The 144179-nt window shown below is 40.7% G+C and overlaps 1 long non-coding RNA gene across 2 annotated transcripts; it reads right to left on the minus strand.

Moving 5' to 3' along the window:
• Nucleotides 1-26923: 26923 nt before the first annotated feature.
• On the minus strand, nt 26924-109617 carry LOC123831220. 2 transcript variants are annotated; one of them, XR_006787876.1, is made up of 4 exons: nt 109490-109617; nt 39264-39363; nt 31197-31313; nt 26924-28578 (listed from the first exon to the last, which is right to left on the minus strand). It is a non-coding gene; the product is annotated as an uncharacterized LOC123831220 (long non-coding RNA). The 2 variants fall into 2 exon arrangements; XR_006787877.1 differs by lacking the exon at nt 26924-28578 and adding an exon at nt 28795-28859.
• Between the last annotated feature and the right edge of the window lie 34562 nt (nt 109618-144179).

Consider the following 144179-nt stretch of genomic DNA (forward strand, 5'->3'; position numbering starts at 1 on the left):
TGTCTGAAACACAAACAGATGACAGCACCGTAACAGGCAGCTCTCTTTTGAGAAAGAGCCAGAGAACAACTGGACAGTTTGAGAGTGGGTTCATTATCCACGGGGCCAGCAAAGCCCCACAGAGTGGGGACCAAAACAAGCCCTCCTCCAGTAAGACTCCTCCAGTTTCATACACTGCTGGTGAGGGACACCAGCTTTCTCTCACTGAACTATTTTCCCATTACCCCTAGAACCCGTGCATCTAGTCCAAATGTGGCAAATGTGTTCCTTCCCACTGCTGTTGGTGCCCACACACTGGGGGCCCATCTCCAAACATCCCTTCAGGCAGCCAAAATGTGGCTGCCTGGCGTCAGGAGCACGTACTTTGTCTGAGTTCATGGTTCAATAAGCAGAAGTGACTCGCTGACATAAGGAAGTGGCACAAATCCGACAGGGGTGCAATCAGTGCGGATATTTCTGGTCCCCTTCACGCTTCGACAAATACTCCGGATGCCCATTATCATCCTCTTTGTCCCCCTCATAGTCCCGACAACCTCACAATAGAAACTGCGTGCACTTCAGATCCAATCGCAACTTCATAAGCCCACCCTCCTCCGCTGGACCCTATGAAAGTGCACACAAGGGGACAGAAAGGCCTGTCTGTTAAGCTCAGTGATAGGAGAAGAGGGCAGGGGAACAAAGTCCTAGGCCATTTTTCATATTATCTCCTTTTGCTCCTGTTTCTCTAGGCACCCTCGGGGCAATCTCGGCTGAAATCTGGCTTTAGAACTACTTAAACCAGGCTCCATTTCCTGCCGGTGACACATTCCTCAGAGCCCTGCTCCATGGCAGTCAAACCCTGGAGGAGCTGTTGCATCTCACATCTAAGCCAGATGACTTCTGAGGGCAAAGATTTACTCTGAATCAGGTCTTCGTGGTTGTGTTCTCTTTCTCTCCTGCTTTCCTTCACATTTCACCTCTTCCAGGCACTGAGAGGGAGAGAGAGAAAATAAATATTGTGAAATATAATTTAGCTTCATACTATTTTTTTTCTCTGCCCCACTTTCTTTTCCACTATTTCTATCTCCCCTTCTAAGGTTTTATACCTACATGGTTCTGCACCTCCTCCCTCCTGAAACCCCCACCCCCTGCCACTCCAGTACAGCAAATGTTCTATGCTCCTGCAGTGTGCATTCTTGATGACGTAACCCTGACTCCCCAGCTCCCTAATTTTATTCTCTCTCCTCACCTGCAGAGCTCTTTGAACTTCTGTTTGGCACATATCACATCCTTCCTCACAATTCTGTGATTCTGGACACTTGCCCACCTCCTCTTCCAAACTGTAAGCTCCCCTAGAGTAGGAATAGGATTTTATTCATCTTTGAATCTTCCAAGTACTTAGCAAAATGTCTTGCTCAAAAAACGGGTTTGTTGATTGACTAAATGAGTATCTACAATGAAACCTTCTTTTTCTCCTTCATTTATTCTTTCAATTGCCCTCTAGCATCCTCCACATAGAGGAACAGGTAAACACAGGAGGTAACACCTGTGCTAGTTTAGTGTAATTGCATTGGCACCTCTGGTTAAATATTACTGGACCTGGATAATGTACCTGGTGGGTTCATCAATGTAATGGTACATCTGACCTCTATGACAGTAGCATTTGGAGGCCTTATGGGGCTACAGAATGATCATAGGACCAACAGAGCTGGCTCAGACCTCGGCTCCCTGACTTGCTACCTACATGGCCTAGGGTAAGATGCCTCCCTAAGCTCAGTTTGTCAGTTGTATAATGGTGTTCACCTGTGAAGAGGAGACTGCTATACATAAAGCACGTAGCATGGTTCTTGGCACAAAGTAAGCCCTTAATAATTGGAATATATTTGTAGTTTACTGTCGCAATTATAGTGCTACCGATATGCCAGAGTAAAGATACAAAACAGAGGTAGAGTTGTACAACACTTCATGCCTGCTTCCATTTTACCACTAGTGTCCGGGTTCTGTTAATAATTTAAAAAAATGGACTTTTCCAGCAATAGGCTAAAAGTTGCATGTTATAATTGCCAGCTAGAGTCACATGTTGAAGGGTTTTTAGCCATCAAAAATCATTCAAAAATAGTATTTTGAGGAACATCAAAGAAGAAAGAATATATATTGCCCCTAGTTTTGAGGAGTTTATAACATGTTGACAAAATACCTCCTCATGTTCCCAGAGATAATGAGCCGGTTCATGCACTTGCTCTCCAGGGCTCCTTTTCCCTCCAGGTGGTTCTGAGATCTCAGATCAGCCCCACTGCCAGGGCTCTGTTTCCCTTGCGTACACTTCCCACAGCTATTTGGGCTTTTGGGTTTAGTCATTCAAGGCAGGGTAAGAATCAATAATCCCTCCCCTCTCCCAGCAGACAGCAGGATCTGACTGACCCATGGCACAGGAGAATAAAAGAAAAAAGAGAAAAGAGTGGGAAAGAGGTATCGAGGGGAAATGAAGGCAATTTCCTTGTTCAAACATTTATTAAGCACCTACTCTGTTGTATGCACTTCCCTGGGGGACACCCAGAGAGCTTTTTTAAAAATGAAGACAGCTTGGCACCCAAGAAAGCCAGGGGAAGAATGCACTGTTGGTTGTGTTGAAGGCCAATGAGGAGACGGCCAGGTGAAAACTGCAGTGGCCATTGGATGTGATGGTAAGAGTGTCATTACCATCCGTGGGGAGAAGAGATTCAGTGGAATGGTAACAGCAGAAACAAAACTGTGATAGAACAAGGAGCAAATGAAAGATGGGGAAATGGAGACATTTGGCTCAGATAACTCTTTAAACATCTTGACTGAGAAGATCAGCCAAAAAGCAGTAGCTAAAGGGAAACAGGGAGTCAAAGAATGAGTCAGTTTGCTTTTGAGGTGGGAGATATCTGAACATATATAAATGCCAGTGAGAAAGCCATTTGAAAGGAAGATGCTGAAAATAGAGGGAGGAAAAAAATGAATTATTTGAGGCTCCCAAGGAGTGGGGAGGGGATGAAGTCTTGAGCAAGAAGAACAGGGTTGGCCATAGTCAAAAGGAAGGACATCTGTATCTTGGGACTAGAGAGGGAACAGGATGGGCAGAGGTTGGAGACAGGCACAGGTGAGAGAGGCAGAGTGACTTAGAGTTTGGGGAAGTTCCTGTGCAATGGCTTTTGTCTTCACATGATAAGAAGACAAGTTAATGAGCCAAGAATCTTGGGAGAGTGGTGATGGGGACTCAAGGGGAGAGGTAAGTTTTTGTAAGTGGAGAATCGCAGGGAGCTGCCTGGAGAAACACAGAAGGGTTGCAAGACCCAAGTGATATCGGAGACCATGAAAATCCATATGTGACTTTCTCCAGCAGCACCTAAGAGCTGAGATGCAGGATTTACCCCACAGTGGAAATCTGGGGTTTGGGAAGGTGAAAGGATTGACTCAGGGTTGGCATTTTATTGAGTGAACATAACCCAAGTACAAGAGCAATGATATTGATGTTTGGGGAAAGAAGAGCAAACATAAGCAGAGAGGGCAAGAGAAAAACCAAGGGAAGAAGAAGACTTCCCACAATGGCCTACAGTATCTTTCCGCGGTAAGCTGACCCAAGAGGTAAAAAATTTTCTGGAAAAGCTAATCTGAAGAGATGCTTAGAGCTCCTACCTATCTTTTCCTACCTTCCCAGATAGCGTCCCACCAAGACACGGCATTGGAGGGTAGGACACTGTGCTAATTCACAGTCTAGATTCACAGACAACACAAGGTAAATTTTATGGAGTCTTTGGGTCTGTGCAATGCTAGGTTCGTACCATAAGGGAAACAATTCCACTTGATGCTTAAATCTACTGAGGCACCAAAAAAATGTAGACTGATCTGTTGTTAAAACGTTTTTCCATTAAAAGAACATTTTCCACTTAAATTACTCAACCCCATGGAGGTCTTTATTTTTTTTTCTTTCCAGGTGTTGAAAACATATTCTTAACCTAGAAGAGACCTGCACTGCAACCTTCTAGACATCCTTGGTTTAGAAATAGCAGAGGGAATTAGGGCAAGTGAAGGAAAAGCAAGAACAAGGGAGAGAAAGGGCAGCAGGAGGCGGGAAGGGCTCCTTGTGGTCAAGCAGGTGAGACATAAAGATTGTCGTGGACTTTGATAATTTAGTGCTTCTCTGATGTGTGAATGAGGCCCTGCAGGCCGGGGACTGCACTCCCGCTTCGGTTTTTGATCTCTGTCAGTAATGAGATGCCAGCAGCCCCTACTTCAAAGCCTTAACTGATACAGATAATCTCCTAAAAGGCCTCCAGAATCTCCAGCGATCTCTCAGACTGAAGTATGGAGGATTACGTAGACAACAGCCTAGATGATGGAAGAGGTATTGCTCGTTTGATATTTGCTCTTTGATTTCCTTTAATTGTCCTCGTTTTCAATTTCCAAAGGGGCAGTCTGTAGCTTCCACACCATTAGCACCAAATATTAACATTGTCAGATTACGGCGACGAGCCCAGGACATTCAGAAATTTCATCTCTCCACTTTTTATCCCCACTGTCTGTAAGAACACTATCAACTGGGCTTCAATGACGAGTGTGCTGCAGGGCACCGGTGTTCAGCCTGCTATGGACACAGGGTTTTCCTGAGAAACCCATAGCCGCTCAGAGATTCCACTGGAATCCTTTGGAGGGTTAATCTGTTTTCTGAAACAGTTGTGCACTCAAGAAGGGGAGGGGTGGACGAAAAGCCACAGGCTATGAGAAACATGTTATAAAACAGCATGAACATTAGTTTCTCGTATCCAATTATGTGTTCAGTTGAAAGCATATAATTTTCAAGGCATGTTGTACCAGGAAACGTATCTGGAGTATTTTATATTGGATGACCTTACACTATGGAAGCAAAACTGCAGAGCAAGGTCATTCCTCATGACCCTGCTTTTTGTTATCTACAGGCATGAAAAAAGAGTAACAAGTCAGTCCTCCAAGAAAACAAAATCTAAAGGTTGGATGCAATCACAAATTAATCTGTTTAAAGAAAGGGGAAAATAGTCAACACCCTCTCAATATATATAACATTTACTCTAAAGGATTTCTCAAAATTAGAACACTAAAAAAGTCACGCAGTACACAATAGTCTGTTCTGAGGATGCAATGCATGTCAGTCTCTGTGAGCACAGGGGCCACCACTGTATTCCCAGACTAGCACGGGGACTGGCAACCTCCTTGTTGACCCTGTGACTGTTGTGACTGTGACAGCTGATGACTGATGTGCTTCCAGGTAACAAACAAGCAGGCGGGTGCCCAAGACACAAGTCCTTGCTCTACCCAGAGGAGGGAAATTGTAGTCTCAGCCACACTTGTCCAGGACTCACTGTGCTTCCGTGACTTCACTGGTATGACATTGCGAGTGACACAGGGACTGCTGACTGTCATACACATCTTTCTGGGACCACAGCTGGAATACATTTTCCTCTCTCCTTGCTTCTAGGCAGGCTTGTTCTCTCCAATGGAGAGTTAGCAGAAGTGATGTGAGTCACTTCTGATCTGAGGCGGCTTAGCAGCAAGTGCGTTTTCTCCATCATCTTTCTCTTTCCCATTGCAGCTGACAGCCGAGGAGAATGAGGCCCTAGAATAGAGGGAGCCATGTAAGAAGCATGCACTGTAAATGAGGACTAAGCATTTACTAAATTAAACCTTTGATATGTGGGGACTACTCATACCGCAGTTAGCTTAGCCTGGCTAACACAGATAGTAAGAGGTAGAGTTGTCATTTGAACCCAGGTCTGTTTAACTCTTAATCTGGGTTTTTCTGAATTGGCTATAAGAAGTGGTACACTAAAAATATAAATACACAATCCCTCTGCCTCCGAACCCCCCACCCCCGCCACTAGCTGTCAACTGTTCTCCATCCACAAGCCTATTTCTGTTTTGCTTGTCATTTCAGTTTGTTCATTAGATTTCACTTATGAGTGAAATCATATGGTGTTTGTCTTTCTCTGACTGGCTTATTTCACTTAGCATAATGTTCTCCAGGTCCATCCATGCTGTTGCAACGGGTAAAATTGTCTTCTTTTTTACAGCCAAGTAGATATGACTCGTGGACATGTACAACAGTGTGGTGATTGCAGGGGGGTGGGGGTAGGAGGGGGTTAAATGGTAATGGAAAAAATACAATAAAGATTAAATTTTAAAAATTAAAAAATTTTTAAATTTAAAAAAAATACAGAAACTCAGTTCACTGTAACCTCCGAGTCGCCTTCTTAAGGTGCCTTTGCTACACCCTCTGTCTGAATTAGGGACCTCTTTCCCTTGCTTCTATTCTCCCTATATATGTATTTTCTCTAGCATTTATCACATAATAATTGTTGAATGGATTTTTGTTCATCTCTCAGTCCATAGAGGCAACATAAATCTAGCAAACAGCAGTCACTTGTTTAATGTTTATTATCTAAACTGAAGAGAATCTTCTTGCTCCTTGGATTTTCTGCCTAACAAGGTGACAAAAACAAAACAAAGCCAACCAAAACAATACAAAGCAAGAAACAAGACAAAAGAAAAAGAAAAAGGAAAGAGAAAGGAACCAAACATTTTGTGTGCAATTCCATGGTATGGAAAGTGTCACTAAAGTGTGCTGGTTTACACATGCAGTTCAGTGGAATAAAATGCACGGTTTCTTGGGGCTCAGGATATTAACGGCATCTGGCTCCATTCCAGCTGCAGACCCTGGGGTCAGCTGGCAGTGATGTAGAATGTTCAGGTAAGTGCCTGGGCCCACCTGTGTTACAACTCTCAAGATTGAATGATTTCAATTTTCAACCAGGCTACTGTCATAAATGTGGAAAGAGGAGAATATGTGTTCCATTTGCCTCGACTCAGTGGCAGAACTTGAGGATCTTATCACAGCCAAGACAAGAAGGTGTAGGGTGTCCTATCCCTACCAGCTGCCCTTGGAGAAAGGCCCAAAACACAGTCTCAGGCCTCTGGGAGTCCCATCTCCTTCTCCGGCATCAAGAACTAAGCACTTTCCATCATGTGCTTGCCTCCCATCCTGTGAGCTGACCAGCCCACTGGTGGCCTCCTCTCTAGCCCACTGGAGCCACAGACAAGTTGGCATGGAGGCAGGCACACCCCTGACAGCAGTGTGATTTGTGTGATAGGCACACTGAGGTGTGAATGGCACTTCAGAACCATCTCAGACATCGCTGGGCAGGGTGCTGGTAGAAGGTTGGTTGTGTTGGACACAATATAAAGCAGCACAGGTCTCTATTGATGCTCTGGTGCAGAGAATTTAGGGCTTTGGTTTTAAATTGGGAAAAGAATAAGACCTTTAAAACACCCAGGACTGGTTGCTCAATTGCCTCATGCTGTTCCAACAGTAATTTCAGGAAAAATAGGTTTTGTCTGTATTCTTTGTCTCTTCTCTTGTCCCTTCTCTACCTCACACCTCTCCAATTAACACAGCCAGTTGACATGCACTGTGTTCCAAAGACTGACCACAGACCTGCCACTGTGTGCAGCGCAGGACCTCACCTGGTCTCAGATGCAACGATCCGAGGGGCAGCCAAGTGCTGGTGGTCCCCTGGGACCACTCTCTCCTCCTATTTGTCAGGTAGACATGTTGCGCCTGGGCTCTCTGAGGGCCTTTCCATTCCTCAGGCTCTGTGATTTCGTGAGAGGTGAGACATGTTCCAAGCAGACTCTGTTTACCTGGTAGATATTCTACCTTCCCTGGGTCTTAGACCTGAAGATAAGGAACACACAAACACGTGTGTGCTCACACACACACACACACACACACACACACACACACACAGAGGCAGCATCCAGAGGAGGAGCACGTTTTATCTACTGACACCAGTGTGTGATACTCATGGGTGAGAAGAGCATTGGTTAATTAAAATTTCTATATAATTTATTCCTAATATGAATTTTTATCTCACTTCTACTTTCTGCCACTCATGGGATTGTTCTAAGGATGAAATGAATTAATTTATGTGAAGAAGTTTGAGCAGTGCCTGGGACATGGTAAGTAATATATAAGCTTTTGCTATGAATGCTGTTACTGGTTGCATTGTGAATGCAGTAAGAATTCTGGGTAATTAGTGTGTAACAATTGTTAGTTATATTGAATACTGAAAGACTTACTCATGGTTAGACTTGTGAAGAGTCACTTCCTGGACTAACTTCAGAAAGCAGTGAAGATTCTCCAGTACCTTCTCAGTTCTCCCCGCTCCTGCCTCTTTTCTGGCTTTTTTCTCCCTCCACCCCCATCTGCAGCATGCTTCTCTTTCCTTTTAAGTCTCCTAGACAGCTCTCCACTACAGTGGCACCCACCTTGGGCCCAGGATCCAAAATACCTTCTCATTCCAAGTGAACAGCAACAAAACCTCCTTATGCCCCTAACTTCATCTTGTTTCTATAAATCATCGTGAATAAACTTATACTCAAGATTTGCATGACTTAGAAATTTAAAATGTGGACTCTTTCAGAGTGAGGCTGGAATTACAGTTTTTAGAAACTTGTGTGCTGGGACCAATATTCAATTTGGCATCAAATCTCACCACTTTTTTATTTAAGAAACATCCATTGTCCGCCTAGTATGTGTTGTGCTTTTAGACCCTGGGGTATAGTGATAAGACAAGTCAACCTCCCTAGAACTTACATTCTATATATGAGATAGGCAATAATCAAATGAATAAATATGACTTTAGCTGGTCCTTTAGGGTTTTACATGTTGCTCTTGATCTAGTCCTGTTCTCTTTCTGAAAGGTTCGCAGGTGAGAGGAGTTGGTCCTGGGTTGCTGTGAATAACTCACCTGAGAACAGGTTGTGTGTTCAAAGCAGTGTAAGGCAGAGGGAGAAAGAGAGGTGCTTTCTGATATATGACCAACAGGTGGTCCTATTCTGATTTCCTTTGACCTTGACCTTGCCTGCCACTGGTCCTGTGCAGAGCTCCCATTATACCAGATCCTACACTTGCCAGTCGTGCTGCAGCCTATAAAATATTTACATTGACATTTCAAATATATACATTATTTACTTTAGATTCCATAAAATATTTACATGTCATGCTGAATATGCACAATATTTATATTGCACTATTTTTTTCTCTGCAAGTCAGGGAGACTGTTTGGAACTTGCCCAAAATCATGAGGTGGGATCAGAGTCTTGGGTGGACACATCAGAAGACAAAAGCGGTATCTTTCTACAGTCTGGGGAAGGTGCTCCTTACAGAGAAGCAGGACACTGAGGACATGTCTAAGGGGAACTAATTGCCCACCTCATGTCGCCCAGTTTTCCCTACTGTTATGGACTGAATTGTGCCCTCCTAAAATCCATATGGTAAAGCCCTAACACCCTACACCTCAGAATCTGACTGTATTTGGAGACAAGGCCTGTAAAGAGGTGCCTATGTTAAGATGAGGTCTTTTGCTTGATCCTTAATCCAATATGAATTACATCCTTACAAGGAGAAGAGATTAGGACACAAAGAGAGGCACCAGAGGCACACGCACACAGAGGAAGACCAAGTGAGGACATCTGCAAGCCAAGGTGAATGGCCTTGTAAGAAATTGAACCTGCCCACACCTTTATCTTGGACTTGTAGGCTCCAGAACTATGGGAAAAATGCATGGCTGTTGTTTAAACCACACAGCTTTTTGTATTTTGTTATAGCAATCCTAGCAAATGCACAAGTCCTTTTAGTTCTTGATTCAAAATAAGCACCCGGACTGAGGCCTCTCTGAATTCAAACTGACAAAAACCCTTGCTCATCTCTGAAGCTGGAGATACCAGTCACCTGGGTTCATTCCTCCTGCTCCTGAGCTCATAGCCTAGTGCACTCATGGCCCGCAGAATGCAGGTCATGCTGCATTGATAATCTCAGCAGCTCTGCCCACGTGCCCAGCTGTCACTCTGCTGCTCCTCTCAGGAGGGGCTGCCACAGCAGGTGGAAGTGAAGTCTAGCCATGGTGGCAGTGGAGCTGATTCCTCTGAAATCTTACTTTCTTTTTCAGTTACATTATAATTCTGGGCTGCAAACCCTGCACAAGCATACCTCTCAACCTGATCCTACCGCTCCTTTTTGGTTTCCTACCAACCCTAGGGCCTGACGGACCACACCCTCTCCAAGCCTTTGTTCATTTCACTTGTACACTTAAAACTTTGACATGTTGATGCCAAATGGCATGTTGATGGTTACCTTCCAGTTTACTATCAACTGTACTTCCCTCTGGGCTTAAGTCCTCTCTTCGAGCTCAACTTCTGCTCCTACTCCAAGCCTAGTGACTTCTCAGGTTCCAGGAACATGATCTTGGCTTAACTATTTATGACAAATATAATGATAACAGCCAACGTTGGACACTTCTCAGTCGGGGCACAAATGTACTGCTATTTCAGAATCAGTGGCATGCCACCCTTCAGCACCTCTCCTGTGAATGTCCAGGTAAGTACAAGGCAGATAAAAGGCCTTTAATTTGTGGGCATTATTGTTTGAATTGCCACCTTCTGCATTGGAGTATTATGTTCCAAGGGTAAATGCTCCTGGAAGCCCATATTAATGAACACAAGTCAGGATCTCTGTGGTTTTACTAACTTGGTAATGGCCATAGCCAGCTTTTCCTGTGGAGACAGTGCCGACAGTCTAGGCATAGATAAAGGAAGCAGCCCTGACCTCTGGGTTTACTTCACACATCAAGCCCATTCATATGTTTAATTTATATTACTTGGCTGCCCACTATGCACCTGGCATTGTGCTTGCTGGGATATGGCAGGAGCCCCAATGATGCCTTGAGAACAGGGCCCTGGTACGGTTGGTACTAGACAAGGCCTACTGCAAAGTCAGGGATAGGTGCTACTCCTCCCCTTTCCTCCCGTGTCTTGCTAACCCTGGGCCTGGTAACCTGCCCAACCAGCATTTGGTAGACCTACATGTGGAAGGAGCACTGTGTGACCACTCAGTAATATTCTTACAGCCTAGACATCTAGCCCCCTGGCCAGCAGCCCTCACTCACAGACGCTTCAAGGAGTCTCTTGCCCTGGGCCGTGCTCTTCGTTCCCAGGGTCCCAGAACTCAACTGAAGATGGGGCCTCCACATGAAATGAGAATCCCCCCAAAGAGTATTTCTTTATCACTCTCATAGAAATGCAAGTCTGCCTAATGTCCTGGGAAGATTTCCTATTTAAAACAGCAAACCCGTATGAAGTGTCCAGTATATACAAGGTATTCTGCTATACGTTGTGCTTTGTGCAGTTATAGGATATAGAACAGCAGGAAAATCACAACTCCTTCTCTCAAAAGGCCTTAGTCTGGGAGGGAAAACATACTCCACAAAAATATTTTTTAATAAAGTTTAAGTGCAACAACAGAATTCTACTAGCTGGGGATCTTGGGGAAGTGTTCAAGGTGAAGTTGGCTACTGAGTTGGTTTGTAAATAAGCTGGGGAGGATTTTTGGCAAATCATAAAGTGGAATCTTAGTGATGGGAACAGAGTGATTACAGGTGTGTCTCCCAGGGAGTATAAAATGGCTGAAGACAGTGGGTGCATTTGGTTGTAATGCCAGACACGAGACATGTGCTGAAAATTAGGATGGAGTAAGGCCTAAAAGCCAGGTCTAGAGGGAGAAAGAGGCCTTGCATAGTGTTAAATGGTAAACTGAGGCATATTAAAATTTTTTTAGTTTATTTGAGCAAAAATTGGCTCAAATTGGGCAGTGGCAAATCAGAAATTGTTAGGAGTGCTCCACTGACAAGAGCCACAACAGAGACTTTTACAGAAAAGAGGCAAAAGCGAAACCAGGACATTATCTAATGGGCTATAGCTTAAGTGGTTGCATTATTTGGGAAACACTTAGGTGGTCATTTGTAACTGGCTGTCCTTTGATTTCAATTTCTTAACTTTGAGGGATTTACAGGCTTAGATTTTAGTTTGCTTATGTAGGCTGCTAAGGTGTTAGAACCAGTTCAGTCTAATGGCCCCCTTGCTTACTTAATTTATTATTACTCAAGGCAGGACTTTAGTGGGAAGGTGCTTACTTTAGAGAGTGAGAAAAGGGCATGGTCAGAGTTACTGAGAAAAATAGATAAACAAATAGAGAGAGAGAGAGAGATGATAGATAATTGTATATAGAAAATTAGAAAGTTAATTGAAGAAGTTGGATAGACAGACAGAGCAAATCTATCAGTCTTCCCTGGAAGTTTTCTCTCATCTCAGCCCTTGTGGATAGAAGCAGTGGTTTCCTCCTCTAAATTCCTAGGGCATCTCTACCTTGATCGTGACTCAACTGAGTTTGAACCTTGAGTCAAAATGTGTTTTTCTTTTTTGTTGTTGTTGTTCCTCCCTCCCTTCTTTCTTTTCTCCCTCCCTCCCTTCCTCCTTTCATACCATACTTCCTTCCTTTTTTCCTTTTTTTTTTCTTGGTATACCTGTCTTTTGCAATACCACTCTATAAATTCCTCCATAGAATATGAGTATCATTTATTATTTGTCTTAGTATCTTGCAGAAAAACTATCTTAGAAATTGCAGAATTCACCTAAGTAACAATGACCAAAACTTCGTATTTTCTCCACATTTAAAAAATAGACACAGAAGCCCGTGAAGTTAGCAGCATCTTGTTCCCCACAGACAGACCTCAGGCCATCCCCACACAGACAATCCATTTGTGGTGTCACTTCTAAGTTGTGCTTGTCTAAGCCAGGCTGGCCACCATAACCCCTCACCTCGCTCCCTTCCCGGGCTCCACCTGCCCTCCAGGTAACACAGTCCCTCCCGTCCCTGTGATTTAGCCAGGTACTGACTCACCCTGCACGCTGTTAGGTTGAGGCACTAGTACATCTCTCTGGGGATTAAGTTTTGGATAGAAAACACCAAAGACTAAAACATCGCTCAAGAGACAAATGGTTAAATATCAGAGGTGGTGGCAAACAATGGGAGGACATATCTGGGGCAGCCAGTCCTGCCGGGTACCCTGTAACCCTATTAGGCAGGGGTGCCCGAGTTTTGTAAAGACCTTGGTCAACATGTAGATTGGAAAGCAGAACTGATCCCTGGCCTCTGGGCCCCTGCCAAGGCCTTCATTTGTTGAAGAATGGCACCATTAACAAGTTACAGAAACTGCCTTCCTGGGTGGGGGCAGGAGGGGATGGTGTCTGAGGCTTTTAGATTGGGGTTGGGATTGGAGAGGGGGAGGAATAAAAAAAGCAGATGCTGTCAAAATGGTTTATTGGCTTGATTCATTAGGTTCAGCAGCTGCCACAAAGAAAACAGATTCCTAGAGAACTACTAGCCAGACAGCAGGCTCTTTCAAGGGAGCCCGATGGGGAGCAGAGATAAGGCTTGGCTTTTAAGGTATCGTGCTTACCTTAACTGGGATTTCTTTTACAAACAGGCCCCTGTGTGTGTGTGTGTCTGTGTGCGTGCATGTGTGCATGTGTGTGGAAGTGGGAAGGACACAGGGATTTAGTACTTCCAGGAGCTCTGCTCTGTAATGCCACGGTCAGTGTGCATTGCTCTTTCCCCAGGGTAACAGCACCAGGAACTCCACTAGGGATTGTGATTAAACAGAGCTTTTCTGTGTCAGCCTCATCCATGCTGAGCAATTTGATTCAGAGATAAGGGCCCTGAGCACAGAGCACAAAGCTTCTGGAAACTGCCCAGACCTCGCCCAACCCCCTATCCAGGCCGGGTTATGGGCTGCAGCGTCCTGATTGCAGGGTGGAAAGGGGATGCCAACTAAAGTGACTGTTCTTAGAACATTAACCAATATTTTAAACTCTTGTTTAAAATACACATTCTGGTGGAATGATGCTTGAAGTCATTTTTGTTGGTATAGGAATGAACATTTTTAATTTGAGTTGTACGTTCATATTAATGTATATGAAAGGGAAATAGCACCTCTAAGCCATGATTTTACAGATAACAAGCTAAAGAACATTTTTTCATGCAGGATAACTTGAAGAAAAACATGAAACAATCCAGTGCACGGGGTATATAAACATGTAAAAATTGTGCAGGTGTGACACTGACTGCTTCAGGGAAGTCCTATTTCTGGGCACCTGAGCGGGGGACCCTGTCAGAGCTGGGCACGACTGCACAGTCATCCAAACCAGCACTCCCAAACTTTCCTGATAAGATAGTCTGTTAGAATCTACACAGATTCCAGGCTCCTCCCTTGGCCCACTGGACCCAAATCTCCAGGAGCAGGGACAGGGATCTGAATGGTTTGCAAGAATCTCAGGCAACATGGGGCTGGAGTTTAGGTCTTTTCCCATTCCCTCAGCCTAAGTGCAGATCCAGATGCTATTCATTGGAAAGGAGTAGAGGGATGGGCTGGGGGACAGGAACAAGTCTCTGGGCCTGGTATCAGACCCAGGGTCTCCTGATCTCCAATCCAGGGTCTTTGTGTCACATGAAGGAAGCCCCTGCCCCCAGCTCTTACCCTCTAGAAGGCTCAGGCAGGAAAAGGAGGAGAGGAGGCTGACTGAATACAGAAGCCACAGTGTGTGGAGACAGTCAGGGAGGGTATTAGCACCTGAGGCTGAGAGAAGCACAGGCTGAAAGATGGGTGAGCCGGGAGCAGTGTGAAGGCCCGAGAGTGTGGATCTGGGGGAAAGAATGGGAAAGCCTCAGTCTCCTCCATCTTTGACCATGACAATGGGGAGATTTGTGGGTGTTTCTGGGGCTAAGGCTTCTGCTTCCTCTCTTGCTATCTAGCTAGGACAACGTCTAAAGCTGGAGGGTAAGGCCTCAGAGAGACAGGCTTCGGCTCTTACAACAGGACCAGGTAACAGATGCAATTAATCTATCAGCAAATTTTAATTAAACCCCTGCTGTGCTTCGTGCGGACTGCTAGGGCTGAAAGGGTAAAAAGCAGAGGGTATGGTTCCTTCTCAAAGGGCTCACTGTCTGGGCACAAAGTAAAAAATGTGACCATAGTCAGCTTCTGACCTGGGTGCCTCTTTTCCATCCTGTGATTTTAAAGCAAGGTAAGCGTAGGCCAGAGTGTCTGGGAAAGATTTCAAGGGGGGCTGAGTAAGATTTCAATAAGGTGGGTGGGGTGGTTATGCCATCTTTATGGTTGGCTGAGAGCAGCTCCGCTACATCAAGGCTGGGATTCTGTCCTGGTCCTCCTTCCCACCTCCTAACACACACACAGACACACACAGACACTCAACTGAGTCAAAGTAAATATCAAGAGACGCCCTGTCAGGTGGAAGAAGTGATAAAAAAAAGTGGCCTGATGCTGTTATACTACAGTTATTCAAGGACTGGGCAAAGGGGCGTGTGTGTGCATGCACAACAGAGAAAGAGAGAGAGAGGGAGAGAGAGAGCCAGAGAGAGGGAGAGAGAGGGAGAGAAATCTGTCTTTTTTAAAAGATGTCAGCCATTTGTAGGTTTCTCTATTGAGAAAGTTGCCACCACTTCGGAGCACATTGTCTCTGTCATGGATGTAAGGAGAGTGGTCTCCATTACCCTAGGACATTATAGCCCCTAAATCTATGGCCAAGGAAAGACTGCCCTTTCTACAAAGCTGGGAAGAGGGTGGTAATTTCAGTAAAAGTAATTTCAATGGAATAATTAAGACAAAAAACAGAGTCAAGAATTTTCATTAAGAATTTTTTTTAAAAGATAAAGGAGATGTAGACTTGAGGAAAGTTTCTTTTTCTTTACTTTGGGTAAGATTGGACCATGCTATATGCTCAGAATCGTGCAAACAGCATATAGCTAAACAAGGAGATATTTGTTGGAGCAAAGCCTTAATAAGTGAGAGGAGGTAGGATACAGACATAGATTGCATTAGGTATATGGAGAAAGGGGGTAGAGGATATTGATGAGAAACTGACCACCACCACCATTCTGACCAGTAACAACACACTTTATTTCACACTTATTAAATGTTCATCATTCCACTGAGTTCTTTGCATTCATTATTATTTCATTTTACCCTCAACAATCTATGAAGCACATAATTTTGTTGTCTTCACCTTCAGATGAAGAAGTAGCAACTCAGAGAAGTCAAATATCTTAAGTCACAAAGCTGCCAGTCATGTTATGTAGATTCAGATTGATGGTGTCTGACTATAGAGCCCCCGCCGAGTGATATACTATAGATGCACTAGATAAAATAAATGAATAAAATGAATTTCTGTTGCAATAAAGGTGCAAGAGGTTGGATACTTTGATGGCATGAAAGAAGAGAGAGTGTGACGGTCCGGAAGTGAGCAGACCAGAAGTGCAAGAGTGGTGATAAGAAGAGTGGAGGAAGACAAGCTTAAGGTTTCAGTGACAGAAAAGTTCTAGGTGATTAGAACATCCGGGGTGGCCATGGGTGGTGTCAGATGAATTGGAGGGAAGGTGGCCATTGTTGGAGTAGGAGAGGTCAAGGGTGAGTGAGCTGAGGTGCTGGATGTCCCATGTGGCCTCTGCAGATCTGCTTTGTCGTTCTCCTCTGAGGTGTTGGACCTGCTGGGTAAGTGAATATAGAAGTCCTGAAATTACTGAGTGCGGCATTTGGGGTACAGGAGAAGACAATGCATGTGAGGTGATAAAGCATGTGAGATGACTAAAAGCAAATGACTAACAAGTCCAAAGATTACAGCCAGGAGAGGTTAAGAACGATGCTGTTTGTGGATGACAAGAGTTTCAAAGGCATGGTGCTTTTTCCATGGATGTGGACAAGTGATGGTTTTGGAGGCACTTCTGCAGGAAGGTGGGAAATAAAAAGGCCTACTGGCCCCTGGCTCTCAGGAAAGTAAGTATCTTTCCCCCTAGTGGTTTGTTGGGTAACTGGGTCCTTGGAGAAAAAAACAAGTTCTCTAAAATGCAGGAAGAGGAATGGAACACTTAAATATTTGTTTAGTATAAGAAAAAAGACAATGCTCCATCCTCCTGTGATTTCTGAGACCACCATGCCAGGGAGTGATACAATGATCAATGAAGTCCATCTAGTTCCTGTTCTCACAGATTTACAGTCAAGGGAAAGCACGGATGAAGTCTCTAAAATAACCAAAGTAGCTATTTAGAGTTGTGGCAAGTGGAATAAGAAAAACTCTAGTGTGCAGTATGACTATATACAAAACATGAGAACCTATCTAACTTGGCCTGACAGTCATGGGAAGCTTTCCTGTGGCAATACTAATTACGCTGAGAGTAGCAGAATGAGCTACTCTAGGGAGAAAAAGAGCATTCCAGACACAGCCCATATCTGGGAGAACACTAAGGATAATAATTTGTTTACCATGGAGCTTAGATTTGCAAAAAAGAGAGGTACAGGGCTGGGAATGGAGGGAGGCTGGGGCATGGCAGAGGAAGGGTAGAATTGCATGAATATAAAACTGTAGCAGAAATGAGATGACTGAAGGAGTTTGTGTTTTACTTGCGCAAACATGGAAGAAATGTGGGCTCAAAGGACATAGTTGGACTCAAGTTTCCAGAAAAGAACCTGGGGTTTCATGGCTTCAGTAGCTCTATGAGCCGAGCTCCTTGGTGATTCTGAGGCCAGTAGAGGTTAAAGCCCTGAGTGGAATCAGTATTCTGGTCAAACTTCCTTATCATTCTAAGAACTGCCTTTTCCCACTGCTGGAGACTGTCTCCTGACTCCCATGGCTGATGTGGAATTCAAAAAATCTGTGCCCAAACCCAGAACAGTTCATCAATTTACTGACATACATTCATCTGCTTAATACCATTTAATATAACACAATCATTGTGTTTATGTGCTAGGCAGCCTCTAAGATGGCCCCAAATCCATTCCTGATATTCACATCCTTGATAATCCCCTTTCCTTGGGTAATTTGCTTCCAACCAATAGTATAGAGCACTATGGAGGGACTATCACTGTTGTGATGAGGTTACAAAAGACCGTGACTCCCCTCTTGCTAGCAGACTATCTTGCTGGATTTGATGAAGCCAGTTGACATGTTGGAGAGGCCCATGTGGCAAACAACTGAGCATAGCCTTCAGTCAACATCAGAAAGGACTGGGAGCCTTAGTTCTTTCAGTCCCCAAGAAATGGAATCATACCAACAAATAAGTCAGTGAACTTGAAAGCTGATCTTTCCTCATTCTGGACCCATACTATGATTGCAGCCTTGTGAGAGACCCAGAGGCTGAAAACCCCACTAAGCCATGCCTGGACTGCTGACCCACAGAAACTATGATCATAGATGCATGTTGCTTTTAGTTACAAAGTTTGGGGGTACTTTTGTCATATTGCAATAGGTTACTAATATTGTTAAGTATTTAAAATGCATTCATTATCTGTAGGGCATTACTAGGAATTAATGTATGTAGGCTTATAGTTCTGCTTTAACCATATAAGAGACTTGCAACCTCAAGGTCTTGGTCCTGTAGTGTGCTGAACATAAAGCATTATATTGGGTGGCCAGCATCCACTCATTTTCCTAACAACATTCCTCTAGGGGGTGGAATATTGATGGTAAAGTACTTCTTTTGTTATCAAAATCTCAGAGAGCCAGGGACTTCCTCTCATGCCTCTCCCACACAACCATGTTTCAGTGTTTACCAAAGGAGTCTACTGTGGCTTTAAACTTTGAGAGTGACAGAGAAAGAAAAGAATGTGAGAGGCCATTTATTGTTGTTGTGACCTCCTGACCAGATTGTTTGGATCATGAGATTGTTCTGCTTCCTGCTTCTTGTCCCTCTGGAGCTCCTTTCATTTCTGCACACTCCCAGTCCTGGTTCCTCAGCCCCTGGTACATCATCGGAGCAGGACCTTCCTAATACATTTCCTTTTAAGTTGAGCAGCATTGCTTTCTATTGCTGATGCAGAACCCTAAGAAATACATTCCATCTTTGGAACCTGGTAGACAAACATGTTACTCACAAATGGCATGTTATAACCTTTTATTAGGTGGCAAGGTTAGAGAAAACCTGGAAAATTTATCAAACAGTCTGTTAATGGGTTCCAACAGGGCTCAACTGAAGGACCATCTTTCTTTCATCAGAAAATGTCATGAGGGGGATAAATAGTGATGGAAGCAGATGTGTCTTGGGGTGTTGAACACACAATACAGTGTACAAGATGGTGTTTTATAGAATTGTGGACCCAACACCTATAAACCTTTATTAACCAATGTCACCCCAATAAGTTTAAGGAAAAAGAAGAAGAAAAAGAAAATGGGTGTTAGAATTTTCAGAAAAATCACCGCTGGCAATTACTGAAAACTGAAAAAATGCAGTCAACCAAAGGGTTCATTGGGCCCAAATCATCATCATCATCATCACACAACCACTTTGAATAGTCCTTTCACTGAATTGATTGATTGGTTGTGTCCCTGTAGACCCAACTCACACCCCAGGTGCTACTGCTGCAGGAGGTGTCCTCAGCACCAGGGACAGGCAGGTCCAGAACGGAGGGGGAGGGTATGGCTCAGGCTGGGGCAGGCCATGTGGCTGGCCTCCTGGAGGGGTCACATCACATTCACGAAGGCAGGCTTTCAGTTTTCCATGGAATCTCTGCTGCTCTTCTTTCTGATATTTGAGTGAAAATACATTTGCTACTCCTGCTTGAAGTCAACCTTTTTTTTTTCTTTTCTGCTGCTTGGGATTCTCTTTTTACTAGTACAAAAAATGTTTACTGGTGTCAAGTTATGAGTGACAGTTTGGATTGCTAGATGTGGAGTGAGAAAACTGATCTACAGAAAGTCAGACCTGCATTATTGATTACCTTTCAAGATTATTTTCAACATAATTTCATCAGTCCATTGAGATTGGCATAACAAAGTTTCTGCCAACAAAAATGGCCCTGGAAAATAGGCTTGCTGTGGAGGAGCCAGCCAGAATCTCATATCCATACCCCAAAACAAACTCAGAGGGAAGAGAAACCTATTCTGAGATGGACATGTTACATAAACAGACATAGCCAATTTGAATTAAATTTTCCTTGTGGAAAATTTAAATATCCATGGACAGAGTTTATTAGCACTGAATAGGGTTTTTGAAGCCATAGAAAGATGATTCTAGAATTGCATGGAAGAACTTGAAAGCCAAGTTCTTGTCTAGAATATGATTTCATAAACGAGCCACAGGAATCACACTTCAATTCCCAGAAAGAGTCTGACAGAGGAGTCTCATACTTACTAACCTGAAATTTGGAAGAATTTTAAAGACCCAAAGAATCAGAAGGTACAATAAAAAGAAGTCTGCATCTCCTTAGGTGAATATATTTGAAAGGAGTTCAGTTACTTCCCAATTTTTTAAATAAAAAGCTGAAAAAAGAAGCCTATGGATTAACCTGATCTTTCTTCAGTTTCCCCAGTATACCAGCAGCTGTCATAACAAATCTTCTGACTTGAGATTTTTACAAAGATCTCCTTCATTTGAACTTTACAAAACCTGTGCAAGATAGAGTTAAATATTTCACATTCTTTGAGGCAGACACTAACAAGAGGAGCATGGCATGATTAATATATAAAATAGTATGTTAGATGGAGTTAAGTATTAAGTAAAAAAGTAAAGCATAAAGGGGGACTAGGAAGTGCTGGAACAGCAGAGGTTGTGATTTTGGGTCCATGGCCACAACAAGCCCCATTAAGAAGGTGACATTCCAGTAACAGAGGGTGAAGGAGAGAAGCCTGTGCTACCTGGGTAGGAGCACTAGGAGCAGAGAGCAAGAGTAAAGGCTCTGAAGTGGGAAGATGCCTGGAATGTTCACAGGAGCAGCCAAAAAGATAAGAGGAAACCCAAGGGTCTCTTGTTCTGGAAGCCAAGTGAAAAACAAAACACTTTTAGAGCCAGTGCCATGGTAGACTGAGAGAACTGAGAACAGACAATGGCCACTGAGCTTGGCAAGGTGGGGCCACAGAGGATCTCCGAGGGTAGTTTCCCTGGAGTGATAGATAGGACAACAATGTGGTCACAGTGGTTTGACAGGAGAACCAGAGGACAGAAATCAGACATTAAGATAGATGAGCCCACGGATTTTTGATGCAAAGAAAAAGAGAGAAATGAGACAGTAGCTAGAAGGGAAAGAGAGGTCAAGAAGTTGAGATATATCATCATATTTGTGTGTTGACAGGGACAACTCAATAGGGAGGGAGGATTTGTGAGGAGAAGAGAAATCACACAAGCACTGCAGGAATGTCCAGGAGTCCAGGGGACCAATGGGGGAACTGTGCCTGGTGGAGGGGCTGACCTTTACCTGAGCAGATCAGTGCATCCACAGGAACCAGAGAGGAGGCAAATGGGTACACGGGCATATAGGTGGGTACATATGGTGATGAGAGTTCATGGAATTTCTTTTCTGTTTGTGTCTCTTTCTCAGTAGAATAGGACTTCAGTAAAGAGTGGGAATGGTGGAGGGGGTGTTGGAAGTTCGAAGAGAGAAAAGAAATGCTTTAGTTATCTAAAGCACAGGTAGTTAGCAAATTACCAGCCACCACTATTCATGTCTGCATGGTTTGTGGCTGTTTCCACAATGTGGCTGCAAAGCTGAGTAGTTGTCAGATAGATGTAATGGCCTACAAAGTCGAAAACATTTACTATCTGTTCCATTACAGAAGAAGCTCACCAATCCCTGATTTAGGAAGATGGGAGCAAGAATGGACACAGATGGGAAATGTGGTGTGATTACCTAGCAACACTAAGAGTCCACATGAGGTTAGTGATCACGAATTTCAAGTGAGAGAAGTCAATATGCTGCTATTTTTGCCAGCAGTATTTAGCTGCACAGAGACAGGCACAAAGTAGGAGAAGAGCTGCATCCATTAAAGTTGTGTTTTTAGGCAGGGGAGTGGGACAAAGCAATGAATGAGCAAAGCATCTGAGAGTCTCTAAAGGGGAGTGTGTGTACTGATTGACCATGGGGCTTAAACTGGATAAAGAGATATGTGAGGACAAGAGGGTGAGAAGAGACATGCAGAGGTGATGGGACCAATGGATTATAGTTCCTATTGTAGTTGGAAAATTGAAGTTAGAAAACTAGAGGGAATGAGTTGGAAAAATAGGAGACAGTGGTTTGAAAATGGGGTGCTTGCAACTGGGAATATGGAGAGGCCACAGTGATTATGATATGGTCTGGGAGACAAGAACGATTAGGAAGTAAAACAGGGGTAAAATGGGAACGAGGTCATCAGAGGAGATGAAGACAGAGGACTGAGAGGAGCCAGTGTTGGAAGGAACCATCCATGTTGAATGTCCAGACACATTACCAAGAATTTGGACATAAGATGAATGGAGGTGATGTGTCTCTTCAATTTCATACTGGAGCACATTTTATAAGCCTTCCTGTAGATCATGTAACTGTCTAGGAAAATGTACCTGTGTTTGACTTTGCTATTTATTATTTGATTAGAACACAGACACTGTAAAGTTGCATGTTAACTTGTAGACTTCTGTGCAGGAATGAGATAATCCCAAAGATTACAGTTTTACCTGCCTGTAGGACATTAACCAGTTTTATATCTAACCTAGCAATCTTATCCTAACTTTTTTTCAAAATACACATAAATGGCCTGACCCTTAAAGTACTCTTGGAATTCACCTTATCATCTTACTGATTTCTTTATTAATGAATTAATACAATTTTAAATGTACTCATTCTGTATTTTTATGAATTGTGTTTTTAACTTTTCAAAAAATTATAGTTGAAGGGCTAGTAAAATCATCAAAAAATTCTCCCATCAAGAAATGGACGCAGTGATGGAGAGAGTATTTGCATTTGGACATAGGGTCTTCAAAGAGGTAATCAGGTTAAAATGAGGTCATGAGGTGGGCCCTAATTCAATGTGATTGGTGTCCCTATAGGAAGAGGAAATTTAATCACAGATATACACATAAAGAAAACTTCGAAGACACAGGGAGAAGACAGCCATCTGCAAGCCAAGGACAGAGGCCTCAGAAGAAACCAACCTACCAACACCTTGATCTCAGACTTCCAACCTCCAGCAGTGTGAGACAACAAACTTCTACTGTTGAAGGCCCCATCCTGGGGCACATTGCCATGGCAGCCCTAACTAATTCGGCCACTTTCTTTTTCTTTTATTGATCAGTATGATCGCTGTGAAGATTAGGTGAGGGGATTTCTTTTCAGGGTGTAAGTACTTTATAGAATGAGCAGAACTTACTAGGTGCAAAAAGAAAATAAAATTTTCCCCAAGTGTCTCCATTAAAGTCTTTTTGAAGATTAGTTCTTTAATGACCCTAGATGAAATCTTAAGCATATCTCATAACTTTTCCAAGCACTTGAGTCCCATGAACAATCTCATTTCAGCAGCTAAAATGTTCAGACTTGTGTAGTTATCAAAACCCCAAACTTTACTGAAAGTTAAAGTGTTTCCCCTCGTAAAGCCTACAGGGAAGGAGGTGGGGATGGCTGGTTTCTTTGAGTCTCTGCTGTTGTTCTTTCATTCATCCTCTCATCCTCTCTCTCAGCAGGTGCTGTTTCTGACCCTCTCCCTGGCTGGGCCAAGAGTGAGAGGATTAGGCTTAGGGCAGTCTCCCCTGCAGGTCTCCTCTGGCCCTGGGGTTCCCAGTGAGCAGATCCATACAGCATGACCTTTCTCTGGCTGGGAGTCCCCACCTCGGATTCCTTGCTGCAGGCAGGCCCTGGATTTCTGGATTTCCACTGCTCTCCTGTGTCCCTTTACCTCTCCATTAGAATTCCCCTTCTAAGGCAGATTCCTTTCAAGATGACCCAATAGACCCATGGGAAAAACACAGGCATTTTGCCATGTTGATGATGGAAGTAAACTCACATCCCAGTGAAACCAACTCTTGGTGCCATTGGGCATGAAAGCTATGGTCCCTCACACTTGACTGATGACAAGAATCAAATACCCATCCCCCAAACTCCAGAGGACACACATCCATCTTCACAGAGTCCTCTTGAGGCCTGGCTCTATCACTTCCCTTGATTTGAGGGGAAGTCCTCCTTCTTTTCCCCCAGTTGGGGGTTTGCATGAAAACACCAGTACTTTTCTCTGTAAAGATCTTCCTCTCCCAGCTCTTGTAGTTACTCATCTTTCATAGGCTAGAGTTCATTTTCCCCTCATGCAGTTTTACAGTCTCCTGGGATGTGGGGATGCTTGGCATTAATTCCGTTGTCAAGAGCCTTTGTGGCCTCTACAGCAGAGTCCCACTTTAATGTTCTTTCACTGTAAGTTATACTATGGACCTAAGTGAGTATGTCTAACCCATTGGTCCAGGTTGGATCATGACTTCTCACAGCTGACTGGCTTGGTCATTAGCTTAGGATATTTCTGTAACCAGCACTTCCCTGGGACTCAAGGGTCTGGGGACTCAGGTGGGAAAACATCAACGATAACCCTAGTCCCATTGACTCATGCCTATACCTGCTCAGGTAGGACCTCCTTCCACTGAAGAGTTTCCTCCAACACTTGAGAGTCTCTAGGAAGTTCGTGTTTGTGAAAACAAGGGTGCCTGGTCTCGTGGGCAACAAAGCTGCTTTGCCACCCCACGGTGGGCATTTACCCAACACACATGCCATGTCTGAGGTACCTCAAGGTAATAACGAACACAGGGTGGCAAGAAAGGACAAGTGTTTATCTTCCCTTTGGGACATCATGCTCTCATATGTGTATCTAAGCAGTAGTGTCTGCCCCCTGTTTAGGGAAGTTTTTATGCTTACATGCCACCATACACACTTGTCATAGAACGAGACACCAGTTGAAAATCTTCCTCAGTTTGAGGACTGTAAAATTTGGTGGAGTCCTCACTCATCCTTGCCACTATTGGCTCAGGCTCCTGGAAACCCTTGATCAACCCAGCTGAAGTCTCTTCTGTGAACATCTTTGGGGAGAGGGGTCTGGAGCAGAGAGCATAGAGGGGACACACAAGACCACAGCAGCTGCAGAGGTATCAGGGGACATTCGTGGGCACTCACAGCGCTTTGTCCTGCTGGCACACACCTCACTCACTCTCACCTTCACTCCACTCTGGGACAGTCACTTGAATGTGTCGCAGGAATCATCCTGCAATGATGAGCTCAAAGGGATGGGAGATGCCAGCTGGAGCAGCGGGTGGGGTGAGGCGGGCTGCCAGGCCAGGGCTGGAGCCCTGCAGCAGATTCTGAATACAGTTCTGTGCTGGGCAGTCAGCTCTGGTCTCTTCAAACATCAGATCTCAGTGTTCTGCAGTCGGAGACATCCTGAACCTGTCACAGCATGCAGGCGCAAAGGAAACCACATGAAAGGAGACGCCCTTTACCCAGGCTGGGCTGGGCTGACTTGTTTGTTTGTTTTATGTGTTGTTTTCTTTTAATGCTTTTCATGATCAAAGCCCTTTGCTGGATTTTTTGGTGCAGTGGTGAGAAATTGAGTCTCCAAGCAAAGGTCACTGGACCAGACTTTTGGATTTAGTGACGGGAGAGGCTATAATTTTTCTTGCTGGCAGCATTGGGCCACTGGAGAAAATTATAAAAGAGACATTGTGCCTCTCTGGTGCCTAGGCTGACACCAAGGAGATAGAATGAATGGAAAGTGACGCCTACCCTACTTAGAGTTAGAGCTATTTGCCCAAGTGAGGGCAAAACAACTTTCAGGGCCAAGGAGAATCATCAGGGCAATGAATCAATGATGCTGGAATTTTTAACCATATTCATAGAATCTTTTCTTGTATCTTAATATTAAAAACATCCTATGTTAATGTTTTACACAGAAATGTGCTTCAACGAGTTGAGCAGAGTTGATTTTCAATCTCAAGTGGTGACCTGGACCCGCCATGGTGACCCTGGCATGCTCACCATCTACAGTCCCAGGCTGCTGGGCTGGGCTGAGCTGGGCTGGACACAGCTGGACGGGGCTGGGCTGGGCCAGGCAGGCCATGGCTCTGGGGTACTGAACACAAGGGACTCGAGTATCTGCTCTTTGATACGTTGAGACTGAAGAAGTGTGTATTGAAGCAATATTGCCTGGGCAGCATCAACGGGTGGGATACAGATGTGGGTGGCAGAACAGAATCTAGCCTGGTGGTGTGGGCACTGGTGTGTGCCCAGGTGTAGATGCAAAACAAGGACTGTCATCCTGCATCTTCAAGGTGGAAGGCCGCAGGCTGACACCACACACCATTCCCTTGAGATTCCATGGCAGCAGCGCCCACCATGAGAAGGCAGTGCCCGTAGGGTTTGCTCCTACCTGGTTTGTAAAGTGGAAACAGATTTGGTGCCATCAGGACTGTTGAAACTACTTTCATAATGGCTCCCCAGCTCCCCAGGATCAAATGACTTCCACATAGGCCTGGCAATTCTCATGCCAGCATCTGGGAAGGATTTTCAAAGGCTGCCAGCCATCGCTGGAGGCCTCTGCTAGGTGCCAACAAGTAGAAAATTGCCCTCTTTCCTGACAGAACACTGCTTTTCCTCCCATTACTAATTCAGTGTTTGTCCTAGCTTCCTGATGATGAAATTGAGGCCACAGGGACTTCACACTCTCACTACAGTGTCTGCACTGATGCTATACAAGGTCTGTCCAGGAAATATCAAGCCACATAATATGAAAAATAGAGACATTTATTGAAGAAGGTACAGTATACAAGAAACATTGTGCATAGGACAATGACACCTCAGTTCCCTCCAAAGCTATAACCTTCTTGAGGAAATCTGGTTCATTGGTAGTGGTCTGAATCAAGCCATTAGCAACTGCAGCACAATGTTCCTCTTGCTCTGGTAGCAGAAGCCACAGAGCAAATTTTGCCATGACACACTTCATGCCCAGATCCTGTGTCAAAATATTGGACACAGTAGTTTTTGAAATCCCCAGATCAGCTTCTAGTTCTCGCACTGTCCGTCACCAATCCTTGTTGATTGCAGCCCGTACACGTTCAACATTCTCAGCAGTTCTGTTTGTTGTGGGCCTTCCAGAATGTGGATCATTTCCAACAGATTCTCCACCATCTTTGAAGCATTAGTGCCACACTTTTATTTGTGCTACACTCATTGCATTGTCCCCAAAAGCCTTATGAATCATCTGAACAGTTTCTGCAGAAAAATGTTCAAGCTTAACACAAAATTTGATGCAGATTCATTGTTACTTGCTCAGTCATTTTGAATGTGACAGCCACACAGTACACATGCTCACTACAGCATCTATTGCCCCCACTGGCCAGTACAATGAATTCGTCATTGTTTACACATGTGCATTGCAGTCCACTCTCCTTGGCTGCCAGGTTACATCAATGTCATGTAAACCATTCTTGGTATATTAACAACAGCTGGACTTTTTTTCTGGACAGACCTCATTGTATATTGAGCTAGAAAGACCAGAAGCCTGGAAGCCAGGAGTCCCAGGCCTTGATCTTGGCCACAAAACCAGCACTCTGCTCCTCAGAACCATGGGTGTGTCCCTTTATCTTGCTGAGCCAGGAAAGTGACCCTGAGCCCTGGCCTGAGGAGCTGGAAAGGCGGGGCTGCTTGCTCCAAGTCGCTTGCAATTCCCTATCCAGTCATGGGTGTGAAGGAAGGGACTCAGGCTGAGAGCCAGGAGGTGTCCAGGCTCACATTCCTTAACCCTGAGAATGTCAGGCTCACTTGGGACATAAGAATAGTGAAGGTGGATTTTTTGCTTTGGCCAGAGGGCCCTGATTGTGGAGCTCAGGTAAGAGGCCCTGTATGAAAACACTCCAATGCTGAAGGGGAGTCTTTCCAACAGAGTTGTTATTGGTAACAGTAGCATTCACAGGCCATCCTGGGTGTGCCTAAGAGTTCTCCATCCATACAACCTGCTGGTCGCCAAGGGCTGTTGGAGCGATCCACACAGGAAGGGAGATTCCCTTCCTTCCTGTGTGGTACATTTTGAGTCTTGAAGGACAGTGCACTACTCTGCTCGCTTTTGTTCTCAGTGACACCAGGCATCTGGATGGAGGGATTTGTGTGGTCCTATCACCCGCATTTGACAGAGAAGAAAACAAACACCCCTAAGGCCAGGGCCAAGCTCCTGGGAAGCCTGAGCCTGAGGCTGACTGCCTATCTTCTGGTTCACAACTCCTTCGCTTTCCCCACCTCTCTTACCTCACACCATCAGTTACCAGAGGTTTTGCCTAAAGAAAATCGAATGAGTAGACTTTCCAAGGAGATTTTTTCACTTTTTTTTCTTTATATTTTACATGCTGGGAAGCCCTAGCTAGAGAATACGTATCATGACACTGTTTCTCTTCTCAGGTGTAATAGGTATGTGTGTGTGTGGGTGGGGGGGGGATGATATTTAGGTTCAGAATTTAAGAATCTCCCAGACTATATAAATAAAGGTCTTAGATTCTGATTTCCTGACCTTATTAGAGACATTAAAGTCAAGGATTAAAATAGGAGTCACTGCATGGTTGAGAATGAATGTACTTCAGGGGAAACATAGGAAACAACATGTATTTGGAAAGTTGTCACCAGAGGTAGTGGTATGAGGTGATCTCCACAGCCAGAGGGTGGTGATGCAGTGACGGTCCATGAACTTCACACAGCGATGGCTCCAGGCTCAGGCACATCACTGCCCTGGGGGCCGCAGCTCTTCCTCAGATGCCCCCCAGACTTCAGGAGCAGAAGTGTTCCTGGGCTTCTCTCAGCACCATTTTTGGGGGTAAGGGAGGCATCCAATGGACCATTCACACATAGGTGGTCATTCCTCTAGCTCTTTATTTCCAGAGCACTAAGGAGAGGGAAAAAAAATGAATTTTATGCAGAAATTGCTCTTTCTATATTCAAAGTCTTGCCTAAGAGTTGCAATTGGATGTGTCTCATTTTCCTGTGAATCTACAGGTAAAATTCCTCAGCATCTCCTGAGCAGGACCGACAAAAGAGTTGTGGAGGTGTATCTTACCATATATGAAAACATGAGCTCCAGACCTTTTAGGGCCTCTATTCAGCTTGTCACAACTCAATCCCATTTTTCTGAATGGCTTGTTTAACTTTCGGAGAGTATCAGATGTACTGTGGTGTAAATAATATTTGAACAAGAGGGAGATTATTAAGTTGCCAACTAAAAAGGCATTTTAAAGACACCCCATTCCCCTGTTTAAATACCCGTAGCATTAGTGCGCTTGGAAACCTCTTTGTATTAAGTGATCATTTTAAAACAACCCACATTGTTCAGCAGGAGGCACCCAATTCCAGCTTGACATTTAGCACTTAAAGGAGCTGAGAGGCTCCAGGCAGCCTTATCAACTCAGAGACAAGGCACTAAATGTCAGGGGGCTACTTCTGCCCGAAACCACAGGTTAGAGCGTGGAAGGCATGGAAACTCCAGTTAAGTGCTTAAAGTATTAAGAGAATCTGAAAACAAAGTGCACACCATTAGTTAAATTGATGCAGGCTTGTGGTGAGCTACAGTGTGGACCTACAGCTCGGTCTTTGTCAAAGTTTTTTAAAAGTGAGGGGTGGGGAGCAGAAATGACATGCCTACTCTTCTATGGGATACGATGGAATAAGAAGGGCTCATTAATGAGTCCGGGCCAATGAGCTTTCTAAACATCTGATTTCCCCCCTTAAACACAATTAGCTCTAAGAGGCCACCAGAAGGGAAAAAATGCAACAGCTCTAATGCAAAGAAATTGCTGACATGTATTCATTAGACAATCAGAAAGTGTAAGTAAAAGGGCACTACATGAGAAAGCGGCTTTTTTAAATTTAAAACTGCAGAAGTCAACCTTTGATCTCCTGCGAGAATAATGGATGAAAACTGGATTATTTGTGCCTCAGTTAACTTGGAAAATTTTGTACATGGAAGAAAAAACAATCTTCCATTGGAAAAAATGCAATGCTCTTCAAAGCACTTTGCTCCCGCTGTTTCCACTTGAGCCTCATCACAGCACCAGAAACGGGGTGTCCATCCACTTTATGGATTGGAAAATAAAGGGTTTCCAGTTCAGCACCCTAACCTCCTGCACACTCTGAATGTTCGATTTCAAATTTGCTTCTCAGGATCACATTAGTTAACAGTAGAACTAGAATTAAAACACAGGCTACCTGGCTCCTAGTACAACTGCAAAAATTCAAAACCAAACCAGACACTCCAGGCACTCTGTGAAGGCGCTCTTGTCCGTGGCTACCAAACAGGAGGGATCCCCTGCTCGCTCTGCCTAACACCCAGGAGAGAGATCACTCTCTATGCCTTTGTCCTGCTCTCTCATCAAAGTTGCGAGGTCAGAGAGTCTGCACTTCAGCGTCCCCCAGGCCTTGGGCCAATAGCACTGACACTCAGTCTCTCCCTCTAGAAATGGGGACAGCACCTATGTATCTTCATGAAGATTCTGAATTATGGTAAGGGTGGAAGATGCCTGATGTGTGCTATGGGCTCTGTGAATAATTGTTTTCCCTCAGGCCCACGTTGAAATTGCCTCAGGTCAAGCAGATTATGCTTGCTTGCCCTTGCTTCACCTATATACTAGGAGAGAGAGATCCTGAAAGATAACACATGGTTTCCTTGTGTTCTAAACCCTTACCGTTAACAGAAACTCCATCTCTCACTTAGATGAGGCAATTATGCAAAGTGGCCGTGCCTCATGATGGCACTCTGGCAGGGTGGCCCGCACATGCTAGGTCCTATTTGGCTCGAGTTCAGCGCCAAAGGGAGCAGACATGTTGCCATGAATTTTCTGTAACTCTGTACATCCACCCCAAAGAGAAAATATAATGAATTTACCCCCAAGTATATGCCTTTATCCTAAATTGTCAGATTTAAATAAATGTGTTATAATTAAGTTTTATCCCCTATTAGTGAGCCAATTGAATCTTTACTTTAGAAATTAATTCATCTCACATCTTCCCATTTTCAGCTTTCCTTTCAAGACACGCTATTATAAAGTTACGCTTTCACGTCCTTCCCCACAGTCAGCCTCATTTTGACCATGAGTTCAACAACTATTTGTGTTGCCTACTATGCATGTAGCAGGCATCTGCTAGGTTTTAGGGATAAAACTATGGACAAGACTGTCTGCAGTTCTTATTTTCACAGGTCTTGTTTGCATTATAGAGCAAGAAATCATTTTAAAGACAAAGAAAATAGGCTCTTATCTGCTATAGAGAAAAAATATTGAATCGAGAGAGGACTAGTTATAATTCGGTGAGCAGTAAATACATCTCTGAGGGAGGACATTCAAGCTGAAACCTAAAGGAAAATCAGCAAAACTCACTTTGCAAACCAAGCCTGAGCCTACTGTTTATCACCAGTAGCTGGCTTCTGATATGGTACCCTTAATCCAGCAAGGACTTTGCTATTATTTCAACTTTTTAAATACACACATACGCAAAAAAACCTTTTAAACACACACTATTCTCTGTTAAGTCGGGAGCTGCTGTGTCTCTGAGGTGATGCCTTATAATGCAAGACGAGCGTCAGCTGGGGCTGAAGACTGCTGAACATCAAATCTTTCCGAACAGCCATTTCTGGAAAACATAAATCATCCCTTTAATGATGGATGTTAACATGGCAAGAATTCATTCTTTACCTCATGCTCAGTAATTCTCAGCTGCCATTTCACCGCCTTTACCCTTTCTGAAACTCCGGGCGGGTTTTGGAGACTCGGGAAAGCCTCCTAAGTCATTGGGAAGCTCCTTCACTGTTTGGTAATGGTTTGTCAAGGATTTCCCTCCAAATGGATGGGCCATGGCGGTAGGAATCTCCTGGCTCCCATGGCTCTGAGAAGGCAGCCAGAAAGAAATCTCTTTTCCTAAAACAAGCCCTTTTCCTAAATTGGCTGGATCTGACCAGGCTGGCTGTGGCGGGGAGGGGTGTCTAGGATTACAAACAAGACCACAGAGCTAAATCTGCTCTGAGATTAGACAGACATTTTTCTATCAAGGAAGTGAGTGCAAGAAAGAGCCAATAAAAATTCTATTACTAGGGCGTCTTCTTGTCTTCTTTCATTCCTATTAGTCTATTTATTCCATGGAAATTGTTACCTTTAGGGTGATTATGTACACACCCTGGTATAATGATGGCCACACCTGCATATGAAATACTATCACTTTGTATGCATGCTTTGAAAAGACCAGCCAAATTTATGGAAAGCCTTGGTGCAGAAAGAAACTGATATCTTTGGGAATTGTTAAATTATTTGACTTTTCCACAGGAAAAAGAGAAGCTTGTCTTCTGTGCTTTGATGTTGTACAAAAGGAAAAGATACAGCTAATTTTGTTGCAATATTAGATTATCCAGGATTGTTTATTTTCCCTGGCTTCTCTGACCAGTCAAAAAGGATCTGCAATCCTAGTTTGCACTGAGTATGTTCATTTTCAATTCCTAGGCTCTCCACAGACTGGGAACGGTGTCTTTGCAGAAGTTTGCATGGAAAGTGGTTGGTGCATTCTGCCTTAAACAGACTTGGGACATTACAGACAAGGACTGAGATCTTTCCCAGGGCTGTTTCCCATATTCAGAGCATGTGTCGTAATCAGTGACCTGGGGATTTGATTTAATCTTCCACTCTCTCAGGCCCCAAAATACCAAGTCCACTTCTTGCAACACACAGAGTCAAATTTTAATAGGCTTGTCCTGGTGCCATATCTAGGACTGGAATCAAGTTTGACATTCAAAACAAGGTTCAAGTCACCATAGCTCCTATAGAATGACTAAGGCCATTAAAAGTTGAATGAGGATTTGTGTCGCCAAAAAGGGCAGACAGGTTTTTTTAGGTCTCTCCTTTTTTCAGACAACACTCTGTGAGTACAGTAACTGGGACATGGTTTACTTGACTAGAGGTGAAAGCACTGAGTCATCCCTTGTAGCATGAACACCCTAAGGATTGGGGAGGCTGGGGACAGGCACCCTGAAATGCAGTGGCCTTTTAACTTTGGGTTCACATCTGCTTAAACCTCACAGGTGAAACCTTACAGGTGTATGAATAGAGCCCCACATCTCCAGTAATTTCAAATTGCTACAGGTTATATGGCAGTGGGGACTTACTCAGAGCCAGGGTAGCCCCTTGAAGAGTTAGGGACAGCCTCAGGCTTGAAGGCTTAGGCATTTGTTTCTCCTACTTCTCTGGTTTTCAGCAGCCTCATCTGTAAATTTTAGATGATATAATATCTGCTGCCCAGGGAGGTTCTGATTGTTATCTCAGATATTATAACTTTCCTTTTCTTCCCTTCATTCATTTGGAAAGTAGTATTTTGGAAGAAGATTGGGAAAAAATCTTCTAAGGCTAGAAAACAGATAAATTCCCTAGAAAGTATTGTTAAAATATAAATAACACATCTGTATTATATATATGCATATACAAATATAAATATACAAATAATTGTGCTCACAGCTTCTCATTTCCCCTTCTCAAGGCTCCTGTAGTCTGGAAATTATAGTCATCACATTTTGCAGATGGGAAAATTAAGGTTCAAGCAAGTTCATCAACTTGCCAGAAGTCTTAACCTTTGATCACTGCTACCTCTGAAACCGGGTTAGTCTCATTGCCAAGGTTGTACTTTTCTATAGGCTCAAATTCCAATTGGTGAAAGGAGATTGTATATTCTAATGAAAACCTAAAAGGGTAGCCAAGTCAGATGGCAAAGATGGGTGGTCCTCAAATACAACCGCATCTAAGAGAAATGTGGGATGCTTGTTAAAGAGCCCAGGACTCGGCCCTGGAGTTTCTGACTCATGGTTTCAGGGCAGGGCCTAGAAGCAGCATTTTAACAACAGCACTCCCCAACCTTCTGTTGCCAGGGGTGTTGGGTTTAGGCGGACCAAGGATCACAGAAACAAGGCGCGGAGACACTATCTGTTCATGTCCTACTTCCATGCCACACAAATAGGACACAACAAAATAGCAGCTTACTGTTTTGGAAATGGCACTGGTGTTAAGACCACACAGAGCCCCACTGCGAGTTCTCCACACATCTGAGCGCTCTGATCTCACAGGCGCTGCTGAAAGCCAGGGCCGGCTCTGCCCAATGCAGCCACCTTGCTGAGGGTTTCCCACAGCACGAGGAATCATTCTGAGCTGGAAGGAGTGTAATAACTCCCACAATGTGTCCAGTACCTAGGGCATACACTAACGAGAATAGCTGGACTCAGTTTCTGTTGAACTTCATAGATTTCTGGATTTTTCTTTTTTTTCTAGAAAATTTTTAAAAGAATATTGATTCACTTGAACTCCAGAAGCTCTGATTATGAAGCTCCTATTCATTCCAGGCAACCTGGAACTTGCTGACATCACCTGAGAATCAAAGATATTGAGGGACCTGCCTGTAGGCAGGGCTTCTGCAGATCTACCTGAACTGACCTGAACAGCCCAGACCATTGTCTCCCAAAGAACCTGTTTTAAAATGCAGGAGCTAATGGCCTGCTCCTCCCCAAGGACAGTCCACTGAAGACTCTTAGGTCCATGGACCTCAGACTCTGGCCGAATCAGAGTCCCCTGGAGCTGGTTCCAACACCAACTGCTGGCTCTGCCCCCACAGACTCAGACTCCAGAGGTCTAGTGTGGGGCCCAGCAACCTGCATTTCTCACCAGCTCCTAGGAGATGCTGATGCTGCTCATCTCAGAATACCACTCAGAGAACCATTGCCTTATGATGCATTGGGTGCATCAATTGTGCACCCAAATCTATACCTTTAAACGTCCATAGGAGAAAATAAACACCAGTCCTTTGCCTCAGTTCTACCTGGGGAAGAAAAGGCTTACTGAATTAATTTCCTTTAACTACATTTCTATAAGTGTGCTTGGATGAGGATAATTTTAGAAAATAAAACTGTGACTACATGGAGGGAACTAAGCTCCTAAAGGTTCACTTTTGCGTCATGTGTGGCCTGTCACTACAGAGGTTCTGAAGACACACTTGAGACTTGTCCTCACTCCATGCCTGGTTGCCAGGACAACCATGAATGAATTGCCTGTTTTTAATCCAAACACGAGGAGGTCTCCATTAATGAGACAATGCACACTTTGGAATATAGTTCTTGTAAGGCTTCTCCAGGTGTGGATTATTTAATATGTGCTAGTGCTTCAAAAATAAAATAGCATATACTTGATTCTGATAAATCTTTCAGTATTTCCTGAGTGTACAGTTAGGGGAAAGGGTCTATGAAATTTAGAGACCTCTCTTCATCCTATGATTGAACAGCCCCTCTGGTCTGGACTCTGAAACTTCTCACAAAGGGTGGTGGAACTTCTTTTGTCATTTTGATCCATTTCTTTTCCTCATTGAATTGAGAGAGAAAAAAAAGCATCAATTTGTTGTTCCACTTATTGAATCATTCATTGGTTGATTCTTGTATGAGCTTTGACAGGGGATTGAACCCACAACCTCAGCATATGGGGATGATGCTCTAAGCAACTGAGCTACCAGCCAGAGCACTTTGGTCAGTTCTTTAAACAACTTGGGATAGGTATAGTAGGGTATGATGATTTCAAAATTCTAGATTAAAAAAAAAGTTTGGCTACTGATGTACTGAAAATGTAACTGTTTCCTACCCCAGGACTGGACGAAGGGCACCTTATTGGGCCCCGGACGTAATAAGCATTCTCTGCTAGTGTTGTCTTTTTACTTGAAGAAAGTAGCGTGAAAACAGGTTTAGACTGTGACCAGACATTCTATAAAAAGATTGTCATTTCAACACTTGGCATCATAACTTTGAAATGTCATGAAGTGGTCATTGGTGGGGCAGACGGTCCTGTCATTTGCAAACTGTACTGCCAGGCCACATTTTGTACACCATTGTGGGCAATTGACCTGGAAAATGAACAAAGTGAGGGTGGGCATTCTCAGTCTCAAAATGTAAAGCTCTATCCCCATGCAGGAAAATATACTGTTTCTTAATTTGCAAACAGATTACATTGTCCTTAAGAATTAATATTTGTCCATAAGAAAAGGGTGTATAGTCATGTGTTTGTTCCAATACTTGAAGAGTTAGAATTTCTTTTTTTGCAAGTGAAAGAACCATTCTTCCTCACTGAAGCTGGGTTAAGAAAAAAAGAAGAAGGTAAAGTTATTAGTTTTTGTTACTTGCAAAATACTGAGTATTCTAAATGTAGGTGCAGTGTGTTCAAGAGCACAAATAAAGTCAACAGCATGATATTCCTATCTCCTCATTTCTTGGTTCTCCTTTCATTACTGGAAATGCTAAGCAATACTCTGATTTTAAAAGCTGAGATCAAATGTCCACCTCTTAACCGACTGCTGAGTTCCATGCTCCTCCAGACCACGTAAGAGGAGAATAAGCAGAGCTGAATTTGAGTAAGCAAAGTAAAGATCAGAGTTATTGTAGGAAAAGGAGAAATTAACAGAGAAATGCAAAGAAGAGCTACTATAATTGGATAACAATGAATGACCATTGGGAAAAATGAGGAGATGGGAAGACCTTACTCACTCAGCTGGGGACTGGATTTGGGGAACCAAAAATATCCTGAAGCAGTGTGCTTTAAAAACCTCCATTTCTCTAGCATTATTGTGGATTAAAATTTCTAGCTTCTGGCAAATGTGAGCTATTTTGTCTTAAGATTTTGTTGCTGGATAAAAGGAAGTAGATAAGGTGTGAAGATCATATTTCATGGTGTTATCTTTATAGAGTTAGATTCAACTAGGCAAACTTCCCCTTCCTTTCCTATCTTATGCAGTGAGATAACTTTCCTTGTTTTCTTAATATTATTTTCTTAAGGAATAGCAAGTTTGTGTTATACTTCCTTGGTTACAGCTCCAGTCATGAGATTCTACCACTTACTTAGCCTGTGACCTTAATAAAGTTATTTAAACTTCCTGGACCTCAGAGACTTTCCCGTAAAATGAAGACGTTAGCAACACAATCCCAAAGTCTTCTAAATAAATCAATGTAGTAGGAATCCAAGCTTCAGCCTATAGTATGTCCCCTCTTAGTATTCAGACATGACAAGATGTGTCTGGGAAATCAGGCTCTGGAGAACCCTAAGGGGAGAAAAATCCAGAGAGAATGAACCAGAATCATGGTCTGTACCACCTGGATTTTCTCTCATACTCCAGCTTCCAAGAGACTCATCTGAAAACCCTTTATAAACAGAGAAGCTATGCACAAAACCCAAAAGACATGCCTGCTAAATTGCTGTAAAAATGCCTAAGTCCAGTGGGAAGGGAGTCTGCCTTTCCTCTTTCCCATCATGTCACACCATGCACCTTGGCACGCTGAAGTCTCTAGAACATCTGCTCTGACTAAATGCACAAATGGACAAAAAAAAATCCCTCTAGATGAAAACTTGCAAGCAGACTCTGCCAATCAACTTTTCAAAAATCTTAGGATATGAATTTCTAGTGAAATATAATGGATTGAAAAGACACATTCAACTCTGCTTCTTCCCCAAACACCACTGAATGACAGAAAGGAATTTTCTGAAGGCCCATAAGGAAAAAAAATGGAAATAGAGTTGCCTGCAACTGAATTCAACAAGCTGCAAAGTAAGAGTGACTGGTAACTGACTTAGAAAGGAAAGACGAAGAACCATATTTTCAGTACAGAGGCCCCAGCCACTCAGATTACTATGGTACTGGCTATCTCTGGAAGTGGGGTGAAGGTGAGACTGAAATTAGAATGATTTTTGTTTAGTATTCCCTTTCATTCAGGGATATACCACAGTTTATTTAACTCTAATGTTATACAATTAGTCATTTCATTTTTTAAAATGTTACACAAAATACTACACAGAACATCTTAGCAATCAAATTCTGCATGATTCTCTAATTATTTCCTTAGGATAAAATTCTGGATGTGTTCTTCCTTCAAAGGCTATAAACATGTTTGAGGCTTTGATAAATGCCACGCACTCTGGCCAACACTAGGGATCACCATCTTTTTTAGACTTTGACAGTCTGATGTGTAAAAATCGTATCACTCTTCAATTCATATGCCATCTATTGATAATGAGGTTTAAAGCATTAAATATGTTTATTGGGCTTTTATATTTTATTTTTTGAAAATTGCTGTGCATACCCTTTGCTTATTTGTTTCTTGGGTAGCTTTCCTTATCCTCACTAATTTGTATTAACTCTTCATATAATAAAAATGCCTGTTGCTTATATGTAATAAATGATAGTTTCCTCTGCCCTCTTTTGCCATTTGTTTTTAAAGTTTAACTCGAAGAATGTCTGTGCTTTACATATCTCTTTTCCTAACAGTGGTAAAAGGTATCATTTTGTTTGAATGCAAATAAAATGTTGAGCTTGAAAAGAAGAGTTTTGTCAATGAGAGGGCAGCACGAAGTTTCAGGGATCTGGAGTGGAGATGTGGGTAAAGGAGAGACATTAAATATCATTGGTCCATTTCAGTTAGGAAAGACCAGAAAGTAATCAGAATATTATGTTTTCTGCAGTTGTTAACTAAATCGCTGAAAAATCTGATTAGGTTACAAAAGACATTTAACTATTTTTTCTGCCACAAATGAACATATCAAATAGATTGAGGGGTCTATTTACTGAGAGGATCTGGCCTAAACACCAACAGTAGCAGAAGAATACTGGCAGCTGAAACTAACAGAAAGCCCAATGTAAACTATTCTAACTATAAGGACATTTCTCTTTTTACATAATTGAAAGTCTGGGTTTCAACACCATCATCAAGGACCCAGGAGTCTTCGATCCCTCTGCATCCTCAGTGTGTGGTTCAGGTTCTTGGGCTGGGAAGCTCATGTTTGCAATTGAGTCCCTAGGTCAGAGATCAAAAGCACCTAAGTCTGTTCTCAGAGACTCATCAGCAGACATCCCGTCAGGACTCCCTGTCTGTGAGCACTTCAGGGTCAAGGGGTTGAGAACACCAATTCATTGAGATCACTCAGCTTCACCCTTGTGGGGCTGGTGGAGATTCCAGCCTCTCCTGAAGAACCTGACTGCTTATATGAGGGTGAGCAAAACAGAGGTTCTGTTAGCAAGGAAGGAATGGGAGAATGCATTTGGGGAGAGAGCCAAGAATAGAGACCTCGATGCCAAAGTCAATAATAAATAAAAGTGGATCCTAAAAAAAGTTACAAGTGGGTGAAAATCTGTCCTACCTTGAATTTCCATAACCTAGCACCTCTGGATAAAAATATGACTTCAGCTGGAGTCCAGGGCACGATGTGCTCTTACTTTATGGAGCAAATATGTTCCCCCATATTCATTCACTCAACTGTAAGCTGAATTTTGGTGAAGTGAGCCTAATTTTCCTGTCATTTATTTTATAAAAAACCTCTCCCACCCTTTTCTGTAGTCTGAACTTAGTCTATAGGACATGATTAAGAAACTGATCAGGTCCATAAAATACTGGACAGTAGTATCATCCATCCTTCTGGAAAAGTTTTGTGACTATGAACACCGTTTTCCTGACCCACCATCTGTCCTTCTTCAGCTCATCACTTTCATCCAAACTCCACAGACCTTTGATATGTCGGACTCCACACTTACCATTTCTGTCCTTAACTCCCATCCTCTCCTCTAGTCCAAGTACGCAAAGCGTCTGGTAGATCTTGTGGTAGTGTTACACCGACCCTCAGCATTGCACCACCTGATGGGACAAGAAAGTTCAGACTGACTAGGAACTAGGGCAAGCAGAGGTCCATTTATCTCTCAATGATCTTTTGTCTGAAGGATTTGGGTTTTATAATTAATGTTGTGCTCAGTTTATTACCTTGAGAAGTGAGGAACCTGTGAGTAAAACAAAGCTTATTTGTCATATAAAGCATCACATGTAGCCACTAAAGAGTGGAGCTTCAAAGTTAAAAAAGAAAACCCAGTGGACTAGCAAACAGCTTATAGGGAGAATAATATAATAATAAAGAAATAGTAATACAAGAATAAACTCTGCGTTTTGTGTCCTCACAATTGTAAACTTACTTTTGCCCTACATGGTATAATGTCTAATTACTGGGTTGTACACCTGAAGCTAATACAATATTGTATGTCAACTGTAATTAAAACATAAAAAAAATATTTAAATTTAAAAAATCTTCTGAATGAGCTCAGTTTGCAATGCTATATCACAATGTGCAAACAACTTTAAAGTTGAATGGGAAATTTAAATTTAAATTTGGATTTGATCTGCAAAAGACAATAAATTTCACTCTTCTGAAACTGAGTAACTATCTGATAGAAAAGACTCAGAACTACAGGCAAAAGTAGGTTTACAGTTGTTTGTATGGAAAATAATACTATTATTAATAAATAGTATAAGAATAAACTCCATTTTACTTATTCACAAGTGTAAACCTACTGTTCTACCATGTATAACTTACTAAGTGATAACCCCAATAAATCTAGTACCCATCTGATGCCATACATAGTCATCAGTATATTATTGACTATATTCCCTGTGCTGCATTTTACATTCCCATGACTATTCTGTTACTACTAATATGCACTTCTTAATTCCTTACCTTTTCGCTCATCTCCCTAACCTCCTACCCATCTGGCAACTGTCAAAAATGTTCTCTGTATCTATCAGTCTGTTTCTCTTCTGCTTGCTTGTTTATTTTGTTTTTTAGATTATACATATAAGTAAAATCACATGGCATTTGTCTTCCTCTGTGTGATTTATTTCACTTAGCACAATACCCTCTAGGTCCATCCATGTTGTTGCAGAGGGCAAGATTTCATTTCTTTTTATGGCTGAGTCATATTCCATTGTATATATGCATCACTTCTTTATTCATTCATCTTATGATGCACACTTAGGTTGCTTCCAAATCTTGGCTATTATAAATAATGCTGCAATGAACCTATGGCTATATGTCTTTTTGATTTGGTGTTTTGGATTTCTTTGGATAAATACCCAGAAGTGGAATTGCTGGGTCTTTCTTTGTCTCTTGTTATACAGCTTTGTTTTAAAGTCTATTTTGTCTAATATAAGTATTGCTATCCCAGCTTTTGTTTGTTTCCATTTTTATGAAATATCTTTTTCCATCCTTTTACCTTCAGTCTATGTGTGTCTTTCAATCTGAAATGTGTCTCTTGTAGACAACATATGTAAGGGTCTCATTTTGATATCCATCTGGCTTTCATATGTCTTTTGATGGGAGCATTTAATCCATTTGCATTTAAAATAATTATTGATAGATATGCATATACATACATTGCCATTTTATTATTTATATTATTTATTTTTGTTCTTCTTAAACACAACCCTTTAACAATTTTGTAATATTGGTTTGGTGGTGATGAATTTCTGTAGCTTTTTCTTGTCTGAGAAGTTCTTTATCTGTCCTTTGATTCTGAATGACAGCTTTGCTGGGTAGACTAATCTTGGTTGTAGGTCCTTGCTTTTCATATTTTCAATATTTCTTGCCAGTCCCTTCTGGCCTGCAAAGTTACTGTTGAGAAATCACCTGACAGTCTTACAGTAGCTTCCTTAAAGATAACTTAGTGCTTTTCTCTTGCTGCTTTTAAGATTCTCTCTGTCTTTAACTTTTGGCATTTTAATTATGATGTGTCTTGGTGTGGGTCTCTTTGGGGTCATCTAGTTTGGGACTCTCTGTGCTTCCTGGACTTGTATGTTTATTTCCTTCACTGGGTTAGGAAAGTTTTCTGTCATTATTTTTTCAAATAGGTTTCCATTCCTTGCTTTCTCTTTATCTTCTGGCACCCCAACAATATGAATGTTGGTACACATGAGGTTGCCCCAGAAGTTTCTTATCTTACCTTTATTTTTGGATTACTTTTTCTTTTTGCCATTCTGATTGGGTGTTGTTTTTTGCATCCTTATATTTCAAATTGCTGATTTGATTCTCTGTAAACTATTAGTCTACTGTTTATTCCCTATATGTTATTCTTCATTTCAGTTAGTATATTCTTCATTTCTCACTGGTTCTTTTGTATGATTTCCATGTCCTTTTTTATGCTGTTGAAGTCCTCATTAAGTTCCTTGAGTATCCTTGTAACCAGTGTTTTGAACTCTGCATCCAGTAGATTGCTTGTCTCCATTTTGTTGAGTTCTTTTTCTGGAGTTTTGTTCTTTTATTTGGGCCATGTTTCTTTGTCTCCTCATTTGGGCAGCCTCCCTGTATTTGTTTCTATGAATTAGGTAGAGCTGGTCTACCTCCTGAACTCAGTAGAGTGGCTAATATAGTAGGTGTCCTGTTGGGTCCAGTGGCCCAGCCTCCCTGATCACCCAAGCTGGCACTCCAGGTGTACCGCAGCCCCCCTGCCCCGCCCCGCAACGTGGGCTGTGTATGTTCTTCTGTTGTAGTTGAGCTTGATTGATGTTGGCACATTTATGGAAGGGATTTATCCCCAGGCCAATTAGCTGCAAGGACAGACAGTGACCAGCAACCATTGTGGAAGATAAGCTGTGCAGTGGCCCACTTCATGAAACAGGACTTACTTCAGCAGGGCTCTTGTGCCCTCTGAGTGTATCCCTTGTAGAGGTAGTTGGCTGGTGCTTCGATGTTGTTTGAAGCTATCCACCAGGTACACTGGCTTTGGGCTTCCCAGGAGGTGTAGATCAAGGTCACCCACCACCTGTGCTCTGCCCGGGGCCACCCTGCATGTGCTACAAAGCAATCTGAAGATGATTGCTACTTGTGCTGGCCTTGGAGTTGTAAGGGATAGGCCAAGCTATGAACTAAGTCTGGCTGCTGCTAGAGCTAGGCCTGGAGCCACTTAGCGAGAGGTGAGGGGCACATTGAGGCCAGATGCTGCTTGTTTGAGAGATTTTAGGAAAGCCTGAGACATGAGCCAAGATAGGCCAATTATGTGGAAAAGCCACTGGAAATAGCTTGAGTTAGGCCTGCAAGTTGGGTGGGGCAGGGTCTCAGGGAATTACCAGAGCAGGATAAACAATGTTAGCCAGGTTGATAGATATTCAAATATGGCATCTTCCAGAAGGCTCTATGGGAACAGAGCCCAGAAAGGAATAATGGCCTCTTCCAGCACTTCTGTTGGGAAGAAAGCTGCCTCTGCAGCTCTTACCTGAATGCCAGAGAACTCGGTTCCCCCGTGTATGTCCCTGGTGATCTAGCACTGGAACTCAGAGCAAGTAAGTCTGAGGAAGTCCATGTATGAGCTCTTTAGGAGAAATGCCTGGGACTCCACTAGCCCCCCGTCTTACTCAGCAACAATCCAAGCTGGTTTTTACAGCCATAAGTTATGGGGAATTCTCTTTCCAGCTCTGGAACCCTAGGCTGGGGGTTCTCATGGGGGCTGAAACTCCTTGCTCCTCAGGAAGGACCTCTGTGTGAGCGATATCTCTCCCAATGTTTGTCCACCACATGTGGGTGTGGGACCAGACCATTCCATAGCTCTACCTCTCCTACCAGTCTCAAGGTGGCTTTTTCTTTATATCTTTTTTTGTAAAACTTCTCTTCAGCTAGATTTCAGGCAGTCCTGAAGGATGGTTGTTATGTTCTGTAGTTTAGTTATAATTCTGATGTGGTTGTGTGTCGATTTGAGTACCTCATTTACCTATGTTGCCATCTCGACTGGAACCCCACTCAGTCAGCGTATTAAGAAATATTAGGAACAACTTATATACTCATCATATATTTAAGAGCTATATCATAAATGAGATTTCTTTATTGGCCAAAAAAATTTCATGTAATTTATACCATCACCTTTCTGTGAATAACTAATAAATTTTCACATTAGTTCTTATGTAATTGTCAGTTTTATACATTAAAAGACCTTCAATATCATGTGATTCAACCTACAACATCTGTAACTTATCCATTTTCCATATCATTACCAACCAGTCTGAAAAATGTAAAGTATAAAGACCAAGCCTTAGTAAAAAAGATTATTTCTATACCATAAGTTAAGTTTCAAAAGATGCTATCAACAAAAGACTAGTTAATCTCATTGCATTAAGTTGGATCTGTCAATATGAAAGCTACATTTTCTGCTTAAGTTTGGTATGTTTTAAAAGCAATTCAAACTTCAGTAAACTTCAAAATACTTTCTGTTGCATATGCCACATGTTTTACAATATAATAATTTTCTCATATTTGCCTGACCAACCAGGTTATAAGATGTAAAATGAAAATAACCCCCAACCTTCATTCTCTCAAACAGCTGAATTATAAAGATGTCTCATTGTCTCAGGCTTTGAATCAATTCATCAGGGGTGTTGTTTGCCATTTTCAGATTCTTTTCCACTGTATTTTCAGAAGGGTATTAATTAATTTTTCATTATAAACTAAACAAATTTTAATAACTCTTCCCCAGCTAGGTAGATTTCTCTTTCGCCTGTGAAGATGTAATTTATATGATGTGTTAGGAGCATTTAAATAATCAGACTTAAATCTGGTTTGCCAAAAGATCTTTGTAGCTGTGCTCCAGCAGACACTAAGCTCTATGAGATCAGTTATTGAAACTATTTTGCTCTTTGTTATACATGCAGAACCAGTTCAGGACCTGACCCAGCATAGATATTTAAAGTATTTATTTAAACCAAATCAGAACTTTTCTATGGTTCTACAGTAAAATCACTGGTCAAGTCAATCTCTTTTCTTCATGTAAGTTGAAGTATATGAAATGGTTATAGATCAAGAATTGAACAATAGCAATTTCACATGGTTCAACTTAATAAGAAATCTAGGACCAGAAAGGTTAAGGTTATAAATTTACCTGAAATCAGGACACATGCTTTTCTGTGTAACCCAATTATCAAGAAACAAGAGGTCGAAGCATGCTGTTGCTATAACAGTGGCATGACTGATCATCTATGTGCTATTTATAGTTTGTACACGACAGCATGCAGTATGTCACCATGAGAAGTCCATAGTCCAGCAACCCTGAACGGCTGCTTGACTTTCAGGGAGGTGCCAGCCTGACTCACTTGGCTCAGCCTGGCTGGATACCAGATGTGCTGCCCCCACCTCAGTGCGGATATAATGCTGGCAGAGCCAGCATCTGGCTGTGGAGCACTCTCTGCAGCATCACCACTGACATGCCTAGAATTACAGAGACTGTAGGGGTCACTTGTCCTTTCTACACCTTCATTGTAAGGATGAGGAAATTGAATGTGGAAAACGCAGGTTGCTCAAGAGGACATAGTTGCCTCACAGTCACGTAGCTTGCTTGCCCAGGGGTAAGTGTGGTCCATTTTGCTGAGGAGCTCAGATTCTTCACAGATCTTTCAGGGAGTGAGATTCTTACCTTACAGGCTCGAAGAGACCACAGACCTGGTGACCATCTAGTCAGCAGGATCTGCTTGTTTCGGTAACAGCCTACCTATGGGTTCTTTCTTCTGACCCACATGCTCTCTCTGAAGACACTCCTGTGGCTCCAGCCAACTGCACTGGGGGAGGAAAGCTCATCCTGAGGAAGTGCTGCCTCAGTAATCAAAGTGACTTTCTGAAACTTAGAACAGTTTTGTTGTTTCTTGTCTTGTACCTCAAGCTTCTGTGAATCTCCTGTGGATCTTCTGGTTCATGTTCGTTGGGCTTGGGTGTCCCAGCTCAGTCTGATATCTGAGATATGTGGCTGCAAGTCTTTTCTCACCTGCCTGGCCTTATCTGTTCACCTTATTTTTCTGATTTGTGTTCTTTGGGTTTTCCCCCAATGCTGAGTCATCATCTTTCTCTAACCCTCATATCTACTGAAACCCTTTAGGTTTCCCAGGCCTTCAGCTTTGCTTCTGACTTCTTGTTGCTGTCTTCACTGCAACCTAAGGTCCGGGGAACACCAGCTGTATCACTCACAGAAATGTCTTCTTTTATAGTGCATCTTGATTTCTGTTCCTCCCTTGTAAGCTCAGCCCCACCAAGACACATAGTGAAAACAAGGGGGTGTTTAGTGATTACTAACAATACCTTAAATTTACATTACACTCTCTAGTTTATGAAACACTTATCATATCTATACAAAAACCTTCAGAGTGTCCTAAAATCCTAGAGTGAGAAGGATATTACAGGGTTTCTTTCCTAATGCTGGGTGCAGATGGAGAGCAGATTTGAGATAATTAGGAAAAAATTCCAATTTATTGACTCCACCCTGAAAATTTGAGCAAGTGGCTCTATAGGTTACAAGAATCTGTTTTCCTTATACTCCATGTTGTTCTGATGAATGGTCAGGTTTAGAAACCACAGATACAGTCTATTTCTATCTCAGAAAGACAGTTAGCTGGCTTCCAATTAAGCATCACTTAGAAAGGCCATGGCCATTCTGCTGTTGAGTATCATTGTTGGGAAGATAGTTCTCATCTGAACCAAAGCCAAATTTGGGCTATCAGATTATAAATAGAATTCAAATAAGTATAATATTAAGCAATAGGACCTTCCAGTAAGTAAGTTGGAAATCTCAACAAATGTTGAGGATCCCTCTCCTGGGAAACAATATATTGTTATAATTTTGGGAAATTCTGTTGTTATACCTGACCAAACAACAATGAGTCAATAATTTTATTTTTGTATCCAGCAAGAAAACTCATGATGGTTAGAAATGGGGAATGAGAAAATGTTTTTGAGACTCAAGGTTTTGCTTCTCCACCTTCGCCAGTGTGACTCAGTTGTTTGCAGCATCTTCCCATGAACCGAAAGGTCATGGGTTCACTTCCCAGTCAGGGCACATTCAGGAGGCAACTAATCAATGTTTTTCTCTCACCTCAATGTTTTTTTTTCTCTCTCTCTAGAATTAATGAACATGTCCTCAGGTAAGGATAAAAAAAAGATTTTGCTCTCCTTCTTCCCCTCCTCTAAGACTTGGGGCTTCAAAGAGGTCAGTTGTTTCATCTACAACATGGAGAGGTCACTGTTGGTGCCAAAGCCAAAGCCCATTTGGCTTCATTGAAAAGAAATGCTCACCTGGGTGCACTTCCATCACATGAAGTCACACTATTGGCAGTCCCTCAGCACTGGCAGGAAAGTGTCATCTAACTTAACATCACATTTGAGGTAGGAAGTTCATGCAAACCTGCTTGGTCATATCGAAGACGACTCTTCATAACAGAAGGCATTGAGGCAAAACTGACCCAGCCCTTTTCTGTCACTGTGAGGCTCTGAGCCTCTTTATTTCTGTAGACAAAGGGGGAGAGGTTGAAAAATACACATGCAAAGGAATTGATGGAGGTGGAACCATCTCTTTCCTCTGTTAAACCCTCAGTGGAATGGTTGCCTATGAAATTATACTAATGAAGAGCAGGTGAGGCAACAAACCTTCCACATTACAGAACGTGACAATTGGCAGTGGCAAGGCCAATTATTCCCCAGGTACCCACCTTTCCTCTATTGGCAGACTCCAGTAACCCTTTGTTTCCCCAGGACACTCCTGTTCCTGCAGCACTGTTGCCACCTTCAGGGGTGCTCATCCCTGGGTGCCCAGGTAAATGACCTCTGCGTCTTTAAAGTGTAGATGTCCTGGCCCTGCCCCTGGATCCTACAATGGGCCCTTGCAATGGGGGAGGAGGCTAGCTTTTTAGAGCCACCAGGTGACTTTTAGTGAACATCCAGTGTCACAAAATACTGCTAAAATCCAGCATTTCCAAGATGTGTCTAATAACAGGAATCACCTAGGATGCTTGATATAGACATAAATTCATGTGCTGTACCCTCAAACAACTTGTATTGCCTGAGAGTTTTCTAGTAATACAGGGTCTCAGGCTCCACCTCAGAACTGCTGGACCAAAGTTTACACTTTAACCTCCAGCTGATTCCCAGGCGTATAAATGTTTGCAGTGCTGCTATAGATCATTTGCTGCTAATGCCAAGGTTCGCAACCCTGGCTGCATGACTGTCTGCTTGTTTGATTATAATACAAATGCCCAGGTCAGGGATAGCACCTGGACACAGGTTTTTGTTCTTTTTAAAAAAAATTACATTAACGTGCAACCAGAGTTGGACAGCCACTCAATAGGGACAGCTGATTAAGAACATAGCTCTATCTAGGCACACACTGGAGCATCCACTGGTATGAACAGCAGAGTTTCTGTTACATCCACTAAACCTTCACACTCAATTAACTCATCTCCTATTTATTGTGCATTTATTGTATAGGAGAAACACACAGTCACTGTTGGGTACACAGATGCATAAGAAACAGAACTTGAAATTTGTCATGGAGCCATGCAATGTACACAAAACTAGTACATCAGAGAGAAAGTAGTAAGTACCAAAGGCATCTGTGTGAATTAAAATCTATACACATACACATTCATTGGTTGATTCTTGTATGTGCCTGACTGGGGATCAGATCTGCAACCTTGTTGTATCAGGACAATGCTCTAATCAACCGAACTACATGGCCATAAAAAAGAAGGAAATCTTACCTTTTGAGAGAGCAAGGATGCACCTGAAGATTATTATGCTAAGTGAAATAAGTCAGAGAAAGACAAATACCATATAATCTCTCTTGTAAGTGGAATCGAATGAACAAAACAGACTGACAAACAAAATAGAAACTGAGGTATGGACACATGGAACAGCTGTCAAAGGGGAGGGAGGAGGGAAGGACTGGATAAAAGAACATGAAGGGATTAGCCAAAGAACATATATGCATAACCCATGGACACAGACAACAGTGTGGTGATGGCCAGAGGGAAAGAGGGACTGGGGGCTGGGGGCTGGGTGGGGGTGGGCAAAGGGGGAGAAATGGTGACATCTGTAATAGTGTCAACTATAAAAATAAACAAACAAAAAATAAAATAAATTTACACGCACATTTTTTTTCTACAGAACACAATAAAATTTCATGGAGTATCTTATGTAATAAGTTACAGGATGTCTAAAATCTGGACAGATAAAATGGGGGAAGAGATTTCTCAGTATACTGACTAAATAAAAAACAATAAGTAGCTAGTAACAGCAAGTATTCTTCAGCTCCAAATTCTTCTGTGAGTTTTTCTTTACATTTTATTTTCTTTCCTGTCCAGAAAATATATAGTCATGTATATGAAAAATAGAGACATTTATTGATGATACAAGATACAAGAAACACTGTACATAGAGCAATGACACCTCAGTCTACTTCAAAGTAGGCCCCTTGGGACCTTACACAGTTCTCCCAGCATCTCTTCCAGTGTTCAAAACACTCTGCAAAATCCTTTGTTGGAATCACCATCAGCTGCCCTGTCATATTTTCCTGAATTTCATCCATGGTCTGAAATCTCTTCCCTTTCAAAGGTGATTTAAGTTTTGGGAAAAGCCAGACAGTGCAGAGTACCAAATCTGGGATGTAGGGAAGTTGAGTCACTTGAGTGATTTGATGTTTCACCAAAACACTCTGCATGAGACGTGATGCATGAGAGGACACGTTGTTGTGATGAAGCTGCCAATCACCAGTTGCCCATAGCTGTGGCCATTTTCATTATATTGCATCTCTCAACTGATGGAGAACATTGAGGCAGTACTCCTCATTAATTGTTTGGCTTGGAGGGGTGTATTTATGATGGACAACACTTTCCCGATACAAAAACACAGTTAACATGGTCTTGATCTTGCTGCAGCTTTGCAGTGCCTTCTTCAGGTGTGGAGAACTAGGCGACTTCCATTGACACTACTGGGCCTTCATTTCTGGATCATATCTGTAGACCCACAATTCGTCTCCAGTTATGACCTTCTAGAGAAAATCTAGTTCACTGGTAGTGGTTTAAATTAAGTCATTAACAACTGCAACACAATGTTCCTTCTGCCCCAGTTACAGAAGACATGGAATGAATTTCGCCACCACATGTTTTTTGTCAAGATTCTGCATTACAATCTTGGACACAGTAGTTTTGGAATCCCTAGGCCAGCTTCTAGTTCTCATACTGTCAGTTGCCAACCTTTGCTGGTTTCAGCTTGTATGTGTTCAACATTTTCAGGTGTTCTGCTTGTTGCAGGCCTTCCAGAATGTGTATCACTTTCAACAGGTTCTCAGCCATCTTTGAAGCATTTATGCCATACTTTTATTTGAGCTATACTCATTGCATTGTTCCTAAAAGCCTTCTGATTCATCTGAATAGTTTCCGTGGAAGAATGTTCAAGCTTAATGCAAAATTTGATGCAGAGTCATTGCTCTACTAGCTCAGTCATTTTGGATGTGATGGCCACACAGTACACATGCTCACTCAGAAGCATCTACCACCCCCAGTGGCTAGTCCATCAAGTCATCATTGTTCACACATGCCCATTCCAGTCCACTGTCCTTGGTTACCAGGTTAAATCAATGTTGTGCTAACCATTCTTGTTATGTTAACAATGGCTGGACTTTTTCCAGATATACCTCATATATTCATGTACATATTAAAAAGGTTTAAAACACAAAAAGGAAATATAGACAAGATCATTTCTTATCTTCCAGCACAATTGGAAATAGTGTACTTTTAAGCTTTTTCTTCTGAGCCTATGTTCCTCTTCTCCTCCTCATTCAAGTGAAATTTGAATAAGCTCCGACTATCAATCCTGTACCCTCAGTATCTTGGCAGAATAGCCAGCAGTGAACTGGAAAAGGCAAGCTATGCCAGACAAACCTGTTCTTACCCAGTGATTGTGGAAGAGGAGAGCGGGGTCTATGTAAAACTAAATGTGTGCACTTAAAGCACTTGGGTTTGGGCTGCACATGAAACAGTCACCTTGTTAGGTGACCTAGAGAGAAAACGTGATCTCAAATGGGACAGGAGAAGCGTCATGCCCTCAAAGAAGAGAAAAAATTTTTAGAGAGTCAAGAAATGTGGGTGAAACCAAAGAGAAACAAGATTTTCCAAACACAGGAACATGGGGATAGCTCAAAGTCCTTCAAAGGCAGTTTCTAAAGCAGTCTGTGCTGAAGCCCTGTCTTTCCTGTGCCGTTGGAATTGGGAAGGACAAGGAATTTCAAAGGCAAGGGAAAAAGTCTAAAGTAGGTCACTCTATGTATGGGACCTTGAGTAATTCTGGCTGCTGGCTGGTGCCGGAGCCCTCACCACTCTGCAATTGATCTGAATCAGGTTGACTTTTTGTTCTGTTAATGAAACTATGGCAGTGATCCATCCACAAACACCAAAAAGACAGAGGCACCGTCCAAGTACTCGCATGGGCTGTCTTCACACACCAGCGAAGGAAAGATCACAACTGTCCGAATGACCAGCTTTCCAATCCAATTTCTAGTAACTGTAGACATTCTCTTTAAATATTTCAGTTCAGAGTATAAATACAGCTCAGACTTTTTTCCTGAGTGTCTCTTCCCTGTCTCCTCTACGGAAGGCATTATACCAGCTTCAGTTACACCAGTAATAAGACAGGGTGCACAGAATGGGAGGGTGTGAGAGTACTTGATAGTTTATTTTCCTGAAACAAAGGTACACACCTCCTTCCATGCAAAGTTAGCACCTCTTCTACTTAGTTTCTCCTTTTGTTTCATATATTACATGTACTGTAATTAAGCCTTCAGATTTATTTAACTTGTTAGGTTTCAATCTGCCCAGCCACCAACATTTATTGAGTATTTCCAACATTCCTGGCCTTGCTCCCCTCCAAGGAAAGTTTGAGGGAAAGCTAGTTGAAGCAGCTCCAAAGACACAAAGCCCAGGGTACAGGGAGTTACAGGGGGAGACTGATACAAAATCAAAATGGAGAAACAGGCTAGACACCCTCCTAGGACCCGTTGTTATTGGACTTCTTCATACTGAACATCAGACAAAATGACATTCAAATGTCCATACAAAAATATATGCCAAAGCAAGAAGACAGGACTTTGTGATTACTCACCAGTTAGGACAAACCACGTTTCATTGCCCTTACATTGGAGAACAGAAACTTGACCATATTCAATGTTTAAAAACCTTTGGGAGGTTTGCGGATAAGAACACCTTTATATTATCAAAAACATGTATTTTATATGTAGTACTAAACCGTCTGCATCTTTTCTTTGCATTATACCATTTACCTCATTGTTGGTACCACAGATAAAATTTTTTTCACTGTGAACTGATTTACTTTCTTTGGGAATAATCAGTGGGCAACTTGTGAGCACTGTATAAACCATGTATTTAAATTAGAGTAGGAAGGAATAAATACATCACTAACACGGGGGCTTGTATAATAACCAGGATCCATAAATCACCTGTAAGGAAGCAATGCTGTAAACGCTAAGGGTTGCTATATATTAACGTCTATTCTCTGCACATAAAGTGTACTGCCACTTTAAAGTATTTGTTTTCAAAGTTTAAAAAAAATCAGAGCATTTGCCAACAAGTGGTGGCTACAAGGGCACAAACCACCTTTTAACAAAAAGTTCTTACCTTGTACATTTTCTAAACATGTAGGAGTCTTGGTTATTTGTTTTGGAAGTATCTTGAATGCAGTTGGAGCTAAGCTGAAGAACTTCAAAGCAGAGGCCAAGGAGGGGAAGTGAAAGGGAGAGAAAACAGCTTATTTAAAACAAGAGATGTGCCTGACATACTTCCCAGCTTCAGAGAAAGTCTCTCCTTCTCTCTCACGATTTCTCCTTTCCAGATGCTCTGCCACACTGCAGCTGTCTTTTCCAGTATGTCAATCACCCACCTATCTCTTTGGCTCCCAAATATCCTAAAAGAAGAGGGCCAGATCCCAAATGGACTGCCCTGGTGATATAAACTAGAATCCAACAACCCAGTCATTCTCCTGATGTCAGAATCTTTCAAGGACACAGCAAGAAATATGCCTCCTTCCTACTGAAAACCTCACAGCTTCCCAGTGAGGCTGTTTCACCTGCTCACCCCATCTCAAATTCCAGTATCTTCTCATCCTCCTCTACAATGCATCCTTTCCTACTTTCTTTCCTTAGTGTATATCACTACTAATCTACCAATGATGTACTTATTTATCTTGTTTATGGTTAGGTCTCCCCTACTGGAATACAAGCTCCAGGAAGGCAGGGCTCTTCTTTTCTTTCTTTCTCTTTCTTCCTTCCTTCCTTCCTTCCTTCCTTCCTTCCTTCCTTCCTTCCTTCCTTCCTTTCTTTCTTTCTGTATTTATGTATTTATGTATTTATGTATTTATTTATCTATCAACTTATTTGCCTTTTGCATTCACTTCTGTATCCCCAGCACTTAGGACAGTCTACAAATAACTATTTATTGCATAAATACATAAATAGCTGACTTAGTCATTTTTCATGGACTTGATCTCCTGAGGGAATGGTTTTGGGCAAAGGGATGAAAGGCTTCTCTGAGCAGGTTCAGGAGCAGGACCACCCTCCAGAGACCCCATCTCAAATGAAACCACATTTTAAATTGAATGAAGCCTGGCTTTTATGAAACTCATTTCCAAAGCTTAGGGACCAAGGCACACAGCAGAAGAGGAACAGGCCTTATTCAAATGTGTCCCAAACCAGCAGCCAAGCAGTCTGGTTAGAAGAGGACAGAAAAAGTTGTTAGCTTATGTTTTAAGACACCTTAACCATCTTAAAAGGCTGATAAGGAAACAAAGAAATAGCACTTGTTGATCCAGGAAACTGTGAATTTTAACAAATCTTCCCAATATTATTTGCTCACTTAAAATTGATTTGTCATTATTATCGGTGAGAATAAAAGCTATTAGACAAAAGGACATTCATGTTGAATGTAGGAAACCTAGGGAATACTGAAAAGTATAATGTGGGAAGCAAATATCACCCACATTACCATATTAAATAAAGAAAAACTGTTAAATGCTGATGTACTAACATCTAGTCAAGTGTGTATATAATCTAATGGTTACCTCAAATAGGTTATATTTTGTTTTTTATTTGATGCCATAGACTGTTTCATGAAAATTGAGTTGATATTTTTTGAATATGAGTAAAAATGTAAGTTCTGAAAGAAGTATAAATTGGACCAGACTTTCTACAAGGTGAGATTTATATCTGCTTATAGTATTTGTCTTAATATTTTGACTTCCAGAAATTTATTCTAAAAAAGTAATCAGGTAAATATTTAGAGAGATAATTCTACATATATATATATATATATATATGAATATAAGGATATTCATTGAAGCCTTATTTATAATAGTGATTTGGGAATAAGCTAAATTAGTTAATAGATCATGGCCCTTCCAAATAATGGAATACTATGCAGCCATTAAAAATGACACTATGGATTCCTATGTATGCTGTAGCCTGCTCCTTGCCGCCTCCATGTTTCTAATCCACCATACCTTCTCTACTTTTTCCCCATAGCATTAATGCCTCAAACATACTCTATAATTTACTTATTTATTATGTTAGTTATTTATTGTCTCTGCCCACCTACTAGAATGTAAGTTCCATGAGGACAGTGATATATATCATTCTTGTTTGATGCATCTCAAATGCCCAGAAAAGTTTTGACAGTAGGCACTCAGTAAATATTTCTTGGAGGATATCACCATGGAATTGGAATTTCTGGATAAAGAGGTATACATGTGTTCAAAACTTTTAGGGTCCCCAACAAAATTGTTTTTGTAAAAAATATGTACCTAAATTTGCACTTTAACAGTTACTTTGAAGCACTGTGAAACACACTCAAGGGTGGTAGAATGCCTCTCATCAATACTGTTCTCCCTTGTAAGATTTCCAGTGAAGTGTAATGTGTTTGTTCTATTGGAACTTAATCTACAAAGAAAGCTTTTTCCCCACTATCTCCTCTTCAACTGTAATAACTTAAGACTGATTTTCAGTTCTACAACATACCCTAAAAGTCATAATAAAAAATTACTTTGAGATTTATTTTCCTGTTGTCATTTTATGTGTGTTGTATTTCCAGGAGGCATGACAACATAAACACTGCACAAGACAAGCCAAATAAAACTTACTAGCAAGATGGTTTTACCAAGGATAACTTTTGCATATTACGTAATCACATGTGCCACTTGAATCCTTGTTGTTAATGATAAAACGTGCTGCTCTTATGCAGAACTGAGACAATCTCCCAACCAGTGGAGGAGGGTGTCTCATGGGGATGAGTGTCAAGCAAGGAATAAACAAATTACAAGACACTCTACAAGCCCAGTCAAAAGGCCAGAGCTCAGGGACCATAGTTCTAGCAGAGCTAAGGCTTGAGAAGACAAAAGGTTCAAGGGCTATGAAGGGAGAAGCAGGCCTATAATTTAGAGAGTTCTAACCTGAGGGGCACACAGAGCCCAAAATCTGATACTGCTCCAGGGCACGCTTGAAGTAGGATGAGGGAGGTGGAAGGCCTGTTCTGAGTTAGGTCTCCTGTTTCCCTAGTGTTGAGGGCACCTGGGCTCTCTGAACTTGAACATTTATGTGCACAGAGCCATCCGTGGTGGCTGAGCACAAGCCCCATTGTCCAGAGGTGAGGTTTGGGAATTGCAAAACCTCAGCCCAAATACTAGGGTCGTCTGGAGTGTTCTTGAGATTGGTTTCTGGGCCTCCTTAATCAGGATCAATGACAAGACAAACAAAGTATAATTAATCTTCATTGAGCTTTTGTATTATTATATTGGAGGTACTGTACTGGGTACTTTTCAAACACAACCTCATTTAATATTTATAAGACTCCTATGAGGTAGCCATTATGATTTCCCTTTTTTAAAGCTGAGGAAAAATAAAACACAAAAACTAACTTATTCAAAGTAACACAGCTAATAAAAGGTGCAGCTTGGACTTTGAAGGCAGCTCTGACTTGGCCTTTGTGCTATTCAGTGAACCCACACCAAAGCTGACGATCATGTTCCACTCCTCATTCAAAAAGAAGAATAGGAACAATGGTCCATCAATCTGCCATAGCATGGAGGAGGCAATTTACATTTTATATACTTGCCTCTAAAGCTCTTTTAATTTTTTTTAAAACGGTCCTGAAATTTCAATGACATTAAGAAAGGTTTAAAATCAGTTGGCTCCCATCTTTGGGACCCTGTTATAGGTGAAGTGGTTTTCCATTGCCAGTTGTTAAGTCAGTTATCTTTTATGTCCTAAAAGAAAAGATTCTTTTCAAATGTAACTTGGCTTGGCCAAAATGCAATGTTATTCTATTAGTCACTACTGAACTGAAAGGATTCTTAAAAAAGAACCAAAATGTGCATAAATACGCTGATAGGGTTTGAGATCAAGTAAAGCTCTCAGAATCATTCACTGTGTTGCCTGACAGCGGGGATTTTGTTTCCCCCAACGGAGCCCAATCAAAGAAACATGACTACACAGATAAAGCTCAGTCCTGTGCCTGGAGCTGGCTCCTGAAGTCAATGAAACTGGCGTTCTCACTCTCTGGCACTGGTGGGAAAGAGAAAACTTGACCTAGATTATCACGCAATTATTCTTGATGCCTGCTCACATGAACGCCTGAGCCAACTGATATGGCTAACAAAGAGGGTTTGTTAAACCAAGACCTGTGTCATCAATCTCGTTTTAGAATAATTTTTGACAGTAGATTGGGCCTGGTGATGGTGGAGGAAGGAGTGACTTGAAGGGAAGATTAGCAGGGTCAAAAGAATGAAAAATATTGTTCTCCTTGCAGCTATACATCAGATTCTAAGTTGTTTTAATACTCTCTACCCAGCTTGAGACCTAGTTGTATCATAATGTATTTATTTATCTTAGGTTTTCCACAGTGCCTATTGCTATAACCATGAGGTCCTCTGACAATAGAATATTTCAAGGTCATGTATATGAGTGTGGTTTTGTTTCTTCTGAAAAAAAATCCAAACTGAAGCCAGGTGTTTGTTCTTTTCCATTGTCTAGTTTCTCTCTTATTTACTCTGATAGCAACAGATATTCTACCTATTTTGTTAAAAAAAGAAAAAAGAAAAACATGTGGGGGTGGTCCCGCTGGCTCTACTTTCTAAATCCTCTTAGAAAATCTCAGTCAGTTACATTTGGATACACAATCCTAGAAGCTGCTTGAGGACTCCTGTGTTAGAAGAATAATCATCTGTACAAAGCCCATGGTGTGGCATTGCCCCTCTTCCCACTTCCTAAGAAGCAAAGTCCTAGAAAGAAACCCCCTCTAGGTATCTCAACACTTCTCTGCTCCGCACCACTCTTTGTCCTACGTAAATCAAGTTTACACTCCACTTACCCTACGGGAACAGCCTGACAGACATCACCAGAGACTAATGTGACCATATGTTCTTGTTTGCCTAAGGACACCTGTGGTTCTGCTGTAATTATTAATAGCACCTCTATTCATTCTCAAATGTGTCCTAGTTTCAAAATAAATTATCTGGTCTCTCTATCAATGATCTAGTTGCCAAATCCAAAAGGCTCTGTTTTCATGACTTGACCGCTCTGTGGTATTTGGCAGTGTAATTCACTCCCACAATAATGAAATTCTCCTCCTTTGTCTTCCACAGCACCATTCTCTCCTGTATCTCTGTTTCATCAAAGCTTTCTTAGCGAGCTTCTCTTCCTTTTCACACCTTTTAAATGTTGGCGCCCCCTAAGGTTTTATATTGTCACTTTATGTGATCACCTTGGGAAATCATCTACTCTCATGTCCTTAGTCACAATGACCTGCAAATGTTTCTCTCTAACAAAGATCAGTCTTCTAGACTCCAGTCCCACATCTTTTCTGCCTGGGCCCACAGGCACCACAAAATCGAGCCCCTTCCCTCCCCTAACCCCCATCTGCTCTTTCTGTTCTTCACCAATCCTGGTGAACAGTACACATTCCAAATCCACATATAAGCCATGGCCTGATTTTGTCCAGCCCAGTGCACCTGGTCAGCCATACGCCAGCCAACTCTCAGACCCATGGGACAGATGATTGATATTTTAAGCCACTGAGTTTTGGAGTGATGTTTTGTAGCACAAGCTAACTAATGTACGAACTGCTTCTGGGAGGGGAATGCTCCCATGAGAAAAATTCATCATTTGTATTATTGGCTTTAGGGCTGAATGGCAGAAATTATTGTAGGTGACTGAAACAATGATGACCTAAAGCATTTGGTAAGACTATTATTTATGAACTTAGAAGATAAACAAAGGATTTAATGAATTGATGGACTTGGGCAAGACAGTTTTTTGATGTGTTAAAAGCATAAGATGATTACTTTTAGATGCGTATTAATAAAGATCTACAAGAAAAGACTTGCCCACCTGGATTAAATGAGATTGAAATTTATCAAAATGTATAGACTTCTGGGCCCCTAACCTGCTCCAGGAAAGGTAGAAGAAGTCTTACAAAGCTGCTCAGCCACCACAATGGGCATATTTCCAATATCATTTTCAGAAATGACCCCCCCCCCCAAATTTCCTAGAATGGTAAACTAAAATCTACAAAGAATTAAGGACTAAGAAGCAACTCTCAGGGAACAGAGCCCAGGTCTAATTAAAACACATTTATTACCAAGGTCAGAATGGTCTGACCTTATTTGCCAGTTGAGTTTTCAAAATTGCTACAGGACAGTGCTAAATATCTTCCTTTCTTCCCCTTTTCTAATGGGGGTGTTTGTTGTGGTCACTGTGTCCCTGTTTCCATGGTTGTATGATGGGCATATATGAGGCAGATACATTGTCTCTGAATTAAGAAGAGCCATATCTAGATTTGATATAGATGCTGAAGTCTTGGACTTTGAGCCTGATGCCATGATTTGATGAGATATAGGGGGCACTGTGATGCCAGTGAGTAAATTTTTCTTACTGAAGGGATGTGAATAATTGTTACCAGATGGAAGAGTGTCATCAACTGAGTTACTGGCCCCAATTCTTCATTCCTCCCACATTTATATCATTGCCGTAGTTTATCTGTGGGAGGAATGTACTCCCCTGAATTTTGACTTTTGACATAATTACTTGACTTACTTTGGCCATTCAAAATGGTAGAGTAAACAGCATGCTCATTTCAGCCTAGTTATATGGGGCTGTTTCTTCTTGCATTTCTTCCACCGCTATCAGAAGGACATGACATCTAGCTTGCTAGTTTGAACAGAATAAGGATCACAAGAAGCAGTGCTATTTCATCCAAACCACAGACTTTCTATGAGAACAGAGTTGTTCCAAGCTGCCACAATCTGAAGAATAGCCATCTAGCAAAACCCAGCCTCAATCATTCAAACTACAGACAATCTCCAGAACCATGAGAATAAGTAATTATTGTTCTTAGCCATTGAGTATTAAGGTAGGTTTTTATACAGCATAATCGTGGCATTCACACTACCATCCACTCAGAGCTTCCCCCAAATCAATTCCCCTACTTCCTTACTTTATTTTTTAAGAATATTTTATTGATTATGTACATATTAAGTATATTTATTGACTATAACAGTTGTCCCATTTTTTCCTTCCCTTTATCCCTCTCCACTCTGCATGCCCCCTCCCTCCAGCATTCCCTCCCTTAGTTCACATCCATGGGCCATACATATAAGTTCTTTGGCTTCTCCATTTCCTATACTATTCTTAAGCTCCCCCTGTCTATTTTGTGCCTACCAATGATGCTTCTCATTCTCTGTACTCCCCCCCCATTCTTCCCTCTACCACTCTCCACTGATAACACTCCACATGATCTCCATTTCTGTGATTCTGTTCCTGTTCTAGTTGTTTGCTCAGCTTGTTTTTAGGTTCAGTTGTTGATAGTTGTGTTTGTTGTCATTTTACTGTTCATAGTTTTGATCTTCTTTTTCTTTTTTAAATATAATTTATTGATTATGTTATTACAGTTGTCCCATTTTTTCTCCCCTTTATTGTCCTCCAGCCTGTACACCACCTCCCACCATCATTTTCCCACTTTAGTTCATGTCCATGGGTCATACACGTAAGTTCTATGGCTTCTTCATTTCCCGTACTATTCTTAACTTCCCCCTATCTATTTTGACCTACCATTTATGCTTCTTATTCTCTGTACCTTTTCTGCCATCCTCCCTCCACCCCGCTGATAACTGTCCGTGTGATCTCTATTTCTGTGAATCTGTTCCTGTTTTACTTGTTTGCTTAGCTCATTTTTGCTTTTGTTTTTGTTTTTAGGTTCAGTTGTTGATAGTTGTGTTTGTTGTCATTTTACTGTTTGCCTTTTTGACCTTCTCTTTTTTCTTAGATAAGTCCCTTTAACATTTCTTATAGTAAGGCCTTGGTAATGATGAACTCATTTAACTTGACCTTATCTGGGAAGCTATTTATCTGTGCATCCATTCTAAATGATAGCTTTGCTGGATAGAGTAATCTTGGATGTAGGTTCTTGCATTTCATGACTTCAAATATTTCTTTCTAGCCCCTCCTTGCCTGCAAGATTTCTTTTGAAAAATCAGCTGATAGTCTTTTAGGAACTCCTTTGTAGGTAACTATCTCCTTTTCTTTTGCTGCTTCGAAGATTCTCTCCTTGTCTTTAATCTTGGGTAAAGTAATTATGATGTGCCTTTGTGGATGCTTACTTGGGTCCAACTTCTTTGGGACTTGATGAGCATCCTTGACTTCCTGGAAGTCTATTTCCTTTGTCAGAAAAAAAATAGACTCCATTGTTTTTTTCAAATAAGCTTTCAATTTCTTGCTATTCCACTTCTCCTTCTGGCACCCCTATGATTCAGATGTTGGAATATTTAAAGTTGTTCCAGAAGTTCCTGAGTCTGCATTTTTTTTTAATTCTTATTTCTTCATTCTGTTCTCATTGAATGTTTATTTCTTCCTTTTGTGCCTGATTTGAGTCCTGGTTTCCTTCCCTTAACTGTTCATTCCCTCTATATTTTGCTTTATTTCACTTGTATAGCCTTCATTTATTCCTTTATTTTATGACCGTACTCAATAATATCTGTGAGCATCCTGATTACTGGTGTTTGAATTCTGCATCTGGCAGGTTGACTATCTCCTAGTCACTTAGTTCATTTTCTATAGCTTTGACCTGTTCTTTTGTTTGAGCCATATTTCTTTGTCTCAACCCACCTGTTATGTTGTAAGGGAAAGAACCTTAGGGATTTGCCAGGGCAGGGTAACCCACTTCACTGCATTATGGTGCTACGTGTGGAGGAGGGGTCAGAGAGGGAACAATGCCACTCGCTTGGCTCTCATTCCTCTTTCAGTCACTTCCCTGCTTCCCACAAGTGGATTGTGCCCTTTCAGGTGTTGATTCCCCAGTAGGTGGGCTTGTGTGTGTTCTAGGATCCTGTGGGCCCCTCCAGTGGAATCTCTTGTGAGACTGGGAGTTTCTCCTGCAGCCATAATCTCCACATGTTTTTTCAGCCAGAGGATTTGAGGGTTTAGTTTTCTGCTGGAACCCTGGGTTGTGCTGCCTGTCTCGCTGCTCCCAGTTGTTCCTCTAGCTTATCTGCACATGACTGTGGGATACCCCAGTCTTCCAGCCAAAGCCTTGCTCTACCCGGTCTGCCAGCTGCTGCCTTGTGGCACACACTCTCCACCCTCGCTTTCCATCTCCTTGTCTCTTCCCCTTCTACCAATCTGGGTGAATGTTTCTTTAACTCCTTGGTTGTCAGACTTCCATACAATTCAATTTTCTGGTAGTTCTGGGGGTTTTTTTGTTTTGTTTTTAAATTAGTTGTTATCCTTTTTTTGGTTGTGCAAGGAAGTGAAGCATATCTACCTATGCCTTCATCTTGGTCAGAAGCCCCCTCAAAGACCACTCTTACTTCCTTACTTTAAAAACCGTAGCCCCTCCTCTCTAAAGCCACTATCTTTGCCTTGAACTATATCTATATCATCTCTCACCTGGTTCTTACAGAATTTTTTCACTGTACTCCTTCACTTTATTCCCCTCATTACCATCAGTGTAGTATTTCTACAATGCACAACTAATATTATCCTTCAGCTTAAATCCATTTCAATTCTTCCCATTATGTACAATAGTAGGGGTCACACTCCTGGGAGTTTATAGATCTAATTTAGTCCACAAATTCTTTATGTTTTCTGCAAGCTGTATTTAAAAATACTTTAATGTAAAAATGAGCACAAGTTCTCTAGGTTACCACAATTTCCTCTGTTCCTTATTGTTTACACTTGTCCCACTTCACCCATTTATGTAACAATCCTTGTCCTATAGAAAGTTACATTAGTATATTAGTTTCCTAGGCTGCTATAACAAATTACAAAAAACTAGGTGGCTCCAGAAAAAGGTATTTATTTTTTTCATGGTTCTTGAGGCTAGAAGTCCAAAACCAGGGTTCATCAGGGCCACGCTCCCTCTGAGACTATCAGTGGAATTCTTTATTAACCCTTCTTAGCTTTTGGTGGTAACAGTTAATGCCTGGCATCCCTGAACTTACAGCTCCATCACTCCAGTCTTTGCCTCTGTCTTTACATGGTGTGTCATCTTCTTATAAGGATGCACAAGTCATATTCATGAGAGCCCACCTTGATGGACTTATCTTAACTTGAATATTTCTGCAAAGACTATTTTTTCAAATAGAATCACATTTACAAGTACTGGGGGTTGAGACTGCAATGTATTGAGGGGGAACACAATTTAACTCATTATAATAAGCAACTGTTTTATAGGCTGAAGTACAAAGTCTTCAACATGGAATATACAGATCTTTCTGATTTGTTCCCCAGCTACATCTCTACCTCGAACTGTATAATAGAACCATTCTTCTTGTTGACTCTGAATGGACTAAGTCATTTCATACCTCAGTGCCTTTGTTTATGCTTCTCTTTTAATTTTGAAAGCTTTTTCTTCCTCCCTCAGTCTACTCAGTAATTTATATTCCACTTTTAAGGCTTACTCAAATCTTACTGTGTCAAGCAAACAAGTAGATTCCTCTTGGTGTTCTGGGGAATTAGTTGCTAATTCTGTTTTTACTCTTACTCCAGAAGAGATCTCAATGTGTTGATGTTCCAGGGAGTCCTCGGAATCTTCTCTGTGTCACTTGTTCTTACAGTTCTTCCATTGGACATAGAGTTGGACTAAGGTGAGCTCCACCAGATTTCTTTCAGAGGGAATTTGCCCTAAATGTGTAAAGAGACTATTTTTGGCTTATGCTATTGGTCAGCTGGTCAACTATATTAAAGAGCTCTAAGTCTTCTAGTATATACTTGGGGTATTTTTACTTTAGGAGAAAATACATGTGCTGCCTTCCAAAGAGAGTAATCTAATTAAAGAAATCAGGGTCGGTGTAATCCAACCAACTATACCTCTATAAATAGGATGTTTTTAACCTAATCTCCCCAGGACCGCCAATGGATCTAAGAACCATTTTCACTGCAATCTTCAGATAGATAAAATACTAGTCAAAATTTATTGTTTATCCCTGGACATAATTGTCAGGATTTCAAATATGGAGTTAACTTCTATGAGGCCTCTGTGCAGATCCACTTCTGTCAAAGTGTTTAATGAATTCCTGTTTGTGTTGAATGCCTAAATCAGCTTAATAAAATATTTCAGCTGGAAAAATTCTCAGAACCACTCTTTCACTAAGTGTGTAGACTTAGCTCTCTTTTTCTCAAAATAGAAAAGGGTGAAAGAGAGTTTAATAAATGACCTCTTTACAAAAATAAGGGCAGGATTAAGAAAAAACAACAACAAGAAATGGAGAAGTTGCCCTGACTGGTGTGGTTCAGTTGGTTGGGTGTCATCCTGCAAACTGAAAGGTCATAGGTTCAATTCCCGGTCAGGGCACATGCCTGGATTGCAGGTTCGGTCCACAGTCGAGGCACTTATGTGAGGCAACTGATAGGTGTTTCTTTCTCACATCGATGTTTCTCTTCCTTTCTTTCTCCCACCTTTCCCCTTTCTCTAAAAATAAATAAACAAAAACTTTTTTTAAAAAAAGGAATGGAGAAGCACCCCCAGGATCGCTGCAGCTGGAAGCCATTCTCACCCCTAGACTGAAAGGGACAAAAGCAGGAGCAATTCCCAGAGCTGTGGCTACAGAAGTCCCCTCACAAGAACTGTAGTCTTCAGCACAGAAGCAGAGATGAGCAGCCCCTACCCCCAGGAAGCCCCAGAGGAGACTCAGGCCAGATAATGGAAGCCTTGACCTCTCCTTCCTTCCATGTTCTGATCTCCTGCTGATGCCTCCCAGGGATTGAACCTAACCAAAAGCAACAGGGTAATAGAGCCTGGCAACATAGTCCTTAGAGGTCAGCCTCTGGAGAAATAAAATATGGTGGAGAAGGTGGGAGTGGATCTGGAGCACATACAAAGAAATCCCGTACACACACTTTAATCCAAAAGGATTGCTTCTTATTAGACTATTAGTCTGAACTGAGCTGTCCCTGCTCAAAGGAGGAAGTGAACTCAGTTAAAGATTTATAGATTGTGAAAGCTAAAGGAGTGCATAAGGGTCATCTAAACCAGCCCTCTCACTTTACAGATTGATGGAATGGAGGTCCTCAGAGATTAAATGACATGCTTAAAGATCACCTTCAAGTTAATAACTGAACTAAGACTAAAACCCACGTTTTTGTTTCTCTGTCCAAGGCTGTTTGCCCTGTTCATGCAGCTCAAATTCTTTCCAGCTTTGTGAGATTCCAGTAATTGGTTTCATCCGGAAGTATGAATAAGAATACCCAGCAAAACACAAAGTTTTATTTTTATTTTTTCCCCTAATGGATTTTAGAAACTTGATTTTTTAATATATTTTTTATTTTTTGTTGTTGTTCAAGTACAGTTGTCTCCATTCCCCCCCACCATTCCCCCTGCTCCAACCCTCTCCACCTCCCACCTTCAATCCTACCCCCCTTGGCTTTGTCCATGGGTCCTTTATACAAGTTCCTTGATGGTCTCTCCCCTTCTTTCCCCCATTATCCTCCTCCCACCTCCCCTCTGGTTACTGTCAGTTTGTTCTTTATTTCAATGTCTCTGGTTATATTTTGCTTGCTTGTTTGTTTTGTTGATTAGGTTCCTCTTATAGGTGAGATCATATGGTATTTGTCTTTTACCACTTGGCCCACTTCACTCAGCATAATGCTCTCCAGATCCATCCACACTGTCACAAAAAAATAGGAGCTCCTTCTGTCTTTCTGCTGTGTAGTATTCCACTGTGTAAATGCACCATGGTTTTTTTACCCACTCATCTACTGATGGGCACTTAGGTTGCCTCCAGCACTTGGCCATTGTAAATTATGCTGCTATGAACATGGAGGTGCTTAGGTTCTTTTGAATTGGTGTTTCAGGATTCTTAGGGTATAATCCCAGCAGTGGAATTGCCAGGTCAAAGGGCAGCTCCATTTTTAGTTTTCTGAGGAAATTCCATACTGTTTTCCATAGTGGCTATACCATCTTCACTTTAGAGAAAAAATTCTCGAAGGACCTCAGAAAACTTGGGCCACAATCAATGGTTTAAAGGCTCATATTTTTCCTACCATGGGCCAAACTAGTTGGTCAGAAAAAATGCCAATCTTTTATTATTCATAATTAAAATGTGAAGTTCATGAATCCAGGATGAAAAAATATTTTTGAAAAATATTCTTATAGTTAGTCTCTGAAAGAACTAAACATCTCTTTTTTATTTCCCCTATAGAGTATCTAATATTAGCCCCATTTTAGGTACCAAGAAACTTAGATACATTATAGTAAAGAATTAATTTATTCTAGAAATTCTACAAGATTCTAGAAGACTATAGTTTCTACAATTTCTAGAAATTTCCAAGATTTAATGCTTTCCATCTTTATTGAGAATCTCCCATTTCTAGGGTATGACATGTCAGGTGCAAGGGGTACACACATGAAAGAAAATGTTTTCTATTCTAAAGGATCTTATGGAGCAGAAATGGAGGAAAATATGCCAACAGTCACTGAGTTGGCCGGCTGGGGTGCTGACAGAGCTGCTTTGATGGTGCAGTGCAGGGGGTGATCTGGTGGTTGTCACCAGACTACACAGCCCCCCTCAAACAGATTTCTTAACCCGAGTTCTCAGAGATGCACTCACTTGTACAAGGCACCACAAATCTTGCCCCAGTATGAGTTCATGACCTCAACTTTAACTAAATCCTTTCACCTAGAAAAGGCACACTCCTTTGGGTTCTTTGTTGGTTTCTTTTGTTTTGTTTTCTGCTCCCCTCACACACACCTCAAATTAGGTACAAGATAATGGCTAGATGTGTATTGCCTAACTACAGAATACAAATAAAATTCTAAGAATCATGATATATAAGCTCTTGCTTACTGTTTTCAGATTACACTGATAAGAAAATGATTCAGGATATAGTATGTAGGACATCTGACTATCTGTTTCTTAGATCTGGCCAGATCCTCATTGGCCAATATTCAAATACAATGTAAAACCAACCCCAAATCTAGATAAGGCAATAACTTCAAATATTATTTTCCTTCATGCAGAGCTAGGAAGGGAAATAAAATGCATTCATTCATTAAGCAAATACTAATTTAGAATTTATTATGTGTAGAGCTTTGTGCTAAGGGCTAGGGATATAGTGAACATAAGATAACAAACCTTGTACTAAAAGGACTTCTCTAGTCCAGAAGGGAAAACAACCACCAAAGCTGGGTGGATGGATATGATGAGAAGACATAGATGAAAGAGAGAGACATTAAGCAAGAAATTAGTTTCAGTTGAGATTAATGTTTATTTTCCATAAGTGTAAGAAAATTCATGAATTAAATCTTAAAATTAAGCATTCCTTGGGCATGCGGAATTAGCTGGTGGTTAAGGAGTGGGCTCTGGAATTGGATTGCCGAGGCCTTGATCCCAGCTCTACCTGGCAGAAATTATTTAACTATCCTAAGCTTCCATTTCTTCAGCTAGAAAATGAGGATAATAATTAAAGTGTTTGGCATGTTCAAATAAAAGTAGAAAAAATTATTCCGTTATCAAATAGTGATTGATATGATCTGTGCAGACAAAATATCCAGAGAATTGCCTGAAATATTTAGATCCCATCCAAAGGTTGGTACTGTATACTCGTCATACTTGACCTTAATCTAATTGGCCACTTTGAAAATATGATAGGCTAAAGATTTTCTTCCCCAAAATGTACAGACTTCTGGAGATTCCTGGCCCCTAAAACCAGAATAAGAAGCCGGTTTTAAAATGGCATTTCTTCATCACTATGACACTCCTAAAATTGTCTTTTGGAACATTTGTTTGGTTTTGTTGTCTCAGTAACTGTACTATACCCATACTGATTACTAAATCCTAATTTATACTAAAATTCTCTATCACTCAACAAATTATGAGAGCTTCACAACTTAAAAAGGAATAGTACTATGGCACATTAATAAAAGTACTTGAAAAGTTATCCATGTGGAAACAGCTAAAATTTAGACCACAAAAGAAAGTATTGTTTACTTTATCCATAAGTATGCCTCAGCTTTCAAAGACAGTGAGGCACAGCTCCCAAATATTATTTCTCTTAAACTGAACTCATTTACAAAAGGTTTGATTTTTCTGGGTGTGCTTAAATTACATATAGATGAGTATTTAATATTTGATCATTTCAAGATGGTGGTAAGTTTTTGTATCACTTTGATAGACTAAAAACAACTTAATCACAGTCGCCAGAGAAATCTATGAAGTCATTTTTCAGTTTAGAAAGAATAGCAGCCAAGTCCTGTGTGATATGACATTCCTGACTAACTCCTTAGTTCACCATATCGAAATTTTTTACAGTTTGATAAGATACAGATGATATTGATTTCTGAATAAATATGCTAATGATAACTTAGTAAAAAGAGTTAAACACACTTTTATAACTTATATCTTGATAAATTAATCCTAAACATTGTTCACATCACATTTTCATGCATTATCTTCTCCTTGAGGTCTTAAATGAAAATTAGTACTCATATTAGAGATCAAAGAATAATTCCCTTGGAGTTTAAACATTCATGCATGCAGTTCTGTAAACTATAGATCTCACCCAGGAAGTTACACATCACATAACGTGGTTTGGGACATGATATTTTTATTCACTCAGTATAGATATTAGACATGGAATGAACATTTTAAATGAGTGGCTTAAGCCCTTTTTCCTTTTATGACAGGCACATTGAAGTCTATTTTAAAAACATCAAAGCAAATACCCCTTTGAAAACATTTATTGGTTATGAGTGTGTTTCAGGACAGAAAGTGGACAAATCACACCTAAGGCATATCTGATAAAACACCACTTTGCTCTATCCTTGTTTTTTCCAACTTCCTTAATAGTTCAGAGGTTTATTAATTAGGTTGATTCCTCTTGATCAGGAAAGAAGGTGATGGGAGTTCATATTCAATGGGTGAGTCTCATCTAGCATTGGCCTTCAGAAGGCGGTGCAGCTTTAGCTGATTACAAATACAGGTTCAAGTTCTCAAAGTTTGGTCTTGCTAATTTTAGCAGATTTTCAAAACTTATTTTGAAAAAAAAATGTTTTTAAGGTTGTTTTTCTTTAAAAAAGAGGAATTCACCACTCATGTAAACAAAGACCTGGACTTGTTGCTATACACTACTTGTAAACTACAGTCCTGCTGAATAAAGCAGACTGGTGATCTTACCCAGGGTTTTGGAAAACACAGAGTCCAAGGATTAGGAAATTTTCAGACGTTAAAATGTTTGGGTATTGGTTGATCTTTAGATGTAAAAGGCTTGTTGATAAATGGAGACTGTTCTGATGAGCTCAGTTTCAGAACTATGAGTACCTAAGGGAAGTTGTCACTGACGGATTGGGAAGAGTTTAAGATCAATTTTGAAGTTATTTATTCATAACTTGGGACCCTGGCCAAAGAACAATGATTCTTTTCCTTTCTTAAGGATATGAATTCTTTATTCTCACTATGTAAGTTTCACTTAAACTGTTAGTTGGTTTTTTCATAATGGCCCTTTTGAATACCAAGATTTTTCTAACACTTTTATAGGAAAATGTTCAAACACAACAAAAATCAAGAGAGAAAAAGAGGAAATGATGTGATGAATTCCTGTGTACCTATCACCTAGTTTCATTATGTATCTATATTCTGTCCTACTTGCTTCATTTCCCCCACCCTTGACTTTTCTGTTAGAGTATTCTAAATTAAATTCCAAGGATTATATCACTCCCATAAATATTTCTATTTATGCCTCTAATAGGTAAGGACTTAAAAGTATAATTATAACCCCATTATCTTACCCCACAAAACTGACCACACTTCCTTAATAGTCAATTATGTTAAAATTTTCCTGGTTGTTTAAAATGTCTTTTTATAAAGACATTTTGAATCCAAAGACATTTGGATTCAAATCAGAATCCAAATAAGAATACACATTGCCCTTGATTGTTGTCTCTTAAGTCTTTTAAAATCTATAATAATTCCTCCTCCTTTTATTCCCAAGTTAATTTTTTGAAGAAATTGGCTCATTTGTCCAATAGTTTTCCTCAGGCTCATAGTATTGTTTACCATGTTATTCTACCTTCCATATTTTGCAAACTGGTAATTAGATTTATAGGCTGGACTTTATTTGTGGTTAACATTTCAGATAAGAATACTTTGCAGGAGGTGCTGGGTACTTCTTAATGCATAACATAAGAATGCACACGATACCTGGCTATCCAAATTGTGGTGCTACAACAATCAGTGATTTCAAGTGTCAGCCAATCCATATACAGTATTATAACATTTGTTAGAGTTGCAATTCTAAGTGCTCTTAGTGTTGCAAGTTTTCTAATTCTATCAGTAATCTATTAATGATTTTTTCTAATTCTATCAGTCTTTCTGCATTTCTTCACAATCGCAATTTTTTCTTTAGAAAAAAATTCTTGCAATTCTGGGAAAGATGGTGATGTAGGTAAACATGTTACTTGTCTCCTCCCACAGCATCAAAATTACAACTGAACTACAGAACAACAATCATTCAGAGCCTCCTGAAATCCAGCTGAATGGAAGTGCTACAACAAAGGACGTAAGAAATAAGCCACATTGAGACTGTCAGGAAGGGCAGAGATGTGGAACTAGCCAGTCCCATACCCACATGTGGTAGATAAAAATTAGGAGGGATATCTCAGCTGTGGAGGTCCCTGCTAAGGAGAGAGTGCTCCCAGCACCACACCTGGCACCCCATTCCAGAATTCCAGTGCCAGGAAGAGAAGTCCCAATAACTTCTGGCTATAAAACCAGAAGGAATTACATCTGAGTGAGATGGAGGGTTTCTGAAGTCCCAGACAGTTCTTCTTAAGGGCCTGCACATAGACCTACTCCAGCTCACTCCCAGTGAGCTCAGTGAGCTGGGCCCAGTGAGCCCAGTGAGCTCAGAGAGCTCCAACACTGAGGCAGCACCTTGAAAGGCACTAGAGATATAAGAGAAGAAACTGAATTTCTAGTGTCAGAATGAGAGCTGGGGGCAGCTTTCTCCTGGACAGAAGTGTTGGCAGAGGTCATTGTTCCTTTGATGAGCCCTCCCCAACTAGGCTGGCAGGAGGCCACCATATCTGAGACTCCACCAACCTGGCTAATGCTGTTTGCCCTGCCCAAGTGATTCCCTGAGATCCTACCCCATCCAACATTTAGGCTCACCTAAGCTGTTTCCAATGGCTTTTCAATAGGAATGGCCTCTCTTGGCTCATGCTTCAGATATTCCTAAAATCTCTCAAACAAACAGCATCTGGTCTCAGCATGTCCTATGGCTCTCTTAAGTAGTCCCGGGCCCAGCGCTAGCAGCAGCTGGACTTGGTTCATAGCTGAGTCTCACTGGATACCTCAAAGCCCAGCACAAGGAACAGCCATCTGCAGATCACTTTTTAGCTTATGCTGTGTGGTTCTGGGCAGAACACAGGAGATAGCTGACTGATCTGCACCTCCCAGGAGGCCCCAGAGCCAGTGCACCCAGCAGACAGCTCTAGGACATGTTGAAGCATCACCACCCAACAACCTCCACAAGAGATACATTCAGGGTGCACCATAGCCCCACTGAAGAGCTCCTGCTCTCCACTGAGTGAGTTCCTGCACAGATGATCCTCCACAGTGGTCAGAGGTCAGTGGTCAGTGGTCACAGCAAGTCCTTGAAGCTGATCAGTTTGGTAATAAATCTCTCTTATTGACATTTCAATAGCAATCAAGGTTCAACTACATGAGGAGGATGTACAAAAGCACACACTGAGGCAGGGCCCACCTCGAGTGCCCAGCTTGGGTAATTAGGGAGGTTGTGCCACTGGACCCTACAGAACACCTACTACATTAGGCCACTCTACCAGGCCTGGGAGATGTAGCAGCTCTACCTAATACATAGAAACAAACACAGGGAGGACTCCAATATAAGGAGACAAAAAAAAAAAAAAACATGTCCCAAATAAGAGAACATAACTAAACTCCGAAAAATAAGTAAACAAAATGGAGACAAGGTTTTAAATAGATGCAGAATTCAAAACACTGGTTATAAGAGTGCTCAGTGACCTTAATGAGAACTTCAACAGCATAAAAAGGACTAGTAGGCAATAAAGAATACACTAACAGAAATGAAGAATAATTTACAGGGAATCTACCATAGACCAGATGAAACCAAGAATCAAATCAGCAATTTGGGATATAAGGAAGCAGAAATACCCAATCTGAACAGCAAAAAGAAAAAAGAATTTAAAAAATGAGGATAGTGTAAGGGGCCTCTAGGATAACTTCAAGTGTACCAACATTCCCATCATGGAGGTATTGGAAGGAAGAAAGAGAGCAAGAACTTGTAAACCTATTTGAAAAAATAATGACAGAAGACTTCCTCAACCTTGTGGAAGAAATAAACGTACAAGTGCATACAGTCACAAACAAGATGTGCCCAAAGAGGCCCACATCAATACTCATCTCATTCAAAATTCCAAAGGTTAAATATAAAGAGAAAATCTTAAGAGCAGTAAGAGAAAAGCAGCCAGTTACTGACAAGGGAGCTCCCATAAGAGCGTTGGCTGATTTGTCAAAAGAAATTTTGCAGGCTAGAAGGGGTTGGCAAGAAATATTCAAAGTGATGAAAAGCAAGAGCCTACAACCAAGATTAGTCTACCAGAAAAGTTATGATTTAGAATTGAAGGATTGATATAGAGCTTCCTAGACAAGAAAAAGCTAACCGAGCTCATCACCACCAAACCAGTATTATATAAAATGTTAAAGGGTCTTTCTTAAGAAGAAGAAGAGAAAAGAAAGATAAAAACATGAACAATAAATGACAATAAATACATATTGAATACAATATAACAATTGAATCTAAACATAAATGAGCAAGCAGAACAGAAACAGATTCATAGATACAGAGAACATTTTGACAATTGCCTGATGGGAGGGAGTTTGGGGAATGGGTGAAAAAAGATGAAGGGATTGATAAGTGCAAATTGGTTGTTATAGAATAGCTATGGGATGTAAAGCACAGCATAGTTAATATAGTCAGTAATAGTCTAATAACTATGTATGGTGCCAGATGAGTGTGAGATTTATAGTTGTGTAATGTCCAATCACTGGGGTATACCTCTAAAACTAATAGAATAATGTATGTCAACTGATTAAAAAATAAAAATAATTTAAAATAAAAACATAAAACAAGCCCTGGCCAGGTAGCTTAGTTGGTTGGAGAGCCATTCTGATGGTCCAAGATTGTGGGTTAGATCCCTGGACAGGACACATACAAGAAGAAACCAATAAATGCATGAATGAATGGAACAACAAATTGGTATTTCTTCCTCTGTCTATATCTCTCTTTCTCTAAAATCAATTTTTAAAAAAGAAGAAGAAAATTTTTCCATAAACTATTTGGTAACTTTGAAAGATTGTCCTTATAGGAAAGGCCAGATAAATACTTAATATTTTTTCTTATATGAATATTAAGAATAATGAGTTGATGTCCTAACAACCTCCAAAGGTGAACAATGAGTTTTCTTCTTAGAGTATCATTATGATACTCAGATTTTTATATATTTGCTGTGTTTCAATTCTTTATAGTTATCCTTTTTGTAGCTAAATTTTTGTAATGTTTGGCCAGTGATAGCACTCTCAAGTTACAGCTTATGTTCTTTTTCCTTTTCGACAAGATTCTAGTAGTCTGCAATTCATGTTATTTAAAAATAACATAAGATCCACCAGGCTCAAATGATACACTTCCTACCCAGTCTAAAAGCCTATCTTTTCCACTCCTAGGAAGAACTGGTTTTTAGAGTTCACGATCAGAGTTCAAGTGATGCTGATTGTTACTGGGCTGTTCTTTCATTTGCAGTCTTTTCTACTTAGTTGAAAATCTTGGTTTCCAGGAACATTAATAAAATGACTCATCTGCATTATCATACAACTTAAATGTCACATTTTGAAACAATTTGCAATAGTCTAACTATAACTATAACAATACAAATGGTAATGCTAACAATAAGACTACTGGATATAGTTTAAGATTTCTTTGTGATTTGTTTTTATTCTTTGGATTTTGCCAGCTTGAAATATATGATCAACTACTGTATTTTAAGTATCCTGAAATGTGGTTATACTAACAACTTGATAGAGTTTTTTATTTTATTTTTTCAACTTTGTTGAAGTATAAATGACAAATAAAAGTTGTATCTGAATATTGTATATACTTGAGGTATACACTGTGTTTTGGTATACATAAATGTTGTGACAATGACACACTTATTTCCACAATCAAAATAACTAAAATACCCATTACCTTGTATAGATACTTTTTTTTGGTGTGCATAATTAAGATTTACTCTCAACAAATTTCAAATATACAATATAGGATTAACTATAGTTACCATGTTGTACATTAGATCTCCAGAATTTATTCATCCTGCATACATGAAAGTTTACACCCTTTTACCTACATTTGCCTATTTCCTCCACCCCTTCACCCCTGTTAACCACCATTTTATCTTCTGATTCTATAAAGCTGGCTTTTTTAGATCCTACATATAAGCGAATTCATACAGTATTTGTCTTTCTCTGGCTGACTTATTTCAATTAGCATAATGTCCTCCAGATTCATCCATGTTGTTGCAAATGACAGGATTTTCTTCTCTTTTAAGCCTGAATAATATTCCAGTGTGTGTGTGTGCGTGCGCGCATGTGCCACATTTTACTTATTCATTCATCTATCCACTTAGGTTGTTTCCATGTCTTGGGTATTGTGAACAATGCTGCAATGAACATGGGAGTGCATAAATCTTAACTGATTTCATTTCCTTTAGATATATAACCAGAAGCAGAATTGTTGGATCATGTGGTAATACAATTTTTAATTTTTTGAGAAATCTCCATACTGTTTTATATAATGGCTTTACCCATTTACATTCCCACCAACACTGTACAAACTTCTCTTTTATTCATTACTTATCTCTTATCTTTTTGGAAATAGCCATCTTAACAAGCATGAGCTGATACCTCACAGTGTTTTTAATTTGCACTTTCCTGATAATTCATGATGTTAATCATCTTTTAATATATCTGTTGGACATTTCTCTGTCTTCTTTGGAGAAATATTCAAATTCTTTGCCCATTTTTAAAATCAAGTTGTTGTTGTTGTCATTGTTGTTGTTGTTATGACCTATCTGAGATTCTTATATATTTTGGATATAAACCCCTTACCAGAACACAGTTTGAAAATATTTTCTCCCATTCCATAGGCTGTCTCCTCACTTGCTGAGTGTTTCTTTTGCTATGCAGAAACTTTTTAAAAAATGCAATCCCATTTGTCTGTGTTTACTTATAACTTTTGCCCTCGGGGTCCTATCCCCAAAAAATCATTGTCAAGAAGCTCTTTCCTGTCTTTTCTTCCAGTTCCAGGTTTTGCTTGATATTTTATGGGGAGGAAGTCCCCATACACAAACACATATGTGCAAAATGGGTCCAGGAACCCAGTTTAATAAGAAAATATGCATTTGTATTTATATTTACCACCTTTATATACACAAAAGTTGCCCTTATATGAAATGTTAAAGGGACTTATCTAAGAAAAAGATTAAAAACACGTATAGTAAAATGACAGCAAACTCACAATTATTAACAACCACACCTAAAACAAAAACAAAAACAAACTAAACAAACAACTAGGGCAGGAACAGAACCACAGAAATGGAGATCACATGGAGGGTTAGCAATGGGGAGCAGGAGGAGGAGAGAGGGGAAAAGGTATGGAGAATAAGTAGCATAGATGGTAGGTAGAAAATAGACAGGGGGAAGGCAAGAATGGTATGGGAAATGTAGAAGCTAAAGAACTTATGACACATGGACATGAACTAAAGGGGGGGAATGTGGGTGGGAGAGGGTATGCAGGGTGGAGGGGAATGAGAGGGGGGAAATGGGACAACTGTAATAGCATAATCAGTAAAATATATTTTTTAAAAAGTTGCATACTATATACATTCTACTTCACCATTTTTTTCTATTTAGCAGTATCTTGCATAGATCACTTTATGGCAATATTCAGAAATCTTCCTTTCTCCTTTTAATGGCCACCCAGTACTCCATTTTAAGGATGTGCTGATAGTTCAGTCAGTCTCCTATTGGTGGATATTAGCTATTTCTAATCATATTACAGATTTTGTTAAAAATGAGTAGAAATGTCATTTCATATTTTCGCCCATGTATTTCTAGAACATATTTCTAGAAGGGTTGTTAAGTCAAAAGGCAAATACATAATTTTTAAATATATTGCTAATTCCCCCTCCATAAAGATTGTTTTATTTGTTTTCCCAGCAACAATTATGAAGTGTCTATTTCCCCAGGCTTGCCAATAGAATAAGTATGTTGGAAGACTTTTGAAGTTAAACCGGTCTGATAGGTAAAAGTGATACTTCTGTATAATTTTATTTGTATTCCCTTTATTCTGATCAAGGTTTGGCATCTTTTACATTTTAAGAATAATGTTAATTTCTTTTTCAATAAACTGTTTATATTTTCCATCACATTTTTATTTGGGTTATTGGTGTTCTTATTGATTTTTAGAAATTCTTTATATATTATGAATATTAACCTTTTTAGTAATGTAAGTTGCAAATATTTTTCCTGGTTAGTCTTTTGTCTTCTTTACTATAGTTTTATTGTTTTCATTTTTGCTATTTTGTTTATTTGGTTTTTGCTGTACAAAGGTTTTTTATTTTAATAGTTTTAATGTGATCAATTTTATTTCTCTTCATTCTTATCACTGCTTGATCTTGAGTATTTTAGGAAGGTTTTCCAATTCTAAATGGGCTTTAAAATAAATTTTTCTGGCTCCAGAAAAAAGCAACAGTTTTCTTTGGATGGCACTAAACAGATAAATTGACATAGGGAGAACTGACATCTGTCTGCTAGATCTTGTTATGCACAAACATCGTATGTGTTATTATTTGTTTAAATATGCACTCGTAGCTTTTAGGAGTGTTTTATAGTTTTCCTCATGTAATTTGCCAAATTTTTATTCAGTTTGAGCTTAGGCAGTCTGCATTTTTGCTACTTTAAATATGGTTTATTTTCTACTTTTTTCCCTTACTAGGTAGTATATGAGTGTGTGTGTGTGTGTGTGTGTGAGAGAGAGAGAGAGTTTGTGATCTTGATTTCTTATAGGTGAATTTTATATCCTGCCTCTGTATTAAAATTATAGAGTGTGTTTTTCCATTGATTCTTTTTGGGTTTTCCAGATATAGAAGCATATACTCTGTAAAGAGGGATAAAATATTTTTATCTCTTCCTTTCCAATTCTTATCCCCTGAATTATTTTGTCTTGTTCAATCATACTAGCCAGTACCTCCAGTACAGGGTTAAACAGTAACGCTTTATTCTTTTTCCTGACTTAGTGAATAGGCCCCTAGTGTTTCTTCAGTAAGTAAGACTCGGGCTTTGGGCTCAGTTATATGTATTTTATCATGTCATGTTAAGAAAGCTTTGTCAATTCTAATATTTTAACATAGGTTGCTGATAAATTTTGTCAAATATATTTTTACCATCTTTGAAGATGGTCATCTGACTTTTATTTTTAGCTCTGTCCATGATGAATTGTGTTAATTCACACCAAGTACGATGAGTCCTCTAGAAACAGCCACCTCAGAACACAAATCCCCTTGTCTTCTACTGGCAGAAAGAGAAACTAAGAGGGAGGAAACATTTTTGAGCTCTTCACTATCAGTAAGCATGCTGATTCTTTGCTAAGTTTCTGGCTTATTTCCTAGATATGTAAGCAAAGAGAGAATTGCCTGACTAAATACAATTTTATTTTTATGACTCTTCATAAAACATCACCCCCCCCCACTACTGCCCCCTCTCTCCCCCTGGCACACAATCAGACTCAACATTTGAAAAGCAATGGTTTAATATCCTCGAGTCTTAGGAGACCTGTTACAAGTTAAAATGCTCCTCAGCCAGTACTGCAGTGCCTCGGTGAAGTCCCATTTCCCACTGGACAGCACAGACCCAGCATATCCAAATTAAATACAGGCATGTTTCAGCTTGGGAATGCAATCTAATTCCAGAAGTGAGAGATCAGCTTTATTGACCCAGCCACACACCATCCCAGGAAGATGGCAGGAATTAAAAACAGACTTTCCTCGTGTTATAAATTTGATTTCCATCAGCAATGGTAACTTTACTCTGAAAAACCTAACTTCTTGTTATAATTTTCTTAATCCCTAATGTCACAGTCAAGGAGAATTGAGTTAAACAAGATGTTCCAAGTTCTCTTTTAGGTGAGAAAACAAAAATAAAAGGCTGAATAAGCTAATGTTTGAGACCTAATTTCTTCACTATTACAGAGAGAAGCCTCTGTAGGGATTGGAGAAGGGGCAATGGTGTTACCATGTGGGGACTCCATCTCTAGTCACTTAGCTTCTAAGAAAAGCAATTCAGGGCAGGTCCTGGATAAGCCTCAGCCTTTAATCCTCAAGAAAGAAGTGGAGAGTAGAATCTAAGGAACAAAATAAACAAAGACACAAAAGAGAAACAGGCTCATGAATACAGAAAACAGACTGAAAGCTATTATGGGGAAGGGGGGTTGGGTGGCTGGGAGAAAAAGTTAAAGGGATTAAGCAAAAATGTAAACAAACAAACTCATTGATGCTGACAACAGTATGGTGATTACCAAAGGGAAAGGGGGTAGAGGGATGTAGAAGAGTGTAAAGTGGGGGCAAATGGTGACAGAAGGAGACTTAACTTTGGGTGGTGAACACACAGTACAACATACAGAGGATATATTATAGAATTGTACACCTGAAACCTATATAATTTTATTAACCAATGCCACCCCAATAAATTCAATAAAAATTTTTAAAAAGAAAGGAGGAGATTAAATAGTCATATACATGTTAAATAATTCATTTCCATCATGAAATTAATTGAGGTTAATTCTTGTGAAATGGGCAACTGTTACAGAACACAACAAAGAGGGGCCTGGGATGATATACTAGTACTGAAAGAATCCCCCAGGTCCGTTATGTCCGCCACCAGAGGAAAGACGTCTCTCAAAGCCAGAGATTTGTGAAAAGGAAAGGAAATGTTTATTTAATGCGATACAAACTTAAAGTAGTGACCTAATGTCTTTATCAAAAATCCCAAAGTCCCTTAAAACACCCAAAAACAGACACAGTCCTTTCTTCCTTCCCCCTTTGCCCAGTCCAGAGTACCGTATCTCAGGAAAGGAAATAGAAGTCCATGGCTCAGGCAGTCCTCTGGTTCTTCCCAGTTAGTACTCCATCTCCACTGGGAGACCTCCCTGGGTTCCCAGCACCCTCAGCTGAGTCACCAGGATCTCTGCTAAAATCAGGTGGTGGTTCCCCCTTCTAAAGCTGCAGGAGTCTCCACTCTGGCAAAGGCACGTGGTCCTCTCTCCCTGGGCCACGGGAGTTCCCACTCTGCCAGAGCCACGTGGTTCTCCCTCTCAGGGTCACGGGAGTCTCCACTCTGTCAAGGCTGCATGGTTCTCTCTCAATGGCTGCCGTGTCTGGGTTTAAATCCTTGTGCCAATCTTCTTCTGCAGCCCCATCTCTGACTCCTCCTACACTCGGCTTCACATGCCTGAACTCATATCCTTCCAGCTTTACTGGGCTGCCATCATGAGTCTGGGCAGGCGTGGCCCCATGTCCTGGAGCCAATCTTCTCCAAGCTCCCATTCAGGCAGGTGCTGTTACCTCGGGGGACCTGCCCCCCAGTTACATCCCGGTGGGATAGTTACTTCCATTCCCCTGGCTCAGAGCATGGCCACAGCTATTCAACATATCCAAGCGACCAGCCAAAGGCTATAGATATGTTAAATGACCACACCAGAGGTTAGCTACAAGGCTGTTGCTCTGCGAAACAGCTCTCAAAGGCCCTGCTCCATTTGTCCTTTCCCCCAACCCACACCCTGCGGGGCGGGGCGGGGGGGTGGGGGGGCGCGGTGAAAACATCCTAAAATCTCCTAGACACCTTGAGTTCTGGACCGCATCTCAAATGCCCATTTGGGGTCCCCCCTCCTGGCTGCACCTTGTAACATAACTAGTTTTGCAAATACTCTCGCCACACACACACACACACACACACACACACACACACACACACACCCTTCTGAAACATGAATGGCAAGAAGTAGTGTGAACCTGAAGCCAGCCCTGAAATTCTCCTCATATCCTTTCTCAAAATGAAGCTCCTCCCTCTAATTGATTCTCTTAGCACCTGAGGTTTGGAAGATTTCCTAAAAATATTTTGATTTAAATGTTTTCATACTTTAAATTATAATCCTTTGAAATGAGATTGGGAAAGAGAAAATAAGTTATTCAAGTCTTATAAATTGCCATGTCTCTAAGTAGCTTCAGAGAGCCAGAGGCCTTCCCCTCCATCAATGTCCCCGTATCTGCCACCACACCTCCCCCATCCCCATCAGTACCATCTACTACCACTTGCCTCTGCTCTAGTGCATCCTCTTGCACCTGCCTCCAAAAGCATATGTGGTGCCCTGGGCTCTAGGACTCAGAAGAATAATGGCCCAGAGGCCCAAATTATCAACAGTATGCAAAACAGTCACTGTTTGCTGCACCAAAGTGACATTATTTTCATTTCAAGAGACACAGAAGTATTCAGGATAAAATTAAAAAACAAATTTCTCCCTGGCTGGTGTGGCTCAGTGGATTGAGCACTGGCCTGTGAACCAAAAAGTCACTGGTTCGATTCCCAGTCAGGACACATGCCTGGGATGTGGGTTAGGCTTCCAGTAGGGGGCATACAAGAGGCAACCACACATTGATGTTTCTCTTCCTCTCTTTCTCCCTCCTTTCCCCTCTTTCTCCCTCCTTTCCCCTCTGTTTAAAAATATATAATTATATTATATATATAATAATAAATATATAAAGATTATTTATATATATATAAATAATCTTTTAAAAAAAGAAATTCTTAAAAGAAAATTCCTGGGCTTATGTCCTAGGTCCTGGGTGAACTGTCATTTTTTCCTTTAACTGCTTATTTATATTATGTTTAACACATTTCCAGTGAATGGCCACTGAGCCCACTTCCTCTTGTGTCTTCCATGGTGGAGATGGAGCCCAGCTGGTAACCTGTGTTTTTTCACAGAGATCTCTGTGAAAAAGAGAGAGGAAGTGGGAGAGAGAGGGAAGAGAGAGGAATAAGGAAACATCCTTATTCATTAAGGATGTTTTTCTCTGAATACAAATGACTGTATTCAAGCCTTCTAACTTGTGAACACTCTCTCATGACAGTGATGAGTGTGGCTTCTCCACATTATTGCAGGTATGTTTTATCTTTCTGAATTTGGACATAGGAATATCTGTGTCTTAAAACCTTCATTGGGATGGGGCCTACAAGATTCAAGGAGAAAAGCAAGTGATGAAAAGAGGGCCTCAACCTCCCTAGTATGTGATCAAGCAGATCTGTTTTATGGCAGAGCCATTTCTCTTTTGTTGTTTATAACACAACTGTGGGACATTTACACAATGGAATACTACTCAGTCATAAAAAGGAAGAACATTTTACACTTGTGACAGTATGGATGGACCTGAAGAACATTATACTAAGTGAAGTAAACCAGTCAGAGAAAGACAAACGCCATATGATTTCACTCATATGTGGAATCTAATGAACAAACTGAACTAACAAGCAAAACAGGGGCAGACCCATAGATGGAGAGCAGACGACAGCTAGCAGTGGGAGGAAGGAAGGGGATATAGGGATTGAGCAAAACGGAAAAAGGACTCATGGACGTGGGCAACAGTGTGGTGATTACTCGGGGGAGGAGGTATAAGGGAACTAAACGGGAAAGGAAAAATTGCAATAAAGATTAAATTAAAAAATAAAATTGGAATAAAATTGATACTAAATCCTTAGGCTATATCACAAAAAAGAAGAGAAAAGGAAAAATGATAAATAAAAGAAATGTAGGAAAATTCATAAAGATTACTTTAGAGCTTCCATGCACTACATAGCACAACACAGGGACATGTTTGAGGTGAAAGAAATCAGAGAATCTGGACCTTAAGGCTGCTTGCTGTTAGAGTGTCATTTGGTATTTTATTTGATTCACTCTGCACCCTCGAGTGCTATAAACAGTGCCTGCTTTGGTGAGCAATATGCATTTGTTGAATGACTGGACTTTTGATGATTTTCCCTTCCTGCCCTTTTTCTCTTACGGACAGATTCCACTTCAAAAACGAGTGGTGAGCTCTATAGTGAGCAGGGGTGAGGGCAGAGGGATGGTGCCATCATGGTTTCTTTCCTGTCCCCAACCTCCAGCACTCATGCAAGACCACCACAATCTCTCCTGGATTCTGCAGTCACCTCCTAACTGCTCTGTGTCTACTCTTGTTCTTTCCAGACCATTCTCCACAGAGCAGCCAAATAATCCGTTGACAATCCCTATCTGATCACATCATATCACCACTTCGTGACTGATGAGGATATAAGACTCCCCAATATCATTAGCATAAAATCCCAAATCTTTACATATCCTGTAAAGCCATTGGTTACCTTGGCCCAGCTTTCCCACCTCACTGGTTGTTAGCTTCCTGCACCCCCTAAATCTAGGGCCTTCCAGTGGCTGTTCCTCTGCCTGGAACACCTTTCCTCTGCCCTAGCTAACTCCTATCTAATTCAAGTATTCTTTTACAGGAAGCTGAACATTATCTATCAGCTTCCCAGGTTAGATTTCCTGTTTTATGCTCTCATTGGACCCTGTGCATTTTCATTGCCACATTTGTCACAAGGTAATTAACAAATTATAGACTAATGTGTCTATCGTGACTTTTCCTGCTGGTTTAAGTTCCATTCAGGCAGGGACCATGCCCGTCTAGATTCATACTTCAGATTCAGCATCAGGGCAGAGGCAGGCACATGGTAGATTTTTCAATCCATATTTGCTGAATTAGCAATGACTTAATGAATAAAAATGTATGCCTGGCAACCAAAAAGCCTTCACATGTTCAGAAAGTTCAGATTTGGAAAATCCATTGTCTTTAGATATAATTGATTCAATTAACTAATTAACTCAATCATCAGGCAGACATAAATAATATGACACAACCTCTTCATTCACTCATATCTAACCTTTCACCATTGGCAGCTGTCTGTGGGTTCACAAAAGGAAATTGACATCAATAATCCAACAAACAGAATACCATTCATTCATTCATTCGCCCTCCATCCACACAGTCATTCATTTACCCCCTATTCACAGAGTCATTCATTCACCCCTAATCATACAGTTGTTAGACAGCAGCCAGGAATGAGCGGCCAGAGGAAAAATAAAGCAGGGCCCCTGCCCAGAATAGTCTAATGAAGAACTTAAAGTAGGAGGCTGGAAACAAAAGGGGGACATGTTTCACCTGTTGATTCAGCAGTCCTGAGCTTGGCCCAGTAAGGTTGTCAGGTGTTCCAAACATCACAAGCAAAACCATGATAGCACAGGAAGAGGAGATCCCTAGAAATTCTGTGTATATCATCTCTACTAGCTGAGAAAGAAAGACTTTGTAACTGTCCTAAAGGCTGGAAAGAAGAGGAGGAGGAGGAATTTAGAAACTAACTAAATTGTATAACCCATGAACCCTATTAGTCTGTGCAGGCAACTTAGCTGGGTTCCTGCTTGTAGCTTTGGGCTCAAGTGTATAGAACAAACCTACTAACAGCTTTATTTCTTCTATATGTGGGGCATTCAGACCAGCTGGGTGCCTGCCTGCAGTTTCATGTTAAAGTGTATTTCATAAATAAGCTTGTTATCTAATTTCCACTATATATATATCTGTCTCTTGACTGAATTCTTCTCTTGTGAGCAAGGCAAGAACCAAGGTGGGTGAGTGAGTCCCCTAACTCGAGTCTCCCTGATAACACGGTCACCAAGTTTCACGTTCACAGATGCTAGAAAGGTGCAAGGAGATTTTAGCTTAATAATTATATTTTCTACATAAAATATATATCCATGAGAAGGAACTGATACCAAGGTTCCATGTGTTTCAAAGTTGGTTAGCAGATAGGTCAGCTTGGATAGAAATTTGGGGTTACTTCCACCAATTGTGGAGATTAAGTCTGCAAAACTTGAGTGAAGAAACCTACATGCTGACCTTTGTGGCTGCCAGGAACTGGCTGTGAATGAAATGTTTGCAATGTGAGCACAGGGACACAGCAGGGAAAGGGCCTGCCCAGGGCGGGCGCCGGAGGCAGATATGTGCTGTGAGATTCTTCTCACTTGGGACCAAGGACATTAGGGAAAAACTGTGCAGGCCGTCTGGGCAGGTTTGGAACGACCAGATTCGTCCCCGCCCCACAAACCCAGCGATCTACCCCTATGACACCTCGAGCTGATTTACATTGTGGATGATGACAGCGAATATTAATGTTCTCCAGGTCCATCCATGCTGTTGCAAAGAGTAAAATTTTCTTCTTTTTATGGCTGAGTTGTATTCTGTTGCGTAAATGCCCCATAGTTGTTTTACAAACAACAAAAGAGAAATGGTCAATGAACAACATCCAGATTCTGGAATCTGGAATCAGAATAGACTTAACAGCCAATTTCCCATTTTTTTGCTTAGCATGAGGTTCCTAACAGCCCCCTTGGGCACTGTGGAAAGACAAGCACCTTCTAAATCTTTAGATGAGGAAAACACATTTTCAGTGGAAGTTATTAGTATTTCACTGACTTGAAATTCTTTGAAGTTGGTTAATGCTATATGGTATAGATGGGAATTCTCAATTAAGTAAAATATCTGAATATTTGAATAACCAGAACATTCCATTACCTGACCATTTTAGAAAAACAGGGGCTTGTCCGTCTGTACAGAGCACACTGCACATAGGGCAAAAATTGAGTTAAAATTATTGATTTATTTTAGACAGAAGAGTAGTATCTACAAGTATGATGTATATCAAATCAATTTGTAACTTTAGCCATCCAATACCTTTAAGTTTGTGCAGAGGTAGAAGAGCTCAGTTCTTACATTTCCTCAATAAAATTGCCTTGATGTTCTGGAATGCAGTTCCTACAAATCTAATATATTGCTCCTGAAATAGCCTATTAAAATGATGACTTGTTCTAATCTACTGCACTTTCTGGCAGGGAATGTGATTATAATCAGTGGAGCAAAGGTCAGTAAGAATGAATGGCATCTGTTCTTGAGGCATCTGTGAGAAAGTTTTCAAAACCAGATAAGAATTTAATATAGGAATTTTCTATCTACCTAATCAAATTTAGATGCCCCAAAGCTGCCTGGAATTTGTGCCACAGATTGTAATCTGCAGGTGGCTATAAATGAGTCATGTGTCTTGGAAAGGAGTTTCTGAAATAGGAAAACTTTTAAAAAACTTTTTGGATGGTTCAAAGGTTCTTATCAGATACCTGTCTCTTGACAAAAATCATTGAGTTAGCCATATGATCTATGGGCTGGAAATTCAGCAGGGCTCACCTAGGCATTTCCTCTTTCATGTGGCATTCATTGATCAGGGACAGTGGGTGGTTTTCAGCGGCAGCAGGGCTAGGCTGGAGAGTCTAAGATGGGTTCATCCAGGTGCCTGGCACTTTAGCAAAAAAGTCAGGAAGTCTGGGCTCAGGTGGGCCCCTCTCCTTTTGCAAATGGTGTCCAATCCTCTCCACACAGGTGTCCCTGCAATAGCGAGATTTTGATGTGGCAGCTCTGGGCTGCAAGAACTAGAAAGAAAGTTCCTAGGCCTTTAAGACCAGGGCCTGAGTATTGGCACAATGTCATTTCCACTGCATTCTATTTGTCAAAGTTGTCACTGAGCCTACCTAGGTTCAAGGAGAGCAAACAGATTCCACCTTTCATTGATAGTGTCAAGGAATTTTCAGCTATCTTTAATCTGCTCCAAGGGATTGAAGGGAAAACATCCAGAATTAGAGTCTGAGGATTTCTTTCAGGCAACTGATGAACATTATCCAAAGGGCCCAGTAGCAGAGAAGTCCCCTGTAAGTAATTTTGTGTTCTACCTCTGTTTGTAACATGATAACTCAAAACATCCCTTTCATTTGGCAGAAGTTGCACAGAGATTGAACCCCAAAATGCAGCCTGTGAACAGGAATCCCATGTCTAATATCCTTATATTCTTTCTCACTTGAAAGTAGAACTTACATAGATATTTCCCTTATTTTTAAATATTGCTTCCTTAATTATGTCTAAAATGCTCAGAAAACTCACTGAAAAAATTCAATTTCTATGTTCATGCACATTGTGTCCAAGCTTAAGCTGTCTTTAGTTCACCTACTGTGCCAATTGCCTTTAAGCTGGGCCAGTTTTCCATTCTGGGTACAAAGGAAAAGAAACTAAGCCATAATTTGTAACTCTCCCACCCACAGTTGGAAAGCCCCCCAGTACATCAATGTAGTTGTATCAACTACATTGCCAAGGCGTGAAATGGTAAATTAGGACTCAAGTTTCAATTTAACTTAGCAACTTCCTGACTCTGCTCTCTCCCTTTGACGGTCTTCCAATGTTTGTGATTATAATATAGGGTGTGTGTGCCTTTAAGAATTTCCCCCATTTTTTTATTCTAGCATAAATCCAGGCCTACAAAGACAAATTTCAGAGAAAGTAATCAAAGCAAATGAGAAGTCACATTTCTATTCTGCGTCATAAACTTCACTGGGCCCTGCAGTCAGAGGTCCTCTGGTTCAGATGCCTGTCTCCAGAATGTCATCCTCTAAACACATGCTGGACCTCAGGGCCCCAGCAGAGCCATGAATTAGTAATATTGTGAAAGGATTCTTCTCCTTATGGTAACTTCCTAATGGCTTTAAGTGTTTTTAGATCATTAAATTCTTGACCAAAATAAAAAAATAATAATAATTGGGTGGGGGCAGTAGAAGAGAAAGAAGGAACAAAGAAAATAACTTTTAGCCAAAAATGTTAAGAAACATTCTCATTTGATTATAAATCAAATCATCTCTGAAATGAAAATGTAGAATCAAAGGAAAATATATTACTTAGTTTACAAAAATTTGTTGAACACACACATTTTGGGAATACATCTATCAGAAATGCAAGGCCTCTTTGGCAGTGGGGGAGCACATCTGTCTGTGTTTCTTTGTGCTTAGGTTTCCACACACAAAACAAATCGGATTTAGATGTGGTTAATCACTGCTTTCCTGAGTGAGCAGCAAATCATTATATCGTGCGCAGTTTTCCCAAAGACATGAATTCTACAGCGACAACCACAATCATTGTTACATGTTTCTGTGGCACAGAGACCATGTTTCAGTCACAGGGTATGTGATTTATGTCAGCAGCTCAAAGGTGACATGAATATTGGGTTGTATCAATACCTGCTTAGCGACCAATATACAAAGAATCTTTAAGCTGGGCCAGATTTAAGGCATACTCACACAGCTCTCCTGACCGTAGCAGTGAAATTTCTGATTCCTACCATCCCTCACTCCCTCTCTCCCCACACCCTTCCCAATATGGGTAGATCAGGCTGAACAAACTATAGGCAGAATGAGGACAAGCTTCGCTTTACTTTGGTTTTAACTCATATTCCTTATGGCTAAGAATGACCTAGACCCTGGAGAAAGCTTTAAGGAATTACTTTCAGTTTGCTCTCTTCTTGTCCTCTCTCTCACTTCGTCAATTCCACGTTTCCATGGTATGATGGCGAACTGCATGCAGCCTGCTCTCTTCCTCTAGGATGGGCCCAGCAAAGGCCGTTGCTCTTATGCTTGGCTCTAAGCATGTCACATAAAAACACGTCTGGATCCCTCAGTGTGGTCATCAGCCTCCTGCGTTACGTTCAGCCATGGCTTCAAGGTGCTTCCCTTTTCTGGCTGTTCTGCCCCTCTGCTGCTCTTCATAGTTCCTCTGCTGTCTCCATTCTTCTGCCACATACAGGGTCCAGCAGAAGTAACACCTGCTCGACTGTGGTTGGTAGGGTAATAATAGGGGTGTAATAATTTATAATTTTAATTTGAACATTTCACCTAACATGTCATATAGTGTACTTGGTTGTGATATTGTTATACTGCAAAATTACACGCTTATGATTTTGTGATAAAAGATTATATAATAAAAAAGAGGCATTATTTGTGTCAAACTCTATATTTAATGCTAGAATTCCCAAAAGCTCCATGCGAGGGCCACTTCTCTCTCCAGAAAATGGCTCCACATGTTGGTCACACACAAAATGCATGAACGGTTCACAAACCAATCTCAAGGCCAGGTCTCTACTCTAAACTCCAGAACCACATATCTAGCTGTCTACTTGATAAATCCACTTGGGTTCCTCAGAGATACTTTAATCTGAGTATGTGTAAAACTAAATTCACATTTCTCCCCTAAACTTAGTACACTTTCAGTGTTTCCAACCTGTCAAAATACCTATAAACCCATTATGTAACCAGGAATTACACTACACTGCTCTTTTTAGAGGCTGCAATTGTACATATGCTTGTGTAATTTTTGGTTGAATTCTGCTCTACCAGAATAGCTGTAAGCTCCATGAAGTCAGATACTCTTATTTGTCTTGGTTTTGATCTCCATCATTTTCCCAGATTTAATACAGTGTCTGACAGCATATGGTAGATGCTCCAAAATTATTTCATCAATGAATGAATGTCTTTTCTACTTCCCATATAGTCATAGGACTATCTTTTCATCTTGACCATGGCTATCTCTCAAATGGATCCTCAGTAAGTGGCCCCAGCTGTAGCACCTGACATTCATCCATTTTTCTGGGTGGCGCACTGACACCGTTCCATCTTGTGTTGGTGCTGAACGGCCAAGTGGCCTTGTCTCTGAGACAAATTCTCTCTTATCAGTACGCTTCTGGGCAGGAAATCTGAGCAAAAAAGGGAAAATAAAACTACAACTGAACAAAAGCCTCTCTACCCAACAGCCAGGTTCTTCCCTACCCTGAAAGATCCTCCTAGGGAAGTGTTTTCATGCTGAAAACACATTCACTCCACCACTACCTCACACACAAGCACTCAGAGCTAGAGAAGGGGTGGAAAGCAAGAAAATGAGTGTGGTAGGGGGAGGGGTCTAGACTCCTCAAGTCAGGCTCCCCTCTTACTCTGGGAGACGTTTTCACTTTCTAATAATAATAGTTCATATTTGAATAGTGATCTAAGCTCCTTACCTACATTAACTCATTGAATTCTAGCAAGAGCTTTATAATGTGGTATACTGCCAATAACTGTCCCCATTTTACAGATGAGGGAATTTAGGCTTCAAGTTGTGAAGTAAACTGTCCAAGCTAGCAGAGCTGAAAATGCGGCTGTGATGGCCAGCCTCCACCATGGTCCCAGCAATCCTTGCCTCCTGGTATCCACACTCTCATGGAATTTTATTACATATGGTACCAGGTTTGGTCCATCTGACAAATAGAGTAAGGCAGAAGTGCTGTGGAGAGGACCACATGGCAAGGAACTGAGGTTCCTTGTTCCTCACTGCCAGCCCAGTGAGGGAGCCACCCTGGAAGATGTTCCTCCGGCCCCATTAGAGCCTTCAGATGACAGCAGCCCTCGCTGACATCTCGACTGTAGCCTCATGAGAGACCTGGAGAAATAATAATAGCTATTGTGAGCTTACAGCACTAAGTTTGGGCGTATTTATCACATAGCAATAGATAATTAACTCAACATCCCTGGAATTGAATCTAAGCAAATTGAGAGCAGACCCCACATTTTCAACTACTGTGCTAAATTACTCTTAGGATGCCCAAAATATCCCACAATGGTATGCTGATTATTTCAAATTAAAGTTATTTGACAAGCAGCTGGTGCAAGAAGGGCACATTGACCCTCCCTTATGTCCTTGAATTTACAAAATAAATCTCCCCTGTGACAGGTGCCCTCCTTGCTCCAGTGGGGATGCTGAGGGAGGCACCTGTATCACTGGAGTTAAGGCATCGGGGCCAAAAAGCCCATGAAAACAAACCTTGTTACTCCTTTACTAATTTACTGCCCAAGCCCAAAATTTGTTTAAATTCCTCGTTAGTGAGTACTCAAACCTAAGTTTCTTTCTCCTCTTAATTCTTTACAAATTTATTGTTTCTTTATCTACATAATTATAAATAACTGCCATCTTTGATTATTTCTCTGAATGTCATTTATGATCTCCCATGTTAACATATTAAATCAGTTTTTCCCTTGTTAGTCTGGTCTTCTGACAATTTTATTATTATTCTAGCCATAGAAACTCAAGAGGGATAGAAGGAGTAACTTCCTCAACTCTTCCTCCCTTCCTCCCTTCCTTCCTTCCTCCCTCCCTCTCCCTCTCCCTCTGGAAGCAATCACTCTTCCTGACTACCAAACCCTTCCCCAAATCTTCACAACTATAAGGACAGAGTAAGAATGTTGCAAGAATTCAAAAATATTTGGCCAAGAACATTATTACCAAAAGTCAAAAACGTTTCTAGTTTGAGTATGTTCCCTTGCGTGTGAACAAAGTTGAGAAACCCACATGAACATTTCCCTCTCTGCAACACTTAGTGGAGAAAGAACTGTATCACTGAAACAGAAGTGGAAACGTGAAACACAGATGTGAGATTCTGTTTCTCCCTCGCGGCACCATAAGTCAAATTAATGGTAGTATGAGAAGGAAGCAGAGAAGGAGGAGAGGAAGAGAAGGGGAGACACCTGCTGCCAGGTCAGTGGAGGAGGGCGGCCCAGTTAGTGACTGCCCTCTCTTAGCCTTCACTGTCCTAGAGCATTCTTGATGAATCCCTGCAAAGCAAGAAGTGATCTTGGGAGCAGGGCTCTGCTGAGGGCACAGCGGCTTCTCTGGCAGATAGCAGTAGTCTTATTGCTGGCTGATGTGCCTTCCTGGGAATAAGGCTGTGATGAATTCTGTACCCTGTTTCACTTTTCCATTCAGGGCTACTATAAGGTAGAACACCTAAGCCACTCAAAGATGAGGGAAGGGACTCTCACTATCGCCTGCTCACCAAATTCCAGACACAACTGAGCGCTCTTCTGCAGATGTTCAATGCTCCCAACAATCCTCTAAGGGAAGTATTTCCTCAGTTTCCAAATGAGGAGCCCAGGCTCAAGGAAGATAAAAATGTTGCTCAAGGTCACACAGCTTGTGGTACAGACCCAAGTCTGAAGCCAAGCTCAGCCGGCTGAAAGCCCACAGTCTCTCTGCTCATCACCTGCCTCAGTCTTCACGCTTTGTGAACAGCAAACAACTCATTATCCCACTAAGTTCCCCTTGAGCAGAACTAAGCTCACTTTAGTTGATTGGGTGTACATGAAAGGTTTTTGATGACAACCCTATAAGGAAGATGCTCTTTTTACTCTTATTTTATGGATAAAGAAAATGAGGCACGGATTGGTTGAGAAATTTACCTGAGTCCCATAGCTCCTAGGTGGCGTGTCCCCACCTAGTCATCCTGAAGCCCTGTTTGTGCAGCTGTGCCTGTCGATGAACAATAATGCAGGCCTCCCAGGCAGGTGTGAGTGGGATTGTCACAGACCAGGGAATTAGATGTGGAGCTTAACTTCACCTCTAATTATAGGGGCCACCGGGACAGATTTGCTTACCCAGTTATCTTCAGATAACTCCCTAAGTCAGCTCTTTCATCACTAAACAGGCCTCAAAGTGACTCTGCCCCCTCCCAGTAAAGAGTCCCATTGTAGTAGAACACTAAAACTTGTTTGTTTTTTATTCATTTCCCTTCATGATCCTAAAAAATGCTTTAGCTTCTGTTCATGCCATGCTAGTGCTCCTCCAGCCTTCCCTCCAATTCTGTGAGCCCCTCAATGTGCTTCTGCTAAATCCCTTTCCTGATTAAGCCACAGTCAGTACATGTTGCCTACAGACAAAGGACCATGACACTCCATATGTCAAGTAAGTAAATGTGAACCATTAATTCACACTGATCCAGAATCCATTTAAGTATAAAATTAAATTATCCAAGTCCCATAATTTTTCTAAGAAAAAGACAAAGGACAGGAAACCAAAGAGTGTTTTTGGTTTTGCTTTTGTTGTTTATTTATTTTTATGTAACTTGGGATATAGGACAATTGTACATTTTTTCCATCTGACCACAATTCAGGCATATTTGTTATGATACCATTTATGCCTATCATGCTACATGCCCCAAATCTTTCTCTAGAAGTAAACATACAGCCAATGTGAGAACGGGGTCTGCACAGATTCACCCCAACCCCCTATATTTTCCTAATGTCCATAACTGGACAAAGATATTTAATTTTCTTAACAATTACTCTCATGAAAACTCTAAAGTGACTTGTGAATTGGGGAAAGATTACATTGTGTTTAATATTTTATTGAAAATCTATTTGCATAATAACATTGGGTAACCAACACCCTGAAACTCAGTGGTGTAAAATAATAAGAATTTATTTTGTTCATGATCCTATGGGTCAGCTGGGCACCGTTTCTGGACTTGGCTGGGCTTGCTCATACACTGCCAGTCACCTGAAATCAGGTCGGTGGCTCTGCTGATCTTGGCTGGGCTCTCTCATGTATCTGCGGGTAAGCTGGCTATCAGCTGCTCTCTAGGATGGCCTCAGTCAGGACAACCGAGAGAGTTGACTCATTTTCCAGCAAGGGCACGTTCTCATTGTGAAGGCAGAGGATCAAGAGAAGAAGCAAAAATGTGCAAGCACCTTTTTAAAAAACCTGCTTATTTCAAGTCTGTTAACATGTTTTTCCACCTCTTGATGGGAAACACTAAGAGCAGGTTCAGGATGAAGTGGGACCATTGATTCAGCCCAGTTACCACAGAGCACCATTTTTGCCATTTATAACTTTATATTATGTAATTTTGAAAAGCAGCAGGTTGCCATACTCTCTGTATATAGAACACAACAGTCTTACTTTTTAAATGCTTCTGTCCTGATATATTAAGTTTAGTATCTAGTATGTGTTCAGCAGTATGAAAGGGACTTCAGGAAATCTTGAAAAGGTGAGGTACAAATAAATTAATAGTATAAACTCCATGAATATTATATTACTTTAAACTTAATCATGTTAAGAAAATATAGTTTACTTGAAACCATCTCTATTCTTAGAGATGGGATCTACAGTCACCCACGATGCCAATATCTCACAAAGATGCTTTGACTGTTTGGCACGTACCGCATCGGAGGGAAAGTGTCTCAGGGGCACATCCCTGAGCAGAGAAGCTCCAATGGGGAGCTGCTGCTGGACCTCCTTGTGGACACTGAGAGCAGAGGGTAGGATAGTGCCCTCCAGGCCTAAGCTCTTCTGACTCCTCAAATCAACAAGTCACTTGTAGACATAACACCTCATGCACAAATGAGGCCCCTGGGAGCCTCCAGACAGGCACGCAGATCTAGGGTGTAGGTAGCTCCAGATCCTTCCTGAGCCACCAGTCAGGTCCTAAAGAACTGCAGACAAGGGCTCAAGTACAGAGTCAAAATGGGGCCAGAGGTATGAGGGGTGTGTGTGTGTGTGTGTGTGTGTGTGTGTGTGTGTGTGTTTATGCACACCCCTTGCCATAAAAATGAGAGGAGACAGCAAAGTAAAAGAAGAGAGATAGAAATACTTCAATTATTCTAAAACATAAGAAAATTGATCCACCACATTCACCATATTTATGTCCCAAGAAAACCCTCCTTCTACGTGCTTGGTGCCGAATGGCAATGGAGACAACAGTGGCAAAGGGACTTTTCAAGAACACTGAGGCCTCCCAAACACACTGCTTTGTGACCATGAATCATTCTCAGGCCTTCCTAGAAGCAATCAAAAAGCTTTTTTAAGTGGACCATAAATATTATGGTTGTCTAGTATAATTGTTGAGTACAATAACTATAATTGAACAATAATAAAAACAATTTTTAAAAGAAAAAAGTATTCATTTTTACTACTAAAAAGCAGGAGTCAACTCAGTAAAAAAAAATTACAATTTAGAAATTCTCAAGGTCTCAGCACTCTCACATTCTAATGAGGTCATCTCACCTAAAATCAATGAGGGATCTTTCTGAATCCCTGTTGGATTATTTACAGTTTTTGCTGCATGAAGAAAGAAGAACAAGCTTCAAAGCTGAGAGATGGAGGCTGTCAGGTGTGCCCTGCCACACTCTGGGTGCCCACTGGGTGCATCCCACCTCTTCTCTGGGACCCAGGCTTGTCCCTGCACAACTGTCTCATGGAGGTTTTTCTTCATTAATATCTTAGCAGTTTGCTAAGTCTTCAGAGCCAACTAAATGTCATTAGCATCTTTTTGCAACATACAATGTTGCAACAAAGAGGCAAGTAGTAGAACCATTTCCCTCAAACCATTGAACAAGCTCCAGGGAAGCATGATTTTCTTTCCCAGTAAACCATATTTCAGTTCATAGAATGTTTTTATTACCCAACTTGGACTAAATAATTGACTGTTTTGGAACCACTCCTTCATTGTCTCAATAACAATTAGCTAATAAAACACTGCATAGTGAAATGATGACCTGAAAAGATTCAGGTAAGATCTCCTGTAATCCTTAGCTATAAAACAAATCTTGCCTTCCCCAATTACTCCTTGACTGCTCAAGATACGATCACGGCATTTAAATCAATCCTATCACCCGGCACGTACACCAGCTGGCCAGCGTGCCACAATGTTCACCCTAATGAAACAAAGTAGCGGTGGTGTTGATGTATGTTGTGGGTACATTCTAGAACACAGTCCACACAGGGCCAGAATGTAAGGAGCACTTCTTTAATATTAAATATAATAATGAAATTGAGCACTTTTTCCTTAAATTCTCAGCTTTGTCTCCATTCATTTTTATTCCAACCGTCATCCATTGAAACATTCACTAGTAGTTACTCATGCAAAATATCACAGGAAGAACAGAAGGGCATTGACCCTGCTCTCTGGAAGTATACAGCACAGATAAACACAATATATATGAACACAAAAGCAAACATCTATCACCATGTGCCAAGAGCAGTCTGCTGGAGAGTCAAATTCATGGTCTAGCATCTGCCTCTCCTGGATGGCAATGAACAGAGTGCCAACGCACAGGGGACAGGCCATCTGTGCTGAGAAACGGGGAGGCTCTAAATGGTGCCGGTGCATTCCCAGAAGGGAATGGAACATGCAGTGGTCATTCCTGCTTCCACAAAACACAGGTGTCCATTTCTATTTTGCTATGTATTGATGGTTATAGTTATTATTTCTTTTCTTTTCACACTTCCTGTCTATTCTTTTTTCTGGGTCTCTGTCTCTCTTGAATTTTATTGTCACAACTTTTTAGCCATGAACTTGAACTGTGGCTACAGCAACTTGCCCCACTTTTCAACACTAGAAATCCCCTTTAGATGCTGTATTTGCAGAAACAGAAAGTCTGACAGACAGACAGAAATGTGCACACAAATCTTGTTTATGTGCCCTTCTTCCAAATACATGTTTTGCACTGATGGTAAAAGGAACTTAGGTAAGTGGAGAGGTCCCAAGGGTGACCGTTGGTCTGGGGAGTCAGCCCTCTCTTTATTGTCCCAGTGGTGTGAATTCAGTCAAACACTCACACCATCCTTGCCTAAAACCCTAGATGCTAACTATGCAAAGATGGTGCCCGTACATCTGGTAGGCTATCAATGTCACTATCATCAGCCCAGCCATAGCAACCAAGAAATGCTATGCTGCCATTACATCACCTCAGGCTGTAAGAACGTTCCTTCTTCCAGAGGGGGACTATTTTTAGTCTTAATTTTCCTCTAAGACAACAATTTACCTTGGAGATAATTCAGAAATATTTATCTTTTAATTCCCCAAAGCTCTAACTGATTTTCCATAAGCTTCTTACAGAAGACAGTCCATGCAAGATGACAGGTGGAGTCACCCATCCTTGTAGAGACAGCACTCAACTGAGATGAACTTGGTAACAAGTTGGACTTTACTGCATGGCTGCACTAAGGCTCTGTCACGGTGACAGGCACCCAGCTCTCTTTGCAGCTTTATTCACTGAGGAGGACTGGCCACGCCCCTTACATTTCTACTCAGTTCCAGAGAGCTGAGGTCTTTATTTGTTTTTTAAAGACATAAATCACTCCAAGCAGTTGGAGAAATATTAGTAACCAAAGCAACAAATATAAGTGCTCCTCTCAGAGCCAGGGATACTCACAGGGTTTACAGACTGAAGTGCACAAGACTGTTTTCATTCAAAATTATGCAAAACACCCTATCAGTAAAATGAAGAACTACCGATGGGAATGACTATCAGTCCTGGTTTATGTTGCATCTTATGAAATCTTCCAGGGGCAGAATGAAGATTGTGAATGCTGCCCTGACTGGTGTGGCTCAGTGGGCTTGGTGTCACCCTGCAAACCGAAAGGTCACCAGTCCGATTCTCAGTCAAGGCACATACTTGGGCTGTGGGCTGGGTCCCAGCTGGGGCATGCAGGAGGCAGCTGATTGATGTTTCTCTTCCTCTCTTTCTCCCTCCTGTTCCCTTTCTCTAAAAATAAATAAATACAATCTTTTAGAAAAAAGACAGTGGATGCTTTGAGCTTCTCAAAAGAAAATCATTAAAAACGTCAGGAGTTAATCAAGGGCATGTGCAGTCCGAGGGACACAAAGGTGCTTCCAGGATGCTAAGTAGCTACGCCCTACTCTTCCCACGTGGTGTGTGATCTCGGACACAGTGCCACTTGGAGCTTCACCTCCCAAAGAGAAGATACAGAAAAGGAGAACAAAACAAGACCTTGGGGACATACAGTAAGTTATGTCAACATAGACCAGAGCAAGAAAAGGGACTGCAAGTTATCAAAGTTGATTTTTCATCTGTTTATTTGTTTTCCATTTTTTAAAAAATAATTGTCACTTATTGTGCCAGGTACTCTGCTAACCACTTTATAGACACTGATTAATTTAATGTTTACAACTCCCAGAGAAGTAGGTATGATTAAGCCCTTTCGGAAATGGAGAAACAGAAGCTTAGAGAGATGAGATGGTGCGGCTAAGGTCCAAAGCTAGCCAGTGGCGACACCAGGATTTGAACCCAGGTGCTGATGACTTCAAATTTGAACTCACTGCTGCGTGGCATCAGTGGGTCTCCTGGCATCAGTGGTCTCTTGACATCAGTGGGTCGTATACCAAAGGTGTTTGATCATTATAGATAGCCCTTCTGCATAACGAAGGCAAACAAACTAAACAAGCAAAGCCCATTGTACTTCGTATCTATAGGACTGAACTGTATAATTTGACAGATTTTTATTTCATTTTGTGGTTAGTAATAGTGCCTGGGGTTGAGGCTCATCTCTTTAAAGCAAATGTCTAACACCAAGGACAGGTCTGGAATGGGCAAGGCTCAGTGGGCATGCAGTAGAGATGCACTCAGAAACTCATAGCCTGGAAAGTCTAAGGGGCAAGCAGGAAATAAATGGTTTCCCTTCTTGAGAGGCCCTGATGTACAAGAGAAGGGGGCTTTAGGAGTGTTTGGGCAAGATCAGAGAAGAACAGAGAACTCGTCTGAGCTCTGCATTGTCAAGCAGCCTCAAAGATTAAAGTTAGAAAGAAAAATATCCCTCACACTGCGGTCTAGCCTGAAACACCAACTCTCTGTAGGCCTGGGAGGCGTGGAACAGAGGAGAGACAAGGCAGAGAGACTGGGAGAACTCAGGGCCCTGCCTCTGTTGTTTCCCAGCAACTTTCCTGTGTTATAGCCAACGCCATAAAAACTGGGTCTGTCACCAGCCAAATTATGACCTGAGACTTATTTTCATTCTCACTGAGTTAGTTTAAGATTGATAGCAAACGTTTCCTCTGAGGAAGCAGTGCATTCCATAACAAATCCATTAGAGGCAAAACAACGCTACATCCTTCCAGTAGGAAAAGATGACAAAAGTCCTTTTGTAAACCTGAGACACAATTTTCATCATATCAAGAAGAAAATGTTTTAAAGGGAAAGCAAAACTCCTGTAATGTTCATGGAATCTGAACTGCTAAATTTGTTAATACAAATAAATCTTAGAGGAAAACTTCCTCAACCTGACAAAACCTATGTATAATAAGCTTAATTGTGAAAAACTCGATTCCTCCTCAGATTGGAAGCAAGGCAAGGATGTCCACACTTACCACTTTTACTCAGCACAGTGCTAGCCATACAGGGAGGCCAGAGAAAAGAATAAAAGGCACGCAGAATATAAGAGAAAAATAAAACTACCCCTATTTTCACCCCAGATAACATGATTGTTTGCATAGAAAATCCTAGAGAATATATTTTTAAAACTCCTAGAATAAATAAATGAGATGAGCAGACTTGTAGGATATAAGATAAACATAAAAATCAGATTTATATATTCTAACAAAGAACATGTGGACATGGAAATTAAAAATATAATACCACTTACAATTGCTCAAAAACAGGAAATACTTAGCTGTAAATCTAACAAAACCTGCACAGGATTTTGTATGCTGAAAAGTACACAATGCTGATGAAAATAATAAAACAAGATCCAAATAGAGATCTGTGTCCAAGCTTGGAAATCTCAACAAAGTAAAAGTATCAGTTCTTCTCACATTAACATACAGCTTTAATACCATTTCTATTAAAATCCCAGCAAGACTTTCATTTTAGCTCTAGAGAAAACTATTCTAAGGTTTATATAGGGAAAAAAAGTATAATAGTAAAAACAATTTTGAAAAAAAAAGAAAAAAGTAGGAGGGATCAGCCTACCAATTGCTAGACTTACTAAAGAGTTATAGTAATCAAGACTGTGTGGCACTGGCTGAGGAACAGACACATAAATCAAGGGAATAGAACAGAGAATCCAGAAATAGACCCACACAAATATCCCCAATTGATTTTTAATGAAGTGCAAAAGTAATTCAAAAGAGGAAGAATAAACTTTTAACAAATGATGCTGGAGCAATTGGACAGCCACTGGGGAAAAAATGAACCTCACACCAAAGTCCAACATTCTCTGCAGAATTTAACTCAAAATGGGTCATGGACTTAAATATAAAACTATAAAACTTTAAGGTAAATATCTTCAAGGTCTAGGGCTAGACAAAAGTTTTGGGGCTTGACACCCAAAGCATCATTCATAAAATAAAAGTTGAGAAATTGTGCATCATCAAACTGAAAATTTTTTAAGACTTCTGGTCAAGATGGTGGCATGGATAAACATGATACTCATTTCCTCCCACAACTACATCAAAATTACAATTAAACTACAGAACAACCATCACTCAGAACTGCCTGAAATCTAGCTGAATGAACATCCTACAACTAGGGACTTAAAGAAGAAATAACACTGACACTGGTAGGTGGGGCAGAGACAGGGAATGGGCTGTTCTCACACACATATGTGGCAGATGAAATCAGGAGAAGTACCTCAGTCACAGAGGTCCCCCCTGAGGAGCCCCAACCCTACCCCAGGCACCCCAGCCCAGGGTTTCAGTGCCAGGAAGGGAAGTCCCCATAACTTCTGGCTGTTAAAATGAGCCGGGATTGTGGATGAAATGGGGGGTTTCTTGAGTCCCAGGCAGTTCCTCTTAAAGGGCCTGCATATAGATTTACTTGGACTCACTCCTTCTGAGCTACAGCAGTGAGGCAGCAGCTTAACAGGCACCAGGGACACACCAGGAAGAACTGAACTGTCTGTCATCAAGGAGAGAGCTAGGGGTTATCTTTCTGCCAGACAAAAGCTCTGGACAAGGTAATTGCTTCTTTTCTAAGCCCTTCCCAAACAAAGCCAGCAGGTGAACACTATATCCAAGACTCCATAAACCTGGCTAACACTGTTTGTTCTACCCTGGTGATTCCCTGAGACCCTGCCCCACCCAGCATGTGGGCCCACCCAAGCTGTTTCCAGTGGCTTTTCATAGGAATGACCTGTGTTGGCTCACACTTCAGAGTTGTCTAAAATCTCTCAAACAAGAAGCACTGGGCATCAGTGTGTCCCATACCTCTCACTAAGTGGCCCCAGGCCCAGTACTAGCAACAGCTGGCCTTGGTTCAAAGCCTGGCCTAGCCTGAGCACTTCTAAGCCCAGAACAAGTGCCAGCCATCTGCAGATCACTCAGTAGCTTATGCTGGATGGTTCTGGGCAGAACACAAGTGGTGACTCATGTTGCAGGCACCTCCTGGGAGGCCCCACAGCCAGCCCACCTGGTGGATAGCTTCTAACAACATCAAAGTACCAGCCAACTATCTCCACAAGGGACACATTCAAGTGGCATCTCAGGGGGCACCAGAGCCCTACTGAAGTAAGTCCTGTTTCATGAGGTGGGCCCCTGCACAGCTTATCTTCCACAATGGTTGGTGGTCACTGTCTGTCCTTGCAGCTAATTGGCCTGGGGATAAATCCCTTCCATAAATGTGCCAACATCAATCAAGCTCAACTATAACAGAAGAACATACACATCCCACACTGGGGGGCGGGGGGCTGTGGTGCACCTGGAGTGCCAGGTTGGGTGATCAGGCAGGCTGGGCCACTGGACCCAACAGGACACCTACTATATTAGCCACTCTACTGAGTCCAGGAGACAGACCAGCTCTACCTAATTCATAGAAACAAATACAGGGAGGCTGCCCAAATGAGGAGACAAAGAAACATGGCCCAAATAAAAGAACAAAACTCCAGAAAAAGAACTCAACAAAATGGAGACAAGCAATCTACTGGATGCAGAGTTCAAAACACTGGTTACAAGGATACTCAAGGAACTTAATGAGGACTTCAACAGCATAAAAAAGGACATGGAAATCATACAAAAGAACCAGTGAGAAATGAAGAATATACTAACTGAAATGAAGAATAACATATAGGGAATAAACAGTAGACTAATAATTTACAGAGAATCAAATCAGCAATTTGAAATATAAGGGTGCAAAAAACAATGCCCAATCAGAATGGCAAAAAGAAAAAGTAATCCAAAAATAAAGGTAAGATAAGGAACTTCTGGGGCAACTTCAAGTGTGCCAACATTCACATTATTGGGGTGCCAGAAGAAAAAGAGAAAGCAAGGAATAGAAAACCTATTTGAAAAAATAATGACAGAAAACTTTCCTAACCCAGTGAAGGAAATAAACATACAAGTTCAAGAAGCACAGAGAGGCCCTAACAAGATGACCCCAAAGAGTCCCACACCAAGACACATCAAAATTAAAATGCCAAAAGTGAAAGATAACAAGAGTCTTACAAACAGAAGAAAAGCAGTTAGTTGCCTACAAGGGAGCTCCCATAAAAATATCATCTAATTTCCTAACAGAAACTTTGTAGACTAGAAAGTATTGGCAAGAAATACTCAAAGCAATGAAAAGTAAGAATTACCATTGAGAATTGAAGGACTGATAAAGAGCTTCCCAGCTGAGAAAAATCTAAAGGAGTTCATCATCACCAAACCAGTATTATATGAAATATTGAAGGGCCTTCTCTAAAAAGATGATGAAAATATTAAAAATGAACAACAAAATTAAAATAAATACATATCTATCGACAATTGAGTCTAAAAGACAAAATAAAAAGACAAGCAGAACAGAAACAGGCTCATAAATACAGAGAATACTTTGATGGTTGTCAGACAGAAGCAGAGTTGAGGGGATGGGTGAAAAGGTGAAGGGGTTAAATACAAATGGGTTGTTACAGAGTAGTCATGGGTATGTAAAGTACAGCATAGTGAATATAGTCACTAATATTCTAATAACTATGTATAGTGTCAGATGGGTACAACATTTATCAGGATAATCACTTAGTAAGTTATATACTATCTAATCACTGGGGTACATACCTGAAACTAATATAATATTGTATGTCAACTATAATTAAAAAATGACTTAAATGAAGAAAACCAAACAAGCAAAAAAACTAAAAACTTTTGTTCTGCAAAAAGACTTTAATAAGCTACAATGTAGGGAGAAAATATTTGCAAACTATGTATCAGACATAGAACTAGTATCTAGAATGTACAAAGAACTTTCAAGCTTCAACAGTGAAAAACCAGACAGTCCAATTAGAACATGACAAAACACATACACGGACATTCATTGAAAAAGATAGACAGATATGAAAGATGTTCAACCTCATTAGCCTTTAGGGAAACATAAATTAAAACCACAATGAGCTATTAGGAGCCCCCACCCCAGCCCTGTCAGAATAGCTAAAGTAAAAAGTAGTGACAACACTAAATGCTGGTAAGGATACAGAGAAAGTGTCTCTCAGACATTGCTGGTGGAAATTAAAGTGGTTCAACCACTCTGAAAAACAGTTTGGTAGTTTTTTAAAAATCTAAACATGAAACTACCATAAAACCCAGAAGCTGTATTCCTAGGCATTTATCCCAGATAAATGAAGACTTGTGTGTAAACAAAACCCTGTACACAAATATTTATAGCAACTTTATCTGTGATGATCAAATACTATAGACAACTCAGATGACCCTCAAAGTGTGAATGGTTAAACAAACTGTGGTACATCCATACCAGGGAGTATTACTCAGCAATAAAAAGGAGTGAACTACTGATACATAGAACAACCTGGATGAATCTCTGGAGAATTACGCTGAGTCAAAAAACAAAGTCATGTACTGAATGATTTCATTTATATAAATTCTTCAAATGATAGAATTACAGAAATAGAGAACACATTAGTGGTTGTCAGGTGTTAAGGAGGAGGTGGGGACTGGAAGTAAGTAGGTGTGACTAAGAAAGAAAACACAAGAGATCTTATAGTGATGGGAATGTTCTTAAGCCAATCAATGCCAGTATCCTGATTGTGGCATCGTGCTATGGTTTTACAAGAAGTTACCATGGAAAGAGAGTCAGTAAAGTGTGTACGAGATCTCCCTGTATTATTGTTTACAACTTCATGTGAATCTGTAATTATCTCAAAATAAGAAGTTTAATTTTTTTTTTAAAAAAAAACTTTCTGTTGTGTAAGATAACCCTATGATGTTTACCCCACCATTTCTTTTTCTAATTACTTTCAAAACTCCAAGTTTCACTCTGGGAACACAAGTTCATGAAATGGAACTGGTCAAAAGCATCCTCATATTCATATTTATGTAAGGAATGGTCTTTGCTGACTGAATAGATTGTCTTTGCTCCTAAATATTTCCTTAGGTCAATTCTGAAATAATGTATTTCAAACTGAGTTGTACCTTTCAATTACTGGACTAAACTTTCTGATTCACAAAAGAAAAATCAGCTGTCCTCAAAACAAGTTTGGTTCTAATACGAAGGCACAAATATTAAGTAATGTGCTCTTGGCATGGTGTTTTATATTAATTCTTCATTGTGTGTTTGTGGGAATATACATATCGCAGTTTTATTCTGTACTCTGCCAAAATTTCTTTCTTATCTGAGCTGTATTGTTTCCGGTTGGAGCTTCGTAACAAAATATGCACTGTTTCCACTGAGGTGTATAGCAGAAATAATTAGGTGAAATGGTGGTATGTAGAAACAACACAGCTTTCATAATTCATTATTGCATTTTTGCTAAACTGCACAACTTACAGGGTTTAAAAACGATCCTAAATTAGTGGCTTTCAGCAGGAGCCACAACTGATACATGTGTCTTCATTTGGTTTCATTATCATTTTTAGAAACCTATGACCCAAGACACTGTTGATTTTTGCACTCTTAGTATTCAAGGGGAACTTCGTGTCTACACAGCAATGAATGTACAAAGTTCATTGCTTAACTCAAAACTGCACACCACCACTCGTGCCTCTGTCTCACATGGGGAGACATCTGTTTAACAAGCCCCTCCTCTTGCTTCCTGATCCACTGCTGATTCATCAGGTTTGCTATTTTCCATATTTAACCCTGTAATTACTATTCGCCCTGGAGTAGATCTGAGGGTTAACAAAATGCTTGCAAAACATTTTCAGGTTATCAAAAAAAAGTAGATACGGGAAACTATCATTAGCCAGAATAACAAGTAAAACCAATTAAAAGACTTAAATAAATATGGATATATATAAGTATAATATATAAAATATATAAATATTTTATATATAAAATATATATAAAATATATAATATATAAAATAAAAATAATATATAAAATAATATATAAAATAATATAAAATATATTATAATAATGACCCCTCAGGGTTGTGATATTATTTTATATATAATATATAAAATAATATATAAAATTTTAAATATATTAAAATAATATAATATATAAAATAATATTTATATATAATATATATAAAATATTTATATATTATATAAATATAATATATAAAATAATATATATTATTTTTTAAAATAAATGGTATTTAAAATCCTCTGTCTTCAAAATACGAAAGGTCTTCAGAACTGCTGAATTATTTTTAAAAGACTTAGTTTAGATTATTTTATGGTATTTTAGTTCTTTGAAAATTCGTTACCTGCCCTGACTGGTGGGGCACAGTTGGTTCATCATTGTCCTGCAGAGTTCAAGGTCACTGGTTCGATTCTCCATCAAGGCACATACCTGGGTTGTAGGTTGGGTCCTCAGTCAAGGCTTCTACAAGAGGCAACTAGTTGATGTTTCTCTCACACAGCAGTGTTTCCCTCTCTCTCTCTTTCTCCCTCCCTTCCCCTTTAAAAATAAATAAATAAAATTTAGAAAATTGGTTACAAAAATTTATGGTCTAATTCATTTCTTAAAGTGTAGCCTATGGACCAGAGGCAGAATCACCTAAGAGCTTATTAGAAATGCAAAGTCTTGGGCAGATCTACTGAATCAGATTTAGATTAACCAAATGAGAATCCCTGGGGGCTCAAGAATCTGTGTTTTATCCAGACCTCCAGGTGATGTCTGTCTGCTAAGTTTTGAGAATTACTAATATTAAGTCACTGCGCTCACAGACAGTATACAAGATACGGACAGAATTGTGCTCCCTCCCAAAATCACATGTTGAAGCTTTAACCACCAAGGTGACTGTATATGAATATAGGACCTTTGAGGAGGTGATCAAGGTTAAATAAGATCATAAAGATGCAGTCCTGATCCCTTAGGATTGTGGCCTTGTAGGAACAAAAAAACAGGAAATCCTCCCCCTCTCCATCTCCCTCTCATTCTGCTCCCCACCACACACACCATTTGAGAACATAGCGAGAAGACAGTTGTCGTCAGGGGGCCATGCTGGCCAGAACACCACCATGCTGACACCAATTCTGATGTATAAGCCACCCAGTCTGTAGTAGTCTGTGATGTCCACCAGAGCTGACTAACACAGCAGATATGAACCATGTGGAAATCATGTTAAAACAATTTTTGATTCAGTAAAGAGGTAGAAGCTGGTCTCTTGGGTGAGACTGTCTTCCCAGCACATGGACCACACTTTGAGTAACACGGAGTAATAAGGACTTTCTATTCCATCGAGAACAACATCCAACCACCCGACTTGACTCGTGAGGCCCCACAAGACCAGGGGCCCACCTGCCTTTCTGACCCTGTCTTGTGCTTCCCCCCTGACCACAATCCAACCCTCTGCCTGCCTACCTTGCCCTCAGATGTGCTAAGCTTCTCCCTTACTTCTGCCTCAGGACCATGGCACGTACATATTTACCTTCTGCATTTGCCCCAAGCTCTTCAAATGACTGCTTTTTCTCATCTTTCAGGCCTCAGTTCCAACACTGTCTTCTCAGAGAGAACATGACTCCTGTCTGAAGGAGCCCATCTCCTGTCCCCATTCTGTCACAGCTTGGCCTTTCATAGCTTTCTTCTCCGTCTGAAACTATTTTACCCTGTTATAAATTGTTTATCCTCTGTCTCCTCCACAAGAATGCAGGCTCCAGGAGAGCAAAATTGTGTCCCTCTTGTCCACCTAAAAATATTTGTTGTTGAAATAGCTGCTGTAATGTAACTCTTCACAAGGTTCAAATAGTGGAATGATAGGACTACTCTCTTCCTCCATTTGTGGGTAAAGGAAGACATCAGATTCACCCCCTGGGTGTTCACTGAAGTCATGACCCTGTTTTGGAGTCCCTGGTACTCTCTGTCAGCCATTGTCCCTTGTCTGTGTCTGAGCTAGGTCTGAGTGGTGTCAACCACTGGGTCATGATGGAGGATTTGAAATTGACCAGCTGCTGGCACTGGCGCTCCTGAGCCTCCGTGAGTGCAGTTGCCTTCCTGCTCTTGACTGAACTTTGGCCTCACCGTTAAGGCTTGGCACTGGGTCTGTCTGCCCCTAAGCCAGGCACTGACTCCAATTCCTGGGGCTGGTGCCCTGACGCACTGTCTGCTTTTTGCTGTGACCTCCCTTGGGTGCTGGATTCTGCCACTCTGGCTCCTTCCCCTAGAAGTGTTTATGAACTTGCCATGAATGAAGGACAGCTCACAATGGTTTATGAGATCCCACAGTGCATCTCTCTTTCTAGCTCCACATCCAGTGACTTCACAGTTCACTGCAGTGGGAGCTTATAGTCCACTACAGTGGGAGCATTTACAACAGAGAAATGGGCAAATGCTCACATCACGACTTGGTCCCCCCAGAGGCTGTGTTGCTAAATGTTTACCATCACCACACAGGCAAAGTCCATCTGCATTGGAAAAGCTCCTGTTTTCTGGATGTCTTCTGCTGTTGGCCACACCATCCAGAGAGTTGTCTCCACAGAGCCTCTCAGCCTGAGTTGGGCTGGGCAACACATACACATACACCCCCCATAGTGAGGTCTCACCGGCTTGGAGTCTTTAAAACACATGGCAAATTCTGACAAATGTGGTCAGTACTCTGTGGGATGCTTAAGAGAAACACAAATAATAGCAAGACGCCAACTCTTGAGACAGTACAATATAATTTGAAAAGGAAATAATGAAAACTCATGTTCATTATCATTCTTCCCAAATTTCTTGCCACACACTCTTCTGAGTTTTCATAGACCAAAGATAAACACAATTTCTATCACTGATATTACCAAAGGTGCTGGCACAAATACAAGTGAGTTACCTAGAACAGAGAGAACAACTCAGTGCTGTCAGGAGGGCAGGCCAAGTGCATCGTCACATCCATGTGTGATTGCTCACACACGGCCTGAAGACACTCTTGCTTTTCATCCAGCTCGGCATTGAAATCTGTGACCATCAACCAGGGGGGACAACAGTGAGGACCAGTGGCCTCTAAGGGTCGGTCTCAGACTTGGCGCAAGAACAGCCCGTCCAACAGTGCTACGCCCACCCCTTCATGAAATGCTGCTGCTTTAAATATCAGACTGTGTGTTTTACACACACTTACACCTTATTTCCACAATTGAATTGTAGGTCCCTTACAAACAGAGACAGTGGTTTACATATTTTTTATTTCTTCCAGGATTCTGGAGAAGTCCTGACAACATTATAAAGTTAAAATTTTCCATATGTAAACAAAAAAAAACCCCGCACTGTAAATATAATTTAAGGGCAAATGACAAAATACTAAATTTATTTGCAACATGCTACAACTATAATATAATTTGTAAACCATTTATAATTATTTGGGAAGAAATGCATTCCCCTTCCCCAAATAAGCAAAGAATAAAGAGGGAAATTTACAAAAATGCACAAATGACCAGGAAACATTTTCAAACTATAATTATCCCTACAAGTTAGCAAAAAGATGCAAATTTCAACAACAATAAGATGCCTTCTTTACCTATTAAATCGATTGTAAAATTGTTTAAATGATTATATTTTATGTAAATGATTTGGGGGGAAATGGATGCTATCTCACATTCCTGGAAGAAGTGTACATCTTTTTGGTATTGCAAAAATAGAAACTGGGAGGAGCACAAGTTTGTGAAAATAGAAAATAAATAGATTATAGTGCATATATAGAACAAAATATAATACAATGATTAAAATATTGTTATAGAAAAATATTTAATGATGTGGAAAATGTTCATGAAATATGCTATTATATAATGTGGAAAAATATAGAAATGTACAGAAATATCATAAACATACATTGTGTTGTAACAAGAAAAAAGGCAAATGTTTAAGGTTTTGGTGGTGTTTAAAATAACAGTTTATTACATTTGTGGATCCTCAGTGAGGTTTTCTTCTGAACACGTTTTCATGTGTTCAGTGAGCAAAGATTTCTTCAGGCAATTTGTGTCAGTAGGAAAAGAAAATATATCACCTACTAGAAGATCAGAACATGCATTTAACCCAGGAGTCAAGTTCTCAGTCACAGAAACGTGGCAATAATAAAAAGTACCCATTTGGGACTAGTACCAAATGTTTTAGCCTTGGACTTAGTTATAAAAACATCCTATAGGGTATTGAGTCATGTGCCCTGTGATGGGGAAGGGAAGATGTGCTCAGCAGGGTAGGGAGGGGCTGGAGGCTGGGGATGTGGTGGAGACAGATCCCAGCTGCATACTTTCCACTCCTCTACAAGGGAAACACATGCACTGAAGACCTCAAGAAAACCAGTGACCTCTGGCCCCAGAGCAGCCTTCCTAGCAGATTCTCTGTCTTGTTCTACCCGAGCCACATTAGAAAGATGTGTCCACAAACAGCCAAGCTATAACTCACAAGTTGTGTTTCTGTGTTCCCAAATCAAAAGTTCAGATAGCGTGATCGTTTCAATAGCAACACTCAGACTGTGCTGAGTCCACGTGATCCAGGCTTCCTCAGTGAAGCTGTCCCAGGATTCCAGAAGGACTGAGAGAGTGCTTTCTATGTTAGTTTAGATTCTTACTTGTCCAGAGCCTGGAAGTGCGGGTGTAACTGCAGTTCCGAAAACACTGATATTTTTTCATCCTCTCCTAATATGAAAGCTGTCCTGCTTTTCTCCCCACCCAAAGCCTCCTTCTCCCACGACCATAAATTTGATCGAGACCCTAACACTTCTCACATTTCTCCACAGAGGCAAAAACAGTGTCCGCACATGAGAAGCTGCTTCCTACCACCTATTTAGCCAACTGGCTGAACTGGATGGAGAGCATGTGTGTAAACCAGACATGTATGCATCAGTCCACAAAGTCCAGCTACGTGGGCCTTTGTCCTTGAGGCTGCTCTAACGGAATGCCATAGATGGGTGGCTTTTAAACAATGGGCATGGATTTCTTACAGTTTGGAGGCTAGAAGATCAAGATCAAGATCAAGGAGCCTGTTGATCAGTGTCTAGTTCACAGTCGGCAACTTCTAACTGTAAGCTCATATGGTGAAGGGGCCAAGGGATCTCTCTGGGGTCTCCTTTATAAGGGCCTTAATCCTGAGGCCTCCACCCTTGTGACCTTAATCACCTCCCTATGGCCCCACCTTCCAACATCATCACCTTTAGGATTAGGATTCAATGTGAATTTTGAGGGGACACAAACATTCAGACGATAGCAAGCAGGTCCACCCACAGCCCAGACCTGAAACTAAGCTGAAAAAGTTACTCAGAGCAAATGCCAGGCATAGTAAACAACTTCATCTCCTGGAGATGGAAATGACCAGATTTTTTTTAAACCTTTTTTTATACTATTGAAGTGACTGGAAACGTAAAAATAAAGAAAGAAACCCTCATTTGAAACAGAGCCTGGAAACACTGAAGGAGGAACATCACAGGCACGTACTGCTCGTTATAGGCTGCATAACCAGCAGGAAGAAGGAAGATAAGAATTATTTTGACAAGGGAGGATATTAATTACATGGGAATTTCATCTTCTGCTTTTAAGAAAAAGGAGGAAGTTTCATCTCTGCCCCAGCAACAATGCATTAACTACTGCTTCAGACCGGTGAGAAACCACCACAACATTGAACCCTTGTTCTTCTCCAGTGAACTTTTGTTCAAAACAATCCTCCCCAATTTCCTCCTAAGACCTAACAAAAACAAGACCCTCCCCTTTGTTCCCTGGACTGGCCTATGGTTTTGCCATAGCATGCTTGTCCCAAACTGCAATTCCCTGCAACTACCAATGAGCCCATTTTGCTGGTAAAACAACTAGCTGTTTTAATTTTAAAGCTGACAGAACTGTGAAGGCTCAGGGTCCACAGAGGCCTGAGAGAAAATTTTTATCACTTTCCTCCTAATGTCAGTGCCCTCCTTCTGATCTCCCCAGAGCCAGGCTGCAGCCTCTCGCTTCACAGCCCCACCAACATCCTGCTGGCTGCTTTTAAGGGAGCCCAGTCCACGGGGAAGTTCTGATGGTTAGAAAGGGCATTGCTCTGTTGAATTGAAATTACCTTTCCAAAACTCACCCTCTGCTTCTAGTTCTGCCTTTATAAAACCAAAAGACGGAAAATCTAATTTCTTTTTGTGCTGTTAATTTTAATGATGTGGTTTTAGGAACAGGAAAAGGTAAGGAAACATTTAGAAGTGATGAAGTGATTGCAAGACAATCCACTGAAAATTCTCACTAAGCTCATTTACTGTTTTGGGACAAATGCTCACCAACAAGAGACAACCTGGACGAGGCCAGGAGTACTTACAGGCCTTGACTGTAAGAATTTAAAATCTCAACACTACTCTAAGCATGTGGCATTGCTTTCCTCATCAGCCATTCCTCAAGATGAGAAAGCCCATAAAAAATTAATTTGTAGGAATACTGTTTTCAGATTTTCTTCACAAATAATAGAAACACTGTAAATGTTACAATGTTTATAAGTGTTAAAATGATTAATGAATAATCGATAGGAGGTCCATATGTCACTGCTTCACATTTACTGCCTCACATTTATTTCTAAAAATAACTGCGGACATACAGATTATCTATCCACATTACACTTATTATAGGCACTGTGAAAATTAATAAAGGGAACCTCACCTGAAACTGGAGTTGGCAAGGCCCATAGAGGGGGTCCTCACGCCCTACCCGTCATTGTCCATCACTCCACACAGGAAGAGACATATCTTGCATCTCCAGCAGGAAGATGTATCTACTTTACCACTCTGGCCAGAGGAAGAAAGATTTTCTTCTTGCCCAGCCACTAGCCCTGACAAGAAATGCCACAGTTCAGCCAATGAGAAGCTGCTGTCACCTTGAACTCCTACTTTCCTCCAATGAACTGTTATTTTTCTTTTTCTAATGACTTTTCTTGCTTCACCCTCCTTTCTATGAAAGCCTTCCATTTTCTATAACTGCTCAGAGTATCTCTCTGCTTGCTAGATGAGATGCTGCCCATTTCATGAATTATTTAGTAAAGCCAATTAGGTCTTCAGATTTACTCAGCTGAATTTTGTTTCATAACAGCACAAAGGAGAAACAACAGAGAAAAACCCACAAACACTAGAGAGAGCTGCGTTTCTGCCCAGATAGTTGCGAGCCATCCTCTGGTGAGAGCAAAGATTCAGCCCCTTCATTCCTGTGAACTTCCTTTTGATGACTTTCACCTACTGGTAGATGAGATTGTCTCTATACTTCTGACTAGTCTTCAAGAAAAAACTACACAAGGGCCAAGTAACCTCTAGCTGGGACTTGCATCTCTTTATTTCTAGGGCCCATTGCTCAGCATCCTGAAAAGTTCAAAGCAGGCAAACAAGGATAAATCCTGGTTTCTCTCAGTCTGTGTCATCAAAGGTCCAAAAAGCAGCCAGAAGAAATTTCACTTATTTACTGAAAGGAAATGCTCAGAGGTTTTTCTGAGTTGAGATTAGTAAAAGACATTCTAGCAGCATTCATATTTTGTTATAACCCATGCAAACCATAAATGAATTTATTCTGATCTAATATTTTGTGGTAAAGTAATTTATTCAGTCTCAGCAAGGCACAAAGCCTTTGGGGCTGGAAAGTTGTTTACTATTAACTTAGGGACACCCTTATTAAATTTGCTAGTGTTGGTGTTTAGTGTTTGTATGCAAATAGCCCTTCAATTACATTTTTGTTTTCTTTTTCCCTTTTGGCAACTTTGCCAGCTCTTTAAGGACACAAGGCCCAACTGGGGACACCCATGTGCCAGGGCAAGGACAGCGTTTCCCACAGAGTGGACCATCAGAAAACATTTGTTGAGTGAACAAATTCTTGAGAAAGGGAGCATTTATACGATGCACGTTATTTAGGAGTAAAAATTGCAAATACTTTCAAATGAGTTACATTCTTGCAAATTCTTCCGGGGTGAAGAAACACGGGCCACAGCGCTGCCAAGATGCATGACCCCTGAGGACCCCATTCTCCTAGGTTATAAACTGCTTGGCCTTTATTTTTTTTTTAATCTTACTGAGATTAAATAAGAAGAAAATGTAGAATTTTTCCCATCCTTCTGTGGAGTAGACACTGTAACTCTAGCTTCAATTCAGTACACTGCTTAAGCATTCAACCCATGTTTTCACACAATAAAAATATTAAAGCAAATATGTGTTTTTAAAAACTCCATGGCTTAATTGGCAGATGTGATGACCTTTGGAGGTCATCCTGGAGAGTAGCACTTTCTCCCAGCAGCCATTGTCAATGCCTGAAAATGCACAGGGGCAAGAAGCATGTGGGTATCTCAGACCTTCTGGCCAGCTATCCTGGAAGCATGATTTGAGTGAGTCCCTTTTAGAATCAGAACATAAAGAGGTAATGAAAACACTGCAAGACAGAATCGGTGAGGTACAGTCTCTCCATTGGTACAAACAGAGGACAGGTGTGTGGGAAGAAGGAAACGCAAGCGGCAGGGACCACACCTCAGCAGCTTGCCGGGCAGATGGAGACAGAGCGCTACAGACCCACTTCAGGAAGGACAGGTGAACGCAGGGAGAGGCTCCGGGAAAACAGCTCTGATTCAGCAAGTGACCCAGCGGCAGCAGCAAGCCTAAGTGAATAAATATTCATCTTTTACTCAAATAAACATCCAGAGTCTCTAGCAGGCTTCTTAAAAACGTCATGGATATGGACACTCCATCCAAATAAAAATAAGTAAAAGAAATTGTCACATGTAAAAAAAAGACAAAAACTAATGAAGTCACACATTGAGAAGCAAATATTTCTCAGATTAAATAAGAAGAGCATTCAAAGAATATAATAGTTTCCTGACATGGTAGAGTTTTACCAAACCATATAGTGTCTTTAAGAGTTTTAGAAAAGCTACAAAATATTTTACTCTTTCTGTTGAAGGACTTGAAAAGTATCTGGTAAGAACTGGATGAAGTTTCAACCGAAGAATTCCCTGGAGTTGCTGCAACCAGGACCTTCGTGTGAGACATTCTTTACCAAACACGCTGCATGAAATATGTGCAGCGTACAAGTTCAAAGGGAAGTAAATGTACTTTTAAGGAACTGAAATATGTTTATCAGCAAATTTATATTTCAATAAAGCTCTTATGCTTAGACTCGGAGTGAGAAGTGTCAGTAGGAACAGTGCCACTTTTGCATCTGGTCACACGGTGAAGCCAGCTCTGTATTTAAAATCTTAGGCTTTTAAAGCTGAAAGAAACCTTAAAAGGCAACTTGGACATTGTTGAAAAGATACATTCAAACTTTGCAGACTGCAGAGCGCCTCGGCTGTTTGTCCAGGAACAGCCTGTGATGGCCCGGACTTGGTCCTCCCAGCCACATGAGAGCAGGACTTTTGGGGTACGCTGGCTCCATCACCTCGCATCTGCTCAGGTCTCTCCACCCTCTGAAGCAGTGCTTGAAAGCAGTCTATCTATCCTTGGCGTACTTGCCAAATCAAGAAGTAAATCAACATATGGAAACACAGAGAAGTTGGCCTCAATCTGTGCAAAACTTTTATGTTAAGGCCATAAACGTGATGAAACCCAAACAACGTAGAAGTGGAAACTGCCAACCAGTGTAGTGATAACTCTAAAAACGAGATAAAGTAAAGTAGCTTCCAATGCCTGCATTTGTTGAGGTTTTCTTTTCCTCACTTCTCATCATATGTTTGAAATTCTTTTGGAAAGTAAAGATTGTCCATAATTGGTTGACATTGAAGTATTCTGTATCCATGAACTTTCCTTCAAGGTATTTGAATGTATGCTTCAAATTGAGACAGTGTGCTAGGCAGTCTTTCCATAGTGATGGAAAGACTGAAGGAGCAAGGGGAATAATTGATAAATCAAGATACCAGAGAGACAGAACAATGAAGCATCAAAAACACAAGTGGCAGCAATTCCACTTCTAGGCACGTATCCAGTGAGACTGGTACTGGGACAAATGCATGTGCATGAGTACTCCCAGCAGTCCTATTCACTGCAGCCAAAAGCTGGAAACAGCCTAAATGTCTATCAACAGATGATTGGATAAACAAAGTGTGGTGTATGATTTCTCTTCCAGATTCAATTAAAATTCATATGTCTGGTTGCTTGTTTAGCAAAACTTCCAGTAGACTCATAGACTCCATGAGGGCAAGGACTTTGCTCTTTTCATTACCAGCTAATTTCTCTGCACCTATCACATATGGAGTGAGTGACATGCTCTGGATGTTTGCATCTCCAAAAACCAATTTGTTGAAATCATAAACTCCCCCAAAGGTGATATTAGTAGAAGGGACCTTTAGGAGGTGCTTAAGTCATGAGAGTGTAGCCCCCATGAATGGGACTAGTGCCATATAAAAGAGGGTCCACGGAGGTCCCTAGCCCTGTCTGTCATTGTGCAAGAACACAGCCGGACAGGTTGGCATCTATGAACCAGAAAGGGGGCCCTCACTCAGCCACACTGGCTCCAGCTATAGCAGCCTGCACAGACTGAAATAGTGATGCTCACCATTGTGCTATTTCATTTGATCATTGTAGCCATTCCTATTTCACAGATGAATTAGGGAGAGACAAATAAAAAGTTGCTTGCATAGGACAGAGTGGAGGGGAGACAAGGGATTTAGTTTCATAACCAAAAATATGAGAAAAGAAGAATAAAGGGGATATGTACATAGAAATTAGAAAGATTAAAGAAGGTAGAATTAACTAAAACCTGCAAGTGACAGAGACAGAAGAAACTCCCAAATCTGCATGTGCCTGTTCCAGGCCGAAATTCCTCAGTGGTTCTCCACGGTTTCACCTGTTAGCACACAGCCAAAGCTGCTCTTCAGGGTCTGGCTGCTGGGCCTCTCTCACACCCTGCACCCACAGTTGCGATGTCCCACTTTGCTGCATGGAAATGCTCTCACCTGCCCCTCCCTTACCTTTGGCCTTTCTTCCTGGAGAATCCCCTCCTCACTTTCTACTCCATCTCTCTGCTCACACACTGACTCTCTGAGAAGCCCCATTGGTGTTCCCTCGGCAAACTTAGGACCCATTTCTGGGGCTGGACCCAAGTTTGGGGGTTTAAAGTTGATACAGTGTTGGGGAGACTCTCTTTACTGAAAATACAAAATCACAAAGTGAACATTCATTTAGAATGAGAAAAATAATCATAATAGATTACATAGCTACAGCATCCAGAACAATTTTATATTTTCTGTGTATTATACAGAGAACAGAAAGATCCATCTTCTTTCCTCTAACAAAGTTGGTGGTAATTTGATTTACATCATAGATTACTTAAAAACATTTCTTCTTGTTTCACAACTCAGTTTTGGTAACATCATACAAAATTTTAAGATTTCTGCCAAATCTGGGGAAACCTCTCTCAAGTTTTTCCATAAGCATATCTTCTGCTTACAATATCAGACACGTCAGATGACTTGAAGAACACTGCACAGACCAGCTTCTGGCTCCATGCGTTTAAATCATGTTTCTCTTCCATTACTCACACAGTTCTGGTGCCAGGAGCTAGAAGACAAATTTAAATTGTGACATAACCTCTGATTGTGAAGCTTTATGTCACAGCACTGGTGAGCCAGAGCAGAGGGTTATAGGAGTATTGCTGGAAGTATTCCTGCATGAGGAGGGCTACCATCACTTAACAATGAACCACATGACAATATCTCGCTAAACCCAAAAATATGTATCCCGAACTCAACCTTTTCTTAACCAGTTCCAAAAATGCCTTTGGGGGCTTTTGTGCCATCTAATACAAGAAGAAATATGACAGGGATGTAAGTGTAGAAGAAATGTAATTTTAACTGTTTCCTTTAAAATAGCTTATTTTTGTGGATTTTATAAACATATGTGGCCCTGGCTGGGTGGTTTAGTTGGTTGGAGTGTTGTCCTGTATACCAAAAGACTGAGGGTTCAATTCCCAGTCAGGGCACATGCCTAGGTTGCAGTTCGATCCCTGGCTGGGGCATGTATGGGAGGCAATTGATCAATGTTTCTCTTTCACATCAATGTTTCTCTCTCTCTCTCTATCTCTCCCCCACATCCCCCCGGCCCCGCTTGCTTTCTCTCCCTCTAAAATCAATTAAAAACAAAAACAAAAAAACATACCCTCTGGTGGTGAGGATTTAAAAAAAGAAAACACTCATGAGGGTAGGAGGGACCTATGTACACAAGCAGGACCTGAAGTATTAGCTTCCTCAGCTTCAAATGAGTATGTTTCTGGTTCCTCCCGTGGCACCCTGTGTATATTTCTGCTGTAGTTCAAACATTTTGTAATTATAATCACTTCTTTGTCTGTTTCCTAACTAAGCTGTGACAGAGTTGTTACTCCTTGAGGGCAGGGACATATCTGTTCAAATTGGTATTTCCAGTATCAACAATGCCTGGTGCATCAATAAAAAGTTGTTGAAGGAATGAATGAATGCATGCATGAGTACCTTCCTCTTGAAAGGTAGGGAAGAGATGGTAAAAGTGTGGGATCAGAGAAGCTCCCTCCTGACCACCAGGGGGTGCTGTTGAGTGGTGTTAGATGGTGGGTCGGCTTGGTAGGGTAGAGGTGGTAGAGCAATGGTTTGCCATTGGCAGTTCTTTTTATACTTGAAGTCAGGTTTTTGTAGCTCTGGAGACACAAGAAAGGCAAGATGGGCCTTGTACAATCAAGTGAGTCAAGGAAATGGAAGCTGAAAAAGAAAAGCCACCTCTGTTTTGGAGAATCACTGAATTGGCAAACTACCTCCATTTCCAACTCTTCTGTGACCTGAGCCTTTGATGATGGCTAACATTGGGAGTATTCTGGAAACACCACACCCAGGTCTGCTCCTTATATTTATAGAGCTTTTAGCACAAAGGCATTTTCATCAAAGCATTTTAAGAGCTGGGCACACCCTGTCACACACAGGAGCTCCATGAAAGGAATTGCAACTTCAGAGCAGCCCGAGGCCTGAGCTGGCACACAGGAATGCTTGTGGAATACACTCCCCGACACAGGCGAGCAGCCCAGGCTGCAACTGGTGGGAAGGACCACATCAGATGGGGCCAGCCAAAGTCTGCTGAGGGACCCTGACCTGTATTCCTGGAAGAAAACCTAGACTTGATGCACACTGACCATTCACCAAGCAGGCTAGTAGGCTCTTTACATACTTTATACCATTTAATCTGAACATTATCCCTATTGTGCAAATGAAGAAACTGAGGCTGGGAGAAGCAAAATAACTTGCCTCAGGGAAATAACCAGAAAGAGCCAAAGCCAAGGTTAAAACTTAAATCCATCTATTTCAACAACTATGTACTTTTGCTGCTGTTCTAATACATGATCTAAATTTATTGGAAGAAATGAAAAATTTAACATCAAATTAGCTTAACATTATTTTCAGACAACTTGTGTTACTTGATTCTGAGACCATGTGATGGCTTCAGCATAGCTAAAACAGGCCCAGAAAAAGTGCCATCTAAGCCCAGGTTTTAGTCAATACTTCTGCAGTTCCCATGAGTCCCCATTGAAGGTCTGGAGAGAATAATACATGCTGTCTTTTGTCATTAGGAACCCATGTCAAGAAGGGCTATGATTATACCTTAGTGTCATTTGCCCTTGACTCAAGACCCCAGTGACAAGCTGAGGCAAATTGCTTTCAATAGGCCAGCCCAACAACAGAGCACCGACTCCACTTGTTACAAATGCCAGGAGCACAGAAAGACTTGTGTGGACCTTGAGACTCTGGGAAAGTCATTACATCTCCTTCACAGTCTCTGGAAAACAAGGGTGTGTGATTGCAGAGACCCCAGGGTACCACAATGAGCATCCTCCAATGTTATTTAGAGTTCTCTAGAAAATTCAGCTCTTCATGGAGACCTTGGACATTTTCCACCAACAAAATCTGCTGAAAATTCCTCCTCTTAGAAAGAGTACAAAGTTGAGTCCCAGCTCTGTCTGCAACTAGCTGTTTAACCTTGGGCATATTTCTTAACTTCCTCATCTGTAAAGTGGAGATGACACTGCTTACATCACTGATTGCTTCGTGACTAAGTGAGCAAATGGAAATGTTAGCTAAGTGAACAAAGGACAATGTAAAAATGTAGCTCCATCAGATGTTAATAATGATGAGTATGATTGTTATTTAGTATTTGTTTTCACTAGTATTAGCAATGTTATCCTCTCCTGGGCCAAGTCCCTAGTCCTGAATCAATTTATATGTTCTGAGTTAACACCTAATGGGTACTGACTGTCCCAACAACTTATAGTGCAATCAAAGACAGACAGGAACAGGTTAGTGTTTAGGAGGAGACCAGATCAATAAAATAGATAGAAAGTTCCATAATGGAGGTGAGACTTTAGCTGGGCTTCTAGGAATAGTATTTAACTGGGATAAACAGACCCAGATTAGAGAAAGAGAGAGATGTAGGGAGCTGTGGGACAACTTGCAGTCTGATGAGTTCTTCCTTCAGAAGAAGGGGACTTTTATTCATTCAGAGTGAAACAACACAGTAAGTATTCAAAAGTGTTGACCACTAGGGACTTTTAATGTTTGATGTTTCCATGGTGTCAATACTCCCACCATAGCTGATTTCAAATTACCAATAAGACCAAAAGCAGAGTTGGGAAGAGATGCTCATTGGCCACTGTTATATAGTTTGTCCACCATGCAAATATGGTTGATGCCAATAACCTCAAAAGCATAGATAATAGAAAAATGGGGTAAATTAGAAAGTGATGGCTTTTGAATATGTATTTTCTTGGTTTTTAGAATAATTTAATGATAACTTTATATTATTTAATTTTTCCAGCTTTATTGACATATAGCATGTATATAAGATGTGCAATGTGATTTGCCATTCATGTATACATTTCAAAATATTTTCCACAATAAGTTTGGTTAAACACCTCCATCTCCTCACATAATTTCCATTTTGTTGTTGCTGTTGTTATGATGATAACACTTTTTAAGATTTACTCTCTTAGCAACTTTCAAGTATAAAGCACAGTATTTTTAACTATAGTTACCATAATGTATATCAGATCCCCAGAACTTATTTCTCTTATAACTAGATGTTTGTACCTTTTGACCAAGATCCCATTTTCCCCACTCCCCAGCCTCTGGCAAACACCATTTTACTCTGTGTCTATGAGTTCAATATTTTTAGATTTCACATATAAGAGAGATCATACAGTATTTGTCTTTCTCTGTCTGACTTATTTCATTTAGCATAAAGCCCTCAAGGTTCACCCATGCCATTTAAATTTCAAAACTTCATTCTTTCTTATGGCTGAATAATAGTTTATATTATATATTGCATTTTCTTTATCCATTCATACCATGATGGACATTACTTAATTTTTAATTATGGCTATACTTATCTGACTTTCAAACTTCCTGGAAATTTAACAATAAGCTCTTTTGACTTAACAACCCAGCTCTGGGATACCACTGGGGCCCTTGCAATAACCCACGGGAAAGGCATAGCTTGGAGCAGGGTGTTATTTGGGAGGTGATCAAAAAGGGCCGATGTTGTCTACATTATGAAGATGGAGCTGAGAAGATTTGCTGGTAGGCTGCATGTGGGATAGGAGGGAAAGAAAGAAAACAAAGGTGACTCCTGGGGCTTGCTTCCTATGTCCTCCCACAAAGCCTAAGAGGGTGACCTAACAAGCTTCTGTTGTCCTTTAACTGTGTCATAGTCTCCTCCTTTCTACTTTAGTCCCAGCTACACGATGGAAGAATTCTGGGGTCTAAGGCCTCCAGTCTTTTTCCTTTATAGAAAGGAAAGGATTTGATTAAAAATTTTTACTTTCCACCAAGGCAAGCTCCTAAAACTATTATTTTCTTTGTGCAAAATAGTATCCCTGTTTTCTTTAAATATATGAAGGGGGTGGAGAGAGGGAGAGGGAGGAAAAAGGAGAAGGAGGAGGAGAAAGAGAAAGGGAAGGAGAAGAAGGAGAAGGAAGGAGAAGAAGAAGGAGGAGGAGGGGGAGGGGAGGGGAGAAGAAAGAGAAGAAGGAGGAAAAGAGGAAAGGGAGGAGAAAGGCAAGTGAAAGAGGGAAGGGGCACACTCCTTAGTGGCCCAGGAGGACAGTGGGAGTGAATGTATTCCAAGCCCTGAATGGCATCCTTTTGTGCTCTGTATTCTCATACATAATTGAAATCCTTTACAATACCAATGTATTAATATTTATATAATAAAAATCTAAAGAAAAATGAGGGAAAAGTCACCAATAAAATAGATATTGACTAAACTCTGCCTTGAGACAGAGAGAGAATCAGACAGACAAAGTACAAGCTTTCTAGACAGTGGGAGTCCTTGGCAGGGACATGCAGGTCAACAGTGGTCACTAAGCAGTGGCATGGTGCAGGATGGAAAGGGGAAGAGCTGCATTCCCTCCAGAAATCTGTTAGGCTGCATGAATCTGGAGAACATCTTTAATGCCCTGTGCCTTGGAGGAGGAAATGCCCATATATAAAGTGGGAGCAAAGATGGCCTCACAGCACCCTATTGTGACCAGGATCAGCTAAGGGTTCACAAATCCCCTTAGCTGTGTGGAAATCTTTTGAGGGGACTAGACACTTACACATGTGAGCCTTTACTACTAAATTTCTTGGAATGTTGCCATGAATGCATGCAAAGCCACACTGACATCTTTATTTTTATCAATAATATTTTTCCACATGAAAGGGTAGGATAGATTTTTGGACTGGGCTGGACTACCTAAGGGTGTCAGCGGCCTTCACAGACACTTGTAACCAGTGTGACCCTGAGTCTGAGTGACTCAGCTAGCTCTTTTTCGTACCTTATTGAAAATAATGAGGAAGACTTCTCCGAGGAGGGATAGGGTAAGGGAAGCTGAACTGACAACCTGATTCTGGACAACATTGAGCTGCGTCCTCTCACTTTCTAAAGCCTCATTTTTTTGAAGCTTACTGCTCAGAGAGATGGCAAGCAGGGTAGAGACTGTGGACCACATCCTGGTCCTCTGGACAGAGCACTTAAATAATCAGGGGGACATCAGACCCTTTGCTGGAGTCAGTGGAGTGTCCTTCAGGCTTGGCGCTCAGATGCTGCCCATCTCTGAGAAGCTACCCAGCCCTCAGACGAGACATCTCATATTGACAACCTCCCAGGGCTCCTGAGTTGATCAATAATAGCATTCCTCCTCTAAAAGCTAAAGAGACAGGCTGGTGCATATGTGATCACTAGAATTTAATTATATATCTCATTGATTTTTAATTAGAACTTGGGTAAGGGCTTCATCTATTAAAAAAAATTCCAGCTGTTAAATGGGTTTTACCCAGGCCATCAAGTAATTTGAAATGCACTGCTCCTCCTGACCTTTTACCCTCCTGGTGAGGGGGAAACCTACTGAGCAACCTTCACCATGAGGGTAAAGACCTTGAAACCAGATAGTATTCCTCCAAAATTTTTATTCAAGTTCTATACTTCAGCATGTAAGACAGACACCAGGAGCAACAACAGTGAGGGCTTCTGTGTTGTTACTTATAATTAATTCCAATTAATAGTGGAAAAGGTCCCATTGGCTCTGATCCCTGATCTAATCTTTTTGAGAGGTAGGTCCAAAGCTATAGTCTGCATTTAAAATCAGATCTGGCACCATAGCTAGTCTCATTTGACCCATTTTCAGGTGGAGCTAGGACTCTTCAAAGCTCCCAGTCACTAAGCCCCTGTGCTTGCCTCTCCAGGCTACAAGACGAGTGCTTTGCAAGCTGGAGGTAGACTGTGGACCCAGAGCCAACACTTTGTCCTTAGAAAAAACCTGATTGCTGCTTATGCTTGCACAGAAGACCTTAGAGACCTTAAGCTTTGCCATATAGAGTCCCTAGGTTTCTCAACAAGGTTGCTCTGGGTCCTAACAGAGTCACACAAGCCACTGTTGCTCACGGTGACTAGCAAAGAAAAGAAGGCTCATCTGTCAGCACCAGTCAAAACTTCTGATAGGCACACCCAGCAACACAGTGTGGCTGTGATCGTCCCAGCAAGGAGCCTAACAGATATGATTTATGATCACAGTAATAATAGCACTACCTATATGCCAAGAACTGTGCTGCACTATTTACATAACTTGTCTTCATCCACAGGTCATAGCTGTTGAATATATCTTCATTTTACAGGTGAGAAAACCACAGCTTAGAGAGTCCAAGTGACTGTGAATGACCAATCACACACTGACAGCAGAGCGAGGATTTGAGCTGGAAAGCCCATGTTCGAATCCCCTCTACCACACTACCTTTCACATCAGTAGGTGTGCTCTGCCAGGAATGACCCGCCACCTCCTTCACACTTGCCAAGAATGGCCACAAGGAATACTGCCAGCCATGGTGAAAACACAATGTCTATTTCCTCCTTTCCTTTCTACCAAACCATCCCCATAGCCAAGTTAGTCACATTATCCCATTTTCCTCCTTGTGACATTCACCATATTGGTTTGGACAAAACTGCCCTGCCTTCAAGCATTTCTTAGTACCAACCCTCTGCACCAAATTTTCTTTCTTCTCTTTACTCATTCATTCAATCCAACACATATTTATTGAGCTTCTACTATCTACTAGGCACCATGCCACATGCTGAAGATCTCCAAGTGAACGAACGAGAGAAAGCTTTGTCCCCAGCCTACTTCAGGAGGCAGACAGGCAAAAAGACAATTGGAAACAATATGAGAAGGGTTAAGAAAGAGAAAAACAAAGGTAGATGCTGAAGAATATGGGAGGGATCCTCTAACTCAGTCTTGGAGGGAGAAACAGTCATGAATGGTTTCCTAAAAGATTCTCATCCTTCAGGGCCTAGTCCAAATGCCATGTTTTCTTACCACCTTCCATTTTCCTCTTCTCATTTACCTCACCTCTGCCTCCCCATGCAAGGTTAGGTATCCTTTCTCGGGCCTGTGTTTTAGCACCACAGGCAGACAAAGCTTCAGATCATAAGAAACATCCTGTAATTCTGAATTGTTCAAAGTACAGAGTGTGCTGCTGAATATTAAATGAAGATTGAATGTTGACCTCAAGTAACTGGAATCAACACACCTTCTCCAGATGAAATCCTACTCTTAGAAATCTTAATACAGATCATCACATAATATGATCCCTCAGTCTGGCCTGAGAACTACAACCACTAAACTGGGTTCATCATTATGTGGAATTAAACTAAACTTCAGAGAAACGACAAATAAGTCCATTCCCTGAAATCTGCGTGTTGAGGCAGCAGCAGGTGCCATGGTCAACTGAGTAATGGCCAGCCAAGAAGTCCACAACCTGATCCTGGAACCTGCAAGTGTTAGCTTACATGACAAGCACTTTGCTGGTGTGATAAAGAGTTAAGGGATTTTTAATGGAGAGCTTATTCTGGCTTGTCGGGGTGGTCCCTAAATGTGAGCACAAGTGTTAGAAGAAGGAGGCTGAGGAAGATTTCAGGCAGAGGAGGAAAAGGCAATGTGACCATGGAGACAGACTGGAGTGAGCAGGCCACAAGTCAAGGAATGCTGGCAGACACCAGAAGCTGCAGGTGACAAGGTACAGATTCTCCCCTAGACCTTCTGGAGGGAGTACAGCCCTGCCAACACCTCGACTTAGGTCAATTTAAACTGAGTTTGGGCTTCTGGCTTTCAGAACTATGACAGCACACATTTGTGTTGTTTTAAGCCATTTGTGTGGTGGCTTGTGGCAGCAGCCCTAGGAAATGAGGACAGGTGTCTTGGAACACAGAGGCAGCAATGACAGTAGCATGAGCTCACACAGGAGGACCCCTCACAGCTTCCCCTGCACACATTAGGGAGAAGTGAGTGCCTTCCTAGACTTGAGATCCGACCTCCAGCTGCTGCAAGGCACCCTTAGCAACCTTTTTATAAGAAACAGCAAGCTTCGGGTTATGGGTCACCTTTTTTTTTCCTTCCTTCCTTCCTTGTACTTCCTAAAGTCTTTGAAATAGCAGTTTCTGAATTACTTCACTATATTTAGAGATAGCTAACTCTGTCAGGAAAAGAAGCATGAATTCCTTTCCCAGCACTAAAGGAAACCGAAGCTCACAAAAGGAACCAGGAACGAGAATGCCTAAAAACATGGCCTCTAGTTTTCAACAGTGCCTTCCCACTCCGTCCCTTCACTCCCGCTTCTCCTGGCTTGCCTGTTGTCGGCAAGCAGCCCTGCGTTTTAGTGTCAGGCCTCTTCATTTGTTGTTGTGTTTGTTGGCTTGTTGCTACAGGCTAATGGAATACAAGGAGATGGAAAAGAAGCAATATTGATAAAAGTTTGGCAGGGCTCATGCCATTTGGTGAGATGATTAGAATAGTTGGATCTAAGAATTTTTATACTCTTAAAACAAAGGTGGTCTTAGCTCAATTTCTCTTGAACTCAGTTCATTCCTTTCTCAGGGGAGGTGATTTGACGCTGACTCTTGTGTTGCTGAAGAAATATTTAAAACAAATGAGCCAAAAATTGAAATGGAACATGTTACCTCTATCTGGACTGGGGCTGCTGTAATACAGTGCTCAGCCAGCTTCTTAATGAGACAAAAAGCCCTTAAGTGTTATAAAAATAAGGAATAAGAGGGCAGTGAATTTAGTTAATCCCATTGATTTCCTAATTCTTCACCTTCATTCCAGAAGTACACATTGAAAAATAAGATGTAAGACTGGGAATGTTTTTCAGAGTCCTCATTAAGGTGGGTCGCTGGCATGCTCTCTCTCCATCTCTACAACCTACCACTATAAAATGGGGACATAAGTGCACGTGGCTCTTGAGGAAACTTTCCAGGCACATACTTAATAAATGAAGGTATTATGCTGTGGGAGGTGGGGACCCAGCAGCCCTGGAAGGGTTGGGTGAAACTCTGAGGCTGCTGTTCTTTAACGCTTGCCTCCTCTGGGCACCCTGGGTAAGCAGTCAGCCAAGGCAAAGCGGTGTGCTTGGTTACTCAGCTGCACCAGGAACTGGCAGCTCAAAGCTATCAGTTCACACTAACCCTCTCTCCCGAGTGTTTTCAAAAATGTTAAAAATATACATCTAGCAAATTTAAATCTGGTGTTATGGTAAAGTGAGGAAGACTTCATTTAAATGAAAAATACTATAAAATTCATGTCATGAGAGTTGGTACACCCAAATCTCAGTGTTGTCAAGGCTGCATGAAGTAACTCCAGTAATCTTTTGTCCCTCTCTTCTCCTACAAGAAAAATTTCAACTTTCTGGGTGCCCGCTATTCACACTAAAATCTTTAAATCTAATCTGCTTTCAGGTACTACAAACAGCATTGTTATGATCTGTGTGTGTGTGTGTGTGTGTGTGTGTGTGTGTGTGTGTGTGTGTAGGAGCTTTTCTCCCAACTTCTCCTCTGGTTGTAGAGTGAAATCAAAAAACCTGATTTTAATATCTAGCTTTTTCTAGCCCTGGCTGGCATAGCTCAGTGGATTGAGCACGGGCTGGGAACCAAAGTATCCCAGGTTCGATTCCCAGCCAGGGCACATGCCTGGGTTGCAGGCCATAACCCCCAGCAACCGCACATTGATGTTTCTCTCTCTCTCTGTCTATCTTTCCCTCTAAAAATAAACAAATAAAATCTTAAAAAAATAATTAAGGTTATAAAAAAATATCTAGCTTTTTCTATGAACTTCTGGTATCTCTCTTAGATGTTATTTCTTATCTAGATACTTCAGCTTTCTTATACGAGTGCAGAGGAATTGAAAATTCTTGTTCACAAGGTGAAAAAACAATGTGCAAGGATGTATAGAGTTACGTATAGAAAACACTAAAGAGTCTTAAAAGATTGTTACTCAATACACAGGGTGGAGCAAAGCAGTTGACAGTTGCTTGTATGGAAAATAATATGATAATTACAGATAATAATAAAAGAATAAACTGTTTCACACGCTCAGAACTGTAAACCTACTTTTGACCCACCTTGTATTTCAAGGCATTATTTTCTCTCAAAGTTGTTATATGCTCAGCTCACTTCCATTTCATTTTTAACTTTTGTCTTCAATTAAGAGGAAAATACCAACATCCCATAAGAAATGGCATGTTTCTGGATGTTTATCCCAAGTATTCTGGGCAGAAATCTGGAAAGCAAAGAATAACTGTGAAGATAGATCTTCACAGATGTAGAAACTCAAGAGACCTGGTGAGACAACAGTAGATATCAAGCCCTGTTAAATCTTAATAACTATGTGCCTTTGTATTAAATCTCAGTGCTTAATTTAAGTTTAGATATTGATGATTGTCAATATCAGCAAGATTACTTCTTCCTAGTCTAGGCCTAATTTTAATTATTTTGAAAGGACTAGTTCACTGCCCATTTATTCCCTACCTTGAAATATAGCAAGAATAAAGATTTAAACATTACTTATCTTATGTCACTGTCTGTTTATGGGATTCCTTTTCCAAATGTCTAAGCAGATCTCTAGCCCACACAGATCTTTTTGCAAGGAGAAATCTAGAGAATTTTACCTGAAACCAGCTTATTATTTCAGGGAGTGAGTGATGGAAGGTGTTATGAACCTTCCGACAACCTCTAGTACATGACTTGAAGCAGGTTTAATAGATAGTTGGCTCACTGGTAACAACACTAAACAATAAATAATTGTAATTTTCAAAGAGGTTGTTCTCTCAGGAACTTTGAAAGCATTGCATGCACTGTTTTGTTTGAATTTTTGTAATTTTTCTTTGAAAAAGGTACATCTAGATTTTATTGTGATTTCCTTCACTACAACTGACATGAGTCACAAATTACCAATTTCATTTGTTTTCCAAAAATGAGGACAAGTCATTCATTGTATGGTAAGTACTAAAGTATTTAGGTCTATGAATGGAATCTGGCCAGGGTTTCCCCCCGCCTAGAACAGCTACTTCAAACCACAAGTTCCAGCTAAGAAACTTCTTGGCATCATTAGCACATTAATTAATAACCAAGAAGACATAGGAAGATTTATATATGCCATTTGCTCTTAAGTGTAATATAATTCCCTGACTTCATCACCAAAACTTTTCAAACACAAGCACTGAAAGTAACAAAGAATATCTGATGTCTTCCCCCATTTACAAAAGAAAAAAAAAAGGTTACTTTTTCCTTTGTTCAACTATTTATGCTACTGACTTCTAGCGTAAAAATGATTTTGAGGCAATGATGAAGAAATGTTTTGTACACTTTCTTTCAATGAAGGAGCATAAATTTCTCAATGAATATAGTTTGTATGTTTATAAATGTATTCAGTTCTCAAACAGGCACAGAAATCCAACATTATAATTGCCATCAGCTCACAGAGAAATTTCAAATAATTGAAACATTCTGCTAGGCTCAACTTTGATAAGAAAGGAGCAAATCAGAAGAGAACATGTCTATTGTATCTCTATTTCCTCCATCTGGAGACTTTACAGAACAAGAAAGAATCCCCTGGGCCTTGTAGCTGCTTGAGTCATCAAGGTAGATTCAGAAGTGTTTACTCACAGTGGCATTAGCTGTCTGGGTTTGGCAGGATTATTACGGTTGATGTAATTTTATTATTTTCAGCAAACTGTAAATGTGACTTGTTTGGATAATTTATAAGATGCTTCCTTTAAATAAATTGACAACTTATAAAACAATCTTTTTGTCAGACCATGAAACTTGGTATTTACTTTGGAAAACATGAGCATTGTGACAATACTAGAGACAATAATTCAAGAAAGGATGCAATTCGTTATAATCCAAAAAGTAATCAATATTGTGAATTGAGTACCCACTAAGCCCCCTCGCTTCTGTTGCCAAGGTATAGAAATGTCTCCTGTGCTAAATGTATAAACACAGAGGGTGTCTAACCTGCAGCCCATTGGCTGCATGCAAGGACTTTTTTGTTTATCTATGATGGCAGATATCATGAAAATTATGTACAGACCTTGTTTTCTGCTTATCAGTTTTCGTTAGTGTTCGTGTATTTAATGTGTGGGCCAAGACAACTCTCCTTCTTACAGTGTGGCCCAGAGATGCCAAAAGTTTGGACACCTCTGAAAGAAACATTAAATTATTCCAAATGAGAAAATATATCTCTACTCAAAAGGAAGAAAAATAATAATAATAATACTTGTTATGTAGGAAAAATACAGAGAGATTAATTCATAAACTAAACACAGCTAAAAGAAAAATTAGTGAATTAGAATTGAGAACTGAGAAAATGTCCTAGAACACAGCATGGAGGGGTAAAAACATGGAAATTATTACTTTTAAAATATTTAAAACACATGGAGAAGAGAACAAAAATATAATTAATAGATTTCCAAAAAGAAGAGATAATATAGAGAGAATAAAGAAGAGAAAATATGCAAATTTTAAAACTGGGGCAATTTCTGGGAGAATAGGAAGATAAGAAAATAAAAACACCCACTAAGGATTAATAAAATTAAAACACCTATACATACCATATTAAAACTGCAGAGCTTTGAGGAGGAAGAGAAAGCACTAGAAGCTATGAGAGAAAAAAATTAGACTGCCCACAAAAAGATCATCAATAGCAGATTTCTCATGAATAATAAAAAGAAAAAGTGAGAAGAAAATTGAATAATATCTCCAAAGGCCTGAGGCAAAATTACTATGAACTTGAAATCCTATGCCTACACTATCCTTTAAGAGTGAGAAAATAAAAACATCATCAGAGATAAAAAGGCATAGAAAATATGCACTCTCAGATATTTACTGAAAGAACCACTGGAGACTACACCTGCAGCAGAAGAAACAAAACCCATGTTGAAGGAACATATTGCAAAGAAGAATCGTGAGAAAAGAAATATGAAAAACATGGTAGAAAACCTAATTAAATACCTTTTAAAAAATAAATACAAGAAAGTAACAGAAAGGGAAAGACAGAAAAAAAGGAGAGAATTGTGACTAAAAGAACTTGAACTAAGCTGTGGGTGAGAACAGTGCTGAGGGGAGGAGAGCATTTGAAGGCAGGCCGGCGGCTGCCAGTCCCGCCACCTTGTTAAGGAGCATATAGACAGTGGTATGTTTTAGATCTTGAAAGAGAAATAGAAATAGAAGTGTGCACATTTAAATGGTATTGCCACCAAAAGAATAAAAAGCCAATCACTAAATTTCATGCAGGGGAATCTGCTTCATGAGGATGGTGGCCTCTGGGGACAGGACTGGGAATGGCCATGGGGCTGGGGTTGGAGGCTGAAGAGAATTTTAAACTTTTCTCTCATGTTTTGTTTCCTTCCAAAAAAATCACCACAAGCAAATAAGGCAAAATTCAAAAAGCTAATATTTCTAGATAATAGAAATATAGATTTTTGTTACATTGTCCTTCATATTCTCTCATATTTTAAATTTTTTCTCAAAATAAAAAGAATTGGAAACTTGTGTGCTTATTTGGAGTTATTGGTCGAGTGTGAATAACTTCCAAAGTAATCCAGGTTCAAGCTCCAAAAGTCCAACAGATCATTTCGGTTCACCTCCAGAGCAGATGTGGGGCTGTAACGTACACCATCTGTCATAGGTAGGTGAGAAAAATTCTTAGTGGAAGAAAATGCCAATGAACTCCAGGGTCATTGTTTTTTAAATGTGGTGGTTTGGAGAGCTCCATTATCTAGCTCATGCTCTGTGTTGGTTTAAATTACTCATATCGCCTGGCTGGCGTAGCTCAGTGGATTGAGCGCGGGCTGCGAACCAAAGTGTCGCAGGTTCAATTCCCAGCCAGGGTACATGGCTGGGTTGCAGGCCATAACCTCCAGCAACCACACATTGATGTTTCTCTCTCTCTATCTCCCTCCCTTCCCTCTCTAAAACTAAATAAAAATAAAATCTTTAAAAAAATTACTCATCTCTAGCTTCACTGTGCAAGTAGCAGACAAAGATGTCAATATAGAAACTACCATAGCCAAGGGTAAGCAGGGGCTTACCCAATTAGAGAACTCTTAAGAAACCACAGAAAAAAATAACTTTCTGTCATAATAAGGACCCTTCTTTGGGGAGACAGAACAACCACTTCTGTGTGTTAGTTGTCTCTTACAGTGGGTGAATTGGGAAGCATACACAGGAAGATTGTCTTCTGCGAATAACAGGCACTGGCAGTGGGATGCCCATGGGATTCCACACACTAGAACAACTGCTCGGCCACAGTACACCCATGCATAAGGAAAAAGTCATTCTAACAGAAGACACAAAAGGCAAATCAGTGAATGGGCTGTGTTTGCATGTCCCTCAATGGACATTTATATGAGAAACTTTTCTTAAAGGAACCTCATACTCTTAGAATATACTCTTGGAATATAGCAGAATCATGATTGGCCAAAGGAAGTCTTATAAATATCCTACCCATTTTTCAGTGGGGGATCTAAGTCTCACATTTGTGAAGGTTTCATCTTCATTACAGGGTCAAAAATGGCTCAGGTCAGGCACTAAGTCATAACATCGATGACATGATCCCTGCCTCAGATGACTAAAGCCCACCCCAAGCCATGGCAGTGGGGGTAGAGAATAAGTTACAGATCCATGAAAGATTTCAGAGGTAGAATTATAGAAATCGGTGGCTGGTTAACCAAGTAGGAGTTGAGATTATAGAAGTACCCTAGGACAATGCCAAACTTCCTGGAAATCCCACCAATTTACATAGGAAGTAAGAAATAGAGAAGGTAATTGCTGATGGGCATGGTAGGAGGGATAATTAGATGAAATTCCAGTCATGTTGAGGAACATATGGATCTCCAAGGGGCAAGTTCTAGTGAGGAACTAGAAATGTGCAACTGAAAGTCGGAATAAAGATCAGGAGATGGTCATTTAGAAATTACCAGTGTGAGCTGGCAGCTGAGTCACAGGTGTGGGGGGCATTAGTTAAGGACAGCAGGTGATGTGATAGAAAGGCTAAGAGTCCTCCACTCAAAGGGTTACAAAGCCATGCTTCTCATAGCCATGGGGAGAGGAGGGACAAGGAGAGGGTTAAGCAGGCGAGACTCCAGCCCCCCATTAAGTATAGCAGATCAGCACTTTCTAGTTTATAAATGAAGCCTTCCACATTAGATTTCATTTAAAGAGAGAGTGCCATGACTCAAAAACTTTTCTGAAAACCACTAGTCTAGTCCACAACTTGACTGAGGTTCATGAACCTACTCCAGTGAAACAAGTTAGAGCATACCTCTTTCTCTGCCATCTGAGCATTGCCTCCAGCATCAGGGTGGCTGCTGGAGCCCAGTCCACAGAATGAAACCCAGGTGGTAAAAAACCCCTGGTATCCAGGTAGGTAGAAAGAGGATAGTGTCACGGGCTAGCTAAAAGCCTCTGCTGGGAATGGAGGAAGAAGAGGCTTCAGGGAAGTCAAAGTCCTGGTCAGGAAGATCTCAGGGAGAAAGCTGGATGGGTGAGACAAGGACAGAGTTAAATATAAGCAGCCAAGTCAATGTTGAGAGAGTCAGAGAGAGTCCAGATGAGGACACAGCAAAGTGTGAGGTTGGGTGGATAAGTGGTTGGGACTTTGTCCTCAAACAGGGAACAAATGCCAAGGCAGCTGGCACTGTTGGAGGAGGCAGGTACAGCAGCTTTAAGGAACTGAGCTGTGAGTATTTAACAAAGTTCTTCTGACTCCAAGTGGAATGGGCCCTCACCTGGGAGGCATCATTTAAGGGACTCTGAGAAGGTCACAGGAGACAAAGCCTTTACTTGCTGTCTCTAACCATGAAATGAAAACTCATACACCCCTGGGTAAGGAAGCACATTCACTGACATTACTTTACATTTACAATAAAAATGGCAGGTAGTGAATGATCTTTTGGAAACAGGTGGCAAAACTGGAGGAGTTCAAATCAAGTGTTAGAATGAAACTCCAGAACTCACAGGATTGTCTTTGATCTGAGGAAGTTCATGGGCACTAGAAGTTTGAAGGGAGAAGGGCAGAGGCTGCTGAAAAATCAGTAGAGTAGGGATGTGGTTGAAAAGGCAAATGGCTTCTGCCACAGTTTTGTCCTGAACCCACCCAATGTCACCAATGCCATTATTGGGACAAATTTCGTCTCATGTGGGGTTCTGGGGTCCAGAGTGAAATCTCCTTCTCCAAACTTCCCCAACTTCCCTTCCACTTTGGAAAGCTGAGGTTAGCAGACACACCTTTTGGTCTGTTTGGTGTAATTACCCTTTGCATGCCTCTATCTGCCTCCACCTCTGCACTTCGCCATCCACTCTGGGCTCCCAGTCAGCACTACACCACCACCAAGACTGCCTCAGGCAAGAGGACGCGGTTCCCTCTGGATTTAAACATCTCTCTTCAAATTTCCCTTTACCCAGGATGATTTATGAACCCCGTACTATTTCTTTTGTGGTTCCTTTTACTAATAACCCTGTAAGCTAGGTCTTATCCTTTTAAAATTATTTTTCCAGGAAAATAGAAAGGGGAATAGCCTCTAATACAGTGATTCCCTCCGCAAAAAAAACCCACCAGACCATTTAACATTTTAAAGCCTCTAGAAAAAAATACTCAGGTAGCCTTACTCAATATCTCATCCCACTGTGTTACCACCTTCATCCTAAGCTGTCTCTCTTTCTATTATTTCTACATTTTAATTTTTCTGATATTGTCTGGATTCAATTCCCATACCCCCAAAACCATTACCTCTTTGGTTTGATGTTTAAAGATGTTGTCTCAATACGTTTTATTAAAGATGCGATATAAAAATTAATTGCCTACTATCATGGGAAGCCAAGTATTTAAAGTGTTGTCAAGCAGTGTTAAGACAATGAATATGATAATAAAGTTTAAGATGAGTCATATAAAGCAAAATTGCAAATGTGCTTAGATGAAAGAGTCAGCAGGCGCTACAACCAAGCCTTGTAATGAAGGGACAGAGCAGATGACGACATTCTGAAAACTCCATTTCTTTTTTGCCAGACACAATTTGAAATAATGATAGGTCTCTGTAAATCCAAGCGAGCTCTCCTTTTATTTCAGTTTGTGTGATGAAGTCCCTAAGATATATCTATCTTTTGCCTCTGTAAGTACTGAGAAAGTGAGAAAGAACATTCAAAAGTGGCTTTTGTGCCCCAATAATATGTCCCTCTCTTAACAGTTGCCCATGACAGTGACACTTGCCAACTCCCTTTTCTAGTCATCAGAACAGCATTTTGTTAATGAGAATGTAATGAAATGTGACCCTCCAGGAGAAATAGACTCTTCAGGACTGTTGGAAGAAATATTAGACTTGGAATCAGGAAATCTGGGTCTTAGTCTTGGCTCTGTTATAAGGAGACCTTGGTCAAATCATGCCAATCTGTCTGTGCCTCATCTTCCTCATCTGACAAAATGTAATTGAAGGGGGGAAAAAAGCAATCACTTATTCCATCTAGCTTATGGATTTGCTGTGAGCATGCCTTGAAAAGTAGAAGGTGCCCTAGTTGGTTCTTACTCTCATTTATAATTTATAGCTTTCTGGCCTTGTTCACCTGGATGAATTACCTGAAGTTTCCTCATCTCCTCCTCTAAAAGGCAGCGGTGCCATAAATTCCATGTATGTAAAAATAAGCTGGCCTGGCGTGACTAGACAAGAATTAGGTGTTGAACTGCTTTAGGAGTCAGTGCTCTCCCCTGCTCAGAACCCTGTAATTAGAGTGAGCTATAAACCACAATGTAGCATATTTGCTCTGAGCATTCCAGTAAATAACACAGAATTATAGGGCTGGAAAAGCCCTCAGAGATTATCCGGTCCAACCCGGGATGATGAAGAAACTGAGGCCTAGGAAGGTTAAGAAACTTGCTTGCGGTTTATACAAACAACTAATGATGACACTAGATTAGGATCCAGATTTTTATTTTCTTGTCTTGTGGTCTTTCTTGTTGTAAAGCTACTCATTGACCTTACATAATTCAGGTGAACTATTTGTTGTGAAAAAATAGTCATTAAAATAAATTATTTCTATCACAGTCCCTGCCCACGTCTGCTGTCTAACAGGCAGGCATCTCTTACTTAAGAATGGCAAGAATTCCTATTTTCTTATTGGCTTTCATCATGAAATTGGAGAAATATTTTCCTGGAAAGGCCTCCCTCGTGGGCTGAGTTGCTGATGTCCCCCACTATTATCTGCTCCTTAGAGGCAGACACAGTGGTGCACTGTTAAGATCACAGGGTTGGACTCAGATCTGAATCTCGACTCCAATTCTTTGGAGTCGGAATCTTGAGGGAGCCTTATTCTCTTCCGCAGCTGCTTTCCTTATCTGAAGAATGACGTGATATCTCTGAATACACTTTGTAAATTGTAAAGTGTAGTATAAATTTTGGTGCTTCTGGCCTTAAAAGCCCAACAAAACCCAGCATGTTACAAGCTGCATGAGTGACAGTAAATCATTCCAATCCCAAATTACACAGCCCAAAGGTGGGCAGCGTGGGAAACCCGCACACCTACTTCTCCCCACTGGTATCTTCACAGGGGTTTTATCTCTTTTCTCACATTTTCAGAGTCTCTCCTTTGCATTCAGCCACTTGTCCCTTTTCCACCTCTGATGGAACAGACTTTCCCTATGCCCTGCAATGACCTGGCTCCATATTTTCAGGAATCCAGGCTTGCCAGCTATTTGAGGCTGCTAGGGGGAGGTTGGTGTCTCCTCCTGAACATCTAGACCAACTAAGGGGATGGTGTCATAATGAATTGGGCATTACTTTTTGGCTTGCAAATGTCTGAAAATTTACTTAAGCATTCTTAAGCAAAAAAAAAAAAAAAAAAAAAAGGTCATTTATTGGAATGGCACCAGGATAGCTCACAAAACTAAAGGTAGGACTGAATATATCCAGATTCTGCAGAGACCTAAAGGATAGGAGTTTCCCTTTCCAGGCTCATCCTGCTTCCCTCCTTGCACTGGTCTGATCCTATCCCACTGTAGACAGGTCCCCTCCACACCACAGGAGATGATATCATTTTTTGATGAAAGTCAAACCAGCTCTGGTTTGAAGAATCCTAGAGGAGAACTCTAAGAAGCCTGACTGAGGTCTGGTGTTAAGAGAAGGAGCTCAGGTCCCATGACACAAGGCCAGGCACACTAACACAAGTATAACTTTTTAAACCCCTAAACAAAATAATTAATTCAAAATAGAGACTGTGTATCCAAAAGAAGTGCACATGACATGCTGAGCAGTCAGAAACAATAGATGTATATCAGTTTTTACAGCCTCATTCTTCTCCTCCAAAAACAAATACAAGTAACCACCGATGATCACTACCCACCAACATGATGATTGAAAAGGTAACTCATAAAGGAATAAAAGCATCTACTTACAATCACATACTTTCTGTATTACAGTAGTCCCCCTTATCTATGGTTTTGCTTTCTGTGGTTTCAGTTACTCGCGGTCAACCATGGTCTGAAACTATTACAGTTGGCTTCCGGTCAAGATGGTAAATAGGAAAACACTGTACTCACCTCCTCCCATGGCCACATCAAAATTACAACTAAGCTACAGAACAACCATCATTGAGAACCACCTGAAATCTAGCTGAACAGAAGTTCTATAACTAAGGATATACAGAAGCCCAGACAAGACTGGTAGGGGAGGCAGAGATGCAGAATGGGCTGGTCCCACACCCACGTGTTGTAGATAAAAATCAGGAGGTATAGCCCAGCTTTGGAGGTTACCCCATGAGGAGAGAAGGACTCAAGTCCCACACCCAGTTCCTGAGTGCAGGGTTCCATGCCAGGAAGAGAAGTCCCCCTGACATCTGACTGTAAAAACCAGCAGAGATTGTGGCTGAGTGAGATAGAGGTTCCAGAATCCCAGGCATTCCTCTTAAAGGGCCCATACATAGGCTTACTCAGACTCGTTTACTCTGCACTCCAGCACTGGGGCAACAGCTCAAAAGGCAATAAGGATATGTGGCAAGGAACTGAATTGTCTGGCTTCAGGGAGAAGGCAGACAGGGCAACTTTCTGCCAGACAGAAGTGCTGGCATAAATTGTTTCTCCTTTATTGAGCACTACCCCCACTCAGCCTGCAGGAGAGTGCCATATCTGAGTCTCCATCAGCCTGGCTAATGCTGTTTGCCTCCCCCAGTGAATCCCTGAGACCCAACCCCACCCAACATTTGGGCCCACCCCAGCCCCTTCCAGTGGCTTTTCCATATGAATGACCTGTCTTGGCTCATGCTGAGGATTTTCCTAAAATCTCTCAAAGGTTCACAAACCCTCAAAAGGCAGCATCTGGCCTTGGCATGCCCTGTAACTCCTGCAAAGTAGCTCCAAGCCTGGCACTAGTGGAAGCTGGCTTCAGATGGCAGCTTGGCCTCTCCCAGGCACCTTCAAACCCACCACAAGTGGCAACCATCTATGGAACACTTTGTTGCTAATACCAAGTGGCCCCAGGCAGGGCACAGGCTGCAGCTGAACTTGGCTTGCACCACAGCTCCTCCCAAGAAGCCTCAGAACCAAGATACACAGCAGCCAGCCCTAAATCACACCAGAGCACCACCAAACCACCTCCATGAATGGCATACTCAAAAGGTGCACTTCAAAGACACCAGAACCCTGATGTAGAGAATCCTATTGTGTAGGGTCAGTCTCTGCACAATAGCTTCTCAACAGTCCACACAGCCAATCAGCCTGAAGTTCATTTCTTCTCGTCGACATACCAACTGAAATCAAGGCTCAACTACAATAGGAAGACAGACACAACACCCAAAAGGGACAAACCTGGAACACCCAGCTCAAACAAGAAAGACTGCTCCACTGGGCCCCACAGGACACTTACTACATAAGGCCACTCTGCCAAGACCAGCAGACATAGAAGTTCTACCTAATACATAAAAACAAACACAGAGAGGCTGCCAAAGTGAAGAGACAAAGAAACATTTCTCAAATTAAAGAACAGAACAAACTCCAGATAAAGAACTAAACAAAGGAAACAAGGAATCTGTCAGATGCTGAATTCAAAACACTGGCTGTAAGGATCCTCAGTGATCTCAGAGAAAACTTCAACAAACAGACAGCAAATGTAAGAATGAAGATAAAAAACATAAAACAGAACCAGTCAGAAATGAAGAATACAATAACTGAAATGAGGAATACATTACAGAGAATCAAGAGTAGAATAGATGAAGCAGAGAATCAAATCAGGGGTCTGGAAGATAAGATAGCATAAAACACAGTCAGAAGAGCAAAAAGAAAAAAGAATCCAAATAAATGAGGACAGTTTAAGGGGCGTCTGGGACAACATTAAGCATAACAACATTTGCATCATAGGGGTACCAGCAGGAGAAGAAAGAGAACAAGGAATGAAAATGTAGTTGAAGAAATAATGAAGGAAAACGTCTCTAACCCAGTGAATGAAATAGACATACAAGTCCAGGAAGCACAGAGAATCTCAAACAAGATGAATCCAAAGAGACCCATAGCAAGACACATTATAACTAAAAGATTAAAGAAAATGAGCAAAGTTAAAAATAGCAAGAGAAAAGCAGTTAATTACCTACAGGGGAGCTCCCCTGCAACTGCCAGCTGACTTCTCAACAGAAACTTTTCAGGCCAGAAGGGACTGGCAAGAAATATTCAAAGTGAGAAAAAGCAGTGACCTACAAGCAAGATTACTCTACCAAGCAAAGCTGTCATTGAGAATGGAAGGGCAGATAAAGAGCTTCCTAACAAGCAAAAGCTAAAGGAGTTCATCACCACCAAACCAGTATTACATGAAATGTTAAAGGACTTACTTTAAAAAGAAGTAGGGAAAAATTATTTTAAAATTGAATAATAAAATGATAATAACTATATAGCTATCAACAATTAATTTAAATGTAAATGGATTGAATACTCCAATCAAAAGATGTAAGGTTGATAAACAGATAAAAAAATAAGACTTTTATATATGCTGCCTATAAGCAACTCACTTCAGATCGAAATGCACACACAAATTGAAAATAAAGGGATAGAAAAAGATATTTTGTGAAAATAGACACAGAAAAAAGCTAGGATAACAATATCTATACAAGACAAAATAGACTGCAAAATAAAGGCTGTAACAAGAGACTGAGAAGGACCCAGCTGTTAACACTTCTGGATATTTATCCAAAGAATCTCAAAACACTAGTATATATGCATTCCTAGTTCATTGTACCATTATTGACAACAGACAAGATATGGAAGCAACCTAAATGTCCATCAATAAATGAATGAATGAAGAAGTGATACATATATACATACAACGGGATATGACTCAGCCACACAGAAGAGAATGAAACCTTGCCCTCTGCAAGAACGAGGATAGACCTAAAGGTGCAATAAGTCAGACAGAGGAGGACAAGTATCATATGATTTCATTTATATGTAAAATCTAAAAAAATAAACAAAATAAATAAACAAACAAAACAGAGATAAATTCATAGATACAGAGAACGTTTAGATGGTTGCCAGATGGGAGGGGGGTCAGAGGATTGGATTAAAAAAAGGCAAGGATTAAAAAGTACAAATGGATAATTACAAAATAGTCACAGGGATGTAAAGTACAACATAGGGAAAATAGTCAATAATATTGTTTAACTATATATGGTGTCAGATGAGTATTAGATTCATCAGGTTATTACTTTGTAAATTATATAAATGTCTAATCACTATGTTGTACACATGAAACTTATCCAATATAGTGTGTCAATTGTAATTGAAAAATCTAAAACTTATTTAAAAAAAATAAAAACATTACAATTGACTCTTGAACAACACAGTTTTGATGTGTGCAGGTCCCTTTATACAGAAAATTTTTTCAGTAAATACAGTGACCTTTTGTATCCACATGTTTCACTCCACAGCTTCAACCAACCTGAGGTCAAAAATAGTATTGTTGTATTCTCAGTAGCAGATTCCCAGCCATGGGTTCCCACCCACTGTCTGAAAATAGTGCTTTGGATCCATGGTTGGTTGAATCTGCAGACGCAAAAGGGTAACTGTAGAGTCAAAATTATACATGGATTTTCAATGGTGTAACTGTCAGCATCTGAACCCTCACGTTGTTCAAGAGTCAATGGAAAAAGTTAAATTCCAGAAATATACAACAAAACTACCCTGCCAGTGCACCATTAATAGATTTTAAATTGTGGGCTGTTCTGAATAGTGTGATAAAATCTCACACCTTCATGCTCCATCCCACCTGGGACCTGAATCATCTCTTTGTCCAGTGTCTCCACAATGTATATGCTCCCTGCCCACTTGCCCCTGGCTAGCAGTCTCAGCTCTCAGATCGGTTATCAGAGAGAGAGAGGGCACATTTACATAACTTTTATTACAGTATTGTTATCATTGTTTTCTATTCTTATTAACTGTTGTTAATCTCTTACTGTGCCTAATTTATCCGTTAAACTTTATCACATGTATGTATATATGTACCCAAATAAACATAACATATATGTTCAGGGTTCATGTGTGGGCTCAGTACTGTCTGTGTTTTAAGGCATCTTTGGGGATCTTGAAACACATCCCCTGGGGACTACTGTAATCTTCTATTATGTAAATAACTCCTAGCAATCCAACAACTATGCCATACAAGTAGTAAATCTTTTTGGAAGGGTTAGATCACATGTATTATTTTTCCTTCTACTTTATCTTCTGTTTACCTGGATCCTCCTATTTCCATCGAATCAAACACATTTGAAGATTGAGTCATAGCTCTAAGACTGCTCATGAAATTTTAAGTAAGGCTCTTGCAGGCAGTTTCTCCTTACACTAACGAAAGAGTTGACTTGGACTTTCCTTCCAGGACAGAGGCTCTCACACATTAACATGTGTAAGAATCACCTGGACCATGGGGCTCAACTACAGACACCCTAACCCAGTGGTTCCCAAGCTTCTCTGCCCACTGGAATCACTTGGGAAACTTTTCAAGCACCTAGGCCACACCTCAGACCTGTGAAATCCCAGTCTCTGAGGGTGGCAAACAGGCACCAGGAGTTTAAGTTTTCCAGATGCTTCCAGTGTTTAGGAGAGATGGGGACCACTGCCCTAACCCAGCGTTCTCAGGTCTGGCTGCATGCTAGAATCACCTGCACAGCTCAAGGAACTGAAAGTGCGTGGACCCCAGCCTAAACCAATTAATTTACAAACTAGAAAGAGGGAGGATGAGATCATCAAATATGCGCATGAACACTTAAAAAAAAAAAGACTCCCCAGCTACTTAGTCTTGGCCCACCTCCATAGATCCTAACCAAGGGGGTCTAAGGTGGGCCCAAGAATCTGCTATTTAGCAAGCACTTCCTCACCGCCCCAGCCCAGTGGCTCTGACACAGGGGTCTACACCTCACTCTAAGAAACATTTCACTCAAACTCCGGCTACACAAAGTGTGCTCCAGGGCCCAGCAGCACTAGCATCTCCTTGGCATTTGTCAGAAATGCAGTGTCTCAGGCCTCAACCCCCAACCCCTCAACCTGCTAAGTCAGAATCTGCATTTTAACAGCAGCTGGGGGCTTTATGCACAGATTAGAGCTTAAATATCACTTGTCTAGAGGTATTCCTTAATGTTGATTGCCCATTAGGATTACCTATATCTTTAAAAATTACTGAAGACCTATCCCATTGTGACAGATTTTAGTCCAACTGGCTGGAGCAATGGCCAGGGACACATGAATTTTCTGCAGTAGCCAAGGTGAACCTCTGCTCTCATCCAAATGATGATCATTCTGTTCTCCTTTCAGTTGGGCTTAAAGATTTAAGATCATGTTTACATCACTGATTCCTTTAGATTGCACAGGAAAATTCTCTATCCATCACAGTAAGTCACTGTTACGGTTTGGATTTGTCTAAACCTGCAGCAGCAAAGCAATCAAAATAAATGAAAATTTTAAAAAGAAAAGAGTAAAGCTACTATAATTTTTTTAAATGTTTTAAAGTCCCAACCAAATGGTTTTTTGCTCACCTACTCTTATTTCCTCATTTCCAACATTTTTAAAAAGATTATTTCCACATCTCATTAAATACACATGTGAAAGTCATCAGCAATAAACCACAAAAGGCCATAAGTACAAAAATTTATGGGGATAGTTTATAATATATTTCAAAGTTCATATTCAGTCCCCTGAAAAATGACATCAGGGCCTAGTCATGGGACAGAACTAATGAAAAACAAGAGCTTATCTTGTCTGCTCTATCTCCTTTGCAATGGCAATAACATTCCTGAAGCATGTCATCAGAGCTGACCAAGGGTTGAAGTCTGTCACTACACATGTCTGTATACCTTCCAGCACATAGTAGTTGCTCAAAGAATGCCCCTTTCTTTCTCCTCAGAACCCTTGCAGCCCTACCTTTGTGTCTCTGAAGCTATTTACCCGCCTCAATCTGAATCACTCTCACTGGTGTGCATGTTTTACTCTGCCCTTCTAGATTAAGATTATACATTTCTTATGAAGAGAGAGTATGTCTTATTTATTAGTCCTACCACTTGTACCCAGATGAGTGCCTAGCATAGAAGTCAACTGATTAAGTGTATGGATGGGACATGGGTAAAGAAAGCAAAACTGGAAGTGAAACGTGATGTTGCAGAGGAGTAGGTTTTGCAAGAAATGTGATAGACCCCTGGTAGAGGACTCGTAATTGTAGCAAAGACCTCAGTTCTGCATCAGAAGAAGTTTGGTGAGTGAATATATGGATTGATAGTTGTTTTAGTTAAAGTGCTTTTAAAGTATGTATGTAATATTTTTAAAATCTTTCTATTATTTTTAATGACTGACCTACTAACAGTTTCAATTATACTGACTTAAGAGGGTTTCTACTGTGGCATTTAATAACACCTGGGAAATGAAACAACAATGAAAGGCAAAATTCTCATCACTGTCTCCTTACCTTTTATTTATATATTTTGGGCAAAAACTTAGAAGGCAAGAGGGCAAGGTAATGCTTACTGTACCAACCTTGCCAGAGGCAGCAATTTGCTTCGATAAGGGCACATACAACATCTGTCAAACTATCAATAAGATTTTATATTATCCCTGAATGCTACACAATTTAAATGCATGATTACATGACTATATTTCACAGAGGAGCGAAGAATACAGATAAAGCTAAGTTCTTGCAATCACTCCAACCCCCATTCCAGTCCACTTTGCAGAGGTAACTACTATAATCAACTTGGTATTTCTATGACACTGGCTTTTTTTTTAGATTTCTACATATTGGTGATACCATGTAATATTTGTCTCTCTCTGTTGGGTTTATGTTTCACTTCGCATAATGCCTTCCGGGTTCATCCTTGTTGTTATAAATGGCAGTTTCCTTCCTTTTTGTAACTGAATAATATTCCTGCGTGTATATGTACTCATTCACCCATGAAAGGACATTTAGTTTGTTTTCTCATCTTGGCTATTGTGAATAATGCTGAAACAAACATGGAAGTGCAGACATCTCTTTAAGAAACTAATTTTATTCCTTTCAGAAGTGGGATTGCTGAGGAACCATCATACTGTTTTCCATAGTGGGTGCACCAATTTACATTCTCACCACAGTGCACAAGGGTCCATTCCCTCCACATCCTGGCCAACATTTGAAATCTTGTGTCTTTTTAATAATAGCCACTGTAACAGGTGTGGAGTGATATATCTCATTGTGGTTTTGATTGGTATTTTCCTCGTGGTTAGTGATGTTGAGCAGCTTTTCATGTATCTGTTGGCCACTTATGTCTTCCTTAGGAAAAATGTCTACTGAGGTCATCTGCCCATTTTTTAATTGGATTGTTTTTTGCTGTTGAGTTGTATGAGATTTTTTATATGTTCAATATTAACCCCTTATCAGATATTTGGTTTGCAAATATTTTCTCCCATTCTATAAGTTGTCTTTTAATTTATTGATTGCTTCCTTCACTATGCAGAAGCTTCTTAGTTTGATGTAGCCCCATTTGTTTTTTGTTTTGTTTTGTAAAACTGCCTATACTTTTGGTGCCTTATCTTAAAAGTCATTGCCAAGACTAATGCCAAAGAGCTTACTGCCTAGGTTTTCTTCTACAAGATTTATAATTTCAGGTCTTACATTTAAGTATTTTGAGTTAATTTTTGTAAGTTGTGTAAAACAGAGATCTGGTTTCATTGTTTTGCATGTGAATATCCAGTTTTTCTAATACCATTTACTAAAGAGACTATCCTTCCCCCAGTGTAAGTTTTTGGCTCCTGTGTCATAAATTAATTGTCCATATATGTGTGTGCTTATTGCTGGGTTCTATATTCTGTTCCACAGTTCTATGTGCCCGTTTTCATGCCAGCACCGTACCATTTTGATTACTATAGGTTTTTAGGATAGTTTGACATCAGGAAGTTTGATGGCCCCAGACATTGTTCTTTGTCAAGATTGCTTTTGCTATTCAGGGCTTTGGTGGTTCCCTATAAATTCCAGGATTATTTTTTTTATTTCTCTGAAAACATACCATTAGAATTTTAATAAAGAAAGCATTGATTCTATTGATCACTTTGGGTAGCACAGAGTTTTAAACAATATTATTTTTTCCAGTCCATAAACACAGGATATATTTCCATTTATTTGTGTCTTCTTTAATTTCTTTTTTTAATGTCTTATAGTTTTCAGTATACGAGGTTTTCATCTTCTTGGTTAGATTTATTCTTAAGTATGTTATTGTTTTTGATGCTATTGTAATGAAATTGCTTTCTTAATTTCCTTTTCAGATAGTGCATTATTAGCATATGGAAATGCAACTGATTTTGTGTTGATTTTGTATCCTACAAATTTACTGAATTTGTTTATCAGTTTATCAGCTTTTTTCATGGAGTCTTTAGAGTTTTCCATACATAAGATAATGTCATCTGCCTAAGGGGATCACTTTACTTCTTCTTTTCCAGTTTAGGTGTCTTTTATTTCTTTTTCTTGAGTAATTGCTGACTAGAACTTTCAGTATTATATTGGCTAAAAGTGTCAAGTATGGATATCTTTGCCTTGCTCCTGATATTATAGAAAATGCATTTAACTTGTTACCACTAAGTCTGATGATAGTTGTTAGCTGTTAGCTTGTACTACATGGTCTTTATTACATTGAGGTACACTTCTTCTATACCTAATTTTTTTAGAGTTTTTATCATGACAGGATGTTGAATTTTGTCACATGATTTTTCTGCATTTATTGAAATTTTTTTATCTTTCCTTTTTCTCAGGTGGAACATCATATTTGTTAACTTGCATAAGTTGAACCATCTTTCATCCCAGGAGTAAGTCCCATTTGATCAAGGTATACTGTGCTCTTGGATTTCATTTTGTCAGTATTTTGTTGAAGATTTTTGCATCTATGTTCATGAAGGATACTGGCCTGTAATTTCTCTTACTCATGATGTTCTTGTCTGACTTTAGTATCAGGATAAAACTAGCCTCATAAAAAGAATTTGAAAGTGCTCTTTCCTCTCTATTTTTCAAAAGTTTGGAAAGATTGGTATTAATTCATTTTAAATATTTGGAAGAACTCACAAGTAAAGCCATCTGGGCTTGGGCTTATTTGTTGAAAGATTTTTGATTAGTGATTCATTCTCCTTGCTCATCATTAGTCTATTTTCTATTGTTTCATGATTCAATGTTAGTAAGTTGTATAATTCTAAGAATTAATACAATTTTTTCTAGGTTTTCTAATGTTGGCATATAATTTTCATAGTCTTTTATGATTCTTTGTATATTTGTGGTATCAGCTTTAATGTCTTCTCTTTTGTCTATAATTTTATTTGAGTCACTTCTTGTTATTAGTCTAGCTAAAGATTTACCAGTTTTGTTTATCTTTTCAAGAGACCAACTATTATTTTCATTGATCTTTTCTATTGTCATTCTAGTCTTTATTCCATTTATTTCGGCTCTAATCTTCATTATTTCCTTTCTTCTGCTAATTTTGGTTTAGTTTGTTCTTCTTTTTCAAGTTCACAGAGGTATAAGGTTAGGTTGTTTGAGTTTTTTTAATATTTATATTTATGACTATAAACTTTCTTCTTAGTTTTGCTTTAGCAGTCTCCATAAATTTTAGTATGTTGTGTTTACATTTCATTTTTCACAAGATATATTTTGATCCCCTTTTGACTTCTTCTTTGACTCACTGTTTGTTTAAAAATATGTTGTTTAATTTCCACATATTTTGAATTCTCTAGATTTCTTCTTATTGCTTATTTCCATTTTTTTAAATCCTCACCCAAACATATGTTTTTATTGATTTTAGAAAGATAGGAAGGGAAAGAGAGTGAGAGAAAGAGAGAAACATCACTGTGAGAGAGAAACATCAATCAGTTGCCTCCTAGATGCACCCCAACTGAGAATAAAACCTACAACTTAGGTATGTGCCCTGCAAGTGTATTGGGTGATGTTACAACCAACTGAGACACTCAGCCTTGGCTGATTTCCACTTTTATACCATTGTGGTCAAAAAACAAATGGTATAATTTTAACCTTAAATTTATTAACACTTTTATT

Source organism: Phyllostomus hastatus, unplaced genomic scaffold (assembly GCF_019186645.2).
Source record: "Phyllostomus hastatus isolate PE091 unplaced genomic scaffold, TTU_PhHast_1.1 phas_scaffold_1674, whole genome shotgun sequence".
Taxonomy (NCBI): Eukaryota; Metazoa; Chordata; class Mammalia; order Chiroptera; family Phyllostomidae; genus Phyllostomus; species Phyllostomus hastatus.